General features: G+C 34.3%; 4 protein-coding genes and 1 long non-coding RNA gene across 11 annotated transcripts; 2 read left to right on the top strand and 3 right to left on the bottom strand.

Annotated features, from left to right (window-relative positions):
- Nucleotides 1-21,678: 21,678 nt before the first annotated feature.
- On the bottom strand, nt 21,679-46,625 carry LOC143245036 (synaptotagmin-5-like). 2 transcript variants are annotated; one of them, XM_076490814.1, is made up of 7 exons: nt 46,432-46,625; nt 31,639-32,085; nt 30,800-31,020; nt 28,081-28,239; nt 26,366-26,632; nt 25,295-25,412; nt 21,679-23,570 (listed from the first exon to the last, which is right to left on the bottom strand). In XM_076490814.1, the coding sequence occupies exons 2-7, from the start codon at nt 32,015-32,017 to the stop codon at nt 23,257-23,259; spliced, it is 1,458 nt and encodes a 485-aa protein (XP_076346929.1). In that variant the 5' UTR covers nt 32,018-32,085; nt 46,432-46,625; the 3' UTR covers nt 21,679-23,256. The 2 variants fall into 2 exon arrangements, with proteins under 2 accessions (XP_076346929.1, XP_076346930.1); XM_076490815.1 differs by lacking the exon at nt 28,081-28,239.
- A 4,689-nt stretch (nt 46,626-51,314) lies between these two features.
- On the top strand, nt 51,315-68,785 carry LOC143245033 (SRR1-like protein). Of its 3 annotated transcripts, none has more exons than XM_076490813.1 (3): nt 51,315-51,587; nt 64,479-65,432; nt 68,671-68,785. In XM_076490813.1, the coding sequence occupies exon 2, from the start codon at nt 64,536-64,538 to the stop codon at nt 65,415-65,417; it is 882 nt and encodes a 293-aa protein (XP_076346928.1). In that variant the 5' UTR covers nt 51,315-51,587; nt 64,479-64,535; the 3' UTR covers nt 65,418-65,432; nt 68,671-68,785. The 3 variants fall into 3 exon arrangements, with proteins under 3 accessions (XP_076346928.1, XP_076346927.1, XP_076346926.1); XM_076490812.1 differs by lacking the exon at nt 68,671-68,785 and adding an exon at nt 62,243-62,349 and having other exon boundaries at nt 64,479-65,948; XM_076490811.1 differs by lacking the exon at nt 68,671-68,785 and having other exon boundaries at nt 51,316-51,587; nt 64,479-65,948.
- Nucleotides 66,090-91,324, top strand: LOC143245034 (uncharacterized). 3 transcript variants are annotated; one of them, XR_013025439.1, is made up of 4 exons: nt 66,090-68,410; nt 70,954-71,084; nt 73,828-74,125; nt 82,447-83,716. It is a non-coding gene; the product is annotated as an uncharacterized LOC143245034 (long non-coding RNA). The 3 variants fall into 3 exon arrangements; XR_013025438.1 differs by lacking the exons at nt 73,828-74,125; nt 82,447-83,716 and adding an exon at nt 89,788-91,324; XR_013025440.1 differs by lacking the exon at nt 73,828-74,125.
- Nucleotides 71,175-87,303, bottom strand: LOC143245032 (adenosine deaminase-like). Its single transcript, XM_076490810.1, has 8 exons — nt 87,096-87,303; nt 86,187-86,248; nt 84,235-84,357; nt 77,601-77,854; nt 73,960-74,105; nt 72,815-73,056; nt 72,161-72,287; nt 71,175-71,441 (listed from the first exon to the last, which is right to left on the bottom strand). Exons 1-8 carry the CDS (start codon nt 87,111-87,113, stop codon nt 71,337-71,339), a joined length of 1,077 nt encoding a protein of 358 aa, XP_076346925.1. The 5' UTR covers nt 87,114-87,303; the 3' UTR covers nt 71,175-71,336.
- A 12,700-nt stretch (nt 91,325-104,024) lies between the features above and the next one.
- LOC143245031 (reelin domain-containing protein 1-like) lies at nt 104,025-109,905 on the bottom strand. 2 transcript variants are annotated; one of them, XR_013025436.1, is made up of 4 exons: nt 109,589-109,905; nt 107,565-107,772; nt 104,362-105,511; nt 104,025-104,320 (listed from the first exon to the last, which is right to left on the bottom strand). XR_013025436.1 is itself a non-coding variant. In XM_076490809.1 (3 exons), the coding sequence occupies exons 1-3, from the start codon at nt 109,797-109,799 to the stop codon at nt 105,409-105,411; spliced, it is 522 nt and encodes a 173-aa protein (XP_076346924.1). In that variant the 5' UTR covers nt 109,800-109,905; the 3' UTR covers nt 104,025-105,408. The 2 variants fall into 2 exon arrangements, 1 of the variants encoding a protein (XP_076346924.1); XM_076490809.1 differs by having other exon boundaries at nt 104,025-105,511.
- Between the last annotated feature and the right edge of the window lie 4,394 nt (nt 109,906-114,299).

The raw sequence follows: 114,299 nt of genomic DNA, 5'->3' as shown, positions 1-114,299 counted from the left end.
ATGCCGACTACTTATGAATATAACAAAAACGTGTAAATCGGACACAAACCGGTATTGTAGACATTTTAAACAAGTGTAAAAATATATGGGATAGGGTTAACAGCAGGCGTACGTATGTGCCGTTATATATCTTTCATAATGACATCTTTACTTTATGTATTGCAAAAGAAGTACATAATTAAACTATTTACAAACATGCCATTTTTTTTGCGAAAGTGATCATTAAGTGTCAAATATAACGTCTCGTGTCTTAAAATCCAGGACATAGCGTCTCATCAAAATATTTCAAAGTTTCTTTATATGATATGTGAAACAGAACATTTAATCAGGTTTGTTTTGGCCGGTAACCTGTGAATGGGTTGTAATTCAAAAACATTACACTAACGATGATTAAGATGGAAATATTTGTCAATGTCCATGGATTTTTCCAAGTCTGTTTAGTCTACACCAGTGGCACAGCGGTATGTTTGCGGACTTACAACTCTAGAAACCAGTTTTAGATACCAGTGGTGGGCAGAGCACAGATAATCCATTGTGTGTCTGTGTGCTTATTTACAAACAAACATTTAATTTAGTTTCTCTCTATCTTCATTTGTCTTCAAGTTTCTGAAAACGACACATGTAGGTTATGATATTGGACAGTTTTATTTATTTTAAGCTGTTTTATTTATTAGTTACCGGAGTATACTGTCATTCCAAACCACCCAAATCCGTATTTTTTTATTTTTCTTTTACAGTTTTCGGAATAATAAATGTTACCATCTCATCTTTAAAACATGATACATTTGGATTATTTTCTATTATAATAATAAAGCAAATTGGTTGGTTATTGTTCTTTTTCTTATGGAATTAAATGCGCGATACCAAACAGCATAATATATTTTCGATCATATAACTATAAAAATATTTTATCTGTATGCGTTTGTTTGTATTCATCACCCACAATTGGTTAGATACAATACCATAGATTTTTTGTATGATAACTGAAATCCTCGTCACACCAAGCATGCTCGCCCTTTCAGCCGTGAGGGCGTTATAATGTACGGTCAATCCCACTATTTGTTGGTAAAAGAGTAGCCCAAGATTTGGCGGTGGGTGGTGGTAACTAGTTGCCTTCCCTGTAGTCTTACATTGCTAAATTAGGGACGACTAGTGCAGATAGCCCTTGTGTAGCTTCTCACGAAATTACAAGCAAAGACAACTAAAAAGTGTCGGAAGATATGCATTGACTATTCTGTTTTAGAATGTTTGTCCGAGAAAGGGATTGAAAAACACCCCAGTAGAGGGCATATTTTTATTTCTTTTTATTAAATTTTCGTTTTAAATTTTTAGACACAAGAGCTTAATTAATCAAACAAATTAACTGCTACCTTTCACAAACCGGGGTATACAATTAGATCATTGGTGATTTAATAATATAAAAAAAGAACATTGTATAACGTTGTGCTTTTTATAATTTTCACTTCCTTAAACGTCAGTTCTGAAAAAAATCCTTGATGTTGGCAGTAATTTAAAATTAATATTGTGCTTTGTGTCATGGAGAAACATACTCGTAGTGTAAGGAAGTAAACTTCAGTTATAAACTAATACCTCAAAATCCAAAGAAGCAAACGTAAATTATCTACCAAAGTACCAAAATCGGAAGTAGCAAACTTATCTATCAAAGTTTCAAATTCTAAAGAAGTAAAGTTAAGTTATATATATAATGTCTCAAAATTCAAAGAAATAAATTTATGTTATATACCAAACTCTCAAAATCCAAAGCAAAAATTAAATAAAATTTAAATGCATTCTACTCAGCCTCAATTGTATGCCTAACGTGAACTTTACAAAGCGCCTTATTGAATTAAGGTGGTTGTTGCCAAGCAACCAGGTACACATCTTCCCTGTTCTCACTTGCTTACAGAGGATTACTTCAAACTACTGGGATATGAATGCGGGGTTTTACAAGATGTGTTTACTCCAATAAGAATACACATTTTTATGTATTAGATCCAGAAAAAAAGAATCAGATGAACAAAAAATAGTAAGACGTTAAGTAAGATAGGAGCAGTACCTATCACTACAAACTATTGTTGACGAGATTAAAAATAAGAAATTCGGCTGACGATTTTTAGAATATTAATAAATGTTCAATATTTTCAACGACTGGTCAAATGTTCCCTGTTGCTTTACTGACTGATCAGTATTATTTTCAACAAACATTAATCAATAGAGCAACCAATATTTTTTTCAGTTCAGTCGACTTATAAATGTTTTATTATGACACTCCATATGAATGCTAAAAACATTATATTAAAAAAAAATCAAGCGAACTGTTCGTAAGCGTATGTTCTGAACACCAAAGATATATTTTAACTTAGAAAACATAGATGCATCAGTGGTAGCCAAACATGCTAAACATCAACAATTAATCTAATACCAGGAGAAGAAACATTAAAGAAGTCATTTTAACAACAACAAACGCCTGTAGATTTCTCCCTCACCACTTGGAATTCATCAAAATAACAGTCATCCATTGAATGTTGCTTTTTCTGCCATTATTTAACGTTAACCGATAGGCTTGTTTGTTTGCTTTACTTTGAATTTCGCACAATGCTATATGAAGGCTATCTGTGCTAGCCGTCCCTAATTTTACACTGTAAGACTAGAGGGAAGGCAGCTAGTCATCACCACCCATCACTAACCCTTGGGCTACTCTTTTACCAACGACTAGTGGGATTGAGCGTCACTTTATAACGTCCCTACGATTGATAGGGCGAGCATGTTTGGTGTGACGGGGATTCGAAACTGCGACCCTCAGATTACGAGTCGAGTACCTTAACCACCAGGCCATGCCGGGCCTAACTTACAATTTGAAATCACGGCTTGATCCTTTATGATGTACAAAATATTGTATAGTTTTCTCCTAAAAAACAAGCAGTTTTTGAAATAATATCGAGCTTTTTAAAGATAATTTACATATATATTTAGTGAAAGATAAGAAATAAAAATAACAACATCTTAACCTTTAATGTTGGAGAACTGTAAGATTCTGAAAACTTTATTTTTTGTTACACTTAACATATTAATATTTTAGAAAATTAATTTATTGTTATGGAACTTTTCAGTCAACTAGGTAGTGCAAATGGTCATACTACAAATTTGCTGGAGATTGTCCGTTATTAAGCACAAAGCGCTGCCTATGTTCTGCTCACCACGATTATTTAAACCAGGTTTCAGGTAGCATAAGTCCACAGTTTTCCCGCTGTGCTACGAGGGTACTGCTTTAGATCGGGCTCGGCATGGCCAAGCGCGTTAAGGCGTGCGACTCGTAATCTGAGGGTCGCCCTCCCAGCCGTGGGGGCGTTATAATGTGACGGTCAATCCCACTATTCGTTGGTAAAAGAGTAGCCCAAGAGTTGGCGGTGGGTGGTGATGACTAGCTGCCTTCCCTCTAGTCTTACACTGCTAAATAAGGGACGGCTAGCACAGATAGCCCTCGAGTAGCTTTGTGCGAAATTCCAAAACAAACAAACAAGCTTTAGATCGAAACTGTCCAGTTAGGCCTACACTTTAGATATTGTGTCTAATATAAACTCCAGCACTTGAGTTATGCAACTCATCAAATTACGTTCCAAACAACGTGTGAAAAACAACGGCTGTGCATTTAATGCTATTTATTAGGTTGAGGAATAATTCGTGAGCGTTTTTTAAATAATTTCATTCAAGCATTACATGCAAGACTATACAATACTTCAATGCTTGAACACACTACACCCAAAACATTTATTATGATACTTTATTTCATGTAATACCTAGGTATATAGTATGCATTGTTGTAAACGAAATTGCAAGAAATTAATGCGAAAAGCTGATGGTGTCGAAAATGCTCGATTTTGTCCACTTGACATTCCATTTAATGAGCTGAAAATGAAAGCAAACATTAAAGACATATGAAAATCAAACACACCATCTATTAGATCAAAAAATTATCTACCAAATGACATGAAATATTTTGCGAAAGCGTTTCATTTATGAATATATTTTTTTAACTTGAAAAAACGCTCACGAATTATTCCTCAACCCAATAGTTTATATGAAGTAATTGAATATATACAACCTTCAAACACGTAACATACACGCATTCTAGAAACATATAATTATTTAACGTTTTATTAATTATATATCATTTCTCATTATTGTTTTGATTATTTTTGCAATATTTATACGAAAAGCCAATATAGTATTTTAAATAAATGATTAACGGTTCATCAATATTGTCCTAGAATATGTTAAACAGTTCCACATTTAAACCACTGCAATTTAAATACATTTGAACCCTTATTTTAAATGTAAGAGAACTAAGTTGGATAATATTGTTCTTTGTAGATATCATGCAGTGTTTTCATAATCAACTCTAGGGAAATAAGGTTTCATTGAATCTGGAGTGAGTGGGCTGTATTTATGTTTAACGATAAAAATAAAAAAACGCAGCGTGTTTACAGAATCCTACTGGTGTGCTTCTGCTTAACTATGAACATCATTTGACCTTGTGTCAGTTGTTCGCCTGAATACAAAATTACACAGTAATTTAATGCAGTTTGTTTATCTAAATAACTTATAGAATTGTTAATGTTATTGGTATGCCGAAAGGATTTTGATTATTTTTTTAAGTACCGAAACTTGTTTTAGTTTCATATCTATATCACAGAGATGCTTTTGCTGCAATAAGATTCAAACAGGCAACCCATTAAGCCTTGTCAACCCACAACTTGATTGGTTTGGTTTGTTTTAAATTTCGCGCAAAGCTACACGAGGGCTATCTGCGCTAGCCGTCCCTAATTTAGCACTGTAAGACTAGAGGGAAGGCAGCTAGTCATCACCACCTACCGCCAACTCTTGGGCTACTCTGTTACCAACGAATAGTGGGATTGGCCATCACATTATAACACCCCCATGGCTGAAAGGGCGAGCATGTTTGGTGTGACGGAGATTCGAACCCGCGAGCCTCGTATTACGAATCGAGTGCCTTCACCATCTGGCCTACCTTTGTCACAGTGAGTGGTAGACTTCCAGTAAAGAAAAAGAACTCCTAATACGTTTCCGGAATATTTTGAGCTACTACTAAGCTAACTGGTTCAAAATTAGTATTTTGAATAAAAATACTTGTGTTTTTTTATATATGCACTGAATTAAAAGGAAAGCGATTACATAAACAATTTATAATATTTATTCCACTGTGTAGATAAAACACAGAAAATAAATATGGCAACAACAACAGACAAACAAACAAAATACTTTAAACGACATTATTCTTCTGCAGTGTTTCTCAGTGTGGTCTTCGGATCATTGGTGATCAGAGAGGGTCTTTAAGCTGATTAATGGGCTGCAAGGCACTGATGAAATTTTTGTTTTTCTTTTTGTTTTGGGAAGCAAAAAAATGAGTGGAATTTATGTACGGTGAATAATTATCATCGTTAAATATTTTCATAGTTGACGCATTATTATTTCTCATAGAGTTATTATGAGTTAATAACTTTTCTATTACTCATGGGCATAATAAAGAGGAATGAAGCTAAAAATGTTTGCTTGTTTAGAATTACATATAAAGCTACATATTGAAACCCCGGTTTCTAGCGGGGTGAGTCTACAGACGTATCGCTATGCCACTGGGGGAACGCTAAAAATGAAATATTTGTGATATTTAATGCATTAAAATTAAACTAAATAAAAGAAAGAAATGTTAATAAAATAACAAAAAACAATCTTAGGCTTACGGATAAGTTTACATTGAAAGGCTAAACTTAAAAGTAAATAAAATAAAAATCTAGTCGAATTCTTTGTTTACTTTTGACAATACAAATTTGAAACATTTTGTATAAATTGTAGAGTGACTAAGCTATGTTATTTCTCTTCATCTTCACTTCGGTGCTCTCACTCTAATGATATTTCCAGCCATAAAAACTACATATATTATTATACTTCGAAAATGTTTCACAAGAGATTGAAGGTTCAGGGTGGCTTTAGTGATTGGTGTGCCACAGTGTGAATCTGAAATTTCGTGGTTCGCATCCTATTTACAAAAAATCGTGCTCCTCACATGGGGCAATATACGTGTTATAGAAGTAACAATCATATTCTGTTATTCGAGTTGGGTAAATAAGGAGTTGAGGGTGGATGCTGTTGATTGACTGTATTCCCTTTCGTTCGTTTTATACTACAAAATTAGTGACGGCTAATAATTCTTCTGTATTATTTAACATTAGTCCTCCGCTGGGACAGCGGTAAGTCTTCGGATTTACAACGTTAAAATCAGGTATTCGGTTCCTCTCGGTGAACACAGCAAATAACCCGATTTGGCTTTGCTGTAACAAACCAACATAAGTACATAGTTAATATTAACTTCTGCTCATAACAAGCTTGGGAACAAACAGACTCATGTATGTGAATGATTCGTATTACTTTATCTCTTAAAAATCATTAAGTAACATTTAACTCCACAAATTGATTACAAGAACACATTTGAAGAAAAACGTTTATAGTTATGTTTGAGACTGTATATTAAAACATATATTAGTATTGATGAATAAATATAATGGTTGTTTGTTCTGTATTTGGTGCAAAGCTATACAAGAACTACATCCATTAGCCGTCCCTTTTTTAGCAGTGAAAGACTAGACCAGGGGTGGGCAACTTATTTTTCTTAATGGCCACAATTATGGCTATTACAAATAATATTGGCCCACTATTCAACAACAACAAAATTGAAATATGTTAGTTTAATCAAAATAATTGCATTTCAACTAACCTTCAATGTGAATATTGATGGTGGTTTTCATTAATAAGTTTCGTGAAATTTGGCTTAATATCTATGCTCAATAAGCATTTTAGCACGACCTCTAAATTTATGTCAGTAAGCCGAGATCTGTATCTAGACTTGAGAAAATCTAACGTAGAAAATGTTGACTCACACGACCATGTGGATCCATACATGGAAATTAATTTCGATATTGCTATCTTTAAATTTGTAAGACTCTCATTTATCAAAATAGTGAGTCACGTCTCTCTGACAGAACATTTTTGTTTATCTTTTATGTGTTCTATACTTTGCAGGATAAACATGTCGTCTTTAAATCCACACTTATCCAAAGACAAAAAAGATGTAGTTTCCTTACTGAAATTTCCTAAGTCCAATTGAAATGGATCATGTAAAAAGGGCCCGGCATGGCCAAGCGTGTTAAGGTGTTCGACTCGTAATCCGAGGGTCGGGGGTTCGAATTCCGGTCGCACCAAACATGCTCGCCCTTCAGCCGTGGGGGCGTTATTAAGTTAGGTCAATCCCACTATTCGTTGGTAAAAGAGTAGTCCAAGAGTTGGCGGTGGGTGGTGATGATTAGCTACCTTCCCTCTAGTCTAACACTGCTAAATTAGGGATGGCTAGCGCAGATAGCCCTCGAGTAGCTTTGCGCGAAATTCAAAACAAACAAACAAATCATGCAAAAATTCAAATATCAATTTCAAATTTTTGAGATATTTTTGATCCAGTTTGCATAGAGATCATCTTTAGCATCAGAGAAATCATAGTCCTTATTATTTTCTAGCAAACTATTCAACTTTGCAAAATGTGTCAAATAATTATTTTATAATTGTTCCGCAATGAAGTTTCGCTTTAATTGAAATTCATGAATAGAAGGTGATTGTTCGCTTATTATTTTACCTCTTCCCTAATATTCAAATTATTCAAGTTAACCATCATGTCGCACAGAAAGTGCAAATCACACTGCCATGACAAAGTTTCAATTTCAGGAAAATTTTAAATCTTTTTCAACAAAATACTGTTTTATTTGAGAACATAATGAAGTAAATCATTCCAAGACTTTTCCTCTACTTAACCATCTTACATTTGCAAAATCAGTAAGATCATCAAAAGTACAGTCACTGCTTTTCTTCAAAGACACAACAAACTGTTGATGGATGAGAGAGCTTCCACTTCTAATATAATTCACAATTTTTACAATAATGTTCATCAAATATTTCAATTCATCACTTTTAGACATCTGAGCACATACATTTTCCTGACGCAAAATGCAATGGAAAGATAGCAGCTTGGACTTCACATTATTTTCAATTAAATGCTGCTTCAAAAGAGAAACAAATCCTAACTTCTCCCCAGTCATGTCTGGAGCACCGTCTATTGTAACAGAAACCAATTTTGTAAAATCTAGATTGGACTGCTCAAGAATTTTTTCAAAGATGTTTTTTCCAAATGTTCATTCTCATAATCCACAAAGGCCAAGCATTTCTTCCCTTGTTTAAAGATCTGAATTTGCTTATTGAACTCAAAATATAAATTATGCAGTGTCACTAACATCTGTTGACACATGCAGTGATAAAGAAAAATACAAACAGTCTTTTAGTTGTTCAGGCAGTTGATTTTCTCTATCTTTCGCTAACTCTAGCATTTTACGGACAGTTGTTCTTCAACTTAATTGCAAATTATTTACCTTTTGAAGAATATCATCTTTTATTTTTGAATCATAATTCTTCAATACAATCAATTGACAACATATTGATCACAATCAATATTTCTTTTACTAGTTCAGTATCAGAAAATGATTTCTCTTTTTGAGCTAGAATCCAAGCTACTTTATAAGCTTGCTAACTAACTGGTTCTATCAATGATAAAAAATCTTTTTTGGCCGCCCTTTTGTTCATGAAGTTGTGCTTTCAGACGGCTAATTTCATTCATACGATTTTTGTTATCAACTGGAAATTTTACATCAATTTCGTTATGAAAATTGTTAAAGTGTTGCTTAAGGTTTTATACTTTATCATTCCTAAAAACTTTGTTACACAAAATACGTACTGGTTTATTATTTGCTTAAATGCAAATTTCGACTCCCAACTTTCATTAAATTCTGGTTTCACGTCTTTCCAGTCACGCGCCATTCTATTTTCGGCAGTAAAGCCAGAATCAATTAAATTATTTTTATTATCTGAGTGTTCACCATCATCTGGATTCTTTTGTTTTCGGATTACCCGCTTATCCATATTATGGGGTTAAAAACGAAATATATTTAAACACTTGAAAATTGTACAATAAAAATATGTTTGCAAGCGCATGCGAAACAACGCACACTCGACAACAAACATCTAAACCAGATTAACGTTACAAAATGAGCGGAGTCTGTAGCAGTGATGAAGCGCGCGACATTAGCGATGACGTGAGGCAGTGCAGCTGCTGATTACCAAATTTGCGATAAAAAATAAATGATGAAAAAGTTGATTCCTAAACTCGAGTTTACCACAGTTGTGCTATCCACTGGCCACGGAGTTGCCCACCCTTGGAATAGAGGATAGGGGGGGGGGGTAGTCATCACCATACACCGCGACCTCTTGGAAACTTTTTTTGTCAATGAATAGTGGGACTGACCGACACATTATAAAGCTCTTACGGCTAAAAGAGCGAACGTTTTTAGGGGAATGGGGATTGGAATCTGATCACTTTTAAAAATCATTCCTTGTTTGTACAAGGTCTGAATTAAAATCACTGCAGTTACAATCACAATCACTATTTAGAGTACAGAATGTTAACTAATATCTTGTTGAAGGAGTTGTTTAGGAGAGTATCTTTATAATAGTGTAAGTAGGGGCACTGATTTTGACTAGCTTCTTGCGGGATGTTAGCTCTGCTTATGAAATTCGACCTTATATTGTCGGTATATATTATTTTTGAAAGGAATGTTCAAACATTACAGGTACATGATAAGGATATGATTTAGACATCTTAACTCAATTCATCTATATTTTAACTTTCTCACAATTCTTTTTCTAGTTAGTAAATACAACGTTTTATTTGCAAGAAAAAAATACATCTATGATGAATTAACTAATCTATTGAGATGACGCTTAATATTTCATACAGAACACATATATACGAAACTGAGGTCAGGCCAGTCTAGTGGCTAGCGTACTGGGATTGTAAGTCCAATGGCTCATGACTGATGACCTGTTAATACAAAAACGCACTGTGAACTTTCGGGCTACTGGTGAACCATAATAATAATAGTCAAAAATCACCATGTGGTGAGAGTTTATCAAAATGGCTATGCACAGATAGTTTTTTATGTAGTTTTGCAGAAAAATTTGTGACCCAACAACAACACTTCTTTCAAACTATATCTTCAGGACTTATTATCACTAAATCTTATAATAATATTCTTTTTAGACATTTGTTTCAATCAGTTCAAAAAGCCACAGTAAATTCAATGAAAGCATTTTAACATAAACAGTAGTTTAAATCAATAGAAGCACATTTTAAGACCTGGTTATTTGGGTATCGATTGTATTCTGGCGTAGCTATTTATTTGTGCTACTTAAATATGTTTTGTTAGAAGAATAAGATAAATGAATAATTTTTAAACATTTTTTTTCACATTTTGCTTTAACTAAACTAAATTTAAAATGTTGAAATCCCTATGACCTGAGCACCACTTTTCAAAAGCGCCAGGGTTATAGGGTTTCTGTTGTTTTTTATTAAGACTTCTTGAAACTTCGTGTTTTTCTGAGAAACTGAATTTAGTTAGTTTTTGTTTGTTAAGTTAGTAATAAGTAAAAACCCAAGAGCAAATATATAGAAACACTTTATTCAAATATACAGAATTCTAGAATACACACAAAGTGATGCAAAAGGTTTTATTTGTTTGTTGTTGTTTTTTAATTTCGCGCAAAGCTACACGAGAGCTTTTTGCGCTTGGTGTCCCTAATTTAGCAGTGTAAGACTGGAGGGAAGGCAGCTAGTCATCACCACCCATCGCCAACTCTCGGGCTACTCATTTACAAATGAATAGTGGGATTGACCGTATCATAATAACGCTCCCACAATTGAAAGGGCTAGAATGTTTGGTGCGACGGGAATTCGAGCTCGCGATCTTCAGATTACGAGACGAGCCCCTTAACCACCTGATGCAAAAGTAACTATACAGTTGCTTTATTATACTATACGCTTCAAAAAAAGAAACGCAGAAGGCAAAATATGAGACAAATTGTTAAAAAGTTTATTCCGAGTTGTTCTGTATGACATGTGTGAAACTTTGCACATTCACTGCTGAACATCCAATGTCTGCAAAGGCGAAGTCCACGCTCACTAGGTGAGTTTAACGTCACTCAACGTCAATAACGAGTATGCCCCCCGTGAGCATCAATAACTGCTTGGCATCTCCTGTCCATGGAAGCGCTGAGATGACGAATCACATCCTGTGGAATGGCTGTCCACTCAGCCTGCAAAGCTGCTGCAAGCTGAGGTAGAGTCTGCGGTTGAGGTTGTCGCCGTCGCAGACGTCGGTCCAACTCGTCCCAAAGGTGTTCGATGGGGTTTAAATCTGGTGATCTGGAGGGCCAAGGAAGAACGTCGATGTTGTGGTGTCTCAAGAAGACAGTGGTGAGTCGGGCTGTGTGAGGACGGGCGTTGCCATGTTGAAAAACGTCGTTGATGTTCACCATGATGGGTTGCACATGGGGCCTGAGAATCTCGTCGACGTATCGTTGAGCCGTAAGATTCCCTCGAATGTGCAAAAGGTCTGTTCTGGCATTGTAGGCGATGGCAGCCCACATCATGACGCTGCCATCACCAAATCTGTCAACATCCTGCACACAGTTTGCTGCAAAACGTTCACCTCGGCGACGGTAAACACGGGTCCTTTCATCCTGCCTACGAAGCATAAAACGTGATTCATCGCTGAACCAAACATACCTCCATCGTCGATGAGGCCATACCCGATGTGCCCGAGTCCACTGCAGCCGTGCTTGACGATGTTGCTTGGTGAGGATGACGCCTCTGACTGGACGTCGAGGTCGGATTCCTGCATCTCGTAAACGGTTACGTGCGGTCTGATCGGAAATTCTACGCATCCTTGGTATGGTTGAGGCAGTAGACGTCGCAGTGGTGGTCTTATCCCGAAGGTGACGTAACCGGATGTAGCAATCTTGTGCGGGCGTGGTCACACGAGGTCTGCCAGATCGTAAACGGTCACGAGTTGATCCATGTTGTTGGTGACGATTCCATAGCCTTGTGATGGTGCTTGGGTGGACATTCACAGCTCTGGCAACATTTGATCGAGATTCGCCTGCTTTCAAGCGACCAATGGCGTTGTTGCGTTGTGCTTCAGTCAGTCTTGGCGTAACTGTATTGCGTGTCGGTGGCTTAACACTGAGCTGTGGAAACCGAGAACCCGTCACTTTTATAGGGATTTTGCACATGTTGCACTTGCAGAACATGCAGATCTCTCAAACAAATTTATTGGACACGCATGCGTTTTGGCGAAAAATCCGATGTTTTCCTCCGTTTTCAATGTGCACAACTTTTATTGTCATTTTGGTCTGACAATCAGTGCCTTAACACGTGTAACATCACATACTCTGAGCTTGTAACGTTATTACATATATTTCTCTTTAAAATAACAAAAATATCCCTTTTGCGTTTCTTGTTTTGAAGAGTATATATACATATATATATAGCACAGTTTCTACCGTCTTAAATTGACACGAACAATAATTAAATTAGATTTAATTGTCTTTGTAATATTTTCTTCAGTACTAACCATATAATGCAAACTATTCCAGCTGTACCAATCGTATGTTGCTAACATTACACAGAAAATTCCTCAAATATTTTGTATATTAGGTATACAAGACAAAGCCATAGAGTAAATGCAGGGAGAATCTTCGTTCAGAATACACAGTAAAATTCTTATTCATTTAATAAGTAAAAACAAATGCTAGAGAAATTAAGAAAATCTGCTCTTACAAATGTGTTTTTAAAACTTTTATAATATTGTTTTTAATTAGCAGTTCATTTGCAATATCCTCTTATCTCTTTCGAACTTGGCCCACAAGCATAGTAAGTAAAACGTGACCGCACAATCAGGTGTTTTTTGTAAATATCTAATCAGTGTTATGGCACACATTCTGTGATGCGTTAGGCCATATTCAAAACAGAGCTTCATAATTGTCTAATTCCGGCTTATCGTAAACATGTAAAGATTATTGAAGCTAACCTTACACCTATGCAATAAAAAAAGTTGTTAATTAACTAAACATTTGGTGGTTTTTCTAAAAACTAAATTAAATTAACGTGCAAATGTTGTGTTGAAGTTTAAAAAAAGGGTATGTAAGTTGGAACACAATTATTATGTTGGTATATAAATAACATAATTCTGTTATTTTGTCTAATATTTTGTAATTTTTATGTTATATTTCATTATATATGTCCTGAAAAGTAAAATATTTTTAGTATTGTATAAGTTTAGTATTCCTGAAGTAGTTAAACCTTATGTGTTGTTAACAGGGCAGATGGTGTCACTGGGAAGATGGCGTCTCTATAAGCAAATAGTGTTACTAAAGTACAATAAGTGTGTGGTCTTCCGAAAGTATAATAGACGGATAGTGTTACTAAGGTTCTATGGGCAAATCAAGGACAGTATTGCTATAATTCTGTAGTAGGTCATTGAATTGCATACAGATTTTGACTTGTTTCAACTTATTTAGTTATATGTCCTACAAAATTTTCATGATTATCACGCATACAAATTTCAACTTGTGTTGTCTTTATCACATATATTTAATTATATGATCTAAAATTTTACAAGTAAAACTATTATTTCAGCGAGACAGTTAGACGTTCTGTCTTCTTTTGTGAAAAACCTGAAAATATGGTTTGTAGAATCTCATCTGATATATAATAGTACAGAACCCTTATTTGTAACTGATACAAATAATTAATATATATTCATGATCTTTGAATGAAGTAAAAGTTTGATCCATGTCTCTTCAAGTGTCTGTTATTTGTAATAGGCCAAACTTTATTCTGTTTATAACAGATTTAAATGCTCCATAATGTGTCTAATTATATTTCACTCAACATAATTAGACATATTTTGTAAGAAATATTTATAAGAAATATGAGAATTTAAAACAAAGTACATCTTTGTCAGTATACAACTTACCTGTTACTATAAAATAGAACTGTTTCTGGCCAGTAATTAATTAGGTAATGCGTTACAACTCTATTCAGAACAAGACAGCTACAGGTGGTAATGGTGTTATGAGCTCATGCTGAGTGTCCTCTCGAATTAAGCTAATTACTACTTCCACATCCTCCGGTGACTCAGCGGTAAGTTAATAAATTGTAACACTAAGATTTTGAGTTCAATCGTCCCTGTGAGCACAGCATAGGTATCCATTATGAAGCTTTGACTAAATCCTGCAGGCTAAGAAGCTGACCATTCGGCTGTAGGTGAGCTTTTTGAGATGAAGAGATTAAATAATTAAATCTGCAATTCCTGCTAAGCCGACCAAGTTTAAGTACTACGTGTTATTTCCGAACAACATGACATGCTGTTTCAGTGAGTATTAATGGAATTTCTGCTATTGTCCAAGAAGAAACACTATGAAAGAGACCTCTCTTAGTACTGTAAACTAATCAAGAACTTTCAAAATGTGCACTAAACAAAATTGTATATATATATATATTTCAATTTTGTTGTATGTTTTATTTCTTTCGTTCATTCCATGAAAGTAAAACTTGTATTATGATGTACTTGGAAATGCCGGGCGTGGTTTCTTGAAACTGATTAGAAATAAGAAGGTATACATTTCTCGGGACAGTAAAATATATGCTGATTGTTTAAATTATATAATGGATTCACTTTTTTGAAACTCAGTTAGTAAGTTTCTGTTTGATTATTGGTTTTTTGAAATCAACGTATTGAATTATTAACCAAAATGATTGTGCCATTTGAATGAAGAACGTTTGAAAAGCCATTTGAAAGAAGACTGTTTGAAAGAAGATCGTTCGAAAGGAAAACGTTTCAAAGTAGAACGTTTAAAAGAAGACCACTTGAAAGAAAACCATTCGAATGAAGAACGTTTCAAAAAAGACCATTTGAAAGAAGACTCTTTGAAAGAAGATCGTTCGAAAGAATACCATTTGAAATAAGACTGTCTGAAGAAGACCATTTGAAAGAATACCATTTTAAAAAAGACCATTTAAAATAAGATTACTTGAAAGAAGAACATTTGCGAAAGCAACATGTTTGTAATTTGTATCCTTTCTATCGTTTTTGTTTGTGTGTTTTTTCAATAGAATTAGTGTTTCTACAATGTAAACGTTATAATTAATTAATGAATATCTTCATATATATATAGGTTTCCTGACATGGCCAAGTGGTTAGGGCGCTCGACTCGTAATATGAGGGTCACAGGTTCGAATTTCCGTCATGCCCAAACATCTTCGTCCTTTTAGTCGTTTAGACGCTATAACGTGACGGTCCATCCCACTATTTTTGGTAAAAGAGTAACGCAAGAGTTGGTGGTGGGTGGTGATGACTCATTTGCTTTCTATCTAGTCTTATGCTGCTAGATTAGGGACAGCTTGACACAAAATTAAAACGAAAACGATCCATAATTTTGAATTTACAATAATTTAAGTTTTAACACATTTCTTCAATCACGATCAAGGTGTCGTTAGGAGATAATAAACTTTCCAGTCACGACGATGACATCGTTAAAATGTGGGAACTCCTTCAGTGACGATCAGAACCTGAAAGCACCTATTCAATCATTGTAATGGGTACCTTAAGAATCTGAACCCCCAAGCACAGTAATATGTCTGCAGACTAGCAATGATAGAAGCTGGGTTTCGATACCCGTGGCGGGCAGAGCACAGATAGTAAATTATGTAGTTTTATGCTTAACTTCAAGCAAACTAATAAACTCCAGAACCTCTGAATGTTTTACGTTGCGAACAAGGTAAATTTAAGAACTGAAAACTTCTTCAGTTATAATGAAGCTATCTTCAGGACCAAAGATTGTCTTCAGTAACAATTAAAGTAGTTTTAATCTTAAGACATGAGAGTTTCGCTTGTGGTGAAGGAGTCTGCAGCATTTAACTATGTGTTCAGTTAATCAAATTACTGTTAAGAAATAATAAGATCTTCGTTCATGACCAACGTATATTTCAAACACATGAACTTCCTCAAAATGTTCAAGTCTTCAAAAGCTAATATTCTGCATTAGATCATCATATTCAAAATAGTTCATTATATTACATATGTACATGTCTATGTGTACTTGTGCTTTCACGTGCGTATTTCAAAAGAATTTTATGGAATGAGTTAAAATCATTGTTAATGTACGAGGGCTGTTCAAAAAATACGCGGACTGTTTCAATTGCGCGGTTCCAGTTGGTTCCAGGGGAATCCGCTTGGTGTCGCTAGGTTCGCACAGATCAGCTGATTACGACGCCATTTCCCGATTGCAGATATCTTCATTTGTGTATTAGCTACGCAGTTTTAAGTGAAGTGCGATTTTTTCGTTTGGCGGATTTCAGAATGAATGACCTGAAGGAGCAACGACTTGCTGTGAAATTTTGTGTTAAACTTGGAAAATCTGCCACTGAAACTTTTGCTATGCTTAACACGGCTTACGGTGATGTTACTATGAAGCGTACGGCATGTTTCAAGTGGCATGAACAATTTAAGGATGGTCGACAGTCCATTGAAGATGATGAGCGTCCTGGACGTCCTTCCACGTCAACTGACGACTCACATGTCGACAAAATCAACACCGTGGTGCGGGAAAATCGACGTCTGACTGTCAGGGAGCTTGCTGAAGAGTGTGGGATATCAGTTGATCTTGTTACGAGATTTTGACCGAAAATTGAAGATGCACCGCGTTGCTGCGAAATTCAGCCCTCAGAACTCGTGAGTTTTGGCCAAACACTCGATCACTGTTCTTCCCCACCCCCCTACTCACCTGACCTTGCTCCTTGCGATTTTTTCTTATTCCCCAAACTCAAAAGACCCTTGAAAGGAAGAAGATTTGAGACGATTCCCGAGATTAAGGCAAATGCGACGAAGGAGCTGGAGGACATTACAATAGAAGCGTACCAGGACTGTTTCAACAAGTGGAAACACCGTTGGGATAAGTGTATGCGTTGGGGAGGAGAGTATTTTGAAGGGGTCCCAGACCTGTAACTTCTAAATAAAGTACATTTTATTTTATGACGTCAGTCTGCGTATTTTTTGAACAGACCTCGTACAAGCTTTTTTGGTAAAGTATGAGATAATTGAACCACAAAGCAATTAAGTGTTTGGTTTGATACAAATAATGGAGCCCATGAATAGTTTAATTTGAGATGTAGTATAAGATAGTAAGACTTCAAAGTAATTTATTTTGTGGTGAAGTATAAATTGATGGAATATCGAATAGATTTGATATCTAGTAAGATACAGGACGATGAGATTTTAAAACGGGTTATATTCCGATAAGATATGAGATGACAGAGACCTGAAACGGTTTATTTTCTGGTTTTGTGAGCATATAGCGTTTCAATACGTTGATAGAAATAACAGAGGTATTATTTACTGCAATGTGTTTAAGAAAATTATACAATAATTAAAGAAAAATAATAATATTTCCATAATATTCAATTAATTTAATTTTCTAAATAATCCGTGGGTTCCGCATATACACTAAATAAATTTCAAATATCGCTGTAGTAATATCCTTAAATAATTTGTGATAATAGCGATAATACCATTTAACTTTGTTCATTGGTTCGTATAATATATGTTCTATAGCTTGTTTGTGTGTTTTAATTTGTGTGAAAAGCTACACGAGGGCTAAGTGCGTTAGCCGTCCCTAATTTAATAGTGTAAGACTAGACGAAAGGCAGATAGTCATCACCACCCACCGTCAACTCTTACGATACTCTTTTACCAACGATAGTGGGATTAACTGTAACATTATAACGCCCCCACGGCTGAAAGGGCGAGACCGTTTAGGGTGACTGGTATTCTAACCCGCGACCCTTAGATTACCATAATCATCTGGCCATGTCGGCCCGTGTTATAAAGCATCCGTATACTTTATATTCTAATGTACTTCACTTTAACTGGAAGAAATCCTTCAGGTCAAAGGTTCCAAAGTGCAAGAATATTTGGTGATTATTTAATATTTTCTCCAATTAATGTTTATTTATTTCGAAACTCCAATTGCTTAATATTGTCTCAATAATTACAGATCTACATGTTTCTAAAAGCTGTTTATTAATTAGTACTGCTCAGTTCTGAGAATTTCTGACAAACATTACCTGATTTTTCATGGGAGGTATTATAAAATATCGATTATAAAGAGACAAAAGCTTTATGGTCCCATGTTAGCTTTGGAAGGACGTAAAGCTTCTGTAAATAAAGGACCAAATATTGATTAGGAAGAATAATCTAGAATAGTAATTTTAAATGAGGTTATGTTTCTATATATCTAGTTCCAACTTTATTGCTCGTAATTTATTAAATTTATTTAGTATATGTTATAGGCTAAGATTATATGCATAATTTCTTAGCCGGGGGCTCTTTTCTGTTTTAAAAGGCAATTAATTTTGTGCATGCACAAACGAAAGTTCAGCATTACTATCTTATATAATGTAGTTTGTTATTAGACTAAATATAATAAATTATTTAATGACGAGTAGACGGGATGTTTCAATTATTACTTTTTAAATAAAATGAACAGAATGAAAAGTAATTTTCCGTGATGACGAGAAAAACCACTTGTAGAGAAATTTATGTATGTAAAAACGGCTGATATGGGTATAAAAAAAAGCATTATGTAGAGGAGCGAACAACGTTTCGACCTTCTTCGGTCATCGTCAGGCTCACAAAGAAAGAAAGGGTTACTGACCGATAGCTGACCACATGTTTGAAGGCGGCTGTGTAATTGAGTATAGGAATGTAGAGGGCGTGTTTAGATGTTGAATACATTTATTAATATAGGCATAAAGGTGTTACTTTGTGTTGGTTTATTTTGGGGTTGAGTTCTTGTATAAGTAAGGCTTCTTTAATTTTGCGTTTGTTTATGTTTGTTTCTTTATTTAGTATTTGGGTGTTTTCTATGGTTATGTTGTGTTTATTTGATTTGCAGTGTTCTAAAACGTGTGAGGGGCCTGGCATGGCCTAGCGCGTAAGGCGTGCGACTCGTAATCTGAGGGTTGCGGGTTCGAATCCCTGTCACACGAAACATGCTCGCCTTTTTAGCCGTGGGGGCGTTATATTGTCACGATCAATCGTTGGTAAAAGAGTAGCCCAAGAGTTGGCGGTTGGTAGTAACGACTAGTTGCTTTTCCTCTAGTCTTACACTGCTAATTAGCGCAGATAGCCCTCGTATAACTTTGCGTGAAATTAAAAAATAAACATTCACTTATCTTCGATGGCACAGGATCGCGAGATTACATTTTATTAAACAGAGAACGAGGAAGAGTTAGGTTGAATTTTGTTAAAAATCGATCATAGGAGGATGTGTTTGTTTCTTATAGTAAAGCTATCTCGGACTAGCTGCTGTGTCCACCGAGGAGAATCGAACCATTAATCTTAACCTTGTAAATCCGAAGACTTACCGCTGTCCCAGCGGGGAGCATCACATACAAGAAAAATTAGATTTTGTTAGCTAAAAACACATGATGATGAGATATGATTTTGTTAGACAGAGACTCTAGAGGGAAATGTTCATCTGTGTATGTGTTTTCTTATAGCAAAGCCACAACAGGCTCTCTGCTGAGTCCACCGAGGGAAATCAAACTCCTGACTTTAGCGTTGTAAATCCGTAGACTTACCACTTTACCAGCGGGAGACAGGGAAAAGTTTAGATTTTGTTAGATAGAAACACATAATAATGAGGTTGAATTTAGACGTAGAACACAGGAGGGAAAGGTTAGATTTTGTTAGATAGAAACACGTGATGAGGTTGGATGTTGTTACACATTGTACACAGAATAACAATGCTAAATTTTGTGTGTGTGTGTATGGGGGGAGGGAACAAGGAAGTTAGTGAACCGACGAACTTGTTATTTTGACTTCATCTGAATGTGTTACATTTTTCAGTGCTGTTTTGGGACTCTAATTAAAAATATTTAACAAGAGGAATTTTATAAGTATAATAAAATAAATGTACATATATGTGTAAATATGTCACGAATTTAACTACCTTGTAGATCAGTCATTATATGTACAAAAGTTAATATTTAATAATAACTTTACGTAAGACAAATTAAGAGCGAAAGAAAACAACTCTAATAATATGGAGATGATCTTGGGTTAAAAATGCCAGTCAAATATATTTCTATTCAAATTGAGCTCTCAGTGAAGATTCAGTCTCGAAAGTTCTCCCATGCGTATGATTTTTTAGTAAAAGGGACGAAACTGATATTTAGTTTCAGAATGAAAACGACGTAACCCTCTTACTCTTGAAGTTCAAGGCATTAGTTCAGGTAAACCGATTTAAAGTAGTCACTTAGGTGGTGATGCTGCTGTCCAAGTGTCAACCTTCTTATCGGTGCACTTAAATTGGAAATAGCTACTTCTAGGTCTCAATATTCGATCTGGTCGTGTGGCTCATTTGACATATAAAGTGCCGCTCAAATTGATTGTACTAAATAGCAATATATACCATGAACTTTGATAAAGACTTTCATATATTCCAGACAGTTGATTTGGGATGAGAAAACGCTTAAAGAAGAGTGCGACACGTTGCTGTTTTTTGCTCGTTTTCCTATTATCCTTTAATGTGATTTTTAAGAAATATAAATCATGTAAAGTAACTATATAATAACGTATGATACTTACTGATATGAGATCATGCCAATTGTTGAATATACATATAAACACAATCAATAACACTAAAAAAGAAAAGAAAAACTGCTGAATATCAACACCTTTTTTAAAGTGTACCCTTGTTTTTTCTTATAGCAAAGCCACATCGGGCTATCTGCTCAGCTCACCGAGGGAATCGAACCGCTGATTTCAGCGTTGTAAATCCCGAGACATATAAAGTGTACGCAGTGCTGTCAGTAATGCTAAGGTCATTTGTATGGCTAAATAAACTTGTTTATATCAGTCACTTCCCACCACACGTGAAAGGCCTCGGTATTATATAAGAACAAAATCGCACTTCTTAGTGAATGGGCAAGTAGCTTCTAATTTCCTATAGAAACTCAACTCATTAGCTTTGAAGACAAATCTTATGTTAATATTACTGGTAGAAAAAAAAACCGCAATGGTTTCTTTAACACTGTGTGATTTGTCGAGATCAAAGTAGAAGAAAAAACTAACTTGTATCTATAGGTATTTAAATAATTTATTATCTTCTTGTTTATTACTTATCGTGCTTTCATGTAATTGTACACCAGCCGGTTCAATCATCACACAACTTGGAAAGATAAAGGAAAACAACGAAAATAAAGAAACCTTGGTCACTGCAGGAGTTAGATAAAAAAAAATAACATTCTGGTTGAATACTTGTGTTATTTTTTTAGGACAAATTACTGACCATTACAAAATGCAACCCATTATATGACCTTCCTATTGAGGCTAAAACGTTTTACTACCAACAGAGTTAATGGACCTTCACGTATTTATATATTTAATTGTTTAAGATAGGTAAACATGTTCGTTGAATAAACGCATCCGAGGTAATAGTTATTCGCGCGTAAGTGGTTTAAGTATTTAAGCCTGTAATGTAATACATTCTGTGAGGTACCACTTTTGATATTATTGTCTACAACAGCCCATTAAAACAGAAAACACTTAAGAAATCTATATATTATGTACACTACCTTTATTTCACCAATAAATACATACATATCATATTATGTAAGCACATAGGTAGTTTACTTAACCTGATTTGTTAATCTCCCTGGATTGGAGAAATGTTTCATGATATACAACAATAAAAATGGCTACCTCTCACAACAACTTTCTCTGCATTGGAGTGATATTTTATGATATAAAATATATATAACAATATAGCTGGCCATCGTTCGTAATAATTAGTCATGTATTGCATGAACTCAAGATATAATTTAGAATTTACAACAAAACACAATGACCAGCGTACACACTAATTGGCAAGACAGTTAATGACACGTTTGACAGCACTTATTAGACAATATAAATACTAAACATTTTTATTTAACTGCAAATACCAAACTTAATATAAATAATAGAAAAATACACACACTATATTTTCAACATACAATACCAACACATTTACTCATAATTCAACACCTGAAAGATTTTTTTCGATTAACCAAAATTAATTAAACATTTTTTTTTTCTATTCCAGTTATTAATATAATAAATTATAATATCGTAAAAACCATTTGAAATGTTATCTTTCTGCACAAATATTAAAATAAAAACTAGCGGATTACGCATCGACCTATGTGGCTAGTTGTCAGTTTTTAGAGTTACGACCAATTTCCTGATACTTTATTACCGAAGTAATAGAGGATCTCAGTTTTTATTTTCTCCTACGAACGTATTTCAAGGGGAACATTACTGTAGTCTGAGATTCGTGCAATTTCGGTCATCTGACAAATTAACGAAGTAATTAGAACGTGCAACTGATAACATGAAAGCTGGGGTATATGAAGATCGTGAATGTGTTGTTTTTTTCGATATTTGTTGCAGTCTTTTCACAATTTGTACTTGACCATGACCAGAAAATTTTATGCGATCAAGTATACGTTTAAAATGAAAATAAACATTTTCCTAAGAAAACAACTTCCATCTCTGAATCTCTCAATATAATTCTAACGCATGTTTACGAAGTATTACGTGGTTTATCATACAGCTTCGCTTTCATGAGAATGGTATTTGGATGAGTTTTTCTACCAAACTTATTCACAAATGGATATTTATAACAATGCTTAAGTAATTTAATCATTATACTTTGGTGTGAAACTTTACGGTAATTAGAATTAATATATTGAGTAATTTGACTAAGATACAATTCATAATGTCGGGTCGACTTGATATTCTGTATAGTAGAGTTGTTTTTGTTAAACTTCTATCCACTTTAACCTGACTTAAAATCAAATAACATTATTTAAAATATTAAAATATATTATTTAGAATGGCGTAAAACAATGTTAAAATGATATTATACTGACTTTAACTTGAATGTACACTGGGTTTGTGTGATTATGTGAATAGTACAGAACGAGTATTTACAAAATTATAAATGGCTTAGTTATCATGAAGGTATTAAAATTATTTAGGTAATGTGGACATTATACATTAATTTATTTAGTTTTAAAAACTTCAACTATACACCGATGTACATACCTTAAATTATATATATTTTAAATTTATTTATCAATTAAGATTTCAACTAAAAATAACTTAATCTGAAAGACACAATCTCTAAAATTAGCTAAGCCTAAATTAAACGCGGAGGCATTAAAGAATGCCACATAGCCATTGCTGATCCAGAAGCCAACATGTCTTTGAAATGAGCCGCCTCGTCACCTTTGGTATGCGGACCAATCACAACGCAACCCAAGTTTTCTTTCTGGCCCAATATATTATCATTCATAACTGAAAACTCGAGGACGACACCCCGTAGCATTTCTTTTGTTACATTGAATGTCAAAGCTTCATTGAATATAGGGTTAAGGGTTCCTTTCTGTGTAGCGGTCTTCCTCTTTTTGTACCTCTTCCCACCATAATACAGCGACACCTTTACGTAAGGATCTGTGTACAAAAACAAAAGATACAACGAAAATACTTCAATACATATCATTAGTTCGTTTGTTGCCCTGTTGTGATAAAAGTAGATGGTTAAAAATTTGAAGCACGATAACACAGTTGCTAGCATTACTATTCCACCCCTTACATTTATTAAACTGAATTTGCTAGTGCCTCTATTAACCCATAACATTTAAAAAACAGAACTTGCTGGTATCACTATTACGCCCCTTACATTCACAAAACAGATCTTGCTAGTATCATTATTATGCCCTGTACAGTTAAATAAACAGAGCTCGCTAGTGTCGCTATTACGCCCCTAACATTTGAAGATAAAACTTACTGCTATTACTATTATACCTCTGACATACAAAAAATAAAGCGACCTTAATTTTCTACTCATAATTTTAATAAAGTTTTCAATTGTTTTTTTATTTTAAATTCGCACGCGGGGGAAGGCCGCATGGCCAAGTGGTTAAAGCACTTGACTCATAATCTGAGTGTTGCGGATTTAAATCCCCGTCACACCAAACATGTTCGCTCCTTCAAGCGTGGGAGCATTATAATGCGACGGTCAATCCCAGTATTCGTTGGTAAAAGAGGAGACCAAGAGTTTGCGGTGGGTGGTGATGGCTAGCTGCCTTCCCTCTAGTTTTACATTGCTAAATTATGGAAGGCGAGCGCAGATAGCCCTCGTGTAGGCTTATGCAAAATTCAAAACAAACCAAACCACTTACTGTGATTATTTACCTTAAAATACAATACTCAGAGCCAAGAAAGTCTATCAGCAACAGAATAAAAATTCGTTTTCAGTCCATGACTATATTCGCTTCCACAGAGAACCCAAGTAATAGTAACTTTGACGCATAGTAAATGTAATACTTGTCTGTCAGTCAGTATACGAACATCAGCACTAGCGCTTCAAAGGATGAAATTAATATCTTTAAATAGTATTATTTTAAAAAAAAATTAAACACAAAGCTACACAATGTACTATCTGTGTTCTGTCCATCACGGGTATCGAAAGCAGGTTTTTAGCGTTCTGAGTCTGCAGACATAGCACAGTGCCACAGGGAAGCAAATAATACCTTAAGAAGTACTGATATTGAAATATATCAGTTGTGGGAACTGCTGTTATTACCGATCATGTACTGAATAAAAACTATACCTTACATTTATTGTATAACTTAATCCTGTATAAATAAACATACATTTGATACTGTTATTATCAACGTATTAAGTAATTGTTATAATAAAATTATTTTTTTAATATTCTGTATGAATGCGATATGGTCGTTATTAGCAACTTTATTTATGTAAAAATAAAGTGTATAGAGCAATGTAAGCTAATACAAATTAGTTTTTTTTCTTTTCCTGATCAAATTCTGCCTTCTATCATATACTGTACATATATACTTTTAATTCAGCCTCCTAAATGTAAAAAAGATTTGCATCAAAAATAAACTTTTTTCAAGAAATAACGTTGATATAACAAAATAAAGAAAGGTCCAGCTAATTCCAGGTGGTATATTTCAAAATATACAGATCTATGTGCAAGAGAAATTTATTAACTGGCTTTAGGCCCACTGAGTTCACGTGTAGGTAAAAATAAAAAATCCAAAAAAGCATGTTCTCCAGCAGGAAAGTAAAGCAACAACAGTGTTCCTTTTAAAAATACAATACAAAGAATGCACAGTTTTATAAAAATTTATTGTTTCAGCATACCATACCTGATATTTTCTTTCTCTCGTCAGCAGACACAAGATTTCTGGCTTTTAATATAACCACTGTCAACCTCTCGGCACTCGGCAAGTAACCCAAGGAAAACATCAAATCCCCTAAGTCAGGCTAGATAGGAATGAAATAAACGAATAGTTGAAACGTTTGGGAGTAGAGTTATACCAAGTAAATGGTGTGAAAAATAACATGTGAAAAATAAAACGTTTTTAACAACCCATACAAGAAAAAAAAAATTGTATTTGTTTCAGAACACTGAAATAAATAATTAATTTTGCTATTTAAACCATAGTTTCTCAATTGGATTTGCACAAAAGCTTTTGACGGGTACTCAGAACGCATTAAAAATATATGTATATAAAGTGATGTATATATTGACATTGATTTCAATGATTTTAACATTGATTTGATTGACATCAAGACTTCACTTTAAGGAAGATTGTTTGTTTTTGAATTTCGCACAAAGCTACTCCAGGGCTATCTGTGCTAGCTGTCCCTAATTTAGCAGTGTAAGACTAGAGGGAAGGCAGCTAGTCATCATCACCCACCGCCAACTCTTGGGCTACTTTTTTACAAACGAACAGTGGACTGACCATAATATTACAAAACTCTCACGACTCTCATCCATGCATGAAATGAAATCTCGTACCCCCTGGAACACCATCAGCGAAACTTCTAACCCATATTTGTAGGGCCTGGCATGGCCAGGTTGGTTAAGGCGCTCGACTTGTAATCTGAGGGTCGCGGGTTCGAATCCCGGTCGCAGCAAACATGCTCGCCTTTTCAGCCATGGGGGCGTTATAATGTGACGGTCAATCCCATTATTCGTTGGTAAAAGAGTAGCCCAAAAGTTGGCGGTGGGTGGTGATGATTAGCTGTCTTCCCTCTAGTCTTACACTGCTAAATTAGGGACAGCTAGCGCAGATAGCCCTCGAGTAGCTTTGCGTAAAATTGAAAAAACAAACAAATAATTTCTTTTAAAGAAAAAGTTAAGCATCGAACACCAAATCAAACTGGTGATAGTCAACGCATAAAATGCTTTTGTTAAATTAGTAAGCAACAACCTGGTCATCCGCTGTATCGTATATGGTTATTCCTTTCCACAATGTTGTCTTCTCGGTAAGATCTATACGATCCAATGGTAACTGTACTTTTCCCATACAAACATGCTTGGAATATTGGTCATAATCGTATATCAAAATTTCCAGCGTCCGTTCTCGAAGCTCTGCTGGAGGAACATCAAAAACAAAATCTTCTTCGAAATGAGGGTTAAGAGTTTTGCGGTGGACAGTACTTTTTCGAACATCTCTGATATCTGGAAGTAACCAGACCTGTGAGTAGAGAAAAAATAAACACATTTAAAACTACATTCTAATAATTCCATATCACATACATGCAAAATTATATCGAAGGTTATTCAGAAACAATCCCTAGAACTAAACCCAGAATAGTTCATAGAAAGTAAAATACAGGGTGTTCGGAAAGTCACTGTGCACTTATATATTTATTAACAGACATGTTTCAATACAGCATGCAGGAGGTAAATTTTAATGACAATTATAAATGATGTTGAAAGTGACCCCTGTTGGCATCAATGCAGTCCTGGATCCTTCTTATTTTATTTCTAAACACTGCTATCAGTTGCTGGCTTGAAATAGACTGAATGAATGCTGTTATCGCAACTTTCAAAACTACACAGTGACTTTCCGAACATCCTGTATTTGCCATAAATAAAATCATAATGAACGAAATTGATCGTTGTTTGAAACGGTTACGTTTCACAACAAAACAATAATACAGGATCAGAAAAATAACGATAAATAAAGCTGACGCATCTTTATCATTTGAAATGAATTAGATCATGAAATCAGAATCCATTTATTGTTGATTTTTTCGATAAAGGAGTAGAAAAAGTAAGTTATACAAATCCTGAAGTTTTACCAAAGTAATAAGATGATTCAACTAAACCTTCCTTATAAATATCGTAGCAGAACATCGTGACAAGATCACTACCGTACTTAAAAATAGATAACGACTATCTTTCTTCGTGAGTGACCACTTTCTCACGGAGAGGGAGTAAACACCTTCCATTTCTGAAACGTTTCAAAGAAATATTTTTTATTCATAATTAGCAGTAATGGTAAACTTCTTTAGTCATATGTACAGGATCTGTTTGTTTTTGCTTTGTTTAAATTAGAAACAATGCAACTGAGAGCTTAACTAATTTTATTTCAGATTCAGTTAATGTTATGTGGCAAAACTAAAAGTTTGAAATATTTGGTAAAAAAAAAAAAATCGTATTTTTATAAGCAAGTGTGAAATGCTCACCAGCTTTACGAAAAGGCATGCGAATTTAAATTATCTGTTAGTATTTAAGAAATATTTATGCTAATAATAAAGAACATTTTTGAATTATAAAGATTAAAAGGTAGAATTATAGGTAGAATCATAGATTATATATATGTAATAAGATGATCCTACGCCTTATTTGTTGGGCCCGGCAAGGCCAGATGGTTAGGGTTGCTCGACTCGTAATCCGAAGGTCGCGGGTTCAAATATCCATCACACCAAACGTGCTTGCTCTTTCAGCCGTGGGGGCGTTATAATGTGACGGTCAGTCCCACTATTCGTTGGTAAAAGAGTAGTTTGAGAGTTACCGGTGGGTGGTGATGACTAGCTGCCTTCCCTCTGGTTTTACACTGCTAAATTAGGGACGGATAGCGCAGATAGCCCTCGTATAACTTTGCGATAAATACATAACAAACCAAACTCTCCTTACCTTTGCGTAAGGGTCAGCTGTTCCACTAAAATCTCTAGGTACAAGGTCACATATCTGAATCAGTCGAACACACAGTAAGGAGAATTGGGTGTTATAGCTTACAGAAAACTGAAGCGAACCTTGTGAGTTGTTGTCTGAGCCATTAGAGGACACCGCTTCCTGTAAAACAATGCGATGTCATTCTATTGAGCTGTAGACTTTACGAAAAAAAAGTACATATTCTATGGAAATGAAATTTTCCGTGTTATTCGTAAAGTACTTTAATATTATTTTCTAATGTAAACAACACACTCTGATGCTTATCTACCATTACTTTTAGTTAAAATTACGGTATTCTCAGCAATACCAAATAAATAAATTTATTAACAACTTTTCGGTCTTCAGAAAGGAATTACACTCCATTCATTGAGAAAGCCGTAATTTTGAAATACTTTAACATTATTTTCGGACTGAATCTTCTGAAAGACAATCATTTCAAATAATGCAGTGTCAGTAAGAGTTTACATTATTATCATATCATCTATAAGTTATTACCTGTTATTTTCCAAAGGTGCGTCAGTGATAAGTTTAAGGGTTTATAACATTAAAATTAGTGGTTCGAGTTCCACTGCGAAAGATAAAAGGTTGATAGCCAATTATATAGCTTTGTGTTAAAAAACAAACACGGTTGCTTCAAACTTTTCGTTTCAAAAATTTATTATTTTTGAGAACATTTTCTAACATAATTTGGGAAAAGTGTTACAAAGGGTGATTCTTACTTTTGACTTGCTATTAATATAAAACCCAAATAACCAATGAGCCAAGAATTCGAGGAAAAAAATAGCACAGTTCGTAAGAATTTATCACATGAACGTGATAAAGCCTACTATCATACTTGGCCTCGCTCACTGTGTTCCAAATCGGTCTCTGTTCTTCCTAAGTCTGAAGGCAGCGGGTCAAAAATTACATAATCTATCATTTTGACCAGTCTACTAAAAGGAAACTGTGTATATCTTACGTATCTCATTAGAATTATTGTAAATGTATTCTATTCTTTAAGAGCACCGAACGTTCAAGTTTCATACATCACACGCAAAAACATTGAGATTAAGGGCTAGAATTTGTTCTGATGGGTATATAGCGGCAGAAAAGCATACAGTAAAATCAACACTAAAAAAATAATGGTTTTTAATACCGTATTTAATCCAATCGGGAAAATTAATCATATACAGATATCATCTTGGTGATATTCAATATATCTGCACTACTATGAAAAAGTAGCCTAGTATCAATACTAATACGGTATTATCGTATTATACTAGATATTATTAACGTAATATCTAGTATGAATGGTTAAATTAATCCAGTAGATATATCACTTTAGTGATTTTTAGCGTAATATATTCTTTAACGTGACAAATCAGGCAATTAAAGATGTCAGCTTAGTAATTTTCAACAAATCTACTCCAATCAAACAAATGAGTCCAGTGAAAGTATCGACTTCGTAGTTTTCAAAGAAAGATATAGTTAATTCTGAAAACAGATCAACCAAAATTAGCGATTTGTAGAACATATCTAGTTTAAACTGAAAACTTAGCCCATTAAAAATGTCAGTTACACAATGTTCAGTAAATGTTACCCAATGGCTCAGTGGTATATTCGGGTCTTATAACACCAAACCTTTGATTTCAACAACCGTGGTGAACAGAGCACATATAGGCCATTTTGTAGTTTTGTATTAATAATATACAAACAAAAAAGTGCTTTATTTGTAGACATCAATTTCTCTGCAGATAACCCTAAACAATATCACTAAATTATTTGGTGTATTACATTTTAAAACACTTACATATTGAGTATCAACTTTTGAACACAATTCTTACTTTTTTTTTTGACCAATTAATGGTCGGTGCAGCTACTTAGTTTCTTAACACCAGAATAAATTATAACGCAGTTTTTAGTTCAGTTTTGTACGTTACAACATTTCATTTCCGTTTCTTGAGAGGCCATGCTGAAAGAAACCCAGTACTATAACATTTAATAGAGCATGATAAAGCTCTATTTACTTTCTATTATTTTACTGTTTAATTGAACATGATACGTCTTATGAATTGTACCAATACGTGTATGGAAAACACTTAAAAGGTGTGAAATAAGCCTCAGATACCATCAAAATGCAGTATTATCAGTGAAATTTATAACTTTTTTTCCGAAATAATACGCACCAGATCCTTCAATATAGTTTTGCCATATATTTCGTTTTTTTACCTCCATGTATTGTATTCCATTTACGGATTTCTGCCTTCGCTCGTGTATTATAAGTCTGTTTAAAAATTCAGAACTCACATCAACTTTGCAGGGCTATCTTGTAGCACTATTTCTTTCTTTGTTGAATAATAGCGCATATTAGAAACTAGGTCTCATCTCAGTTTGATCTGTTTGTTTTTGCTATGTTTTAATTAGAAACAATACAATGAGAGCTTAACTAATTTTATTACATCTGGACTTATTTGTTTACATGGAAACATTATGGAACAATATCTATTGTGTATAGCTCAATTTAGGGACATTTTTCAGCGCATTCCTCACTTTAGTGTTATCAATATACAAATTTCAGTTTGACATTTTTAAAACATAGTTCCTTGATTGATCGGACACATTAAAAAATAAACAACTTTAGATGTTTTCTTTCAAACGTTTCAAACTTTTATATTATATTTGAACAAATCCAAGTAGTTACCTTACTCTGGTACATCTTTGCATCAAACTGTGTGTGGTTCAACTTGGTGTACATGGAAGTCAGTCGTGATCTGATTGGACTTAAAGGTAGAGGTGGTGGTTGAACGTATTTGATCAGGGGTGAGGCTCCTCGCTCTATTGTTGAGAATCCTGTTTGATGGATGGTAAATGGAGACACTTTTGTTCCCAATGGGGTCAGTGGAGTGTCCGGGACTCGCTCATCTTCAAATAATAATTCAAAAAATGCATTTAATTGAAAAGTAATTATTCTTATAATATATTTAGTCTAGAGTGCATAAAACATCCAAGTTTTGTTTGGTCTCAGGTATTGCTGGTATGCTATTGATATAATGTTACAAAGTTAATCATCCCGTTTACAAAATGTTTCAAAGGCGGTTCAAATCTGCGAGATCAAAAACCGACACTTATTGTAAGAAACATGCTAACGCTACGGGGGTCTGTTGTTAAAAATAGGTAGCATGAGATTAAGTCTAGAAGCGTTTACTTGAATTACAATTGCATAGCTGTTCACATAAAATCCACAAATATCCAATTCTGTTGTAACACTGCATAGGAAGCTAGATTTACATTAACATAAATATATATGTTTTATTATAGTAAAGTACTGTACTACCTACATGCAGAGTAGTTATGAATTGTTAAATTATATTACTGACTTAAGCAACTCAGTTAATATTATTAGTGTTAATTATTTCAAATGTTTGCTGCCATATACACACACGCATGCACTACCGAAATTGTTAGCATGTTACGTGAGGTGCTTTTCCATAAATAACTTTAAAGCTGGCAGAAACAATAATTGAACTTCATTTTTCTTACCACTAAAAGCAAATGCTGTCTCTCTTACAACACCCTCTTTATACATGTCATATGGAACCCAATCTCCTCCAGATTCAAGACTTTGTGATCCATTTGAGCCACGATGCCGGAAAAACCTGGAAACACTAGAAGAAGTTGCGTTTGACCGAGTCAACTCTGTAGCATTTCCAATACTTCCAGCTTCAGATGCTAAAGGCTTAACTTTTCCCTTTTCTTCCGCAGCAGCAAGGTTTGCTTTTTCAAACCAATTTAATTTATAGCGTTTTGAACAAAGAACGTAAAATAGGATCCCGATCAAAACAAGAAGAAGTAAAGAAACACAGGCGTATATAGCAGCTGTGTATTCCTTAGAGAGACTGTTCTTGTTTAGAGATGTCATAATCGTTATCACGGGTTATAAACAGGTAGAAAAAAGTTTAACACTTCGAAACGGTATATTTCTTTTAGCTGAAAAAAACAGAAGGGAAATCATGTTAAACGCAGAATGTATAAACAAATATTTATCAAGGAAAATTGAAAAAAAAAAGAAATATAATAAAGACTCGTCTTCCTTTTGCTAAATCTGCCCCGTTTAGTAAGATTAACACATTTTTAAATTGACGTTAAACAAACTATAATAAAATCGTGTACCATTTAGAAGTACATCGATTCCTCAAAGAACTGTGATCATTTGAACACCAATTTCTGTTTAAATATTTGAAGCTCATAAGGTATTGGTTTAATACGTGGTACTTACTATTGAATTATCGTAATAGTTGTGGTATATATGTCTAGCGTTTTCAACCTGAACAGCGCTTTATACACAGATGGAGAAATCAGTCAGGTCACAGACAGACCCTTACTGTTTATGACGAGTCAACCCTAATTTAGAAATATTGACTAGACGGAAGACAACCAGCCAACAACAACCGCCGTCATAAGGGCTTTTTCAGTTGGAACATATTATCATTAACAATGAGTATCTCATATGCATTAGGTGCAATAGTTTCCTGGAAGGCATACATCTCCGTCTCCGCTTCAAATGGTAACACTTTCTGTGTTATATGGTTGCATCCACTATATTTTTGTATATATATCTATGATAGGACAACATAATATTTTGTTATTATTTCTATTTTATGGGACTAGTTCTTCCATGCCATTACATTCTGTAATGTAATGTTAACAATCGAATGAGGCAAGGTAAGGATACGTATCATTCTTTAGAATTCCCGTATACTTGCACCAAGGGCATGTAGTAAGGGATCTGCCTGAATGAAAAAAATGATCAAATTTTAGGATCTGAAATAACTGTCATGGTATATCATGCAGCTTCTTAACTATTTAGAAAGAAGCTAGCGTATGGTACTGGTATATGCTAGAAGAAATCAATTTAATGGCACTCCACAAATAAATCTTGATAAAAACAATGCTTAACATTATATATTAAGTTTTGTTTTCATGTCATGGCCCGAGAAACGTAGAGAATTGTCAGTAGAGCAAAGAATTTGCATAAAACTTAAGATGGTACTGGTTGAATTCTCCGGCAAATTGCTGCAGCCTTGAAATACTCCCCAAACACTGCCAAGAGCACTCTAGGTCGTGACGTCCAGACAAGTAAATTTGAAAATAGGAAAGAAAGTGATAAAACATCTACATTCAATGATACTGATGTTAAGTATCTTCGTCTATCCAGCCTTGAAGGAAGACTGCCACTGATCTCAAGCATAAGATAAACAACCGTGTACCAAATGAAAGAAACCTGTCCAGATTTACAGTATCATGAAGACTCAACGAGAATAGAATATTTGGTCGCATAGCAGTTTAAAAATCTTTACTTCAATATCCAAATATAGACAAATGTCTGAAATTTGCTAAAAGGTATAAAACTGGGACATTGACTATTGTAAAAGGGTGTTATGAACGGATGAATCCAAGTTTGAAATATTTGATTCAAAGCGTTGTACGTCCGGCAGAAGAAAGGTGAAAGATATTTACTTCAATTCATATCATAGTTCATAGTAGAAGACATTGTTATGATTTGGGGAGTGTTTTCTGCTGAGATAAAGGTAATATTTATAAAATAGATGGAATAAAGGACTACCGCAAGTGCTATCAGATACTGATCCGTTATGGAATATCTAGTGGTTTACATCTTATCGGTAAAGAATTATACAACTAAGACTATTCCAAACACTCATCTAATCTATGCAGAAATTATTTAAGAATGAAGTTGCTGGAGTCATTCAAATGATGCAATAGCTCCAACAGAGCCATGGTGTCACCCCACTTGAGCAGATCAGGTACTTGATAGATCAAAAATTGACAAATCAGAAGTTCCATCCAAAGAAACTTTATGGTTGTGTATTAGAGACATTTGAAGTAAAATCACAGAGGACACTTTGATGAAACAATGACTGAAAGACTTTCTGCAATTATTAAGTCAAAAGAGGAACCAACAAAATATTAACTGTTTACTGAACACAAGCATGTCCATCGAGTTTCTGTTGTACTAAATATGATTTATATATCATTCTTCTTTGAAAGTAACTTGAAATCTAATTTTTGACTTTGTTTTAACACTTTTTCACTGTATTTTATGCCATCCTGTTTTTAGGATCAACGGTAGATTCTTATAATGTGCATGACTTTCTGAATTAAGACTATTAGTTTCACATGTCGTAACTTGTACTGCACTCATTATACCATTAAATATTGCCACTACATAATAAACAGTACATTCTCTACACAACTGAGAACTCCAACTTTAGGAAGTAACGCATTTTTATCACCATTAAATATTTCAAACTTAGGGATAGGTGTGTTATTTGTATCATTAAGTACTACAACTTTCATGAAGAGTGCATTATTTACAAAACATAATGTTTAGGGACGACAAGAGACCTATCGGCCCATCTAAGTTATCCCATCCTCTAAATTAAACTAAAACTATTAAATTAAATTTAAAAATACTAAAAACCATCCCTTATCATTCATGTACTTATCAAGCTTTTTCTTTTACTTATTTAAATTTACTGTCTCCACAAAAACCGAAGGCGAAAGGTTCCAAAGGCCAACATCCTGTTTGAAAAATATTACTGTTTTAGTTAAAGATGACTCCTGCACTGCCAAAATTTATATTTGTGTCCCTTAATCTATCATTTTTTACCTTTAAGTATGAAAAAGATGATGCATCAACAATAATAATTCCGTTAACAATCTTAAACATCTCCATCAGAACTTCTATAACTTTTTTTTTTCAATAAAAAGGCTCGGCATGGCCAAATGGTCAAAGCCATCGACTCGTAATCTGAGGGTCGCAGGCTCAAATCCACATCTCACCAAACATATTCGCCCTTTAAGCCGTGGGGACGTTATAAGTAACAGTCAATCCCACTATTCGTTGGTAAAAGAGTAAACGAAGAGTTGGCGGTAGGCGGTGACGACTAGCTGCCTTCCCTCTAGTCTTACACTGCTAAATTAGGGACTGATAGCGTAGCAAGTCCTTGTATAGTTGTGTGCGAAGTTCAAAACAAAGAAACAAACAACATTTCAAGTGTAAACAGTCTCTCCTCGCACAACAAACCTTCCATTCCAGTCACTATCCTAGCAGCTCTCCTTTGAATCTTTCACAGCAATTCAATGTCCTTTCTAAGATGAGGAACTTAAAACTGAAAACAATACTCCAAATGTGGTCTAATCAGTAACCTACAAAATGAAGGTATAACCTCGTTAGACTTGTATTCGATATTTCTGTAAATACAACCTGAAATCCTACATGCCTTGCAACTATCAATAGCCCACTGCTTGGGTAACTTAAGAGACTGGTGAACAATTAGAGTAAGATGATCCTTTTCTTTCATGACAGTGTGATGGTCATTTTCATCCAAATTATATTTATAATTCAAATTATGATAGCCCACATGCATTATCTTTCATTTATTATAATTAAAACCTATTTGCCATTTATTTGTCCAACTCACTACATTCTCTTCATAGCCAGCAACACCCACCACCTTAATATCATCAGAAAATGCAATTAATCTATTGATTAATCTTCATCTATGTCATTGATGTACTTCAAAAAGAGCAAATGTCCTAAGACTATGCCCTTAGGTACCCCACTTGTGATTAATCCAGTTTAACTGAACTCCATTTGTAACAACTCACAGTTTTTACCATCTATTCAGTGAACAAACTCATATCCCACATCTATAGAGATAAATGTTTCACAAGCCTTTTATGTAACATCGTGTCAAATACTCCATGAAAATCCATATACAATAAATCTATACCCTTATTGTCATGCACATACGTAAGTAGTATCTTTTTCAAAGAATGTCATACGATTTATGAGGTAATTTTTTCCACAGTAAAATCATGTTGACAATCCGATAAAATTCTAAAAATTGTTAAATTACTTTGCAAAGCAACTTTTTATCAGATTTTCCTAAACTTTTCCCAGAATTTATATAAGACTAATGAGTCTGTAATTACTGGGACAATTTTGGAAAAGGTAAGTAGCATCAGCCATCTTCCAATCTTCAAGCCACTGCTCACTGTTCAAGCACTTAGAAAAATTGAAGCAAGTGGCGCAAATAACCAGTCATTAACCTCATTCGTAACCCTTCGGAAAATATCAACTGGCCCAGAAGAATTATAGTTCTTTAAAGTACTCATTATTTCTTAACGAGAATGTGATAATTTTGCTCCATCTTCTTTCCATCTATCGACTTTTCAAGATGAAAAATATTAAATATTATTAAACATATTAAATATTAAATCTTTATTAATAAAAATTAAAGAAAAAGATTTCATTTATCTATCCAAATTACTATGCTTATAATCCTTTATTTTGAGGAAATTTTTGTCATTAAATTCATTAACATTTAACGATGTTTCAGTTATTTCCATTATATCAAAATCCTTAGCAGTACTTTAAGGTCATCGATTTTATTTCCTATACTTCTAACATTACTACAGAAACAATTAAGCATACCGTTAAAACTACTTTCATACTCATTTCCTATGTTAAATGTTTTTCTGCCTTTTATTAGAATTGGATTTAGTTTATCCTGGCCTTCACTACTATCTAGTCTGAGTTTAAAATTCCCCTTCAGCTGATTCAGTCGCTGTAACAAACAAGACGCCCCCTATCTTATATAAATGTAAACCATCCATTAGATGTACCTTAAAATAGGTATATACTGCATTTGAGAAATCTCTATTGCATTTCAAACAGAACACTTCTGGAGACTTTGCAAAAGTACGTTTAGTATTATTTCACGTATACATATATATATAAAGTGTTTTATACGATGCTGTCTAGTAACGATATTTGTGGCAGCTGTTTTTAATACTCATAGGACAAAAATATGCCTCAGCAGTTATCAGAGCCAAAACACCATGATCAAGCTTCCAAATATGAATAAAGTTTTAACTTTAATTTAAATAAAACTATAAACAAAAATTCAAAAATTATTTAAGGTAATTTTATGAAACATTAGAAAAACTCAAAATAATCAGCTTATAAACGTGCGATTCTTGAATACTTCAGTTCTTGACAACTAAAGTAGAACAGAGTTTACATGTGTTTAAATAATCAATCAGCTGTCAAAGAGAAATGGCAGCTGATCAACACACCCCACTGCCAACTTCTGGAATATTATTATAACACTCAAAGTGGAGTTGATTGATACATTATAACGCTCTCACAGAGTAAGAAGCTAGCATATTCGGCGACGGAATTTGCTCCCACGACCTTCAGATTGCAACTGGAGCACCAAAACCATTAGGTAATAAAAGGTAGGAGAGCTCTTAGAGAAGGATTTTCCAGTGATGTTAAACTAATACCACTCTCTTAACATGTAGTGTTTGTTATTAGGCACCTCTAGACATATTTCATGTAAAAACAAAATAAATTGATTTGAAAAAGTAATAGTGGATTGTAATTAATGTGCATGTTTTTCTTCCGTTTAATTTGTTTGTTTTTTAGAATTTCGCACAAAGCTACACGAGGGCTATCTCTACTAGCCGTCCCTAATATAGCAGTGTAAGACTAGAGGGAAGGCAGCTAGTCATTACCACCCACCGCCAACTCTTGGGCTACTCTTTTACCAACGAATAGTGGGATTGACCGTTACATTATAACGCCCCACGGTTGAAAGGGCGAGCATGTTTGGCGCGACGGGGATGCGAACCCGCGACCCTCCGATTACGAGTCGCACGCCTTAACACGCTTGGCCATGCCGGGCCACTTCCGTTTAGTATCCCATCTCAGATCGCCAGATCTTGTATTGTTCTAGACCTATTGTTGTTGTTTGGAATTTCGCACAAAGCTACTCGAGGGCTATCTGTGCTAGCCGTCCCTAATTTAGCAGTGTAAGACTAGAGGTAAGACAGCTAGTCATCACCACCCACCGCCAACTCTTGGGCTACTCTTTTACCAACGAATAGTGGGATTGACCGTCACATTATAACGCCCCCACGGCTGGGAGGGCGAGCATGTTTGGCGCGACTCGGGCGCGAACCCGCGACCCTTAGATTACGAAGCGCATGCCTTAACGCGCTAGGCCATGCCAGGCCCTCTAGACCTATTGAGAAATTTATCTGGATATCCAGAAACGCATTAAAAGGCTTTATTGAAAGAAAAAAAAAAGAAAAAGAGAGACCAACAAAACCATCCAGTGTTGAAGAATTATACAATTTTGGAATCGAATCATAGCCTGGTAAAGTATATTTTTATTTGAGCCTAAAGTAGCAATAATCACGAGAAAACAACCCTGGGACACACATTATGCTTCGTTTTATTGGCTATATATTCCTATAAAACACTACATGAATGCAGAGGTGGTCTTTCGTAGTAACGATTATACACCACATATTTTTGTTATATTTCTTGTAAATTAAATAACCATCTACCAAAATATAAAATATTTGAAGAAACTCGACTAAACTACAAAAATAATTAATTATAGGATTTAAACCTTTGAATGCACAAAAAATATATTTGTTTTGTTTTTAATGTCGCGTTAAGCTAAACGAGGGCTATCTGCGCTAACCGTTCCTAATTTAGCAGTGTAAGACTAGAAGGAAGGCAACTAGTCATCACCACCCACCGCCAACTCTTGGGCTACTCTCTTTACCAACGAATAGTGGGATTGAGGGTCACTTTATAACGTTCTTATGCCTGCAAAAGTATGATAAAATGTTTTTGCTAGTGTGTTTGCTTTCGAAATTTGAATATTTTTCCTTTTTTATGATTTTAAACTCGGTAATTGTGATGTAATTTTTTAAAGATCCTGAATACAAAAACATTAATACAAATAAGCATATAATTTCTATACGTTTTTATTTAACCTGCTGTTACAAAATAAAATGAATATTTATTTCTATTTTTAATGAAAGCCTGTCTTTCACAAAATATATTTTAATTGAAAATTTTAGCGAGCTCCTATTCGCTCTTAATCAAACTTAGTTTTTTTATCATTCATCAGAATTTACGAGAAGAAATGCAAAGAAGTTTCTGCGAAGATTCATGTTTAAAACTTCCTACACTAGTTTGAAATATATAAATAGTTGGTTAAACATTTATAAAAGCTAAAATTTAAATAATTCACCTGATGTTTTCCTTCATTAACCAAATACGTAACATTGTTAGCAGTGATGAGCCATAAGGGAACTACAAATTGGTACCCCTCCTTGTAACTTCTTATTTTTACTTCAAAGAAAATGCCACACAATTTTTAATCTAAATTTATTAGTGTTAAAAATTAAGGGAAAAAAAGAAATATATTTTTCAAAAAACATATTTAATTAATTATTATTGATTCCCTATACATTTCATTTTCATTATTTGTTTTTATACGCGCAAAGTGCAATGGACTGCTTACGGATTTTATCAGGGGTATAACGGTATGTCAGCGGACTTACAGTGCTTTGTGTATTTTGTGTTTAGATTGAAATAAACAAACACCCCCTTCCCCAACGGCGACGGGCCCTGAGTAACTAACCCTTTTATCCATTGGATAAACGGTCCTGATTCTTAGTCAATAAATAATTGAGCTCTAAAGCTAGTTATAGACTAGAAAAAATTAAAAGGATACAGATAGTTTCTTTTTAAAGTGTATATCACTGATCGTTTATTTTCTTGTATTATGAAGCTATTCATTAAAATATAAAATGAGTTTATGGTATTTTTATATTAAACATTGAAAATAATGGTTTGCTTTGTTCTTGTTGTTAACGAAGGTCAGTTAATTCACGCCTAAAACTGTTAAATCACAGAATATATCACAATTGGTCAGTTTTACGTGATGAAATAATGTGTTTAACGTAACTTCGAAGTCTAAATAAATTCACTAGAGAATTTCCTAGATTGAATCGATAATTATCTTCTGAAATTAACATCCTGTAAAACATTTCTGTTACCTATTATTTTAATTACTGAATAAAAGTCTGTGCTCCAGTTACTCTGGAAGCTACATTACAATGTACTTAAAGCTAGCAAGATTACTGCGTAATGTAGCTCATGTAGGCAAGGCTTAGTGTCAGTTACAGTCTACTAGGCTTCAGTGTTGCCAAACATTGAAACCAAAGATAAGCTTTGTAAATCTGGTTAATAAGTTCTTTTTTATGTTTTTTTTTTTCAAATTAATTATCTGATTTTTGTCAAGAAACTTCAGAACAAGTTCGCCTTATCGATGCCGATAACTCTCGTTTGGCACTAAACAACTACATCTTACTTTGTGGCGTTTGAGAGGTATGTTAGAACAACAACATATGTATCTTAACTCTTTGCTATTTAAAGTCAGGTATTTCAAGGATTATTTTATCTCTATATACTTTAAGTACGTTAAACCGATAAAATCCACTGAACCCTATAATACTATAAACCTATTTGTGTTTGTTCGGCAAAAAATGCGTCTTTGAACCCAACAATACTGTACAACTAGATGTGGTAAATCGATAGCAAGATCCTACGAATTTACAGTATTGTAGAGCTAGTATGTTAGTCTTATAACAATACTTTCCTGAATCCCTACCATACTGTAAGACTGTGTTAGTCCTATAACACTACTTCTATGAACTCTACAATAGTGTAAAACTGCGTCTTAGCCCCATAGAAATACTTCTATGAACTCTACAATACTATAAAACTACGTCTTAGCCCCATAGAAATACTTCTATGAACTCTACGATACTATAAAACTACGTCTTAGCCCCATAGAAATATTTCTATAAACTCTACGATAATGTAGACCTGCGATACGTTATACTAATAACAATACTTTCCAATCCTGTATTTATTTCCAAGTTCTATAACATTAGTATTGTAGAACTAAATGCGTTAGACCAAATACAATATTTCTTCAAACCCTGTAGAATAACAATATTTTTTTCCAAACTGTAAGCTAAATACACCCCCAATAACAATAACTCTACACAACCGGTAATATTATAGTGAAGTAAAACTAGATGTGTTAGGCCGATAACTGTAATTCTCTACAACCGGTAATATTAAATAGTGTTGTAAAACTACGTGTTAAACCAATGAGAATATCTTTCCACAACCAGCGCTATAAAACTAAATGAGTTAGGCCAATAACAAAATATTTTGTGTCTTACTGTATTATGAATCTAGATGTGTTAGATCGATAAAAATATTTCTCTAAACCTTATAAGGATTGTATAGAACTATCTATGACAGACCGATAACATTATCTCTCCTAACTCTGTCACATAGTCCTTTGGATCTTACTATATTGTAAAGTTAGATATGTTATAGATATAAATATCTCTTAAACTATATAATAAGGAAGTTTCAATCACATTACATTGTTGAAATCAGCCCATTTTACTCGGCGTTCCTGAAACAGTGCTATAATTTTATTGTCATTACTTTCTGTACACATAAACTAAACGCCAAAATACGCATCACATTTCATGTAATTGCTTCCGGCAATAAAGCACCGAAGTAAACCAATATCCTGATAACAGGGTAACAACCAGGGAACCTCGAAACTCATGCTGTGATACCATTAACTTCTCATATTTGAGGTTATCAACTTAGGAATAACATTTCTCTTGCCGAGAAGTAAGCACTCGTTTCTTTTAGCATAAATTTCAATTTGCGCCAACATCCCTGTATATTCTACATAACATTTTGAGTATTTTACTATTACTCAAGTTTCATACTACAGCAGCTACCAGCAATATTACAAGCTGGCAGGACTTGAATCATGTCACAATGTTTTATATTTGTTGTGTTTTAACTGTTAAAGATCCAGCCTCTGACAGGAAACGTACATTTGTGGCCTTCGAATTGTTTTCTAAACTCAAAAGTCTATATTAGCATTCGACCAAACTTTATAACTCGAAAGACAAGCATTTCTAGTTGCTTTCAGTCATGATTTAGGCTAAACATAGGTTTTTTGTTTGAGGTGTTTTCAAATGGTATACAATTTCCAAACAATAAATATCACCATTTTCAAATAATATGACTAAGTAAATTATGTAATTTTGTGAAAATTAATTTTGAACTTTCTTAAAATATATCGTAAAGACACAATAAATGTGAGAATACGTATGCGTCAAATATAAAACCGAAGAAATTAAATATACTTCTCACAACAGTTAAAAAGCAGTTGAAATTTCTTAATGTGTCGTTAAATGTTGTTGTCTTACTTTATAAATTGCCCCAACAATATTTGAACGTTACTGAACAAGCTTTTCTGATACAAGCCGTAATAAAAAATAAACATTTGCAAACATTTCCCAATATTTAATTTACTTTTCTGAACGTTTACTTCTGTAAGGGCACGTTATAGCCAGGTGGTTAAGGCACTCGACTCGTAATCTGAGGGTCCTAGGTTCGAATCCCCGTCACACCAAACATGTTAATCCTTTCAGACGTGGGGTGTTATAATGTGACGATCGATCCCACTATTCGTTGGTAAAAAAAAAAAAAATTAGCTCGAGAGTTGGCGGTGGGTAGTGATGACTAGCTGCCTTCCCTCTAGTCTTACACTGCTAAATTAGGGACGGCTAGTGCAGATAGCCCTCGAGTAGCTTTGCGCAAAATTCAAAACAAAAAAACAAAACTTCCGTAAGTTACCTGTTTGCTGTTACGACACTGTATGACGTATAATGATTTGTTCAAACTAAGTTATAACGTACCGAGATCTTAACAAGTTACCTGTTTGCTGTTACGACACTGTATGACGTATAATGATTTGTTCAAACTAAGTTATAACGTACCGAGATCTTAACTAGCTAACTACACGACAAAACAGAAGTCAGGTGTATACGAATCTACAGCAGATGCACGAGACTTTTTATAATAAAATGTAACTAAAATCACGAAAAGTTCGGGTATTTACGAAAGCCAGTGTTAAAGTTAGGATTTCAGATCATATAAGAAGAGATCTTCTTGAGTGAGTTCTAAAACATGGTTTTTATATTATTTTATTTTATCTAATAAAAGATACAACAATTTAACAACATTTTCAAGAGAAGCAACTTTTTTTCTGTCCACTCTTGTATACATAAACAGTTTTTATTATATTATTTACAAACTGTGAAATCATCTACTCTAGCATATGCCATAATGAGTTTTATTTATATAAATCTTATGCGATAAAAGTAATATTTATGATGTAAAAATGATGATTTTTGACACTCTAATACATTTAATTATCTTTTAATTATACATTTAAGTATCTGAAAATTGTAATATCTTTACTTGTAGATTTTCGAAATACTAATACTTCTCGTTAGAAATGTGAATGTTTTGATATTGGTATCCTTAGTTATAAATAGTTATTCAGCCGAAATATTTAGTTTCAACTGACAGAAATTGTAAGATTTCTGTGTGCATTCGAAATAGAATATTCGGTTTGCTCTAATAACAGGTATTGTTGATACTCATGGTTGTTCATGTCAAGAAAATTTGCGCTGTACATCAACATCAACAAATTTCCTCAAAAAACCGTGGAAAAAATTATACGCTTACACCTAGACCAAGAACAATAAATCCCAAGATACAACAAACTATAAAAAACCTTACACTGCTGCATACCATATGTTCCCGACATCAGCGAAAAAATAACCAACATTTGGAAAAAAACTTATAACAAAACACAACATTCCAGTAAACACCAAATTTATTCAAAAACTAGGTACAAAATTAAAGTCCATACTATGTAAAAACTACACTGACAAACACAACACCAACATAATTTATAAAATACAATACAATAACTGCCACGACTTCGATATTGGAGAAACAAGCAGAAAAATGGAAACTAGATTCAAATAACACATCTTTACACGTTTTTGAACACTTAGGACATGTCCGTCAGCAGTCACATTCAAATTCTCTCTTTCTTAACCTGAAGATGACCTGGGAAGGTCGAAACGTTGTTCTCTCCTTATTAATAAAAGTGTTAATACCCATACCAGCTGTTCTGAGATACATTTTTATTTCAAGTGGGTTTCTCGTCATCAAAAATGTTCATTCACTTTCTACTGTTCGTTTACTTTTAAAATCGTCCAAAGCTACACGAGGGCTCACTGCACTAGCCGTCCCTAATTGTAAGACTGGAGGGAAAGCATGTAGTCATCACTACCCACCGCTAACTCTTGGGCTACTCTTTTTCCAGCGACTAGTGAGAATGACTGTAACATTATAACGCTCCCACGGCTATAAGGAAGATAATGTTTGTTTGGAGTAGGATTCCAGCTCGTGATCCTCAGATTGCGAGTCGAGCGTCCTAACCATTTACCTGGTGGTCAGGATATATAACTCACAAACTGCGGGTTAGAAGTTCGAATCCCATCATCGACTATGCTCGCCCTGTCAGCCCTGGGGGTGTTGTAATGTGATAGTCATTCAACTCTTCGTTGGTAAAGAGTAACCCAAGAGTTGGCGGTGGCTGGTATTGACTAGCTGCCTTCCATTTACTTTATCACTTCAAGGTCAGGGACGGCTTTACATCAAACTCACCAAACAAACAGAAAAAGATATTTAAAATAATTAATTATGCCGCATGTTTACGAGGGGGCGTGATGATTTTGCTATTTATATAGCGTTTATAAAACAATATGTGAACTTCAAATCTATCTTGGCTCATTATATACGTTTCAAAATTACTCAATTCTTTTAATTAGTACCGGTTATATCGTAAGTTGTTGTTTTTTTTTTTTGTTGAAACTGTCACGTCTGCCTTCCTGAAAGGAAATGCTTTATCATACCAACGAAACGTCAGTTCCTCACGTTAACAGGACTTCTGTAAGCACGTGGGTATCTTAAGTTCTTAGCACAGATAACGTGCTTTTTACGTTAACACTAACTGTTCATAAAATTGGAACAAGCTGAGAGTTATTAGATTTGTATTGTATATTTAAACACTTTTTTCTTCCTAAACGTTTTACAACCAACTAACCACAAACGTAAGATGTGAATACATTTAATTTATATAGATATACATAGGAAAGAAAATAGAAAGAACTTTAAAGGTCGTCGAAGATACTAATACGGATTTAGGTACCAATGGTAAGCAGAACATACTTAGTCCATTGTGTAGCTTTGTGTTTAACACTTAACAGACAACCCAACAAACAATCGAAGCTTTTAGAAACTCTACAGATTCATCAAGCACCCAGTGGCACAATGGTATGCCTATGGACCTTCAATGCCAGAAACCGGGGTTTGATTGCCCATTGTGTAGTTACTAACAAACAAAAAATCATTAAAATTGAACATTGGAAACAATCTATACTTACGGTACTGTTCAGGACATATTTGACAAAATATGTTAATTAAATGCACAATAAGTATTAAAATAAAATACATATTTTCCTATAATGTTAGAAAAGTATTTGGTGTTTTCAACCTAAGTGCCACCTTATGCGACACATAAACTAAATGACCGACTTATAAGTTCAGGCATAGCATTCCTAACTAGAACTGTTAACCAAAGGAAAGGCAGCATCATCCGTCTATTACGCGATTATTCTTTTCTGAATAACAGGATTGACTGTCACAGTTATAACGAACCCCCCGACTAAATGTGTAATGGACTTTCCGATCTGAAATTCACCTCTTTTACCAAAAGGTCACGCATGATCTTGAGATTGAAGAGAACTTTCTAGGAAGTTATGTTTTTTTTAATGTTCTAAACATAAACCAAATTGATATTTAAAATAGAAACTTTTGAGATTAGGTTTAAACCCGATACTGGAATGTTTTGAAGGGATACATATATTTCATAAATTGTACGTTTAATCATCATTACCTCAGTTAACTGAAATTAATATCTTTTTCGTTGGCAGAATGCTTTTTAATATGAAGCGTCTCTCCCACAAATTGGCCATAACGTGAGTTTCTATAATTAAACCAGCTATCCAGTGTCACAGCAGTGTTTTTATGGACTTATTCTACTAGAAACAGGGTTTCGATACCAGTAGTGGGCAGAGTACAAATAAACCTTTTTGTAACTTTGAATTTAACTATAAAGAAATTAATTAAACCCAATATTTCTCAAAAATACAATCCATTTTTCTCAATTTGTTTTAAATTACGAATTTATATTCTGAAATATTTCCATTTGTAAATAACTCACTCGGTTTTTTCTTTGTACAATAATTTTGTTTAAGAATTAAGAAAACTAATCATTTGGACTTCAAATTAAACATCAAGATTTGCTTATTTCGTAGAATGAGTTATTTATCTTATTTATATATTTACATTTTTTTTTCCCAATTATAAAGATGAAATTTCCAACTAGTTAAAATTATGTAAATCTAACATACCTGAGATGTTTTCGCGAAATAATTACACTAGTAACAAAATTATGTTGATAATGAATAACAGGTAGAAAAGCGCTGTTCATTAATGGTGTAAGTTGATATATATTCACCAACAATAATATAGTATGGTAACTAAGCAACCACAGCACAGAGTAGACCATCACTATCAGAACAAACGCTGCACGCTTGAAATATTCACCAGAACACCTCTCAGTGTTAGTAGCTTTCCCAGGCTTTTTACTTGTTGGAAAAGTCACGAGGTTATACTGCAGCCAATCACAAGTGATGTTAAATACCAAAGTTGTACTGCGAATCTGAAAATGTTATACCAACAACAACAAAGAAACAGGAATCTGTGGGTAAAATTGATTGTAGCTTCAACTATATGTAGTTACTAAAAACTATATCGTAGGCAAAGAATATCCGTTCAACCGTTGATGTTTAAGAAGAAATATTGAGAACGCGCAGTTTTTTAAATAAACATTGAACTGATCCACAAATCAGCGGTATTCTATTACTCATGCATTCGTTCAAAATTTATGACATTTTACATGTTGAAGTGTTTGTAATTGAGCTATGTTTAGAAATATGTACAAGTAAATGTTAGAAAAAAAACAACAGACAACTAAGTTAAACATGGTCTGAAATAAAATGAAGTTTCTTCTTGAATTTCAAACGATGATACACAAAAACTGGTTTTCACTTGGCAAGATTGAACTTGCTGGTAGATGTACATATTTAGATGTGTCTGGCAGAGATGGACACCCTTTACCTTGTCATGGAAAATAGTCCAATATCATGCAGTTTTGATTGTTATCAAAACTGAAGACTTACTTATCTATCTTCTCTGATACACCGTACACATTTAATAAAATATTGAACTGAAAAGTAGATTTTTTAAAAGATTTTCTAAGAAAAATGTATTTGCGGAATAGGCACTGAAATTTTTCTGTATCTCCATATTTCCACTTGAACATTGTGACTACTTCAAATCTGTTCCGAATTATCCAAAATATTGTTTCTCGTGAGAAGTATTTTTTTTTTTCCTTTATACTAGAAATATGGTTTGGTTTGTTTTGCTTTTCGCGCAAAACTACTCGAGGTCTATCTGCGCTAGCCATCCCTAATTTAGCAGTGTAAGACTAGAGGGAAGGCAGCTAGTCATCACCACCCACCGACAACTCTTGGGCTCTTTTACCAACGAATAGTGGGATTGACAGTACATTATAACGTCCCCACGGCTGAAAAGGCGAGCATGTTTGCTGCGACCGGGATTCGAACCCGCGACCCTCAGATTACAAGTCGAGCGCCTTAACCAACCTGGCCATGCCAGGCCCTACAAATATGGGTTACAAGTTTCGCTGATGGTGTTCCAGGAGGTACGAGATTTCATTTCATGCATGGATGAAAATTTATTTTTTTGTAGGCCATGTAGGATTTATGCAAGTTTTAATTTGTTTTAATATTTCTTCTTTTCCAAGTGTTTCGTTTTTGTTTATATATCATTACAAACTAATTATAAAAATTTGTTTTGGCCACCTTCACCTTTATTCTTAAATAAATAATTGCTGTGAGGGGTGCGAGAACATATTAAATTTTTTTAGGTGTGCGGGGCATAAAAAAGGTTGGGAACCACTGTATTAGAATGTATCCAATAGGCCCAGCACGGCCAGATGGTAAGGGTGCTCGACTCATAATCTGAGGCTCATTGGATCTAATCTCCGTCACACCAGACATGCTCTCCCTTTCAACCGTGGGGGAGTTATAATGTCACGGTAAATCCCACTATTCGTTGGTAAAAGAGAGTGGCCCAAGAGTTGGCGGTGAGTAGTGATGACTAACTGCCTTCTCTCTAGTCATACGCTGAAATAAACAAACAAATCTACCCAATAACTTCAAATTATGACTTCTTCAGTACACATAACTTCCAAAAATATGAGCTTAGAAGATTGTTTTAGAAACCTATTATAATAAGAGAAGGAATAAGAGTTATTGTGATGATGCCACTAACGATTAATTAAGAGATATAAATATGAAGAAAAACGTTGAACTAGGATATAAACTGCCAAATTTTTATCATAAGTTTCTTGTTCAACTATATACTACATGGCAAAAAGTATGTGGACATCTGACCATCACATCCATATCTGCTTGTTGAACATCTCATTTCAAAACCATGGGTATTAATAAGGAGTTGGTCATTTCTTTGCTGCTATAAAAGCCTTCACTCTTCTGGGACGGTTTTTCACTAGATTTTGGAACATGGCTGCAGGTATTCGCTCCTATTGAGCCATAAAAGCATTGGTGCAGTCGAGCACTGTTGTCGGGCGAGAAGGGCTGACTCGTAGTCAGCGTTCCAATTCATCCCAAAGGTGTTCAGGTCAGGGATCTTGAAGGCCAGTCAAGTTGTTCCACACCAGCTGGACCTCTTTATGGACCTCGCTTTGTGCTGAAACAAAAAAGGACCTACTCCAAACTGTTGCTACAGAGTTGGAAGCACACAGCTCTCTAGAATGTCATTGTATGCTGTAGCATTAAAATTTCCCTTCACTGGAACTAAAGAAGCTAACTCAAATCATGAAAAACAGCCTCAAACCATTATTCCTCCTCCACAAAATTTTACAGTTGGCACTATGCATTCAGGCGGGTAGAGTTTTCCTGGCATCCGCCAAATTCTGAAGCGTCCGTCAGATTGTTAGATAGTGAAGTGTGATTCATCACTCCGTCCGACATTTGGCATTGTGCATAGTGATCTTAGGCTTGTGTGCTGCTGCTCGGCCATGGAAACACATTTCATGAAGCTCCCAACGAACAGTTCTTTTGCTAACGTTGCTTCCAGAGACAATTTGGAACTCGGTAGTGAGTGTTGTAATTGTGGACAGACGATTTTTTATGCGTTACTTGTTTCAGCACTCGGCGGTCCCCTTCTGTGAGCTTGTGTGGCTGAGCTGTTGTTGCTTCTAGACGTTTTTACTTTACAATAACAGCACTTACAGTTGATCGGGGCTGCTCTAACAGAGCAGAAATTTAACGAACTGATTTGTTGGAAAGGTGACATCCTCTGACAATGCCACGTTGAAAGTCACTGAGCTCTTCAGTATGACCCATTCTATCGTCAGTGTTTGTCTATGGAGATTACATGGCTGTGTGCTACATTTTATGCACGTGTTAGCAATAGGTGTGGCTGAAATAGCCGAACCCACTTATTAGAATGGGTGTTCATATACTTTTGGCCATGTAGTGTATCTTCACAATAGTTAAGTTCCCCGCTGGTACAGCGGAAAATTTACGGATTTACAACGCTAAAATCAGGGGTTCGATTCCCTTCGGTGGACTCAGCAGATAGCTCAGTGTGGCTTTGCTATAAGAAAACACACACACATAATCGTTAATGAAACTGAGTAGCATTCAATATGTTTATCAACATTGAAGCTACAGTCGTATTTTATGACCATACTTGAACTGAAAGGAAAGAAAACTACCTTTGCACACTAATCAAAAGGGTAGATTATTATGGAATGCAAGTTGTAAAAAGTGAAGGCCAACATTACCATCAGAACTTTTTGTGCAACTTGGTATATATATGAAAATACTGAAAAGAGATGCCTTTGGGGAACAATTTATGAAAAACAAAAAGACTGTGTGTCAAGATAGTCCTGAAATAACTTTTTTGTGAGATGTTATCAAGAAGCTCAGTAGTTACTCAGTAGATAGTTTTAATCAAAATCCAAAGATAGTGGTGGGATTTTGTATTTCGTGAAACAAAACTATTTAAAATGTGGCTTGAAAATGTTATTAATAGGAAGTACTTTAATGAACCCGAAAATAAGAACGCTATTTTAACAGGAACAAATGAAACAGACATGTCTTCAAGATCAGAGATATATTTACATTTGCAAAGCATAAAGTACTTTACAATAGGTTAATGGCTGTATTGAAAAGAAGAAAAAAGGAAGCAGTTGTGTTTTGCCAGATAACTTAAGATATATTTGTAAACACAGGCCTTATCCCTTTCATATTTATGAGTTTTAAAGAACTTATAAGAACTCTTGAACCTTTTTCTATGATCTGCTTCTACAACATTAAGATAACTTCTTTAGTGAGCCTGACGATTTAGTTAAAAAAGATAAGATATTTCGTTTAATTTAAACTATATTTTTAATATCAATCAATATTCATAGGGCCTACTTACTACTAAATAGAAAACAATATTGCAGTTAGATAAAAGCAAAAAAAAAGAACAACAAACATTTGAAAGGATTTGTATGTGTAAATACATGGGTGTTTCGGGTATATACAAACCCTAGCACCGTTGGCGATATGCTTAGCGCTTATGTATAATAAATATATATATATATATATATTCCACAAACTAATACTGCCACGGACAGATTAGTGGAATTTCATATAGTGTTTACAGAGGAAAGATATTCGTATAGTAAAGTTATTCAATGATACATAGTCAGAGGGCACTAATATCAAATGAAAGACCCTTTATGTTCCCCAAATAAGAGGGAAAAACAAACATATAGTTCTCAAATTATTTTAAATCATTAAAAGCCAGATGAATACAGATATTCTGAGCATGAAATTAATGAAATGATGTTCAAGCAGTGAATAAGTTTCCAAAGCCTGGGTCAAATATTGAACAAAAAAAATAATGAAAAACAATATGGATATTTTTTAATGCCATTCACTAAGATTTTAAAATTAAACTTACTGCCTGCAGCAATACCGATAAAGCTTCCACTTTTGAAAAGCATAAAATAAAAACAAACATTCGTAACTTTATAGATATATTGAAATACCAGTTTCCAAGCGTACTTTTTCAGAAAGATAAAAACAACAACTGAGAAGCCATACTGTGTTACATGAAACATTGTCACTTACATAATGTAAAAATAACTTTTAACCTAATTTGTCTGAAATTCCAAATAATAACTCACTCAGAAGTTCAGAACGACCTCTAGTTGAATTTTGTACTGTTCAGATCATGAATGTGGTTACATATATTGTTTAAAAAACTTGATGTAAATTAATGTATTTTGTAATGAGTGATAAAATTTATATGTTAAAGTTCGTCGTATTTTAACAGACCTGCGTTGGAAGTTTAAATATATCAATTTACCCTTCCAAATTGTTTTGTGAGTGAGACTAGGGTAAGTTAGAACTTGCATTTAGTGATTTATACTATAGTTGTAGTTAAGGTTATAATGATGTTAGTGATACACACGTATATCTCATTACTAATAGTATTAGTATTTATTTTTGTTTTAGTTTGTTATAACTTCAATTCATATTATTTTATTTAAATTTTGAGTTTAGAAGAGAGTTTGATATCCTGTATATATAATTTAAAATGCATATCTCACTTTTAGTTTCATATATTTATGTATACAAATTGGAATGTTATTGTTACGAATTTTAAAGTTTAAATTCGTTATATTAGCGGTTGTTTTATAATTTTGTGGAAGAAAATCAATTTTTTAAAACTAATACTATACAATACAACTGTGTTAATAATAAACAAACATACAACAGCTATTGATAAAAATCACATTAGGCAGAAGTCAGCGTAAATGCTTTTCACGCATTTCTTTTAGATACGCAATTTTTATCATGGATTTTAAATCGGAATTCCATATAATAAGCAATAATGAATTGGAATAGGCCTAACGTTACGCTAGTAATAAAGTCACTTGCAGCACAAGTCATAGGTAACGGTAATTAATAGAACTAAATAAATATGCCTGTGATGTTACTACTATTAATATACCTGCTGTAATCCTCTTGCATTTAAAATAAAAACTTCTCATGCAAAATATCTTGAAAAAGTATGATAAAATAAGAGAAAAAGTATTCTCAGACTGTACAAAATCATAAAGTGTGTGTGTGTGTATATATATATGTATATTCTTTACATGTTTATTTAGAGAAAAGATTATGGCAGCAGATACCTGTTAGTCCCACAAACCATATTTACTCAGTAAAACTGTAGGTCATGAAAGAAGAAACTGAGAAAGTCGTTGGATCTAATTTGCAATTATATCATTAAAATTATATACTTACTTCATGTTCAAAGAAATTATTGAAATTTACTATTTTCTTGAATTCTGTGTAAGAATTTGCATTGTACACATTATTTTTTCAGCATATTGCATGTATTATAGTAAAATTAATCCATGTAACAGGTATGTTGCAAATGAAATATAATGAACATGTAATAATTGTGAGAAAGTAAAATAATTGTAGAAATGTGAAACTGCCTATGCTGAAGACTTCACAGTGGTGAGAACAAAGATAAAGTAAATGCAGACAAAGTTAGATGAAAAATGTAGTGTTGTAATGAAATACCAAAGTAGTTTTGAGGGTTGGCTAAATTCTTATTATTGGAATATTAGACGTATAAAATAAATAACAAATACATATAGAGCACTAGTTGGAATGAAAGATTTTGATACAATGAAACTTGATTAAGTATAAGCAATTTTGATGACAAATTTTTTTTAAATATTGGATTATAGATTATTTAAGAGGGACAGAGCAGAAAAAAACATGGGAAGAGTGGCTTTGATTTATATATAAAGTGTGAATTACATATTTTTGAGGATGTGAAAGAAGAAAAAACAACCGAGGAGATTGAATTTATTTGGGTTTCTGTTAGTAAATATAAGGAAGGAGGCTTTTAGTGGGAATTTGTTACAGACCACCAGATGAAACTGAATAAAGTAGTGAAAAACTACAGTGATGTCTTGATTATGGATGATTTTAATTTTAGACACATAACTTGAGAAATGTTGAGAGTCAAACTATGAGGGATAATAGTTAGTAAACAGTTGAAATAGTTTACTGTATTGATTATTTTAGATTTATTATTATTTTCTAATATAGAAATGTTGAGGTGGTGGAGATTAGGTAAAATCTTGGTGCAAGTGATCAGTGCTGTTTCAGGTTTAATTTTAATGTGTATAGAAATCACCTGTTACAAAATTGTGGATACAGATTTTGAAGGTATGCATTAAGAATTATATGTTATGAATTGGAAAACTGAATTAATTTGAGGTATTGATTCAATATTGAAATTTTTAAAAACTTATAAACATTGAAGAGGTGTTATTCATAAAAAAAAATGTCTAAGTTAAAAATATCAGGTTGTCTCACAAAGAGTATGAAAGGTGAGATTAAAGAAAAGCATTATAAATTTAAGTGATTAAAGTGATTGTAATGACTGAAGATTTGAGGATTACAGAAGATGACATTTGGTCAGATAGGATATTAGGGAATGATAGGGAGAACATGAAAAAATTGCTGAAAATGTGAAAGTTTACATTTAAGATTTCTTTAAATACATTGAAGGTAAGCATTATGTTAGGGTAGCAGAAGGGTCGTTGAGGGATGAAGGAAGGCTCATGTCTTGTGGTTATTAGAATGATTGGGTTGATAAATTTTACCTTTTTTTAGTTTTGCTCATGAATATTTAAGCAGCATGCCTCATTTTGAGTAACTGCTAGATGGATCAAACGATTACACTAATTCTTAACTTGTCAACAAAAAATTTTGAAATTTAAAAAGTAGTAAGATTTCTTGGCTGGGTTTTGGAAAAGTTTAAAGATTGGTTATGCCAACCACTCACTTATTGTAAATCTTTGAATAGAGAGCTGCTGTTCAAACATTGGAAGCTGCGTAATGTTATTTCTCTTTCAGTGGTGAAGATAAAATTAATCAAGGTTGTTATAGACTTATTAGTAGGATAGTCCTTAAATGGGGATAAATATTTTAAAGTTTAGAATTTATAAACTCTCACCCCTCAGATTTATTTGACTGCATAAGAAAACTTGGCAGGCAAAATTTTAAGCATGTTTATTATTTAGGGGTTGCATTGAAACATTTGTAACTACAGCTTTATTGATTATTTTGAGTCTGTTATAGGATGATAATCAGATAAAAGAAAACAAGGATAAAGCTTTATTGGCTTCTTAAAATTATTCCTACTTTACAAAAGAACAAAATTTAATAAAATATGAAAAACAATTTTTTATAGCCAAATTAAAATGTCAGTATAACCCATGCTCATCACTTTAATGCCTTAGTCGTAATGATATTTGTGCTGTACTGCCAGTTATTTTGTTCAGAGTTGCTTTGTTTCAATCAGAGAAGTAATGCTAGTAATCTTTAACAACTTGAGGAAGATACTGCTTTTGATCATTGTCATTTGTAAGCAAAGACTTGTATTCTTCAATGATAGCAACACCTATTTCGGATGTACTATTAACCACTTTCAAACCCCACACAATGTCCAATGCTATTTTGTAATCATTTTTGAGGCTCTACAATTCAAGATCCACATCAAACAAACTTGCCAAAAGTTTCAGGCATCTAAAACAATCGAGGCATTTTTTGTCATAAAATCTGGTAGGGACTTTTGGAGGATTGTATAGGTGTAATTTTGATCTGATTGGTGAATTTTTGATACATTCATGAAATTTTTGTTCATTCATTGCTTTTATTATGGGTCACTTTGTGTCTGGTTGAAAAAACCAAGGCTATCAAGTTTTCACTAAGATACAACAAATGTGCAGCAGATTTCTTTGTAACTGATTTGGATATGGTTAGGTTGATTTCTTCATATTTCTTTAAACTCTGAAGTAATGCTAAATGGCTTAGAGGAGCAGAGATTGTATCATGAGCAATGAACCAAGCCATAAAGTAAAGTTGGATTAAGAATATACAGACATCACATATTCCTCTGCTTTCAGATGCAGTTAGTCTGTATTGATCTTGGAACATGTAGATTTTGAGTACATATAAGACTTTAGCCATCTGTTGAGCATGATGCATAGTGCCTGGTGATATAAAACAAACACCTTAAGAAAGAGTTTCAACAACAAATATCATATGTTTCCAAGAATTGTCTGTAGTAAACTTTAGGTTGAAATTTTTGAAGCTATTTTGTGGCAAAATCTAGGACTTCACTTTTGGTGTCTGCAGGAGGGTTTTTTTAGATCTACATTGTTTTATGCAGTTTGGTAATTTGAACAATCAGTGAATTCTCAGTGTTGCTGGAACCATTTGAAGATTGCAACATCTGGTCTTTAGGTTGGTCCATACAATAATTGAACAAATATGAAAGAACTAGCTCAAGTATGTGATGTTGACATCTTAAGTATAGTAGATTTTAATCTAATTTTGCTTAAAAGTAATGCACATGCACCACTATTTTGACTAGTATTTGTGACTGTTGTATCAAAACACGTTGCATTAAGTAGATTCTCTACACCACAGTCTTTTGGTAACCTGGTGACAATAGCAATCTAAGCTTCACCAATCCCAGAAACCAACTTTATTACTCCCAGGAGTTAGATTGATATATAATCCAGATGTAACAAGTGGTAAGAAGTCTACTTGTTCTTTTCTGATGAGGTCACTGAGAAGTTTTCCATCCATATGAACAACTAGGGAGATGTTTGAACAATTGCTTCAGATGTTTGGAAATGTCCTGATGAATATTATATTATGTTTGTTGTATTGATGAATGATTAAGCGTTAAATCCTGAATGTCATGACTCACATGCATGGCAGTGGCAGTAAGCATGAACGTTGCTTTTCTGTCTGACAGTTTGGTTCTACCCATACTAACTGCCAACTTGGGTCTATGATACTTTTTCTTGCCTTTTTTTTAGGCTGAAAAGGTTGTATTTGTATCATTCTGTTTATTTGTGCAAAATATTCATTTGTATTGTCTTTCTTAGTACTGTCACCCATTGTAGTTACTCCATTGAACTCTCATTAAGTCTTCTATCTTCTTCTTCTGCTCATTGTGATCTTCTTAATTCACAGTTCTTTCTTTGCTTTAAAATCTTTCATATTAAGTATGTTGTGTACTGATCCCATACATGTCCAGCATCTTTTCTCTCTGTGTGAAATGAGAAATTCTCTGTCTTCTGGTATCTTTATTAGTGCAAGAGCATCCTGATGAGCAGTATGAAACAGATCACCTAATTGGTCAGTAAAGCCTGCTTCACTGGCTCTTTGCATCTCTGTTTATCTAGTGGAATTTAGCTTTTCCCAGTTTTCAAAAATGTCTTGGACTGTTTGATAGCATGCTGTTTAAGCTGTATTGGAATTCTAGCTTTGTTCCAGATTAACGAAACTTCTATGATGATAGCTGTTGCTCTTTCATGGATGTTTTTTTTTCAAATTTCCTGTTATTTCAGGTTCTTCATTTCCTAGTAACCACAGTAAAATCTTGCTTCTAGCTGCTGCTGCCATTGCCAGTTTCATCAAAAATTATAGCCAGTAAAGTAATTTTATCAGGGTTTTTTTTTTAAGCTTTATTTATCCTACAGTATAATTTACAATTTATATCTTGTTTTATTTTCCCAAATTCTGTTGAATCTAATCTGCTCTCTCTCTCTCTCTCTCTATATATATATATATATATTGTTCATGGGAGTTTCTATGATAAGATTATTTAACAGAATATTATGGAACACTTCAGAACAATAAATGTCATGGAATTGAATTGAATATTCTATGAAATTAAGAATAGCAAAGAATATTATAGATCTTTAAAGAAAATTTTGGAAAGTTCTAGATTGTATTAAGATACAATACAAAATAATTAACAGTTTATATATTTATTTCACCTTAACTAATTATTTACGTGGCAGCAATTGGCAGATATCTGCAACAAACCATCAGTTTTATTCTTAAATTATAAGTATTGTACAATGCTAATTTCACTACATTAAAGAACAGTTCACAACATATTCAGTCGTACTGCCATATTACTGTGTATATCACTAATTTTTAACCATACAAGTATATCTTACATTGTAGGATATGTGTAAACAGGTAATGAACAATGAACATAAATATATGAAGCAAATAACCCAGTTTTTATTTTAAACTTCTAGATAACTGAACAACCTCTGAATTTTAGTACATATTGTTAGAATTTGCTCATATGTTCAGTTTACTTATTGGAACTCATTGGTACAGTAAGAAGATAGAAAATATTTCACCTCAGGGTAGTCTTAAAATAATAAAAAAGGAAAATTATTTAGATTTTTGAAAACAAGCACATGAGCAAAAATAGTTTTATCATATTTTTTTTTATTTCACTCAAAGTTTTAAATCATATAATTAATTATTTTTGGAACTTAGTTGAATTTCTTCAGATATTTTATATTTTGGCAAGTAGTTATTCAATTTACAATAAATATAATAAAAGATCTGTGGTGTGTAATCTTTACTGTGAGAGACAACTTCTGCATTCATATAGTATTTCATGGGAATATATAACCAGTGAAATGAAGTACAATGTGTGTTCCAGGGTTATTTTCTCATGATTATTGCTACTTTAGGCTCAATTAAAAATATACTTTAATAGGCTATGATTTGATTCCAAAATTGTACAATTGTTTGGCATTGGGAGATTTTGTTGCTCTCTTTTTTCATTTTTTTTCAATAAAGCCTTTTAATGCATTTCTGGATATCCAGATAAATTTCTCAATAGGTCTAGAACAATACAAGTTCTGGTGATCTGAGATGAAATACTAAACACAAGAAAATCATGCACACTAATTACAATCCACTATTACTTTTTTCAAATCAATTTATTTTGTTTTTACATGAAATATGTCTAGAGGTGCCTAATAACAAACACTACATGTTAAGAGAGTGGTATTAGTTTAACATCACTGGGAAATCTTTCTCTAAGAGCTCTCATACCTTTTATCACCTAATGGTTTTGGTGGCCTAGTTGCAATCTGAAGATCGTGGGAGCAAATTTTGTAGCTGAATATGCTAGCTCTGCAAGCTGTGAAAGCATTATGTGTGAATTGACCCCACTTTGAGTGTTAAAAGAATATCCCAAAAGTTGGCAGTGGGGTGTGTTGATCAGCTACCATTCCTCTTTGACAGCTGATTTATTATTTAAACACATGTAAACTCTGTTCTACTTTAGTTGTCAATAACTTATTTGGTTTTCAGATAAAGTAGATTGTAGAAGCTAAATGAACAAGTTGTTTAATCCAAACTGCACAACTTAGTTTTTCAACAGAATAAAATGAAGGCTATTGAAACATGATGATTATCCAAAGGTCTCATTAGATAAATAAATAAATGCTGGTTGGAAGATCATTGTGAGTGAATGAGACTACCATACTTGATATGATACCTAATTTTTAAGCATACTTTTCAGGAACTTGCAAGTGCTCTACTGTCAAGAATTTGTGCAGTTGTTGGCAATAAAGGCAGAATCACACATCAATAAGCTAATTACTTTGAGTTTTTCTAATGTGTTATAAAATTACTTTCAATAATTTTTGAATTTTTATTTATAGTTTTATTTAAGCCAAAATTGAAACTTTATTCATATATGGAAGCTGATAAGTACTAATGCATCTTTTTGTCCTATGAGTATTAATAACACCTGTCACATATATTGTTACTGAACAGCATTGTATAAAGGTATCTTATCAGTGTCCCTAAAACTGTTCTGTTTCAAATTCAATCAAGACTTCTCAAGTGAAGTATATATACTCTTTACTCAAATACAACAAATGAAATGACTTTTAAGTAGAGGATGACTTCTAGAGTAAAATATTTTTTGTATTCTGTAATTGTGAAATCCTTGATGTGGAAGATGTGATTGTCTCTTGTGCAATTACTTACTGGCACAGAGAATATAGTACTAACCATGGTCATAATCAGCCTTGATATATATGGTGCCTGCTTGCTACAATGGGGTAAATGAAGGCATAGAAGATTGTATATTTGCTATAATGGGAACACTTAATGGTGAAGAAAAGTCACTGCTTTCCAAAGTTGGAGTACTTGATGGTATAAAGAAAGCACTGCTTCTTAAAGTTGTAGTGCTTAATGTACATGTAAGGGATTCATCTCCTAACAGTGATTTTCAGGAAGCTAGAAATAGTCCTATTAGGGCTAAAAGTAGCAGATTTAATTGTAATGAGTATATTCTATTGAGCAATGGATTTCAGTTCTTGCATTATGCAGATGAGGAACTACTGAAGGAAAGGAAAACAAAAGGCACAGAGAAGGATGTGAAGCATAAATGTAAGGAGGTTATAGTTACAGGTTATTCATTAACAAGGAATGTGGATAGGATAATTTATATAGGTTGAATATTGAGAAAATAATTGTATTATGCTACCTTGGGACACAGGTGGAAGATATAACTTAGAGAGCAGGAGATACAATAAAGGGAGCTAGCAATACAGTAATCTTAGTTGTGCATATAGGAGGCTAATGATTTAGGGAAATGTAGGTCAGGAAAGCTAATTAATAAATACAAAATGTTGATAAATGTATTTAGAGAAAAATACCATAACTTTATTTTGTCAGGGATACTACCCAGAATTAAGAGTGGTGATGAAGTTGCAAGTAAGTCATTACGGCTAAATGTTAGGATTAGGTTAGTATACAAGGATGAGCATGTTGGCTGGTTTGACTTATGGGACCAATTCAATTTAAGAAGGAAGCTGTTTTGAATGGATTATTTACATTTGAATAAGATAGGGACTGGCTTCTTTGCTATAGCTACTGATTCAGCTGTAAGGAACATTTTAAGCTTTTAGTAGATAGAGATGAGGGTCAGAATAAACTAAATCCGAAACAAATGAGAGATAGAAAAAATTTAGAGGATATGACTATAGAAGTATTTATGAGTTATACTGACTTAGTTGTCAGTATTGTAATGTTAGAAGTATTGGAAATAAAACCGATGACCTTGAAGCAGTGATAGAAATTGAGGATTTTGATGTAATGGGAATAATTGAAACATGATTAAACATTAATGATTTAGATGACAGTAAGTTTTTGTTTTAAATACAGGGTCACAGGTTATTAAGAGGGATAGCATACTAAAGGGGAGAGAGAGTGACTTTATACATAAAATATGAGTTACATCCTGTAAAAGTTGAGGACATCAAATATAATAGCAAGGAGGTAGAATTCATTAAGTTGTCTATTAGTGGATATAAAAGGAAATAAAATTTATGCAGTATTCCACTTCTTACACATTTGATAGATGGAAACAAGATCAAACAATATGACTGCATAAATTATGCAGTGGTTAAGAAAAAATGGGAAGTTTTAAAGAATGAAAAGGCTCCTTGGCCAGATAATATTTCCCTAAGGGTTTTAAAGGAGGTTAAAATTGTTTTGAGAGCCATTTGTTAATAATTTTTGTAAGTACTTGAACAATGGGCAGGTACCAGAAGATCTTAAGTTAGCTGATGTAACTTCTCTTTTTCAAGGAAAGTGATAAAACTTTCCCCAGTAATTATAAACCCATTAGTTTTACATCAATTGTCAGAAAAGTTTTGGAAAGTCTGATAAAAGATGCTTTGCAACATCATTTAACAAAATATAAAGTGTTATGGGTAGTCAACATGGTTTGACAAAAGGAGAATCTTGCTTTAAAAAAGGTTACTAATTCTGTAGATGAGGGTCAGTGGGTAGATTTGTTGTATTTGGATTTTCAGATAGCATTTGATAAAGTGCCATATAAAAGGTTTGTAAGAACATTTATCTCTATAAGCATTGGTGATAAGTTACAAAACTGGCTAGAAGAGTGGCTGGATAGAAGGAAACTGACAGTTGTTACAAATGAAGTTTAATCAAACTGGATTTATGTCACAAATGGGGTACCTCAGGGCCCAGTCTTGAGACCTTAGCTCTTTTTTATTTACATTAGTGACATGGATGGAGGAACATTTAATAAATTATATAAATTTGATGTTGATATCAAAGTATTGGGTGTTAATGTCTGTGAAAAGGATGCTTCTGATGTACAAAAGGATTTAGATCATTTAGCAGGTTGGTCAAATAAATGGCAAATGGGTTTTAATTATAATAAATGGAAGATAAGGCATGTGGGTTATAATTTTAATTATAAGTATAATTTGGATGAGAATGACCTTTATGGTGTCATGAAAGAAAAGGATCTTAGTGTAATGGTTGATCAGCCTCTTAAACCATTCAAGCAGTGTGCTTTTGCTAGTGGGCAAATAGGATTTTGGGTTTTATCTGCAGAATATGGAATACAAGTATAAGTAGGTAATAATTTCATTGTTAGATCACTGATTAGGCCAGAATTGGAATGTTGTGTTCAGTCTTGGACTTTTTAATTTGAGAAAGACATTGGATTGTTGGAAGGGGTTTAGGTAAAGGTTACTGGAAAGGTGCATGGAATGGAGGGTTTGTTGTTATGAGGAGATATTAAGATTTTTAAAATTCTTTCAAATTTAAGTGAGTTTAAGAAAAAGTTTGATAAGTATATGAATGATAAAGGCTGGCTTTAAATTTTTCAAAAAATTATTTTTGAATAGTTTTGGGTTAGTTTAAAGGATAGAACAGCTAAGATGGACCAATATGTCCCATGTTATCCAAAAACATTATGTTAAATGGAGGACTTCAAGACTCAGTGTTAGGACCTTTGTTCTTTCTTAATTAAATTAAAAACAGAAGAAGGAATTGTCAATAAAGTACTTGACTAGCTGATGATAGTGAGGTTCTTGGTGTTGCTGAGTGTGAGCAGTATGATGATACTTTACAAAAGGATCTAGATTAGTTAATGAGTTAGACAAATAAATCACAGATGGCTTTTAAATAATTATAATTTTGATTGGAATAATCTGTACAGTGTTATAGAAGAAAAGGATCTGGTATTTTGGTTGATCAGTCTCTTAAATCATCCAAGCAGTGTGCAACTGATAGTGGTACATCAAGTAGGATGTTGAAATGTTGAATGTAAGTCTGAAATGGTTGTAATTTCATTATATAGGTCACTGGTTAGACCACATTTTGAGTACAGTGAAAAGTTTGAACCTTGAGAACAGAAGTTGGAGGGGATCTGATTGAGGTGTTTAAGACTGTTAAAATAACTGACAGGTTTGATATGTTATCTTTTTTTAAACTTAATGGTGAGCATAGTAAGACTAGGGCAATACAATTACAAAATTGGGCATGGTAAGGGTCACTTTCAGTGAAGACCATTTTATTTTCTAATAGATTGTTTTTCTTTGAAAATAGATTTATTTTAGATGTGGTGCATGCAATATATATAAGGAAGGCTTAAAATTATTTTAATTATCAGGGATGGCTTTGTGCTTTGACTCTTGTGTAAATTTAGTCTAAATTAGTAGATGGAATTTCTTAGATGGATCAATTACTCCCTTGTTGTTGTTTAACTTACTTATTATGTGTTAAGACTGGACTAGTTCCTTCATGTAGTTTTCACCTTATTATTCCACCACTTGATCCTTCTGGAGGTGCTTTATCCAAGTCCTTAATCAGTTATAACATTTAGGTTTAATATCATCTATGAATAATGTATTATAATGAGTTAATACAGTTTTCTTCTCATTGGTTATAAAGAAACTCATACAGAAATATACAAAGAAACATATTTTAAGTTTAAGATCACACCTTTTTTGTTAATGGATTAGAAACTTCTAAAAAGACATTGGTACAGATTATTCATTGATGATGCAACTTCCTGGTAGGTCAAATGATTTTTGAAATTATGGTTGTTTTTATTCAAAGAAATGGCATCAATGGTTTATAGTGAAGCAAAAAGAAAAAATAGATATTTGTTGGTTACAACCATAAGCTAGAATATATTGTAGTAGTATTACAAAGTAACTCTGGATTATAATAAATATTTTGTTATATGACATGGGTAATCAGTCTATGGAGCTGTTACAGTTTCAGTGTTCTACGTAGATACAGTTAAAATTTGTTAAAGAACAATTATAATGTGTTTACTATGGACATTTTAAGGACAAAAGTAAGATGCTAGGACTTTTAATATCAGTTGTTGTTTTGTGTACATGGTACTTTGCCATCCACTAAAAATCTAAAATACTTTACATGTTCCAATGAAAAGTAACAAAGGGTGAGTAACAGACTATATCAAGCAGTTCTTCTGTTCCACTGCTGTTTGAGGGTTACTTTGTTTGTTCTTCCAAGCAGTGCTGAGTAGCTCTGAATTTGGTGAAACTGTTATGGCAGGTGTTTTGAATGAAAGAATATTTTAGGCTTATGTAACATATTTTATTTGCTAAAATGCATGTCTTAACAAATTAAATGAATTAACAAATAATTGTTTCTGTCAGAGGAAAATATGTTTTGTTCTTTTTTGAGTAAATGATTAGAAGCTGTTTATCACAAATTTTTCATATACCTGTTATTGTTATTATCTAAGAGACTTCAGTATAGCTTATAATTCTAAATATCTGTATTTTGATATGTTAACTACTAATAAGTATTTGGAGTTCTGTAATTGTAAATAGCTTTGATATGAATTATGAAACATTTAACATGTTGATGGCAATAGACAAATAAAAACTAGGTTCTAATGATATCAGTATGTAATAAAAGAAGACTCTGACATTGCCAATAACAAGTTTATGAAAAGTATAGATAAATATCATATTTTTTATATTCACAAAATATATTATTTACATTATCTCTATTTAAAGTCATTAAATAAAACATATATAATAGTTGTCCAAGGAGAAAATTAAGACAGAGAACGTTAAGACTCATGAGTATGCTTACAAAATGTTTTTGTGTATATAGTCTTATAGAGACATAAAAGATTTTTAAAAAAAATTTAAAGCTTTGTTGGAGATTTGAATTATTCTGGTTGAAAAGAGTCTTTGTTTTGAAAAAGGTGAAATTTCAACTAAAATTATAGTGAAGTATTTTTTATCTTAGTTACAAAAGGAACTTTGAATACATAATAAGCTAAAGTTCACTTTGTATTTTAGATAACATCATTCATCATAATTCATGCCAGCTTATTTTAATTGTAAATTAAGTAATAATTAATTGTTTTCTAAATCTTAAGTTAAAGCAGTACTGTTTACTTAATTAACAAAAAAGTACTAAAGAGAATCAGTAATGACTGTTTGTTTACCAGAAACTTATTGAGGATATCCACGAAATTTTTCTATCAGATATATACTTTTGTATGTTGAGCATTGCTCACATAACTTTTTTCTCTTTTTGTACAGGACAGTTAAGTTAGAACGTGTTTAATTTACTAGTAAGGCCCTTGTGACAGTTCTTTTATGAATGAAGATGGATTTATGGTTGTTCGAGGAAAAAGGAAGAGGAGGAAAAATAGACCTTTTTATGTACAACACGCTTCACAATCTTTTCTTCAATCACATGGACTTAATGATAATAACATATCAGATCTTGATTTTGCACTTGATAAGATAGTAGATTTTCAGAAAGAAATAACTGATTCAAACTTTTTTATAAGGCTTGTGAATCAACTGAAAAATGTGCTACACCCAAGAAATATTCAACAGACTATATTAGGAAAAAATGGATGTGAAGAAAACCAATTAACAGGTTTAAATTTAGACAATTTTCATATAGTTTGTTATGGACTTGGGAACTTTAGTTGTTGTGTTTCATCTCAATACCAGTTGGCTTTGTTGCTGGGTTTAAAAGCATCGTTTAATGTTGATAATGTTTTAGTTTATGATCCTGTGTTCAGTTCTTCAGAAATACAGCTGCTGAAGAAAACAGGCTGTGAAGTAATCATTAAGAATGAAGAAGGTAAAAGAAGTGTGAAAACAAAAACTTTATTTTATATGCCTCATTGTGGTAAACCCTTATACAATAGTGTTTTGTGGGCAAACTGGTCTCCTGATCAGCTTCCTCTAGTGGTCATACTTGGAAACAGCTTCAACACAATGATGTGCAACACCCCTGTAAAATGGCTAAAGGACAGTGTCCCATACATTGTGAAAGTTTTACCATTTAAACAAGAAACTATTATAAAGAATGACTTTAGGATTAGTGATATATTTAATGACATTGCAGTCCACAGCTTTAACAGAGAAGAATTACTGCAGGTGCTGTCAGAGTTTTGGGAAGAAGCTGCTGAACCTTTTTACAACTCAGATGATGAAATTATATGCAATTCCTCAATGAAGTAAACCTAAGTAGAGGAGGTAATGTAAACTGAAATTATACTTGTGTGAAAATATAATGTTTTCCTGCTGTAGTATTAATGAATAATTATACTACTGTTATATATTTCATATACCTGAATTATCTCTAAAAGTTGCTTGTGAAAAAAAATTAAGTTGATTGAAGAATATTATCGGCAAGATATAGGTTTTTAATTCACTGGAATTTGTAATATCAGTTTTGCTGATAACATGAATATTACTAATTTGTCATCATGTTCAGGTACATTTTCTGGAAAGGTCAGAAGGTTGAGGGAAATGATAGTTGTTTTCATTAGCTGAATGTGTGCAAATTACTGTAATTCTAAATTTACTGCTTTTGTCTACACAAAGTGTATGCATTTAGTGAATAAAATACACAAGTTTGTCATACAGAAACAATCAGATGTGTTACAAAAGTATTTATACTCAAGATATATATTAGTCTGACTCATACTGTGGCAACTCTGTGTTCAAGTTGATACATGTTTGAAGAATAAAAATATTTGTTAATCATATAGTTCGGATATTGCATTTCAATAATTCCTAGAACTTACTAAATGCACATCTAAAGTTTTTCAATATCCTTGTTTATTGCATCTGGTATATACTGTTCTCTACCATAAACAGTTTCTAAGTCAGTAATGTAGGGTAAAATGAGTTGGTGATAATTTTGACATAAAAGCATGACACCATTTTGAATGATGCTCTGTAAAAGATTGTGGCATGTACATTTTGACCTTTACCCATTCCTGTAGGATTAAAAATATAACACCCTAAATCAAGACTTATGATGAAACTTGTGAAAAAGTCTTTTAGTACTGAATTTCCAATGGTTTTTCACCCTCGTTAGTTTGTGTCCAAATGTATGTTACAGTTACATAGAATTAAGAAACATGTAAGACAACTCATCACAGTATCACCTCCTTTCCTTAACCTGTCATCAGCCATATTCAATTATGTATGTGTGTATATATATTTATTTTTTATGTAAAATACTGAGATTTTTTTAAACATTGTTTGCTGCACACATTTTGTGTGGATTTATTTATAGTTTCAGCTGGATCAACTTTTGAAGATTCTAGAGTAATCTATTAAAAAGTACAGTTATTAAACTTAAATTTTGCACAACATTAACAGAAGGTGGCTGTCCTTAACATGTCAGGATTGCTATTTTCATAGTTCTTTGGTATGCTTAGGTAAAACTGAAGTAACCCTAGTGCATTATGCTAGATAAGCAGAGGCTTAGCAAAATATGTTAAGAAGTAGTGCTGAGTCTTTGAGAAACTAAGTCTGTGAAATACTGTGTATAATTTAACGTACAAATGAAAAACCTGTATAATACCACACTAACTGAGAATACCTCTTTGTTTGTTTTAAATCATTAATGACGTCATTGGATACAAATTAGTTCCCGACTTTGTGGAAGACAATAACTGCCTTATTTAACTGATTAAATAGTTGTAGCTATAAGTTTAAAGCCAAAGGTGTGTTAAAAAATGAGAATTGCTCTATTTCAGTTTTTATTTTCTCTTCTCGAGCAAAAATCCTAAAACAAAATGTCTCAGGTGTACCATTGTATAGTTTCCGATACAGTACCTCTTCTCAGAAGATTAGCTGTTCTCGCTCAGTGCTGCCCCCTTCATGCGAACGTTTTCTTTTCGCGTTCTACAAGCCTTGTACCTTTCAAAAATATATTTTCAGTATAGGAAAATTATAACTACCAGTTACTACGCAAAAACTTGTAATCAAACTACCAAGCGTTGGATGATTAATGCTAACATACATATACTCGCATACGTCTAATGGATCATTTTCATAATAGTATGCAAAACAGGCTTTTATAGACAAAGGACAGTTGTTTATACTGGACTATAACTTCTTTCAAAATAATCAGGTCGAGATAGTTTTATCAGACTGTCTGAAGTAAACCTTTACCTCACGGAAAACTTCAGATTTACTAAGGTCTAGATAACCCTCGAGTAGCTTTGTGCGAAATTAAAAAAAATAATCCAGATGACCAGCTCTGGATTTGGAAGCTGTCGAGCCGGTTCAAATTCTTCAGATGCTACAGAATACTCCCGTACTTATGTCGTGGGTGCGATATGAGAGTGACAGCCATCCACTTAACATGGGAGGTAGGATGCTGCTGACTGGCTAATTCTGCTCTACCCAAAATTGAGAATCGTGACAGATAGCCTTTGGTAGTATTTACTACCAAAACCTAATAAACGTAATGGGTGTGTGTGTGTTTTCTTATAGCAAAACCACATCAGGCTATCTGCTGAGTCCACCAAAAAACGTAATGGCGACATTGCCTATGTAGAAATGGCTCGGATTGTTTATCGATGTAGTATTTTAAATATTTCTTCAATATATCATCATAACTTTACAATAGAGTTAGTGTTTCTTTTCATATCCATGTAGTGACTGAGTCTGGAAATATCATAGCAAAATGTTATAATTTTTCGTTTTTCTTCTGCTTCTTTTTAATACATGACTCAAAACAGAATAATAGTGTTAACGAATTTCACTGAGGTGATATTTTCGTATGGAGTATGCGCTATGTAAGTATTATTAACTAGAAATTTAAAACAATCATAATTTTAGTATAAACGCTATTAAAGTAAGCTTTTTTACAGAAATTTATTGTTCTTCCAAAAAGCGTAAGTACGAGATGACACAGGAATTACCTTCCAATAATGGATAATATAAATGTTACAGTTGGACCTAATTGTATATAGAAGTTGGCTATAAATACAACTTTCCTATGTGTACTGAAATAGTGCATTAAAATAAAAACAATTTGCTAGATCACCAGTAAAAAGAACCCAAAGAATACTGTTATTCCTAAATTTTGATTGTTGGTATTTTGAGCTAATCTTGTTTAACTTTGTTTTTATTGTGCTTTGTTTCTTTCTTTGCTTGAATCTCGATCAATGTTGGACAATTCAGTCTTTCATTCCACAGAACATCTACTGGTGAGTCTTGTGTTTTCTTATGGCTTTTACCACATTATCACTCAAAAAGAAATCACTAAATCTGCGAATGATAGTCATGTAGTTAAAGTGTATTCGTTAACCAGATACGCGAAAAGTCATGTGTTAATTGTTTTGCTTTGGTATCTTTCTTGCTACTTGCTTTCCGTTATGAACCGCCTTAAGATATTATACGCAGACTATTTGTCAGATTTGAAAGTATGGTATCTCATTATTCTTCCTGTCCTGTACAAACGTTTCAGGAAAGTCTTCTCTTCATCTGAGCAACTAGTTGAAGTCAAATGTAAGTACGAAGCCAGCCAGTTGGTGACATCTCCACTTTCGTGAATATGAGATTTAATGAGTAAAACGTTCGCTTGTGTTTATTTGTTTTTTTCCATTTTCTAGCATAGACAAGTGGTTGGAGCACTGAACTCATAATCTTAGGGTCGCGGGTTCGAATCTCCATCACACCAAACATGCTAGCTCTTTCAACCGTGGAGGCGTCATATGTGTCTATCAATCCCATTATTAGTTGGTAAAAGAGTAGCCCAAGAGTTAGCAGTGGGTGGTGATGACTAACTGCCTTCCCCCTTGTCTTACACTGCTTAATTAGGGACGGCTAGCTCAGATAACCCACGAGTAGTTTTGCGCGAATTTCAAAACAAACCAAACTGTTTCCATTATGCGTCTTTAACAAAACACTGTTTTTATTCCGTGCTCACGCAAGTCCTACAATTTTAATGTACTTTATTGGTATTTAGTTTGAACACATTTCATGTGTAAATTTAGTATTACTTTTGAAGGGGTTGTCACTCTTTTTACTTTTTTCTTTGTGCCAAACTTCAATTACTTATACATTGACAATATTTCAAAGCAGGTTTTGAAAGAAAAAAAATGTGATTAACCCAGCCTCTTTGCTCTTTTATAACTTCAAATTAAAATTTACAGTGGGTTCAAAATACAGAATAAATAACAAAATAATAAATTAAGACAGCTTCAGCTGTTGATGTGTAAGAGAAAGTAAAGATAAGAAGGTTGTACTTGACTGAAGTCATTCATGAACTGCATGTCTTGTGAAGTATTTGATCGACGTTTGGCATCATATTGTATAATACACGCTAACCTTTTAAACGAAATAAATCTGAATTAAGTCTAAAGCTTAATTATTACTCTTTATTATACATAATTATTTTTATGTTCAATTCCCTATTATTGCACAGTATAAATTTGGTAAAAGCTTTAAAGTTAAGTGCATAAAACATACTGAGTTTTGAATTAACGATTCAAACAGTTTTCACGAAAACTGTACCTCAGCTACGCTATATTATACCGTTTGGTTTGGTTTGAATTTCGCGCAAAGTTACTCAAGGGCTATCTGCGTTAGCCGTCCCTAATTTAGCAGTATAAAACTAGAGGGAAGGCAGCTAGTCATCACCACCCACCGCCAACTCGTGGGCTACTCTCTTACCAACTAATAGTGGGATTGACCGTCGCATAATAATGTCACCGTAAGTTTATATGTAAAACGTTTTTTTTGTTGATAATATAATAAACGGTTTTAGTTGTACTGCTATCTGAAATATAATTTGTTATCAATAGTGAAAGCAGCTGTGGTGCTTTTACATAGAAGAAAGTAATATAAAAAAAATCTTACTAAAAAGACCGTTGAGAGTGAAATATATTTGCATAACAATATTTACCCAGATTTTATTGTTGCATTGCATGAAATATAATATTTAATTAAAATAAAAAGTTCAAATTGTTACGAAGCGTATAATGTGCTAGATGATCAAATCAGCAATTAAAGTGTTGAATCTTTAAGGCTACTAAATCTTTTTAAGAATGTTTTGTACAGCTTTTATTCAAAGTTCGTATTAATTGTTCACGCTGATTAAGTCTTTATGAAAATCTTCAAACAGATTTCTAACATTCCTGAGACTCATAACGCTAAAATCCAGGGTTGGATTCCTCTCGGTAAACATAGCTAATAGCCCGAAGCGTTTTTTTCTCTGAATACAACCCAACCAGGTTTCGTACAAAGATAACTTTTTCTGTAATTTGTTAACTCTTTAAAATTTATATATTACCTTCAAATTATAAATAAAATTAATATTTTTTAAAATATCCATGTTTCTTCTATAAATGCCTAATTCTGCAGCTTGAACATTCCACAACTTTATCTCAAGTGATTAAATTTATAAAGCTTTTTGTATACAATGGGTTATCCGTGCTCTGCCACAACGGGTATTCAGATCCGCTTTTTAGCGTTGTTGAGTCCGCAGACATTCTTTAACTTTTTATCAAGTTAATTAAGTCATTTTTTGTGAAATTACAAAGTAGTCAAGTTTTGTTTGAAGTTAAACACAATGGGCTATCTGTGCTCTGCCTACCACGGGTATCGAAACCCAGTTTCTAGCATTGGAAGTTCGGAGGCATACCGCTGTGCCACTGTGGACAAGTTGTCAGTGTTGATGTGTTTTACCATTCCCGTAGTTATTTTTCCAGACAAACCTAGCTATATATATGTGTGTGTTTTCTTACAGCAAAGTCACATCGGGCTATCTCCCGTGTTAACCGAGGGAAATCGAACTCTTGATTCTGGCGTTGGGAATCCGTACACTTACCGCTGTCCCAGCAGTCGACCTTTATATATGAAAGAGCAAGCAAAACAGCGGTAAGTCTATGAACTAAACATTCGGGGTTTGTTCCCGCAGTGAAGGATCAGCCAAACGATATGACTTTGCATCAAAAACAAAACAAACAATAAACAAAAAATATTTTTATTTAACTGATACGGATGTTTGTAATTTTAAACCTTCCATCAAGCTCTTTTAACTTGTTAACTCATCTGCTTGGAAGTTTTAATAATTATTTTTCAAGTGATCAGTACAGCTATTTCTATAACGTTAGATAATTATTAAAACAGTTATAAAACTTGAGTCTTTGCTACACCATAAACTTTCTTCAAGTGGTCAAATAGATCTTTCTTCTCTTGAGGCGGCAAGAAACAAGACCAGACAGCATTGAAATTCTGAAAGCAATAATTAACATCTGTAACAGCATGAACCATAACGTAACACTTTTAATATGTGTTATCAAAACGTGTATGTATGTGTTATCAAAACGTATTGAGGATTATATATATTGAACAACAAACTATACTAAGGTAACTTTATTTCATATAATTTAATAACAACACACTAACAACAAATGTCTTTGCGATGGACATAGCAGATAGCAGCCAAGTGAGATTTTACTCTAGGAACAAAGGAAACACAAACAAAAGTAAAAATATAGAATTACTGCATTTTGGCCTCTAGATAGTTAGATAATTGAATAGTCCATAGCTTAGTACTGGAATATGCACTGATTTTCTGATGTTAAATGGTATTAACTTAATTTTTTAAAACAATGTACAATTTATATAAAATGTATATTATGAATATAAAATTAAAGTAAACCTTACGTCTCCACTGATGAATTTGTGGGAAATATTGTCCTTCTGAATCTAACTATGTTTTTGCAGCCTTTTCACATTCACAGAGTTTTAGCTATTAATATAATTAGTAATTTGTTTGACTTCATTTTAATCTCGGTGTATAATTTCTGATTATTAGTTGTTTAAATGTATAGTAATGCTACCAAAGTATGTAACTGGTGTTTATTTATAAAATTCATAGCTAAATTTGAATGCCAACAATAATGAATTAACCATTTTTATATTGTTCGTAATGTCTCTGTATTACTTACTGCTCGAATAATATCGAAGTCCTTCAGTCCTTTTTGTTGGAGCAAACGATATTCATCATCTAGAGTAGTCCCAGTCAGTAAAGGATCGTCTGTGTTAACTGAGAAGTTTGCGTTGTCTTCGGCAAGCCTATAACGATTGACAGAAATGATTAAAAGAGCAAATCATTTTAACAGCTTCGATAAAGCAACATATTTATATTTGATTTGTCTGGTCAAAATTTTGAAGAGAACGTAGGGAGAACTAACTACTAGCTCTTGGAACGTTTTTTAACCTATGAAAAATGAGATTGATCGAACATTATAATGCCACTCAGCTGTAAGGGCGAGCATTTTTGTCGCTGGGGTTCCTGCGACCGACGGATTGCGAATCCTGACCTTTATAATCAAATTATTCAAAGGCCTAAAGCAATATGAAAAGGGTTTTATGGCTAACACATGGAACATGCGTAAATATATTTGTGCTCGCATCAATCTCTTAAATATAATTTAAAAAGCATGAGTGGCCATGGTGGACTTGTGTTCAATATAGATATTTTTGTGTTTAGCGAAGTATAGCGACCAACACAGTTAGAAATAATAATGAATAATAACAATAATTACTTGCAAATTAAATTAAATAAAACTGAAGTGCTTTTCAAAAGAGATGTCCCTTACCTGACAATTGGATGTTTAGCACAGTTTGCAGGAACAGCACCAGTAAGGTAGCTACTATGAGGGCACGTTTCAAAATGGATACCCTTCTTCAGTAAGTCTTGGTAGAGCGCTTTCTCACCTAAAGCTCTGTACCCATGACCGATTCTTTCTATCTGAAGGAATTTCACGTGTCTGTCGACACTACTTGGAGGTCCAGCTTCTCCTGTATGTGCTGTCCTGTGGATTCCTAGTTGTGCTGCCCTCTGTTGGATGATAGTAGTAAAACATAGAACGCTTTAATTCCAACATTTACTTATTCGTTTCTTTTAAAGCACCTCGGGAATCGAAGTTTGGATTTCAGCATTGCACGTCAGTAAACTTAACGTTGCCGTTTACCTGGAAGCACATATCACCTGAATAGACATGAAATTATTTCCATTACCTTAAAGACAAGCTTTACATGTGAGTTTTACCAGTTATTAGCTTTGGCTGAAGAGGAAAACAGTCGGGAAGATTTGACATAGAAAATGTCTTCTCTATCTTCCTTCAAACTAAATTACTGCCACTTTTATTGGTGTTTGGATTTGTTTTTTTTTTTTTTTGTTAATACATTATGGTAACTGCTTTGAACAACTAGCCGTGTGATGTTACCTACGTTCTTACTATAAACTCTGCTATTATTTTAGTTTTTATTATCCAATATTTTCAAACCCAAGTGCATTAGTTGAATATATATCACTGCCTTTGAGCATTATAAATACTTTATTCTTCAATAAAAATACACGTGTAATATCCTAAAGTCTCAAAAACTAAGTAGAAAGAGGCCATAATAATCACCATTTTTTAGTTTTATTTAGTAGCTAAAACTTATCAACGTTTTTGTTAGCTTTACTTGTTCTGATAGATCTCAGTAAGTACAAAGAAAAGAACCGATAATTTATCTCCCTTTACAAAGTAGAAGATTTCCCACTTAATAATATTTCTATAAATATTTAATAATATGTTCTCTTTCTTTTCGGGGGATGATCCTCAAGGAGGTTGAAAAAAGAAACACCTCCTTTATATTCTTCATTACGTTTAGGGTAACCATACCCTTCACTCAATGATTCTCTTGGACAAGGAGATATTACAGTAACAACAATATCACCAAGTGTTACAGTACGTACCTGGAACACTTCTATCACTTCCTTCTTTAATCCCTCTTCTCCCTCCAAATCCTGATTTGGCCCAATCCAAGGCCCACTTAGTCCAATTCCAACAACGGACTTGTCTTTGAATTCTTCACATAGTGACAAAACTTCGCGAGCTTCATCTGAAAAAGAAATTGAACAGGTAAAGTGTTTGTAAAGCACAAAGTGTTAATAACAAAATTTACATTTTTGTGCTAAAAAATTTACGACCCAAACAGTTGAAACACAACAACGAGAAGCATGCACAGTTACGACAGAAAGTGTTCGTACCCCTGCGTCCCGAATGTTTTATTTACTCAAAAGGTATCACGAGTAGGCTAATAGAAGTATAGTATATCATAAATATTATATTAACACACATTTAAATAATTTTTTATGTAAATTAAACAACAAATAAACTGTTTATAAACAAATAACCAAAAATATGAGGAGCAGAAAGTGTTCGTTCAGTTCAGAACGTATGAAAAAACTGATATTCCCGAAAACATTTTGTTTAGTTTGGCGAATAAACTACATTATAACATTCCAAAACTAGTCACTGGGTTCATGCTTATTGGAATTTATCCAGCAAAAAATGTACTTCCGGCAATTTAGCGTCGTCTCCGTCATTATCTGTTTGGTCATGTCGCGCGCGTAAGGCGTGCGACTCGTAATCCGAGGGTCGCGGGTTCGCGCCCGCGTCGCGCTAAACATGCTCGCCCTCCCAGCCGTCGGGGTGTATAATGTGACGGTCAATCCCATTATTCGTTGTTAAAGAGTAGCCCAAGAGTTGGCGGTGGGTGGTGATGACTAGCTGCCTTCCCTCTAGTCTTACACTGCTAAATTAGAAACGGCTAGCACAGATAGCCCTCGAGTAGCTTTGTGCGAAATTTCCAAACAAACAAACAAAACAAACAAAGTCATCATGGCGAACAGTGATTTAAAAAAACTGAATTATTGTAAAATGCAAGTCTCGTATGTCTCTTTCCGGTATTGCTACACAACTTAATGTGCCTAAATCTACTATTCAAAGCATAATTGCCAAGTTTAAGCTTACAGGATCAACTGCTAACCTCACTCGTTTCGGACGCCCCACCAAAATTCCATAGAAAACCAAGAGGAAGGTTCTCAGAGAAGTTAGTAGGAACCATCGTTTAACACGTAATGACATACAAAAACTGGTGAGGGAAACTGGGGTTGAAGTAAGCACCTCTACAGTTACGAACATGTTACTCTCTTCTGAGTTCAAAGCATGCCGCCCTCGTAGAACTCCATATTTAAAGCCTGTTCATTTAGAAGCACGACTGAGGTATGCAAGAAAGCATGTAGTGAAACCCTTTACCTATAGGAAGAGTATTTTTTGGTCAGACGAGACTAAAATCGAGCTTTTCGGCCATAATGATGTTCGCTATATTTTCTGTAAGAAGGGGGAACGAAATTTTCCAAAGAACACAGTCCCTACAGTTAAACATGGAGGTGTCTCGATCATGCTACGGGGCTCCTTCAGCTCTTCTGGTGTAGGCAGCCTTCACCGCGTCAACGGAATCATGAAAAAAGAAGAGTACGTTGATATATTAGGCATTTATATCAAAAACGATACTCGGAACTTGCGGCTTAGGTGTGGTTGAATCTTCTGGCACGACAACGACCCTAAGCGCACATCGAAATATGTGCAATCCTGGTTACGGAAAAACCATATAAGCGTTCTGGAGTGGACATCGTAGTCACCCGATCTCAACCCAATTGAAAATGTTTGGCATGAGTTGAAGACCAGGGTTCATCAGCGTCATCCGAAAAACTTGCAAGAGTTGGGGGCCTTTTGTAAAGAGGAATGGAAGAAAATACCAGTCGAGTACTGTCGAACGATCATGGAGGGCTATGAAGAGAGATTGCACCAAGTAATTCACCTGAAAGACTACACAACTGACCATTAAAGTAGATGTACGAACACTTTCTGCCCCTCCTATGTTTGGCTATTTGTTTATAAACAGTTTATTTGTCGTTTAATTTACATAAAAATATGTAGATGTGTGTTAGTATAATATTTATAATTGACCGTACTTTCATTATCCTAATCGTGATACTTTTTAAGTTATGAGGAAAAAAGTACTTACGACGCAGGGGTACGAACACTTTCTGTCGTAACTGTAAGTAAATGCTAACTCAAGAGTTTAAACAACAATAACGAGAAAATGTAAGTAGGTATTTTGAGCTATAAATTTCTTTTCTTTTATAGTAATAACCACGAAAGCCTTCTTTTTATTTGAATTGTGCCAAATACTTTTTTTCTTTATCCTATGATATCACAATAAATTTTAGTATTGAAATCAATTTAGTATTTAACTAGCTCAAACACTTGTTTTTTTATATTGTTGTCCTGTTTGTTTCTTGTTGAATTTCGCGCAAAGCTACACGCGGGCTATCTGTGCTAGCCGTCCCTAATTTAGCAGTGTAAGACTAGAGGGAAGGCAGCTAGTCATCACCACCCACCGCCAACTCTTGGGCTACTCTTTTACCAACGAATAGTGGGATTGACCGTAACATTATAACGCCCCCACGGCTGGGAGGGCGAGCATGTTTAGCGCGACGCTGGCGCGAACCCGCGACCCTCGGATTACGAGTCGCACGCCTTACGCGCTTGGCCATGCCAAAGACTAGAGGGAAGGCAGCTAGTCATTACCACCTACCGCCAACTCTTGGCATTCGAACCCGCGACCTTCGGATTACGAGTCGAGTGCCTTAACCACCTGGCCATGCCAGGCCTTTTTATCCTGTACGTGCTTTTAGAAAAGATGAAATAATAAATTGAAATTTTCATTTTGATAAAAGGGCACATTTTCTATACCATCTCACTCTTTGCACATTTGTTAATAGATTAAATGAGCAAATCAATTTGAGTATACTTTTTAACATCTAGATTAATTTGAAAATCGCTTTTATTGAAACCCATTTGAAAATTGTTTACTATCATCTCAATGACTGACTGAAAGAAGTGGTGGACAACCCATTGTACAGTTCTGGGATAAAAAGTAATTGGCTTAGCGTCCCCAGACTATTAATTCGACCGATTCTTGCTATGTGTGTCGTCGCTGTAAATAAACAACAAAGAAACCATAAGTGTTATAGGAGTGACATTTAAATCCTGCTATTCAACTAGATAATTAATTTTCAGAGAGCACTATTAACTATACATCTTTCCTTTAGCCTATAAGCTCAAAATTGCGAACGGCTATGCGCAAATAACATTTATGTAGCTATGTGCGAAAGAATTAAAATAGAGAGAAATACAGTTTATCAGAAGATTGGGATCCAAATACTGGACTCGGAAAATGCAAGCTAACCAAGACAGCAAATACTGAAACAATTTAATCTGCCTATATTATCATATAACAAACATCTTTCTCAAATACGGTTTGAGAAGCGACTGGGATTTCAAGACAGTTAATATACACTAATATGCAACCAGTATTATATGCAAAAAGAAAAATCTACATAATATAGACTTAAAATTGGAATGGCTTTTTAGAAGTAGTTACCACACTTTAATTGTTGAAAACAGTTTATATATTCACACTGACAAGTCAAATAGATACCGAACTTAGCCTAAAGTATATTTTATAATAACCATTTTTCATTACCAGCATTTTCTCTACCACAGTTAAGGAGAGAACGTGTTTTTATGCCATAATCTTCTTCTGCTCGTTGAAACCCTTTCGTTACTAGTTCGAGAACCTTTCTGTAGGTTACCCTTTCAGTACCGGAGATATCATCGCTGGTATTCATGTTGGCCAAGTTTGCAGGTCGATAATGGACTTCACTGTATACCACACCTTCGCTGGCCTGTTGTTCAGCCATCTCGTAAGCTATACGTTCAATAGCTGTGCAGTTTCCTCTGAATGAAATCACATATCTCTTACACTTTATAAGTTATAATATGGAAAAAATAACATTCTGTCTACAAAATGGGACTTTTTTTCATAAGAAATCGTATCAATAAGTTGATTTTGTTTTTTTTTAAATTAAGTCGTAAAATTTGAAAAACAAAGAATAAACGAAATCATATTTTGGTTGAATCAAAATTGTTTTGAATTTCGCGCAAAGCTACACGAGGGATATCTGCGCTAGCCGTTCCTAATTTTGTAGTGTAAGACTAGAGGGAAGGCGGCTAGTCATCACCACCAACTCTTGGGCTACTATTTTACCAGCGAATTGACTGTACCTTTGTAACGTCCCCTTGGGTGAAAGGCAAGCATGTTTAGTGTGACGGGGATTCGAATCCGCTACCCTTGGATTACGAGCCTAGTACCTTAACCACATAGCCATGTCGGGCAATCAGATTGATGAAACACACTGAATTAAGAGATGTTATTGTATCTTGCAGAACAAGACTGCTCACTCCTTTAGGAAATAAACACTAAGCGGTACGTTATAAAAATATCAATCGACTAGCTTTTTCATTTTGATTGGATTATTTGATAATTCTTAAGACGAAGCTTTGTAATATAGCTGGAACAGGTTTTAATTTAAGTTTAATTATTTCAACTCTTTTCAAATTTATTGGAGATTTATTTATCATTTTGTTAGCGCAGATTTTTATTTTTGTTGATTAGCATTTCAGTTAAAATGCATTTTCTAAAACTCTGCGTAAAATATGGAATTTCAGTAATTTTACATAGACAAAAAACAACTTCATATTGGCAATAGAAAGTTTAACGTACTAGCATGATAAAACACATCAATTCATGTTTTTTTATTTGGATTACTTACGAAGGCATGGACTTCTCATAACATGTAGTCACCGAAATTTGGCTTCAATGTGTGTGTGTTTTCTTACAGAAAAGCACATCGGACTATTTGTTGAGTAAACCGAGGGGAATCGAAGCCCTGAATTTAGCGTTGTAAATCCTTAGTTACCGCTGTAGGGTCGCGGGTTCGATTACCCGTTCTACAAAACATGCTCGTCCTTTCAGCCGTGTTGACGTCATAATGTGACAGTCAATGCAACTATTCTTTGGTAAAAGAGTAGCCTAAGAGTTGGCGGTGGGTGGTGATAACCAGCTGCCTTCCCTCTAGTCTTACATTGCAAAAATAGGGACGGCTAGCGCAGATAGCCCTTGTGTATCTTTGCGCGAAATTCAAAACAAACCAAACCAGATTTACTTCTGTACCAGTTAAACAAAATTAAGGTAGAAGATAAATTAAATGATAAGGAAGCTAATTGGCCAGAATTTCAATTAATCAAATGTTACCGACGGAAGTACTTGAATACGAATTGGATGTAGATGCATATTGTCATATAATCTCTGAGTGTCTCATACCTGCAGCCAACAGTACAATAGGGAGCGAAAAACTCCACATCAACCCACATATGGCAACCACATCAGGACATACAAAACCGAAATCCGATACTAAAAACACAATTTAATATTATAAGAAATAAAATAAGAAATCAAATTCGACAACAAAAACAAGACAGTTGGGACACCACCTGCTCACAACTAAATCATAAAACAGATTCAAAACAATTCTGGACACACATGTAAAGATATACCAACACAGGAAACACAAACAAAGAGTACCCATCACTAGAATCACATGGCAAAACAACTTACACTAATCTACAAAACTCAAAGATATTTTGATCTGGGAAAATGTTCAAAACACACAATGAACCAGGCATGAACAAATACTTCTATAATGAAGTTAATAAATTTATTGAACAGAACAAAACCGTATATGTACCAAAATTTCCAGTAAACACATTAATAAACCCAGATAAAACAATAGACTTGAGTACTCATCAATTGATAAAAGAAATAACAGTAACGAAAGTATCAATAGCCATCAAAAACACACAATTAAATTAACGGAAGCAATTACACACAGTTTTAACAAGCCATACACTGACATCGAGAAAGCATTCGACACGATCTGGCATCATGGATTACGATACCGTTTAACGAAAATAGATTTACCTCAGGGAACTATTCACTGGTTATTTAACTTTCTTGACAATAGAACGTGTAAAGTCGATGTTAATGGGGCCTACTCAGAGTATTTTCACCTGAGGCAGGTGTCCCACAAGGAGGGGTAGTTGCCCTACCTTATTTATCATGTATGTGAGTAATATGCCTCTGTCGGACCGAAATTTAGGTTTTGCATCATAATTTGCTGATGATATAGCAGTCTGGAAAAGTGTTCCCACTCCTTCAATAGCAATCCTCCAACCAATCCTGAATAATTTAGAAGATTACTGTCAGAAATATAGAAAAAAATAAATATTCCGAGAAACCAAGTAATACTGTTCACCAGAATAAATAAACTGAAAAAAGATTCACCGAAGTTATACATGAACGGATCACTTTTACAGTACTGCTGCCTCGGCAAAAATTTTAGGATTAACTTACGATACCAAATTAACATAAATACAGCATATTAACAATATTTTGACTCCAATGTGGAAAAGAGCAAATTATGCAAGTAGCTTATCTGGTAAAAATCAAGGTACTTCTCATGATAATATAAAAAATATGTACAAAACATACATTAAACTTATTATAGAATACGCGTGTCCAGCCTGGAAACGAAGACAATTACACAAACTAGAAAATACAAAATTCAATCATAACCTCAGCATATAAAGTACCGCGCAGCACTTCATCCACATTTATGCACAAGTATGCAAACAGTATCTGATAGACTCTTGTATAATGCACTAAATTATTTCAATAAAAATGGGCAGAAAAATGATTTATTGTGTGATCTCGACAGATACTACGTACATGATAAACATAGTTCTAAGTACATCTCTCCTATGAATATATATTTAAGAAATAGAAATCAAGCTGGATATCAAGCACTGGACGTTTAGATTTAGTATAAAATACATAGTTTATAAATATCTTTATATGAAACGATTTAAAAAATAAATAAATAAAGAATTGTAGACAATATATGGACATGCCCTTTTTTCAGGGCCGGGTATTGTGGGTTACGCTGGCCCTCAAGCACTACAACATAGTAGTAGCTGAGAATGAAAGTTAGGGATGGAAGAAGAGGTCTTTTTGGACCTGACCCTCCTGGGTATAACAAGTTCCAACATACTCAAATACCCATAAAGAAGAAGCGAAGCGCTGTACGAGAGGGGCACTCAGCTTTAATACGAGGAAGTTTCTTTTTTATAATCTTTCTGTTCTTGTGTGTTACTCATAATTAGGAACTTTCTCAAACGGTTTTTTTCAAGGTGCTACCATCGATGTCAAAATTTCTTCTCAACCCTCAGTGAGAAGTAGATGAAATTGCTTTCAGAAATGCGAGTAATATTTGAAAAACAAACAAACAACTGATTCAGACTTGAAATTTGTAAAACTTACAGAAATTACAACTATACAAAAAAGTTTTTTCAGACTTGCAAAAATAAAGAGGGTTATATGAAGAGAAGAAATGGAAAATAAATCATCTTAAAATATGATTTAGTATATTCTCAGTATGAAATGCCAATTATGATGGCAGAGACAACAGAGAAAAACACTCCAGAAAACTGAAGATGTCAAATTAGGCCTTACAATAAGAATAAGAAGAAAAACACAATGTATAGCTTCTGCTACCTCTAATAAAATCAACTTATCCAACCAGGAATGAAAATATCATACTGATTAAGATTCTAGTGGAAAATCCAAGATTCTAAAGACTTATAAAGAAGTTTAATGATTATTTAGATTACAAGCTATAAAATCTAAACGCGTTTAATAAAGTTAATTGTAAAAAAAATCCAAAATCAAGTGATCGTTACGACAAATTACATTACCAATATCACAAAAGAACAAAATTATTCCCACTGACCAAACAACTGACTTTAATAATAATGAAAACGGATTTCCAGTAAAACGAAAAGAACACCCTTTATTTGTCCCCTAATGGCACAGCGTTATATCTGCGGGCTTATACTGCTAAAAATTGGGTTTTGATACCTATGTTGGGCATAGCACAGATAGCCCTTTGTGTAGCTTTGTGCTTAATAACAAACAAAATAATACTGGTTTAAGGAGAGTTCTCCTCTACCAAAATCGCATGTAACATTCAAATAGGTTTCGCATGGCCAGGTGGTTAAGGCACTTGACTCGCAATCCGAGGGTCACGTGTTCGAATCCCCGTCACAACAAATATGCTCGCCCTTTCAGCCGTGGGGGCATTATAATGTGACTGTCAAATTTCACTATTCGTTGGTAAAGAGTAGTTCAAACGTTGACGGTGAGTTGTGATGACCAGCTGCCTTCCCTCTACTCTTCCAATGCTAAATTAGGGACGGCTAGCGCAGATAGCCCTAGTGTAACTTTGCGCGAAATTAAAAACCAAACAAACATCCAAGTAAAAATTAATAAAACTTATCCAAAAGTGAAACTAACTAAGAATAAAATGGCTGCTAAACATAGTACAAATTACTGTTACTTCGAAAGGTGGTTTAATTCTTTGTTTTCATTTCAGATATTCGTGAAATCAATGGAGGCAAAAGGAAGAGTGTAAGACTAAGCATTTTCCAGGGATAATTACAGTTTGGTTTATTCCGAATAAACGCACAAAGCTATCCAGGAACTGTATGCACTAACCAAACTTAAACTAATATATTAGACAAGTGTTTCTCATCGGCGGTGCAGAAGGTAGTAGCTTGGGAAGGCTGTAGAAGATTCAAGAAAATATAGTATTACTACTCTGTATAGGTAACTTACTTTCGTTAAAAGTTTTATATGTTTGGTTTTTAGTTTCGCGCAAAGCTACACGAGGGCTATCTGTGCTAGCCGTCCCTTATTTAGCACTGTAAGACTAGAAGGAAGGCAGCTGTTCATCACTACCCACTGCCAACTCTTAAACTAATCTTTTACCAACGAATATTGGGATTGATAGTAACATTATAACTCCCACACGGCTGAAAAGGCGAGCATGTTTGGTGCGACAGTGATTCAAACTCTCGAGATTGCGAATCGAGCGGTTTAACCGCCGGGCCTAAAAGTTGTGTTACCGAATCTTAAAAAAATTGACTATAAAATAAATTTTATGACACTAATGTGCCAAATAGGGAGCAAGAACTACATAAGAGAAAAGTACAATAATTTTAGTAATCGACGATGAATGTATAACTAAGTTTGTCCTACACTTATACTAATGAAATTATTCCATTGTGAGATCGTAATCCGAGGGTCGCGGGTTCGCATCCCCGTCGCGCCAAACATGCTCGCCCTTTTAGCCGTGGGGTGTATAATGTGACGGTCAATCCCATTATTCGTTGTTAAAGAGTAGCCCAAGAGTTGGCGGTGGGTGGTGATGACTAGCTGCCTTCCCTCTAGTCTTACACTGCAAAATTAGGGACGGCTAGCACAGATAGCCCTCGAGTAGCTTTGTGCGAAATTCAAAAACAAACAAACCATTGTGAAAATTTTCTTTGTGACAGAAGGTTTCTATTTCCCTTGCTCGCGTGTGTATTTTTGTTTCCAAGAACATATCTCGAAAACTAATAGGCCGATGTACATGGACATTTTATGTGTTCATATTGTTGTGTTTATGTATTGGGTTGGTGTGTGTGTAGTGTTCAATTTTGTGCAATATTTTCGTTTATAGTATTAAGTTAATGTGATATTGCTTCATCTCTGGGTCGTTATGTATTTTGAATGTATTCTGAAGGTAGGAACAAGTCACCTAATGAGAGACTTTAAATAAATTTATAATTTAGCTAGTTTATAATAAAAGTGTTAATTAGGGTATTTACGTGTATGTTTAATGTTCGTCATAAATTAGAAAATAAACGTGTCGTGATATATGAAACTATCTGTTAGATGTAGGACCGCACACCAAACTACGAAAAGTATTTACCGAATTAAACTCCTGCACGTGATATATGAACGGACTTGGCAATCGAAAGGGTTGTTGGAATAGACTGTGAATGTTCAGTATAATTCGTTTAGCAAACAAACACCCTCTGTTGTTAAGCAGGTGTTAGATCCTAATAATATTGAATCACGTGTTGTCTTCACACCAATTAGAATATTACAATTGTTCACATACATTTACATCATGAATCAATTGAAGTATTTACAATGATACAGAAATAGTTACTACATATTAGGTTCTTTAATACTTTATACAGTTAAAATAATTTGTTTGAGAAACAAGAGCTGCGTGAGTCATTTGTGTCATCCAAAGTTCTCTCTGCTACGCTTTAGTAATATAAGTTCTTTGGTCTTACGTGATAAACTATTAATGATAAACCTATTTACTCACTTGATCATTGGCAAGTACCAGGTCATTGGTTTTAAGTAGTTAGTCAGGGTAGTTGGTTCCTTGGTTACACATTTTTCCTTGAGCTCATCCAGCGTTTTGAAAGGCAGTTTATGGCTGTTGTGCCTGGAATATTTATGAATAGGTTTCTGTGGAAAGGTTTTATACTTTTACAACCAAAATTATGAATTAGTTAGTATGATTCAGCGATAAGACAAATAATAAAATTCTCATCTATGTACTTTTCTTGACACAAAGATTGAATATCAGTAGTTTCATTAATATTCTGTCATTCATCTTTCACAAGATCTACTGACCTTTTCAACCTGAAAAGTATCTTATGCGACACATGAGCAAAGGGTCAGATCAGAGACCACTGAAGTTCAAAGAGTAGCTATCCATAATTTAGAACTGCTGATCAGAAGGAAACACATTGGTCAGCATAACCTGCTGCACATGTTCTTACTCTTAACTGAATATCGAATATTCTGTCACATTATGTTTGTTTATTTGAAGTTAAGCACAAAGCAACACAAGTAGCCCACCATGGGTATCGAAACTCGGATTCCTTTTTGTCGAATTTTATGAAAATTATATTATTATAGAGTTTAGTTTGGATTGGACTAATATTATTTTGATTAAAACCCTATTGTTTTGGAATTTAAAATTTGTTGGAAAAACTTTTTTTCTCTTAAAATATCTTAAACGTCTATTAATCAAAAATCTATTTTGCTTTGAGTAGCAAATATTGTTTTCTAATAGTACTCCGCTGGGACAGCGGTAAGACTCGGGATTTATAAAGCTGAACCCAGGGGCTGGATTTCCCTCGGTGGACACAGCAAATAGCCCGATGAGGCTTTGCTATAAGAAATACACACGTTTTATAATACAAAAATAATATTAAATTACATTTTAAGATAAAGAAAACTTCCCATCTTGTTTACATCTCCCCGGTACAAATTCATTTTGTATAATATTAATTACGAATTAAAATAATATCCGGTTTGTTTGTTTGTTTATTTGTTTTTGAATTTCGCACAAAGCTACTCGAGGCTATCTGTGCTAGCCGTCCCTAATTTAGCAGTGTAAGACTAGAGGGAAGGCAGCTAGTCATCACCATCCACCGCCAACTCTTGGGCTACTCTTTTACCAACGAATAGTGGGATTGACCGTCACATTATAACGCCCCCACGGCTGAAAGGGCGAGCATGTTTGGCGCGACTGGGATGTGAACCCGCGACCCTCGGATTACGAGTCGCACGCCTTAACACGCTTGGCCATGCTGGGCCGTATCCGGTTGGAATTAGAGTAATTTGAGGTTTATCTTGGCATGAGAGGAACACATTTTTATGGAGATTTAAGCGTCGCTAAACTAGAAGCGCTTGCAGTTTTCGAAAATGTAAGTTTAATCATATGTCCTTGTCATTCAGTTTTAATATAGCTTTAAACCACACATAGTTTTTCAATACATCCATAAATTTGCTAATGTTCTTGTGGGACCCCTCCTCTACGCACACACAGTTAGACTAGTAAGTGGTGACTGACTAAACCAGAGGCCTGGCATGGCCAGGTGGTTAGGGCATTCGACTCATAATCCGAGGGTCGCGGGTTCGAATCCACGTCACACTAAACATGCTTGCCTTTCACCCAAGGGGATGTTATAAAGGAACGGTCAATTCCACTATTCGTTGGTAGGAGAGTAGCCCAAGAGTCGACGGTGGGAAGTGACAACCAGCTGCCTTCCCTCTAGTCTTATGCTCTAAAATTAGGGACGGCTAGCGTAGATAGCCCTTGTGTAGCTTTGCGCGAAATTAAAAAAAATACCCAACAAAACCAGACAAATATCACTATTTAAACAATGGCTAGCATTTTAAGGCTGTAGCCCATTTTATTTTCAAAACACAAACAGAAAACTAATGATGTTTTTAAAGTAAATGAATAAAATATGTACTTACTGAGCCATTTCCCATATTGTTGATGCATGTGGTGAGCATTCTAAATGTATGTGAAGTTGAATCTAAAAGAAAAAAATGAATATATATAATATATATATATAAACTATCTTATACACACCAAATATTACATATCTAATATATATATATATATATGTTAATATCTGTCTTTTTGTAACGGTATGTTCCAACAAATGTTTTTTTATTTTATCTGATCTAATACCATTGTTAGCCTATGACTATGTACTGGAAGTGTAAAGCGAAATGCCTGGAAAGGAAAACTGAAAACAGTACTGGTTAATCATGTTTTACATATGCATCCCTTAGCAGCAGAAGATGCATTTTTTTTTCTAGTTTAGGTTTTTCTTTAAGAATACTGTCGCTTCGTTTGTGATGCGGGCTTCAAACCATCATGTTATTGGACTAATGTTCCTGTCCATATAAGATTTAAAAGACTTGCTCACACTTCTCATAAGAAAGTTAAGGAACGATTTTCACTCCGATTACCACAGATTTTTTTTTTTTTTCTGAATCTGGTTTTAAAAGCAAATGAGTACAAATACTCGTTACTTTAAAACTATAGAAATTTAAAGTCAGTTACTTGTACATTGTTGATGCACAAAACAATGAATTATATTGGAAATTCTTTACTCAGTCACTCATATGGATATAAAAAAGGAAAAACAAACGACTCTTATTATTTTGTTGTTTTAAAAGTGATACTCTTAAGTTTCTTTTTTGTAAATAGAAATAGTTGTGAAATACCTCGATATGGCGAATTACATATTATGGACCTAAACAGAAATAGATCATTACTCGTTCACAAATAATATAGAATTAACATTATTTCTTCATTGAACTATAAAAAAAAGCAAACAAAATAGATAAGGACTTATAAATTATCAGACTTACCCTTGACTTAGGAAACATATTGGAAAGGCTTGTTTTATTCTGTGGTATTTGTCTTGGTTTGAACTTAGGTTCGTCAGGCAAGAAGTAAAAAGTAGGTAAAATATCTCCAGATAATCTTTATATGTGTATATACATGTATATATAAATCACGTGACTTGAAAGAGGGACTTTCTCAAATAAAATCTGTCTTTAGTTTCCCTTAGATACTTACCTCTCACTAAGCGAATTTTTATAATAATTTAACTGTTCTTATCTCAGCTGTGAAAGACACGATGAAGTGTATGTGTTCTGTTCATCTAATTGAACCACAAACTTAATGTTACATGTCTGTAAACATATTGCTGACCCACCGTGGGACATACTGATGAGTTTACTAAAACTATATTTGCGATATCAGATATCATGCGATGTATACAAGGTTTGGTTTGTTTTGAATTTTCGCTTAAATCTACACGAGTGCTATCTGCCTTACCCGTTCCTAATTTTGCAGTATAAGACTAGAGAGAAGGCAGCTAGTCATCGACACCCATTGCCAACTGTTGGGTTACTCCTTCACCAACGAATAATGGGATTGTCCATAACATTATAACGCCCCCAAGGCTGAAAGGGCGAACATGCTTGGTGTGACGGGGATTCGAACCCGTGACCCTCAGACTACGAATTGAGTGCCTTAACCACCTGGTCAAGCCGGATCTTGTACGCAATAACGTTCGAAACATGACTAACCATATCATGTTTCTCGTTGCAAATTGTCTTTTGTTTATGAATCCTACAGATAAAGAAAGGTTGTAGTTCGAATAAAAGAATTAACAAACGAAGTATTTCACTGTACCTAACGTGTCGTCACCTAATGCGAGATATAATAATATTTTGCTGTAGCAATTCATGTTGTACGTTAAGTTTTTCTTTGTTTGCTGTCTTCTCCTGTGAGTTTGGTGATAGCAGGACCAAGCATGGTGCCAGTACAACTAAAATGCATCGAGAAAGTTGGACAGGAAAGTTTGAATAGTGATAAAAGAAGACAACACAGTATATGGCACTTAGTAAAAAATCATAATAAATGAAACAGTCAGATACAAGTCTTGATACTGCAAAAATTAATTCTGACACGTTTACCCTTCTGACATTTTCTTTTGTCAGGAATACTGGCAAACATAAAAATGTCAAAAGTTACTTGTTAAAAAAACTAGCCTAATTTCACATAGAAGAGCGAACAACGTTTCGACCTTATATGTAAAATATTTTCTCAACCCAAACGAGCCGTTTTTGCATATATATTTCTCTACAAGTGGGTTTTCTCGACATCACTGATTAGCCTAATCTCAATACCAGTTCAAGTTCCTGATCTCCCTGTGTTTAAGGGAATTTTTGGTTCTGGGGCTACGTAGGCTCTGTTCCGAAGGATAAATGTGAAACTATTTAGTGTTTACAGTGGTGGTCTTTATTTTTGAAGTGTTCGAAGAAATACGATAAACCCATTCTTTTGCACATTTTTATCTTTTTTTGCACCAAATACGGGATTTTTATTCAAAAACGAAATAAAGATACTAGAAGTGAAAAGTTTACCCATTTTATCTCCTTTTTGTTACACAAATATAGCAGTGTGAAAAGGTTTGGGGCCACCTCATTGTTAATCAGTGATCAAATGTGGTTATAATTTAGTTACTTAAATCATATGTGGTTAATTTAAACACATGGCATAACTATTAAATGACTAGAAATTGTCTCGCGCCGTCCCAGTTGACGAAACAGTCTTTTAACGTTTAAAGCAAGTGTTACGTGTTTCCAAATTCAAGACGAACATATCAGTCGTATGTACTCCAGCTTACGCATTACAGTGATCACATTGTTGAAAGAAGAACGTACTCAAAGAGAAATAACAAGGGTATCGAAACTATTTGTATGTAAGGAACGATTTTCACTACGGTTTTCATAGATTTTTTTTTAAATCTAGGTTCTAAAGGCAACTGAGTAGAAGGCTTCATTTACTTTAATGAATCCTTGTATTCATTTGCCTTCTAGTAATGTCAATGGGCTATCTATTTTAGCATTGGTAAGTGATACTTGTGGACTGTTAAAAGCAGAACGTACTCAAAGAGAAATAGCCAACAATTTAATGTTTCTAATAAGAAAAACGGTCCAACAGGCCCAGAAAAACGATTCAGTTCAGAAAATCACGAAAGACAGCTGTATGTGATGAAAAGGTTTTGAGAAATAGCGTCATAAACGGTGTATAAAGTCGCCAATTGGCTAAAGACTTAGAAGAAATCGTTTGTTTGAAGGTCGGTTCCTGATAGGTTGATAAAATCTAGAGGTGTTGACATGAGAAAACTGCTTTCCTAGTCTAATAAGAACATAAAAGATATGAATTTGTAAAAAACATTCAACACTTGCGGGCTGTTGAGTTGCATAATGTGAAATCAAGAAATTGTTTTTATCAAGTTTTCGCGGCCCTGAAAGCGACTTTTGTTTATAATTGGATAACTAAACTAAGTTTTCCCAGAACGGCTGGTATGGGTATTAACACTTTTACCAAATGCTGTTCTCTGCTTTATTTTGGTAAAAGTGTTAATATCTATACCAGCCGTCCTGAGATACATTTTTGCTTCAAGTGAGTTTCTTGTCATAAAGAATAAACAAAGTTTTGCGTTCTTTTTACAAGATGGATACATATTTTCTTTCCTGTTCGCAGATCAAATCATCACCAGGAAAACATGAGGTCGACTCCGGAAATACCTGTAATCTTATGCGATCTTATCTGCGGAATATCAAGATGTTCAAACATGTGGACGTACAAATAAACTAAACTACCAAAAATATAAAACACAAAGCGATTTGCTTGAAGATAACCATTAAACGACTCCTCGCATTTTAAACCTATTACGATTCTCCGTTCGTTACGAAATAAGAACATATAGTACAGGCTAGTTTTATTTTTATAATAATGTAAAACGAAATAAGTCTAACACGTCAAGTGTGACTTGGCAGGTTAACATTCTTCCACACACGAACAATGTGCTCTGTTTATCAGATGACTGGTATTGTGTAGTTACATCCCCTACTAACCACTGTACTAGATCGACCTAAGAAACAATTCCTGAATACTTGTAATAAAAAATAAACTCAAATCATACTTCCGCTGATCAGAGTTCACATGTTGTAACAGTAGTCTTATCCTAGAAACAGCTTGAAGTAAAAGTGAAGGCACATTGAGCTCTACATTTATTTTATGCTAATTTGGAAAATTAATTTAGTATTGTTAATTACATGAACTAGTTGTACAGTGCAGCTAATGTTTTCAAATAAGTTATAATATTGTTTTTGAATTATCAGCAATATCACTGATGTATATATATCATATATTAATCAATGTTAAAACGTACGTCCTGTTATTTTTCGTATTGTCTTCCATTCTTTTTTTTTGGATTTTTGGCTCTTGTGGATTTTTTTTTCAGATATTTCATGTTTACCAGACATATTGAGGTACAGTTTTGAGATCATATATTAAAATCTAAGAAGCACAATTCATTATTTATATGTTTTACGCTTTGTTAAGTCAAAAAAATGTTTTTGTATGTAATAACTATCACATATAGAATATCTAACTTTTGTTAAATTAATTTACGTTGGTTGTCTAAGATGATACATGAAAACTATAATTAAAGGGATAAGGTTTTTAAAACTAAACTGTAAAGAACTACGAATAAGATTTAGATGTCTCATAAATATGAGAAATGGAGTGATAACACAGAGGTCTGACAAGTATAGTAAATTCCGAATGTTCGAACGTTCGTTAATATCTTTTTTACGATTAGTTTGTATTTTTGTGGTTCGACAAATGACTTGCTGTAAGAGTGAATAATGAAGAATCGTATTGATGCAGCCATGACAGTGACATGATTCTGTTAATATAGCGTAATCAAGTATGTACAAAAACAAGCATCTGTCAAAGGCATTGGCAGATTACACACCATAGCCATTTTTGTATTCAGTTAAAAATGAATACAATTATTCATAAATGTATTACTATTCAAACATAAAATAATTTAATTACTTCTAATCTGTAGAAAAATGTACTGTATATGAACGGAGAGGCAAGAAAAAAAACGAATAAATCTCTGAAATGTAGACAATTCTGATTTTCGAGAAACCTTGTAATGCATTTTTGGTTTTATTTAAAATTCAAACTTCGTTTTTATTATGTTTAGGGTGAAAGTCAACTAACACACATTATTTGTTGATAACCGTCAATATTCTAATTATTAATATTTAGTGATCGTAAATCTTTTTGTCAAAAAATAAATTTTATGTTAAAAAACCTAATGCACCGAATTTGGCGTAGAGATATAATATCTTTATATTGAATCAAAATATATCGCTTTAAAATTAATTCAAAATATTTTGATCTCACTTAATACTAAACCAAAATCTTTAGTCCTACAAATAAATTTTAATATAAATTCTGCATTTGATGGACAATGTTAAAAATATTTACTGTAAGCGAATAATAATTTCACAGAACAACAACATAAGTAATGGCACTGAAACGCGTATATTTGAAGCATGGATATCCTGATTCTTGGTTTTATAATGTATGTTTTTCATATATATTTGTAATATAGAATACGTAACCGTAAATGCATGAATGATTGTAGTTTTTTACGTTTACGAAATCAGTTTAAAAGAATTTGTTTTTCGCGCAAAGCTACACGAGGGCTATCTGCGCTAGCCGTCCCTAATTTAGCAGTGTAAGAGTAGAGTGTAGACAGCTAGTCATCGTCACCCACCGCCAGCTCTTGGGCTACTCTTTTACCAACGAATAGTGGGATTGACCGTCACGTTATAACGCCCCCACGGCTGAAAGGGCGAGCATGTTTGGCGCGACCAGGATGCGAACCCGCGACCCTCAGATTACGAGTCGCACGCCTTAACACGCTTGGCCATTCCGGGCCCCATTACTTGTGTGTTATCATCCATCATTCATAGTTGGCTGGCTCGATTGCAGTAACATTTTATAAAATGTATTTGATTGAAGTTAAGCACAAAGCTACACAATGGGTTATCTGTACTCTACCTACCAAGGGTATCGAAACCCAGGTCCTAGCGTTGTAAGTCCGCTGTCCCATTGGGGAGACATTTTACATTGGCAACTAGAAATAGTTCGACGATGTAAAGTTGTTCTCTGTTTTCAGAATTGTGATAAAAGTGCCTATGAAATAGACCATTTTTCCATTTTTTTAAATACAGTTTTGTCTGGTATCACTCAGAGTTCGCTAGCTCTATTACAGGGGTAGGCAACTAATTTTTCATAGTGGCTACAATTGTGGCTAATGAAAATAACATTGGCCAAACTATTTAAAAAAAGAAATTGAAAGATGATAGTTTGATCAAAATATTTGCATTTCAACTAACCTTCAATGTGAAAATTGATATATGTTTTCATCAACAAGTTTCGTGAAATGTGGCTGAATATCTACACTCAATAAGCATGTTAGAACTACCTCTAAATTTATGTCAGTAAGCCAAGATGTATATCTAGACCTGAAAAAATCTAACGTAGAAAATGTTGATTCACGCACCCAAGTGGATCGAAACATGGAAAATAATTTTGAAATTGCTATCTTTAAATTTGGAAGACTTATTTATCAGAATAGTGAGTTACATCTCTGGCAAAACATTTTTGTTTACCTTTTACGTGTTCTACGCTTTGAAGGGTAAGCATATCGTTTTCAAGTTCACTTATCCAAGGACAAAAAAAGATGTAATTTCCTTATTGAAATTTCCAAAGTCAAATTGAAATAGATTATGCAAAAATTCAAATATCAATTTCAAATTTTTAAATTCGGAGAAACGTGATTCACATTTTTGAGATATATTTTTTTACCCAGTTTACATAGAGATCATCTTTAGCATCGGATAAATCATAGTCCTTATTTTTTCTAGCAAACTATTCAACTTTGCAAAATGTGTCAAATTATTTTATAATTGTTCCGCAAGGAGGTTTCGCTTTAATTGAAATTCATGAATAGAAGGTGATTGTTCGCTTATTATTTCACCTCTTCCCTGAAATTCAAATTATTCAAGTGAGCCATCATGTCGCACAGAAAGATCAAATCACACTTCGATGAAAAAGTTTTAATTTCAGGGAAATTTTCAGTCTTACATTTTTTCAACAAGATACTTTTTTATTTGAGGAAATGAAGAAGTAAATCGTTCCAAGACTTTTCCTCTACTTAACCATCTTACATTTGCAAAATCAGTAAGATCATCAAAAGTACAGTCACTGCTTTTCTTCAAAGACACAACAAACTGTTGATGGATGAGAGAGCTTACTCTTCTGATAGGGCCAGCACGGCCAGGTGGGTTAAGGCGTTCGACTCGTAATCTGAGGGTCGCGGGTTCGAGTCCCCCTCGCACCAAACATGCTCGCCCTTTCAGCCGTGAGGTCGTTATAATGTTACGATCAATTCCGCTATTAGTTGGTAAAAGAGTAACTCAAGAGTTGGTGGTGGGTAGTGATGACTAACTGCCTTCCTTCTAGTCTTACACTGCTAAATTAGGGATGGCTAGCGCGGATAGTCCTCGTGTAAATTTGCACGAATTTCAGAACAAACAAACAAACCAATCATGGGGCAGCTTATCTCTACTGAAAAAAAGTTGTTAAACTAAAAAGCTAAAAACACCTTCTATTCTACTTACAGAATTCACTGTTACTCCTATATTATAGAAAAAAAGATTTATAAACAGTCTAGTGAATAGTTTAATTTCCTAATTCAGCATTTCGTGTAAAAATTAAAGTAACTGTTTGTTTTTGTTAATTTTGCACAAAGTTACAGGAGCTCTATCTGCGTTAAATTGATTTGTTTTTAATTTCGCGCAAAGCTACTCGAGGGCTACCTGCGATACCCGTTCCTAATTTAACAGTGTAAAACTAGAGGGAAGGCCAACTCATCACCACTCACCGCCAACTCTTGGGTATTCTTTTACCAACGATAGTGGGATTTACCGTCACTTATAACGCCCCCACGGATGAGAGGGCGACCATGTTTGTTGTGACGGGGACTCGAACTCGCGACTCTCAAATTACGAATCGAATCTTTAACCATTTGGCCATACTGGACCCATCTGCGTTACTCGTCCGTAATTTTGCAGTGTAAGGCAAGAAGGAAGGCAACTAGCCATCACTACCTACCCTCCACTCTTGGGATACTCTTTTGGCAATGTAAAATTGACCGTAACATTATAACGCCCACACAACTGAAAGAGCAAGCATGTTTGATGCGATGGGAATTCGAACCCACTACTCTCAGGTTACGAGTTCAGCGCCCTAACCATCTGGCCATGCTGGGCCGCGAAAGTAATTGAAAACTACGTAGTAACAAATGTACTAATAGTGTGAACGCTGTTGCCAGAGTAACTGTCTTTGTATTTTGTCAGATTTGATAATTTACTCAGTATAGTCATAAAAGTACTTTGTTATAGTGTTTCAGTACAATATTAGTACTGAGTAAAAATTCGAAAGTATTATGGTAAAGACATGAAAAAATACTACTGTCTATTTAAAATATTTGCTCAACGCTACAGAAAGGTATCTGCGCATAGCCGTCCCTAATTTTGACAGGAGTATTTTGAATTTTGCTTTTAATAACATTGCCTGAAAAGTTCTAAACACCCGTCACGACGCAGTCACATCTCCCGATATCAAGAGTCCGTTTTGGTGTTTCTACTTAACTTACAACTTGACCTTGTTATTTCATTATAGGTTTCTATAATATATGAATCAGTTAAAGTTTTTACATGTACACATTTAGTCACCTCCTAACATTCCGGTCAAACATTTCAACATGTCAAGAATGAAGTGGATTGAAGCCAAAAACTTTTAAAGCAACAAGTTTTACGAGTGAACTTTTGTTTTTAATCGGTAATTATTCTATACAACATTTTTAGCTGTATAAAGGTATTGTGAAAGTGCTGTTCTCGTTTCCATCCACTCATTAAGTTTGCTACACAACAGCTCACGAGAAGCATTCGTTATAATTTCTGCAGTGTTGTGACATGCTCTCGATTGAATTTAAACTATTATTTGTAAGACCTTTGCACCTTCTTCGTTCTTCTCTTTTTTTCCAATATTCCATCGGAAAACTTTGTTTCATTGTTAGTAAACAAGGCGACACAATTACAACTAGAAGGTTAAACGAACAAGAAAACACAAACATTATAACTGTTAGCAAAACCGCTGCCCTCTCGCCGAACGTTTATGCTAGTAATTATTAATTATAGTATTCATACCTTATTCTAAAATAAACTACACAAAACTGCACATTTTCTAGAGAAGGAAATGGTGGATGTGATCTTTAGTCGCACACAACTTATTTCATCAAAATGATTTAATGTACTGAGTTAAAAATTTTCACAAATTAAATATTGCTGAGATTGCAAAGTTTCTTTTATATTAAAAGTTATATTTTTTTTATTCAAAATTAATAATTTTTAAAGAACTCCAGTTTTCAGTGCCATGTTTAAAACTTACACCAATAAAGACATAATCAAACCCTCATGTGCAGTCCTATTGAAAGTCGTGTTCATGTTGAGTGATAGAGTATTTTTACTTAAAATTGTGTTATAAAGTAAAGTTCGTTGCTTACACTATAGTTATTTTTCAAATTGTCTGAATTTTGAATATCCAAAATATGAAGATTTTATTGAATTCTTGCTACTGATGTCAGTCAATAGATGGCAGTACATTCGCAATAGTTTGATTATACACATTACGAGGTCTGTTCAAAAAATACGCAGACTGTTTCAATTGCGCGGCTCCAGTTGGTTCCAGGGGAATCCGCTTGGTGTCGCTAGGATCGCATAGTTCAGCTGATTACGACGCCATTTCCCGATCGCAGATATTTTCATTTGTGTATTAGCTACGCGGTTTTAAGTGAAGTGCGATTTTTTCGTTTGGCGGATTTCAGAATGAATGACCTGAAGGAGCAACGACTTGCTGTGAAATTTTGTTATAAACTTGGAAAATCTGCGACTGAAACTTTTGCTATGCTTAACACGGCTTACGGTGATGTTGCTATGAAGCGTACGGCATGTTATAAGTGGCATGAACGTTTTAAGGATGGTCGACAGTCCATTGAAAATGATGAGCGTCCTGGACGTCCTTCCACGTCAACTGACGACCCACACGTCGATAAAATCAACACTCTGGTACGGGCAAATCGACGTCTGACTGTCAGGGAGCTTGCTGAAGAGTGTGGGATATCAGTTGGATCTTGCTAAGAGATTTTGACCGAAAAATTGAAGATGCACCGCGTTGCTGCGAAATTTGTGCCTCAGAACTCGTGAGTTTTTGGCCAAACACTCGATCAGTGTTCTTCCCCACCCCCCTACTCACCTGACCTTGCTCCTTGCGACTTTTTCTTGTTCCCCAAACTCAAAAGACCCTTGAAAGGAAGAAGATTTGAGACGATTCCCGAGATTAAGGTAAATGCGACCAAGGAGCTGGAGGACATTACAAAAGAAGCGTACCAGGACTGTTTCAACAAGTGGAAACACCGTTGGGATAAGTGTGTGCGTTAGGGAGGAGAGTACTTTGAAGGGGTCCCAGACCTGTAACTTCTAAATAAAGTACATTTTGTTTTATGACGTCAGTCCGCGTATTTTTTGAACAGCCCTCGTATATGTGTGTGTTTTAACCCACACATTGCATGAATCTTCTCGTGTGATCCATGTCAAACACACTGACTTCACGACGGTATAAACTGCAATGTTACGAGTGTCTCATGTGATGTCATTTTAGTGTCTTACGGACTGACTAACACAAATATTATTTGACCATAGCCCAATGAGACTAGCTGAATGACCTCGGGTGATCCACCCCAATGCTACCCATCCACAGGAATTCAAAGCCAAAGTGGAATATTAAAGTGCTACTGACATCCCCCAACCACCAAGATCATCTTCTTAAGGCCCCTTACGAGTCACTACGTAGGGCAAACAAGTACAGATTCCAAAGAACGTCAACTGAAAATATAGAACCTTCCCTGGGACTTAGGCTCTTGATTTTGATTGAAGTACTTCACTTAAAAATTGGTATTGAACATGCAAAATGTTCCAAAAATTGCATATTTGATCTCAATATCGGATTAAAATCAAAGATGTTTACGGGCTACATTCATTGATTTACGTGGAAAACGATCTTTCGAAACAATTGTTATGGATAATTAACCATTTCACGTATCTTTAATTTCCAGTGAAATTCAATGAATATTTATTTAGTTCACTCTAATATGTCATGGAAATGAGTTTTCTTGCATACACATTTCATATAAACATCGCTTAATATAGATGTATTTTAGGATAATCGTAAACCTGTGAAAACTACAAAGTAATTCAAAAAGTATTAAAACCAGAATAAGTTAATTATCACTTCATATTTTTCTCTTAAAATACATCAAGGTTAATGAAATTGCAAGATGTGTGTAAATAACCATTTAATCTACAGTGGAACACCAAATAGAAGATGGTTACATATTAATGGATCTATTTATATTATTACGCCAATACTATGACTATATTCACACTTTTATCCGTAATTTATTTTTCATTATAAATTCTATTACCGACAACTTAAATAAAAAAAATTCCAAGCTATTTTTAAACTGCTCTAAATAATGAGTATACAAAATATCTATATTTTATAAATTACCTGTAATAATAAATCAAAGATATTTAAAATATGATTTAAATTTGATATTTATCACAATTTTGGTACGAAGCCGCAGTTCAGTAGTTTAAATATATAATAATGAAATACATGTCTAGAGCCATTATGTAACATCCCATGTTTTGTAAAGTTTCATTCTGCCAGTGAAAAAATCATGTTACTTTTGTTAATTATTACCAGTATGTTATATGGTTGTTTTGGATATTCGGGCAAAACTATAAAACCACTCTGTTTATTAGTAATTTAGCAGTTCTTAGTTTTGATCTGAGAAAATGAAGAAAATACAGCTTGTTAGCTATATCCATTTGCAACCCTTAGACAATTAAGTTCCATTAGTCTGGTAAGAAGCTCGAATTAAATCAAAAGAGCATCATACACATATGATTAAATTTCTCCCAGTATTACATTTACCTGGAGGGACTTATAGCAATAATTGCCGTGCTGTAATAATCTTTAACATTGTTTCTCTTGTGAAAAAAGCTAAAAAACGTGAATTTTGATAGCTAAAACATCTATTAATTAAAATCAGTCTTGTACAATCATTCCTATACGAAATTCGCTTCCTAATCATGTTTCAACATGGAATAGAGCTTATATACGTTTAAATAATACAAGTAATGTTTTTTTTATGATAGATCACTGAAATAACATTTTAATGAGTAAGCTTAAGTCATAGTCCATTTAATATTCAGGGAAGGATGATTATATTTTTAATCAGGTGTTTCCATTCTTTGTTGGTGGACTCAAAAATTATCTTAAGTGAGAGAAATTTTTCATGTAATTTCTATTCAATACCCATAAAACGAAATAACTTTACTATAAAATAAGTCTTCAGTTTTAAAACAGAATTATTATTCTTCCTATTGATAATATTGAAAACGAATTTTTCATTATATATTTATTTAATATACATATATTTAGGCTTCTGTTAAATTTTTATAGCAAGAGCTTTTGAAGAGCAAATGTGTCTTCCTTTTCAGCTTTTTTAAAATTTTCATCAGTTGCTGAAAGGAACTGTTTAATGTTAATCTAATTTTGATCAGTTTGTTTAACCTTCTTCTGGTTTTCGCTTTCTGCACTTTTTTTCTGAGTTCGTCCTCTATCTTTATTTTGCACTTTCAACAAAAATAAGCATATTCTTCGTTACATTTACATACAGGATAATGCCAGCATGTCTAATGTGGTCAGTTATGACTCTCTTAACATTAAGGGCCATGCTTTGTTGGCTTCCTATAATAGCTTCTTTATTTACATAAACATGCTCATGTTATCTTTGAAACGGAAGAAATCTGTAATCAAACGATTTTAGGAATATTACGAGAATTTCTTTGTGCTGCCTGAGAATAGTTTCACATTCATTTTCTTCGACTCTGTCTGCATTTGTAGACATTGTGTCTGGTAAGATGAAAAGATAACATCAATGGATGATGCATTTATGGATTTAAGCAACGATGAGTGAATTAATTTCGAGTTCATGTAAGTACAATTCATTTAACAAGGAACTAGTTAGCTAGCTCTGAGTTCTTCGTTAAACAGATGTCGAGTTTTTCACCGCTGAAGTTATATAATGTCTTTCATAAAAATATCAATGTCCAACGTGAATCCACTCAAGTTAAACGGTTTATACTGTTAAAAATCTATAAAAGTTCTCGGTCAAATATCTGAAGTTACCGATTAATAAGCGGTAATCACATTTATAGCTTTCGAGGATTATAGCACCCCAATTATAGCAAACCATATGTAATGTCTTTTGGCACGTCGCGTTGGTTATACGAGTATTTATAGGCGTGAGAAATTTCAGTCCATACAACATAATAGACGATACACTAGTGTTTACGTACATACATATATCATTGATTCTTACACAAGAGAATCTTCTACAAGTTTAATTAACAGGAGGGAATTTTGCAACAAAGATTTAACAGTATAAGGTATATAAATTTCTAAATGTAAATTTAACTTAACAAACAAACATCGATCATAAAAGAAGTATACAATAGTAAAACCGTCACATTAGTTGCTTAAACCAAAAGTTATAAAAAATATGTCCCACCTACAGGTTGTAATTATGATTAAGATATGTAATAAGAATACGAGACATTTTTTTTCAAGTTATTATAGGGCCCCCCAGTGGCTCAGCGGTATGACTATGGACTTACAACGCTAAAAATTGGGTTTCGATACCCGTGGTGGGCAGAGCAGAGATATCGTATTGAGTAGCTTTGTGCTTAATTAAAAAAAAAAGTATTATTAAAGCGCTATCTTCTGGCGATACTTTACACGACCTCACAAAATAAAGTAAGTTTGACGTTGCTTGACTTTAACGATATTATAACGTCATACAACATAAATTTAGTAGAAATGTTACGTGGTTGTATCGAAACGGAGACGTTGTAGTGTGTTAATTAGGCGGACTATTTTTACTCAAATGTATACACAGATGAATGAGTTCGCTGTATACTTCAATTTCGAAACATTCAATTAGCTTTTAATACTTATATGAGTTAATCCGCATGACAGTAATTATGCGGAAGGTGTTATAATTTCTGTTCTTCTTTTGAAAATGAATATTAAAAAGAATTTTTTCAATGATCATGCTCTATCTGCTTTCAATATTTGTTATCACGGACAAGGTATGAATGCTTCCAAAAATTAGATTTCTTCGGAAAAAAGATATGCCAGTGTTTTCCTTCATCGCTCTTGTCCAGTTTTCCATAAACAAATTTATTTTTCGGTTTGGGATTTCCAAACTGATGCACAAGCGTAAAAAGTGACTGGAGTTGCAATGAAGTCTTAACAAAATATTTTCTAGTTCTTCTCTTAGGAAAACAGTCGTTGATTTCGAAGTGTTCCTAGAATATTGTGAATTGTTGCCCTCTGAGCTGTGTTAAACCTCATAGTTTATTTTTATCTGGATCAGAATATATGCCCGATTTTTAGAGACGGTTATTTCTTATTAATCATAATCTTCAATGTGTGAATGGGAACATTATTCCAGACTGATTTTGGAGCTATTTCTGTCCTAAAGCTTGATATTTTTTTTTCGACAGAGAACATTAAAGACTCTTATACAGCAATGCGTCATGTTATTGTATTATACATATCACTGAATAAATGTTTCTTACACACCCCTCAAGTCATAAACTAAACGTTAAAGACTCGTTTAATGAAGTCTGATCGCACATGCGGGTAAGGTACACTGCTAGCCAAAATCTTAAGGCCAATGAATATAAAGAAACAAATATGCATTTTGCGTTGTTAGACTCAACCACTTATTTGAGTAGAGCTTCGAAAGATGAAAATAAGAAAAGGGAAAATAAAAATAAAATCTTTTTTATCATTTAATAGGGAAAATGTAAACACTATGAAATTAGCTTAAATACTAGCTGGTCAAAAGTTTAAGACCTTACCAAAAAGAAGTCCTCAACAGGGTAGGAAATGCCAAACAAGAGGTCTCAGTAGTGAGTTGCACGACCGTCATTGCAAATAACTTCAAACATTCGCTTTGGCATGGTCGATATAAGCGTTTGCAGAAGGCTGGCTGGAATGTTATTCCAAGTGGAGAAGATGGCTTCATGAAGATCACGCACTGTTTAGAATTGACGTCCATTTCTATAGACCTCCCTTGCCATCCACACCCAAACATCTTCAATGGGGTTCAGTTCGGGCGAACACCCTGGATGGTCCAAAAGAATCACGTTATTCGCCATGAAAAAGTCCTTTGTCCTGCGAGCATTATGGATTGCAGCGTTGTCCTGCTGAAAGATCCAATCATTTCCATACAAGCGAGGGCCTTCAGTCAATAAGGATGCTCTCTCCAACATGCCAGTGTAGCCAGCTGCTGTTTGACACCCCTGTATAACATGAAGCTCCATTCTTCCATGCAAGGAGAAAGCGCCCCATATCATGAAGGAACCTCCTCCATTGTGTCGTGTAGAAAATGTCTCCGGTGAGATATCCTTATCGTGCCTGTAACGTTGGAAGTTATCTGGACCATCCAGGTTAAATTTTTTCTCATCAGAGAACAAAACCTTCGTCCACTTTTCTATGTCCCATGTTTGGTGCTTCTCAGCAAAGTTTAACCGAGCTGTTTTGTGGTGCGGAAAGAGGCGTGGTCTGTGAAGACGTTTACGGTTTTCAAAGTCTTTCTTTCGTAGATGCCGTCTTATTGTGTTTGAGCTGCATTCTGCGTCCGTTAGGGCCTTAATCTGGTTCAACGATCGGCTGATGTCTTGCCGGACAACCCGTTAAATCCTCCAGCTCAACACCGGTGAAATTATTTTGGGCCGACCAATTGAAATTCTCGTTCTGTATCCTTCAGGGTCTTTTAAGAAATTTGCAACAGCAGTTTTACTACGCCCAATCTCACCGGCGATGGCACGTTGAGAGAGACCTTGCTTTTGCAGTTCGACAATTGTGCCACGTTCAAACTCTTTCAATGTTTTAGCCTTTGCCATATTTTTACCCAATGTAACACAAGAGATGTCAGTGGAAGATGTTGACAACGCTAATGCCTGAACACAAATGACTAAATTTCGTTACGTGTTTTCCGATTAACGCTTCGTTTCAGTATGGTCTTAAACTTTTGACCAGCTAGTATTTCGGCTAATTTCATAGTGTTCACATCTTCCCTATTAAATGCTAAAAAGGTTTTTATTTTTATTTTCCCTTTTCTTATTTACATCTTCCGAAGCTCTACTCAAATAAGCAGTTGAGTCTAACAATGGAAAATGCATATTTTTTCTTTATGTTTGTTGGCCTTAAGATTTTGGCCAGCAAGTGTATATACGTGAATAAATCACTCTCTCTATCATCGGCATGGCCAGGTGGGTTAAGTCGTTCTACTCGTAATCTGAGGGTCACGAGCTCGAATTCCTGTCGCACCAAACATGCTCGCCTTCTTAGCCGTGGGGGTGTTACAATGTTACAGTCGATCCCACTATTCGTTGGTAAAAGAGTACCCAAGAGTTGGCGGTGGGTGGTGATGATTAGCTGTCTTCCCTCTAGTCTTACTCTACTAAATTAGGGACGGCTAGCGCAGATAACCCTCGTATAGCTTTGCTCGAAATTCGAAAAACAAAACAAACAGTGTATCTTTTTATCCTAAATGTATCTGTATGGCTGTCTGATCCGTATATTTAAGAAGCGGAAACACTTGTAAAAGTGTGGTGGGAGGCTCAAAGCCGCTTCCAGTGAAAATGGAATTTCATCGTGGATAGCACTGAGGCCTTTTTGAAACCATTCTAATAACAATATATAGCTAAACACAAAGACAAGTGCTATGATGTATATTATTTGCAATGGCGTTGTACTTTGTGGAAACTACATTGGTGAAATATTAGGGGAGAGAATGTTTAGAGAGCTGTGGTCTGAAAACTAAGTAGGACAAGAGTGCTCCTCGATGGTGAATATTTAAGAAAATAGAAGTTTTAAATGTCTTGGAATAATTCTGTAGACAGGTGGAGGAGTGAGTAAATACGATAAAAACGATTGAACAAAACATGGATGAAATCAGTGGAGTGGTATGTGACAGATGGATAGTAACAGAAGTGAAAGGTAAGATTTATAAAACAGTGACAAAACCAATAATGCTGTTTAAAGGTATACAGAGAATCAAACGATGTTTGTAATAATGCTTTTGTCATATCACTATTATTGTAAAATTGAGGACCTGGAAAACAGAATAAATACGTAAAACATGTTTAAGCCTTTTCACAACTTTTTTTTATGAAGTATATCCAACTCGTTGCTAAGCAGTACGCATCGGGCTCGTTAGCACTAATACTAGAGGTTGAATATCCGTGTTATGGACACATTAAGTGTAGCTCACTCTAAGGTTTTGCACTTTAAAACAAACAAACAAACAACACTGTGAAAATATAACAAACAAAAAATGAGACAAATTTAATGTTACCCTTATACTTAAGAAAAAGAATTACTCTAAACTGTCTATTAAACGTTTTAATTTTGAGACTTACGATTCACGGAGGCAATGAACAGTTTTGGAGTGTACAGTGTATCATAGCAAAAACCACACAATGCAAAAGTGAATGCTGTTGAAGTTAAAAATTTCAAAATAATATTCATGATCAAGATTTTAGCGAAATCATTTTCACCCTTCATTTTTAACAAATAATTTTTGTGTTTTTGTATTACTGTAATACTTATGTACGTGATAAATAAAAATCTACCACAGGTTTTGTTTAAGAAGGTTTATTTCAGTATAAGTTATACACACGCAACAGATGATATAGTTGTGACAATGAACAAATATATATACAGCGAGTGGACATAAAAGTGGCTGCTCTCGAAAATATTGTTAATTTGTTATATCTTTTGTTAAATAACATAAAAAATATGTAAAACTATATGTTTTTAGAGCTCCCTCGATGAGTTCTGTTCAAATATGATCTGAGACCCCAATTTTAACAGTGGCTTTCGTAAACACATGAATTTTTAATAATTTTAGTTACATTTTATCATAAAAAGTGTTGTACACCTGCTGTAGTTTCTTAGATTTTTATATAAAGTGTTGTACACCTGCTGTAGTTCCTTAGATCTTTATATAAAGTGTTATGCACCTGTTGTAGTTTCTTAGATCTTTATATAAAGTGTTGTACATCTGTTGTAGTTCTTTAGATCTTTATATAAAGTGTTATGCACCTGTTGTAGTTTCTTAGATCTTTATATAAAGTGTTATGCACCTGTTGTAGTTTCTTAGATCTTTATATAAAGTGTTGTACATCTGTTGTAGTTCTTTAGATCTGTATATAAAGTGTTGTACACCTGCTGTAGTTCCTTAGATCTTCTTATTACAGTTAATATACAAAATGATCAGAAAAGTTTCTCTATAATAATGAAATGTAAAAACGAAACTCAAAATATCACAAACCAGTTTCACAAGTTAATATTTAGTCCGCATTCCCTTGGATTTCAACAACTGCTTCACATCAACGTGTCATGCTTTCATTGAGTTTGTACAGATTTTCTTTTAGAACTTCGAAACGTTCATCTTCCGTGTTGGTTTGCGATCTTTCGTTAATGGGTCAAACTCAGCCCATATACTTTCAATCGGATTGATATCAGTTGATTGACCTGGCCATTCCATAACATTCCTCTCCTTTTCTTTAAGATATCTCTTAAAGACTCCACAGTTGCAGAGAAACTTGTTTGATCATTATGTAGGCTGATTAAAATAATAAGATCTGAGGAACTACAGCACGCACAACACGTTTTATGAGACTGTGCAACTAAAATCATGAACATTTCAGATATTTACAAAAGCCAGTGTTAGAATTAGGATTTGAGAACACATTTGTATAGATGTCACCGAGTGCATTCTAAAACCACACAGTTTAACATATTTTGTCCGTTGTCTAATAAATGATGTAAGAAATTACCTACATTTTCAAGGGGGAGACTTTTTTGTCCATCCTCTGTACAGATATGAATTCGACCATAGATTTGATTAAAATTATCAATTCTGAAAACCAAACAAATTTGTGTCTTGCCACACATATAAATTTCGTTAAACGTTTGACATATGTCTCACCTGGAGGTATTGCTTAAATCTGACATTGTAATTGGTTAAAACACTTCTTTTTTAAACAGACTTTTAACATCCGCTTCCTCTGAAACAGCTGCCACTTGACCTGTATAATACACCGAATAACTTTGTACGATGGTTCCTCTGCAGATAAATATAAACCGTGTTGATTTGCAGAATGATACAAGCTAAACCTTACTGAGAACTATTCACACAACAAGGTTTAAATACGTAACGTATAAATATCATTCACTCATAACCTACATTGTTAACCTCTGTAAAATAAACTGGAAGAGTAATTTATGACTTGGTATTAATCAAATTTGCTAAAATTATACTCACTTAGTCATATCTGTTTTTATCTTTAAACATGTTGTATTTATTTAATGTTTAAGTTAACATCATGTTCATAGCATATCATTATAATAGCGATACAATAATTTTTCAAGTCTTGTATTCGTATTAATGGGAAAGCTCTCCTACCAATGCCCGGTATGGCCAGTTGGGTTAAGGTGTTCGACTCGTAATCTGAGGGTCGCGGGTTCGAATCCCCGTCGCACCAAACATGCTCGCCCTTTCAGCCGTGGGGTCGTTATAATGGAACGGTCAATCCCAATATTCGTTGGTGAAAGAGTAACCCTAAAGTTGGTGGTGGGTGATGATGACTAGCTGCCTTCCCTCTAGTCTTACACTGCTAAATTAGGGACGGCTAGCGCAGATAGCCCTCGAGTAGCTTTGCGCGAAATTCAAAAAACAAACAAACCCTCCTACCATTCCGTAATTTGAAATACTAAACAGATAAAAAGCAGCCACTGAGTAGGACCTTATCATCGATGGTAAAGAATTGATTGTGACTCTTATAATGCACTCTCAGTTTAAACTGCTGAATCAAGTGTCGTCTCTGACATTATAGCATTCTCACTTATACCACAAAGCTCTCTGAATAAAAGAATTCTGAGCAAAGAACACTGACGTTTGTTTAAACATTCTTTTTTGAACTTATGATGAATAACACAAGTGTAGCCAGGTGTCTCATTCTAAAATAAACTTCTTACACATTTTATAAATAAATCTTTTACACCTAGATTTGTCACATTGTAGATCTTATTTGAACACAAAAAACAACTGTGGCGAAAAAAATGTGATTCTATAATAAGAATATTCAGTTTGCTTTGTTTTCTTTGAATTCGCGCAAAGCTACTGAAAGGCTATCTGTGCTAGAAGTCTCTAATTTAGCAATGATAGACCAGAGGAAAGGCAGCTAGTCAACACCACCACTACCAACTCTTGGACTACTCTTTTACTAACGAAAAGTGGGATTGACTGGTACGTTATAATGATCTACGGCTGAAAGGGTGAACGCTTTCGGTGGCGAATATTCAAACCCGAAGGATAGTTAGTACATTGGCACTATTTTTATAAACATACTCAGACTTTGCTAACTGAATAAAACCTCATGGGAACTCTTGATTAATACAGACATAAGTAAACAAAGCGAACAATACGTAAAACATTATCAAAAACGTAAAGTGGTAGTAATATTTAAACGTTCAACAGTTTCGGATAATTATTTGAAAAGTGAAACTTTTTATTATTATTTTCCTACACTATTAAGGGAGGTTCGACATGGTCAGGTGGTTAAGGCACTTGACTTGCAATTTGCGGGCTTGAATCCCCGTCACACCCAACAAGCTCGCCCTTTCAGCTGTGGAGGCGTTATAATGTTACGGTCAATCCCACTATTCGTTGGTAAAAGAGTATCCCAAGAGTTGGCGGTGTGTGGTGATGACTAGTTGCTTTCCCTCTAGTCTTACACTGTTAAATTAGGGACGGCTAGTGCAAATAGCCCTCGTGTAGCTTTACGCGAGCCCCCCGCTAGTGCAGCGGTAAGTCTACGCAGTTGCAACGCTAAAATCAGGGGTTCGATTCCCCTCGGTGGGCTTAGCAGATAGCCAATTGTGGCTTTGCTATAAGAAAACGCACACACACAGCTTTGCGCGAAATTCAAAAACCAAACCTATTAAAGGAAACTTGGATATTTTTCAGTTAAACGAAAGAGCATTAAATGTATAATATTGTAGATATAAATATTTATCTGAATAGTGGTATTGCTTTAGTTGAAAATTGAGTGGATGCATACACGTATGTATAATTTAAAACGATTATAAACACTGTTTACAAAGTGACAAATACGTACACAAAAATAACGTCTCCTTCTCGTTTGTCTGTAGGTGGTTCCCACAGTAAAGTCACGTGACGTTTCAGATATGGATCTACGTGTGTAACTGCTGAACACGGCAGAAGATCGGTTCCTCTTACCTTTTTCCAAGAGCCTATTCTCTTGTTCGTGCGTGGATCAACAGCGGTTACAAAAAACCCTTTGAAAGGGGCGCCTGTGATCTGGACTGGAAAAAAATATGTTAGATAAAATAATTAAAAATACCTTCTATTCTACTTACAATATTACTCCTGTATTATAGAAAAAAGAAATATAAACGGTCTAGTGATCGATTTAACTTTCGAATTCAGAATTCTGTATAGAAATAAAATCAGTTTAACTTTCCAGAATACGTTTCAGGACACGTAACTTCTGGCCGAATGAATTTGACTAAAACGTATACATTTAGCACAAAAAAAAGATTTGTAATGTGTATAGCTTGTTGTGTTCAACAAGGAACAAACATTAAAATATCATAATCTTACACACACACACATATATATTAATATTAAATCTTAAAACAAAATTTCGAGGACGAAAAAGAGGTGATTTTGACAATGTCACAAAATCACGAAGAAAGTCTCATGCTCCTAGAACTCTTGTTTGGAATTTCGCACAAAGCTACTCGAGGGCTATCTGTGCTAGCCGTCCCTAATTTAGCAGTGTAAGACTAGAGGGAAGGCAGCTAGTCATCACCACCCACCGCCAACTCTTGGGCTACTTTTTTACCAACGAATAGTGGGATTGACCGTCACATTATAACGTCCCCACGGCTGGGAGGGCGAGCATGTTTGGCGCAACTCGGGCGCGAACTCGCGACCCTCAGATTACGAAGCGCACGCCTTAACGCGCTAGGTCATGCCAGGCCCTCTCCCAGAACTCACGTCACAAATTCGTTCTAACAATTGCTTCTTATAATGTTAAAAAAAGATATATTTTCCTTTTCCCAATTACTTCTAAAATAAATATTGACACACGCTATGCATTTCTTTCAATATTTTTTGTGAAAAAGAAAAGTATAATATTTCATAATTTCTATACGTAATTTTTCAAATATAGAGAAAACGCATTGTATTCTCACACTTATGATACACGAGCGTAACATTTAAGTTTTTATGTGATCTATTTCTGATGCACAGCAATAATAAAGTAATTATATGTTTGTTTTTGAATTTCGCGCAAAGCTACACGAGGGCTATCTACTCTAGCCGTCCTTAATTTAGCAGCGTAAGACTAGAGGGAAGGCAGCTAGTCATTACCACCCACCGCCAACTCTTGGGCTACTCTTTTACCAACAAATAGTGGGATTGATCGTGTCATTATAACGCCCTCACGGCTGAAATGGCGAGCATGTTTGGTGCGACGGGGATTCGATCCCCCGACCCTCGGATTACGAATCGAACGCCTTGATCCACCTGGCCATGGCGGCCCGTAATTTTGATTTTAAATTATGCAATTTATTCATCAGCAAGTTGATCGTCTGACTGAAGTCAAATCGGATCTTTGTTTTACACGGTAAAGGACAATGTTATTTGATATTTTTATATTTCATTGCAACTTTGTGTTTACTCTAAAAATTAATGCTGCTTATGAAGAAGATTTTGGTTTGTTTTGAATTTCACGTAAAGCTACACGAGGACTATCTGCTCTAACCGTTCCTAATTAGCAGTGTAAGACTAGAGGGAAGGCAGCTAGTCATCACCACCCACCGCCAACTTTTGGGCTACTCTTTTCAAACGAATAGTGTGATTGACTGTCACATTATAACGTCTCCACGACTGAAAGGGCAAGCATGTATGGTGCGACCGGGATTCGAACCCGCAACCCTCAGATTACGAGTCGAACGCCTTAACCCACCTGGCCATGCCGGGCCAACTGGAATAGACTGAACATAGCTCATTTTGAAGCTTTGCGTCAAAACAAAACATTCAATCTTTGCCACAAAAATTCCAACGAAAGAAGTTACAAACAATAGACGTAGCAAGAAACGTTTCATTGCCTACCTGTAATTTCTGGTATTGTACTGTATGAATACCTGCTTGCAGAAGCTATAAAATGATAAGGGGATTTTTCTGACTGACTGGCTTTGATGAGTTCGTGGCGTGGAAGCGTGGAATCACAAGATTCAACAGGAGCACCTTGTGGAAAAGCACAAACAGTAATAATTATGGCACAGAAGGCTAGCAAAGTATATATTATTTCTCGGTACCACATATTCTACCAGAAAGGTGAAACAAGTTTGAAATAAAGACGTATCTGAATCAGGAGTAGACCAACCAACAGTATCAATGGTACTAGCTTAAATGGGTTCAAACTACTTCTTCAAACAACACTGTTGTGTAAGTAAAATCTACGTGAAAATAGCTCAAGGACGAGGACAAGGGTATAGGTTGTGCATAGGGAAATTCATACCGAAAGAAAGTTGGTCAATATATGATTTAATGATTGCGTCAACAACAGTGGCTAATTCGACCTTCATCTTTCTTTCCTTTTTTTTTAATGTTCTTATAAACTTTCTTTTTTCTTTCAAGTTTATAATTAAGTTATACTTCAATGAACACAACTCACTCTCAGTTACAGAAACAACAACTGTCCCAAGTTGGCCAGTGTTTCCAGAAATTGTTTAAACTAAAACATTCACGGCTTACAGTTCTGTGTTCATATTCATCCCAATATTCACTTTCAAAACTATGATTTATTTCTCTCTTTTCACAAATTCTGGGAAGTGTTGATATTTATTATGCACTTTACCCGTTATTCTATCAGCACACTACTCTCCGCTACAACTCATTTTCTGCTATATGCTTCTCCCATATACTCGATACCATCTCCACTACGCGTTTCCCACATCCGATACTCTACCCAGTGCATTAGAAACCAACAAAAAAACTCAGCGCGTAATCGGTTTTGCATTAGCAGCGCATCAGTTGTTGAAAGGGCGAGCATGTTTGGTGAGAGCGGTATTCGAACCTGCAACCCTCAGATTACAAGTCGAACGCCTTAACCCACCTGGCCATGCCCGGCCAACTGGAATAGATTGAACATAGCTCATTTTGAAGCTTTGTGCCAAAACAAAACATTCAACCTTGTGACACGTATAGTTTAATTCGACCGTATAAAGACGAACTAATTATGCAAGAAGCCTAAAGTAATCGTCAACAGAAATTCGAGCGCCCTCATTATATCAACTAAAACACTTAACCACATTTTTAATCGAGTAGAAAAAATTAGTAGTTCTGAAAAACGGTTTGTTTGTTTTCAGTGTCGCGCAAAACTACACGAGGACTATTTAGCACTGTAAGACTAGAGGGAAGGCAGCTAGTCATAATCATCTACCGCCAACTCTCATACTAACGAATAGTGGGATTGATCGTTACATTATAACGCCCCCACGGCTGAAATGGCAAACATGTTTGATAAGACGGGGATTCAAACTAGCGACACTCAGATTGCGAGTCGAGCGCCCTAGTCATGTGGCCATGCGGAGCACCCACGTTTTAAAACAATCTTAACATAATCATGCAATTACAGTAGGCAGTAATGACCCTTTCAGCCCAATGACTTACGTTTTTTAATTGTTTGTATTTGTTGTAAGGCAAGCTACACAATGGGATATGTTTGTTTGTCGACTATGGGTATCGAAACCCGGTTTTTAGCGTTACATGCTTTAAAATTTGCCATCGAACCACTCGAATCTTCTTACTTGAAGCAAAGTATTCTAGTGGTTTGGAAATTTTATTAACACATATATATATATATATATATATTGGAGGAAGACCAGCTACATTAACTGAAGTATAATAATATTGTATACAAGGTTGTTTATTAAACACAATATGACGTTATTTCGCTAAGGTTGCTTTAATTAAAACAAAGCTAAGGGCTATGCTAGCCGTTATTAAGACTAGAGGGAAGGCAGCTAGTCATCACCACCCAGTTGGAATTGGGATTGACCGTCACATTTAAAGGCTTCGACCTAATTAAGAGTCGCCACGCGTTTGGCCATGCCAGGCCCACCTAATTAAGACGCCATTTTCTTTTTTTTTTTATATTTAACTTACAATTTAACTATTTCATTCAGTTGTTTTCAGTTTCGTATAAGTTTTTTTCTCGGATTTATGGAACAGCTAGAATATTTACATGTACACATTTTAATCAAACATTTCAACATGTTAAGAATAAAGTGGACTAAAGCCGAAACTTTTAGAGCAAGTTTTACGAGTGAACGTTTTTGTTGCAATTGGTAATTATTCTATGTAACATTTTTACCTGTATATAATATCGTGAAGGTGACTGAGTTTGCTATGTAACATTTTACGAAAAAACATTCATTATAAAAGTTGTAATGTCTCTAATTCTTAAATATGTGTACTCTATTATCATCAAACTAATGCTTTTAATACCTCATTTCCGCTTCTCTTTCATTTTTTTTAAATATTCTCTTTGACCTATATTCTTTCATTAAGACGGAAACTTTATTTCATTGTTAAGAAACTAGGTGACGTACAGTTACAATTAACAGGTTAAAAAAAACATATAAATTTAAAACACGGAGACATTAAGCGAATAAAACATTTAAGAAGTTCGTAATAACTGAAATGTGTTACAAGGAAATATTGGGCCGAACGTGCCCGAGTGGTTAGTGTGCTGGACTAAGGATATTCAAGCCCAATGTTCGCGTCCCTTACAGACAAAAAAAATTAAAAAAGAAATCGCGCTCTACACATGGGGCAGAACGTGCGTTATATGAATGACGGTCAAATCCTACTATCAAATGAAAAAAAAAAGAATATCACAAGCATATTACTCTAGTGTATAGGCTTAAAATTAGGTACGGATAATGCAGATAGTCCTGAATAGTTCTGCATGAATATCTAAATATTAATTAAAGAAGGAAACAGTTACTATAACTCAAAAAAAAAAAAACACGTTTACGTGTTCTTACGAGTCTCTTACTCAATATAATGGAAAGTTGTTTTGTAGAGAAACTGACAGCAGGTGGATACTGATTGAAATTATTACTACATCAGTATCAACCATTTAGAAAACACTATGACTACAGGAAAGTCATTGTTGGGGTGCCACTACTATCAGTAGTCTCATACAGGAAATATAGATACAAAAATAAGAAAGTTTATTTCATTTTTAAGATATAAGATATCTGTGCAGGCGTAATAGCTTGTATTAACCATTTACTGAAAACACACAACAGCTACTGAAGTTAGTACATACCTAACAACAAAAGTTAACCTTACCTCTAGGTATGATGACTAATTTACCATTTTAAGTGTGATATGAACGGATATCAGAAACCTTGTTCTATTTTCAACGCGTTTATAGAAAACCCTGTTCGTGTTAAAGGTTTCAATACAGCTGTATCTGAATTTATTATAGCAACAAATTATCGAATTTTGTATAACGTTTATGTCCTTGATTTATTTCTTTACAGCCGTTGACTGTGTTTTTCTGATTTCTCCAGGCGAGTGAGGTCGAGAATGAACGCCCTCTTGTGTTACGGTAGCGTACCTGATTTTAACGTGAAGGCCCAGAGAAAAGGCAGATAGTTAACATCTCTCAGAACCAAATCTTGGTCTACTCTTCGCAAACAAAATATGAGATTGGGCGTCACATTATAAAAACCTCAACGGCTGAAAGGGCAAGTATATTCAGTAAAGGTATTCGATTTTACAAACCAAAGATTGCAAGTCAAGCACTCCCTTAAGTATCTTATAAGTTTACTATCTAGAAATATAAAACTTCATGTAAAATCTGGTATACTTTTCGAAAAAACGTTTATAGTGGCTCGGTGGTAAAACTAAGTTTTTATAAAGTTAAAAGTCCTGTATGGATATGGCGGTGGGCAAAGCACACATATTCCCAAAATGTAGCGTTACTCTTAAATACAGACAAAGGCTCGGCATGACCAGGTGGTTAAGGCGATCAATCCGTAATGTGAGGGTCGCGGGTTCGAATCCCAGTCACACCAAACATGCTCGCTCTTTCAGCCGTGGGGCGTTAAAATGTTTCGGTCAATCCAACTATTTGTTGGTAAAAGAGTAGCCCAAAAGTTGGCGGTGAGTGGTGATGACTAGTTGCCTTCCCCCTAGTCTTACACTGCTAAATTAGGGACGGTTAGTGCAGAAACTAACTGTAAAGTAGATTGCAGCTACAGAGTATGTGGTAATAAAGAAACATTCCCGACACACGTCATCACGGTCATAATTTTCAGTCACACGTTCTGAGAGGGTCAGGTCTCTTTCCTCAGGATGGCTTTAGAGTATTCGAAAATGTTATCACTATTAGTTATATAAGTTGCTGTTTCTAATTCACGCGACCATTGCATGCGTGATACGAATGTCCTTGGTTTTCCGCACACACTATTGGCCCTTTTCTGGCCATGTCCATGACTTCATTTCTGTAGGCGCTTCACTATTTCTTTTCACTACACTCTCTACTTCAGTTTAATTTTGAGTCACAGGTTAAACCCAGAAGAGTTCCATTAAAGTATAGTATAGGGGTGGAGTCTGCTTGTTTTACCGCAGTCAGCTTTTAAAATAATAACTGTTCCACGTAATGTCTGCTTATTATCATTGATCCTAAAACTACACATAGAGTTATCTGTGTTTTGCCCACCACGAGCTTCGAAACCCGGTTTCTAGCAGTATAAGTCCGCAGACATACCACTATGAAGTTCCACTTCATCTTGATAATTTA

The sequence above is a fragment of the Tachypleus tridentatus genome, chromosome 2 (genome assembly GCF_004210375.1).
Source record: "Tachypleus tridentatus isolate NWPU-2018 chromosome 2, ASM421037v1, whole genome shotgun sequence".
Taxonomy (NCBI): domain Eukaryota; kingdom Metazoa; phylum Arthropoda; class Merostomata; order Xiphosura; family Limulidae; genus Tachypleus; species Tachypleus tridentatus.
Note: the sequence above shows the minus strand (reverse complement) of the source record. Positions and strands in the feature narration are given on the sequence as shown.

Excerpts from the sequence above, each read along its gene's own strand:
- LOC143245033 (XM_076490813.1), top strand. The coding sequence starts at position 64,536 with ATGAATGAAGATGGATTTATGGTTGTTCGAGGAAAAAGGAAGAGGAGG.
- LOC143245031 (XM_076490809.1), bottom strand. The coding sequence starts at position 109,799 with ATGTGGTACCGAGAAATAATATATACTTTGCTAGCCTTCTGTGCCATA. Across the intron at positions 107,773-109,588 it reads TACAATACCAGAAATTACAG|TCCAGATCACAGGCGCCCCT; the intron begins GTAGGCAATGAA and ends ATTTTTTTCCAG. Across the intron at positions 105,512-107,564 it reads GAAGGAGACGTTATTTTTGT|AGGAACCATCGTACAAAGTT; the intron begins GTACGTATTTGT and ends ATTTATCTGCAG.
- LOC143245036 (XM_076490814.1), bottom strand. The coding sequence starts at position 32,017 with ATGACATCTCTAAACAAGAACAGTCTCTCTAAGGAATACACAGCTGCT. Across the intron at positions 28,240-30,799 it reads CAAAGATGTACCAGAGTAAG|GAAGCGGTGTCCTCTAATGG; the intron begins GTAACTACTTGG and ends ATTGTTTTACAG. Across the intron at positions 26,633-28,080 it reads CAGCTGACCCTTACGCAAAG|GTCTGGTTACTTCCAGATAT; the intron begins GTAAGGAGAGTT and ends CTCTACTCACAG.
- LOC143245032 (XM_076490810.1), bottom strand. Across the intron at positions 74,106-77,600 it reads CTGTGGTAGAGAAAATGCTG|ATGAAGCTCGCGAAGTTTTG; the intron begins GTAATGAAAAAT and ends TTTCTTTTTCAG. Across the intron at positions 73,057-73,959 it reads AAGTGATAGAAGTGTTCCAG|AGGGCAGCACAACTAGGAAT; the intron begins GTACGTACTGTA and ends ATCATCCAACAG.